This window comes from Coffea arabica, chromosome 2e (assembly GCF_036785885.1).
Source record: "Coffea arabica cultivar ET-39 chromosome 2e, Coffea Arabica ET-39 HiFi, whole genome shotgun sequence".
Taxonomy (NCBI): Eukaryota; Viridiplantae; Streptophyta; class Magnoliopsida; order Gentianales; family Rubiaceae; genus Coffea; species Coffea arabica.
The window spans coordinates 69,308,705-69,452,883 of NC_092313.1; the positions used below are offsets into that span (position 1 = coordinate 69,308,705).

General features: G+C 34.2%; 7 protein-coding genes and 1 pseudogene across 33 annotated transcripts; 4 read left to right on the forward strand and 4 right to left on the reverse strand.

Moving 5' to 3' along the window:
- The first annotated feature begins 25,868 nt into the window (after positions 1 to 25,868).
- On the forward strand, positions 25,869 to 33,403 carry LOC113732790 (aspartic proteinase 36-like). 2 transcript variants are annotated; one of them, XM_027258765.2, is made up of 12 exons: positions 25,869 to 26,396; positions 26,510 to 26,630; positions 27,205 to 27,632; positions 27,737 to 27,893; positions 28,707 to 28,789; positions 28,869 to 28,965; positions 29,115 to 29,187; positions 29,489 to 29,689; positions 30,750 to 30,874; positions 30,983 to 31,084; positions 31,163 to 31,260; positions 32,715 to 33,403. In XM_027258765.2, exons 1-12 carry the CDS (start codon positions 26,065 to 26,067, stop codon positions 32,881 to 32,883), a joined length of 1,986 nt encoding a protein of 661 aa, XP_027114566.1. In that variant the 5' UTR covers positions 25,869 to 26,064; the 3' UTR covers positions 32,884 to 33,403. The 2 variants fall into 2 exon arrangements, with proteins under 2 accessions (XP_027114566.1, XP_027114567.1); XM_027258766.2 differs by having other exon boundaries at positions 25,922 to 26,396; positions 32,771 to 33,010.
- An 11,804-nt stretch (positions 33,404 to 45,207) lies between these two features.
- On the forward strand, positions 45,208 to 46,794 carry LOC113729630 (transcription factor bHLH94-like). The gene is made up of 3 exons (XM_027253894.2): positions 45,208 to 45,766; positions 45,869 to 46,306; positions 46,513 to 46,794. The coding sequence occupies exons 1-3, from the start codon at positions 45,311 to 45,313 to the stop codon at positions 46,612 to 46,614; spliced, it is 996 nt and encodes a 331-aa protein (XP_027109695.1). The 5' UTR covers positions 45,208 to 45,310; the 3' UTR covers positions 46,615 to 46,794.
- A 14,359-nt stretch (positions 46,795 to 61,153) lies between these two features.
- Positions 61,154 to 62,960, forward strand: LOC113732792 (E3 ubiquitin-protein ligase ATL6). Its single transcript, XM_027258767.2, has one exon. The coding sequence runs from the start codon at positions 61,387 to 61,389 to the stop codon at positions 62,641 to 62,643; it is 1,257 nt and encodes a 418-aa protein (XP_027114568.1). The 5' UTR covers positions 61,154 to 61,386; the 3' UTR covers positions 62,644 to 62,960.
- Positions 62,961 to 70,992: 8,032 nt separating this feature from the next.
- On the reverse strand, positions 70,993 to 76,820 carry LOC113732793 (cell division control protein 48 homolog C-like). The gene is made up of 10 exons (XM_027258768.2): positions 75,694 to 76,820; positions 74,551 to 75,167; positions 73,719 to 73,871; positions 72,831 to 72,947; positions 72,635 to 72,739; positions 72,159 to 72,224; positions 71,975 to 72,039; positions 71,643 to 71,844; positions 71,396 to 71,533; positions 70,993 to 71,304 (listed from the first exon to the last, which is right to left on the reverse strand). Exons 1-10 carry the CDS (start codon positions 76,682 to 76,684, stop codon positions 71,257 to 71,259), a joined length of 2,502 nt encoding a protein of 833 aa, XP_027114569.1. The 5' UTR covers positions 76,685 to 76,820; the 3' UTR covers positions 70,993 to 71,256.
- A 600-nt stretch (positions 76,821 to 77,420) lies between these two features.
- LOC113732795 (DNA excision repair protein ERCC-1-like) lies at positions 77,421 to 81,622 on the forward strand. Of its 2 annotated transcripts, none has more exons than XM_072080804.1 (9): positions 77,421 to 77,766; positions 77,854 to 77,956; positions 78,852 to 78,955; positions 79,500 to 79,614; positions 79,767 to 79,843; positions 80,203 to 80,302; positions 80,479 to 80,550; positions 80,636 to 80,704; positions 80,974 to 81,622. In XM_072080804.1, the coding sequence occupies exons 1-9, from the start codon at positions 77,516 to 77,518 to the stop codon at positions 81,310 to 81,312; spliced, it is 1,230 nt and encodes a 409-aa protein (XP_071936905.1). In that variant the 5' UTR covers positions 77,421 to 77,515; the 3' UTR covers positions 81,313 to 81,622. The 2 variants fall into 2 exon arrangements, with proteins under 2 accessions (XP_071936905.1, XP_027114572.1); XM_027258771.2 differs by having other exon boundaries at positions 77,422 to 77,766; positions 79,515 to 79,614.
- A 1,013-nt stretch (positions 81,623 to 82,635) lies between these two features.
- LOC113732794 (probable serine/threonine-protein kinase PBL7) lies at positions 82,636 to 86,263 on the reverse strand. Its single transcript, XM_027258770.2, has 6 exons — positions 85,815 to 86,263; positions 85,464 to 85,708; positions 84,105 to 84,493; positions 83,639 to 83,771; positions 83,278 to 83,367; positions 82,636 to 83,184 (listed from the first exon to the last, which is right to left on the reverse strand). The coding sequence occupies exons 1-6, from the start codon at positions 86,128 to 86,130 to the stop codon at positions 83,026 to 83,028; spliced, it is 1,332 nt and encodes a 443-aa protein (XP_027114571.1). The 5' UTR covers positions 86,131 to 86,263; the 3' UTR covers positions 82,636 to 83,025.
- A 2,735-nt stretch (positions 86,264 to 88,998) lies between these two features.
- LOC113732796 (uncharacterized) lies at positions 88,999 to 101,861 on the reverse strand. Of its 25 annotated transcripts, XM_072080808.1 has the most exons (10): positions 100,815 to 101,860; positions 98,379 to 98,501; positions 97,828 to 98,108; positions 97,448 to 97,525; positions 95,234 to 95,272; positions 94,371 to 94,490; positions 93,629 to 93,768; positions 91,745 to 91,969; positions 90,985 to 91,084; positions 88,999 to 89,828 (listed from the first exon to the last, which is right to left on the reverse strand). In XM_072080808.1, exons 8-10 carry the CDS (start codon positions 91,922 to 91,924, stop codon positions 89,572 to 89,574), a joined length of 537 nt encoding a protein of 178 aa, XP_071936909.1. In that variant the 5' UTR covers positions 91,925 to 91,969; positions 93,629 to 93,768; positions 94,371 to 94,490; positions 95,234 to 95,272; positions 97,448 to 97,525; positions 97,828 to 98,108; positions 98,379 to 98,501; positions 100,815 to 101,860; the 3' UTR covers positions 88,999 to 89,571. The 25 variants fall into 25 exon arrangements, with proteins under 25 accessions (XP_071936909.1, XP_071936911.1, XP_071936914.1 ...); XM_072080810.1 differs by lacking the exon at positions 97,828 to 98,108 and having other exon boundaries at positions 93,629 to 93,671; positions 100,815 to 101,861; XM_072080813.1 differs by lacking the exons at positions 95,234 to 95,272; positions 97,828 to 98,108 and having other exon boundaries at positions 100,815 to 100,859; positions 101,620 to 101,860.
- Positions 101,862 to 133,403: 31,542 nt separating this feature from the next.
- Positions 133,404 to 144,179, reverse strand: part of LOC113729400 (serine/threonine-protein kinase SRK2E-like) — an 11,742-nt pseudogene continuing 966 nt past the window's right edge.

Consider the following 144,179-nt stretch of genomic DNA (forward strand, 5'->3'; position numbering starts at 1 on the left):
AAACAGAGGGGCGGCGGACAAGGATAGAGGAGCCGAAAAAAGACTAAGAAAAAGAGAGGTTGATAGAGAGGAAAAAGCTTCAGGCGGCGGAAAAGAAGGAAAAAGGGAAAAACCGCGAGAGACAGAAGCTGGGGGGGGGGTTTCGGAAGAAAAACAGAGAGAAGAGAGGCTCGTGCCGCCTGCCCAAATCACCACTGGCCCCGCATCCGCTGCGGCTGCTGCCCGCCATCACCACCGCCACCACCGGAATCAACCATCATAATCGAACCAGGGCATTGGGGTGGCTGGCTATAGGAAGAAAAGGAACAAGAGAAATCTGGAAATCGTGAGAAGCAAGGAAGGGAGAGGGAGGAAAACATCGGAAATCTGGAAAAGGAATTGCCGACGGAGGAAAAATCAAAAGGGCTGAAAAATAGAGGAAGCTTTGGGGGGGGGTTGGAAATAGAACAAAAACAAGAGATACCAGAAACAGAGAGGAGGCTTCATCTGGTTAGGAGGGAAAAACAGAAAGGGAAGCTAAGGGATTGGGGTGGCCAGAAATAAAAGAAGCAGAGGATGAAGAGATTCTGGTGACGACTGGCAAAAAGAAACGGAGAGAAGAAACGGGAAGAAGAACCAGGCCTCCACCAATTCGTGTTTGCTGCCGCTGCTGTCCGCCATTGCCACCAGCCGCCTGCTCAAGAACCGGAGCCACCACCACCAGAACAAACCGTCACCACCTCGCCGGAATCCACCGTCTTCATCTACGGATTTTCACGGAGCAAGAGCACTGTAAGCCATCTCTCTGCCTTTGAATATCGTTTTTCTTTCTTCGTCAAGTGCAGATGCTGAAATCCCAAGGCATCACTTCCGTGAGTTGTTAGTTCAATTTTTATGCGGATTGTTCCTGAATTTTAGAATACACATGCGTTATGCATTTGATTGGACTGAAATTGTTTTTTTTTTATTGTTTCTGATTGTTCATATAAAATTTTGGGGTTGGTTAACTTCAATTGAGCAGAGAATGAATGAAACTTATAATGCCCCTAATCTGTTTGAGAAAATGCCTAACTGAGATTTCCCTTTGAATGATGATTTGTTTGTGTGAGTTCGACGGAAACTGATGCTTGTTTTCCTTTTCCTTGTGATTTAACCTCAGAGTTTTTAAGACTTCATAATTTACCCTAAAGCTGTCATAAGCCCTTCAATCAGGTCCTTAATTTTATTTTTGTTTGAACCTCTCACATATTCTTTTATTCATTATGACCCGAAAATTGCTGCAATCAAATCATTTCTGCCCTTAATAAGTTTCAATTGTTTTTTCATGTTTTTTAAGCTGTTTGCTTTTTCCTGGGATTAGGAGCATAATTAGTCCTTAATAATTTTAGTTGTTTTGTTTATTTTGTTGATTTTAATATTATGGGTTTAGTTTTTGGGTAATGATATTTGTTTGGGTTTGTAAAGGTGGGTCTGTTTTATTTTGATTGGGTTTCTAGTTTGGGTTTAGGAAATAAAAACCCAATCCTTTTGTTGGGTTTGCTTTGTTAAGAAATGAAGGCCAGCCCACCTATAGTCTTTGGGCATTGCAGCGGGCTTAGGGAGTCTTGGCCCAGCAAATAAGAAATGGCCCAAGTTGCCTGATCCACTAAGAAACCAGAAAATGCATTTGCGAATCAGTCCCTGAATTTCACATTAACTGTATTGTGGCCCTGGACATTTTCAACTTCTTTCAATTGGGTCCTTAAATTAATTGCAAATAGGTCCCTGAACTTTATTTTTCTTTAATTTTGGCCCCAAAGTTTTGTCAATCTTTGCAATCAGGTCCTTTCTTCTCTTGACTTCTTAAATGTGGGTTGTTGACATGATTTAATTGATTCAAATTCATGCTTATTTTTTATCCTTTGTGGTTATTTGCCAAATAAATTGGTACCTTGACCTTTTTATTGTTTTGAAGCTAATATCTCATTTACTCGATTTCCATTGCAAGGGAGGTAACTTCTATATTCTTGAGTTTATTTTCCCTACGTGCTCCTACGTGTTATGTGAATATGCATGTCTACTTGGCTTTCCTTGTCTTTCCTCAATTCTTTCATTTATTTTATTTACTTTTGCTTTTTATTTAAGTTATTCATTATGGGGTATGTGTACACCTCTTGGCTTGTAATAGTTAGGGATTTAATTATTTTATTCCTTTTCCCCCTTTTAGATTGTAGTAGGGTCTCCCTAATGTAATAGATAAGACTTGGAGGAGCATTCAATGAAGACCTATCGAAGTCATGTGCCTAGCTAGCAAATGTAATAGTTAGGGCTTTAATTGTCTTATGTGTCTTGCATGCTTAGTTACTACGTGTTAATTTGCTTTATTAGGGCCTTGCATCTAGTTGAGCATGCTAAATGTTATGTGCTATGTGTTTATAAGTGTTTGGCATGTCTACTCGCTTTTCATAGCCTGAATGAATGTGATGGATGAATGTACGTTTCCACTAGTCCAACGCTAGTCGGAATTTATAGAATGGGCTAGTCCAACGCTAGACCCTTAGGGATTTCTCCTCGTTAGTACATGTTTGCATGTTCATTACATATCATGCATTTTTTTTAGTTTTATCATTTTGCATGCCCCTCGAACCCCTTTTCCCTCCATTTTAGGAATTTTGCATTTCATGCTAGTTATAGGGTTCATTTGCTTGAGAGTCCCCTTCTGATAAGGGAAACGAGCGAGTGTGGCTACTCGATAGCCTTAGCACGCTAGTTTTGCTTTCTAATCAAAGGGAAAATCGAAGTCGAAAAGTTAGGAGTCATTCCCATACCCGACCTGATGCATTCCTTTAGGTTCATTCATTCTCATTTATCACTTACTCATTTCTTTCAATTCACATTTCCTCATCACTTTTCCTTTCCTTATTGTTCATTTTGATTTCTACTTCACAAAATTGCACTTAATTACACCTACATGCACTTATCACTATATTTCATACACTTGCACACAAACACTTGGATTTTTCATACGATTTCACACATGCACCTTTTCATACACTTGCACACAAGCACTTGGATTTTTCATACAATTTCACACGTGCACCTTTTTATACACTTGCACACTTGCACTTTAGCCATCATTTGCATTAATCGACCTCTACAAGGTTTTCCTTTATTGGCCGCCACAACTCATGTGGTTGGGACCAAAAACCTTACAAGAGACATTTTAGAATTTAGGTTTGCATTTTTGCATTCATCTAGTCAAATCCAATATGCGATACATACCTTGGGTAGAAAAATTAGGAAAAATTGGTTTAAGTCACGCAACTAGCCTTGGCTAGGTCGAAGGGGTGCCTTGGATTTCTATCCTTGCCTTCCCCTTCGTCAAATGTGACCCCCGATCCCTCTTTTGGTTACGTAGACCCAAAAGTTCTCTAAAAGGGTTTATTTACTTTTTCATTCAAAAACAAAAATCATTTTTGGGTGACTTGGTACACCCTAACTCTATACCAAGTGGCGACTCCATTTTTATTAAAAAACCCTTTTTTGAACTTCACTTGGCCAAATCGTCGCATTCCTAAGTCCCATGGCCTTTCATCGTTTTCACTTTCACACGTTCACATTCCATACACACACTCACATCTCACACCACATCAACATTCAAAAAGTGGGGCGCGACAATGATATCTCTCAACAAAATACTCACCCCAACAGCACACAGCACAAGCGGTTCAACTCAAGTCATGTAATCACCCCAACAGCACACAGCAAAAGGGTGATACTCAACACAAGGTATGTATTCTCACATATTAAATCAAGAACAAAGGATGGGTTTAGGTCGAGTGAGATAAAGTACACCCTCGCCTAAGTACCCATTTAACATATACAAGTCACTTTGACAATTTATCACATAAATAAACCCAATTACTCACTCAAAATAGTTAGCGTGCAAATCAAGGCACTTTATACGGGTCCACCAACTCCGTCCGGTTCGTCACTGCCTGTGACAGAAGATTATACTCAACTATCAGTCAACCGACCATCACAAATGGAAGTAAGGACTAAAATGGCCAAGACGGCAAAAACGGCAAAGAAATGCATGTGCGCGTGGGCGGAAATGAAACGGTATAAAAATGGGTTACACGGTTTTGACCATAACCAGAGATGTGGTTATCCGATCAAGGTGTATTAGGTAGCGTCTCGAAACTAAGACAAAGGGTTCCAACTTTCATGAAAACAACTCAACCCAGTTTTCAGTGGATCTAGGTCGAATTTGCAGATTACAGAACCAGAACTCCAAAGGCTGGTTTATACCTCTAGTAAAAATTTGGGCAGCACACCCTTTGTGTTTACCTATTTTTTAGCTATTTATGGTTTCATTATTTTTCTCAATTCAGTCCTAAAATCCCACACAAGCAATGTTACTACCATAGCATTTCAATTAGGCTCCAAAATCATCCATTTATAACACAAGTCTAATAAAACAACCAAAAATCAGTTTTTGAAGACAAAAGCTAAACATCAGATTTGACATCTTATAGTATTTTAGCCACAACTGGAGCTATGTTTATCAGATTGGGGTACACTTTATACTGTTTCGAAGCTAAGACAGAGAACTACAAGTCTCATGAAGACATCAACAACCAATTCGTGCATTGTCAATATCAAAATGTGCAATCATCGAGAAGACAGAAAACTGTCCACAAAACAGGGCATTTGACAGTCAGGGGTATTTCTATCATTTCACATGATACAGTGTTCTGATTGAACTGAAATTTTTCAGGCAGCTATATAACATTATTTCCTACAACTTTCATGTTTTAACCTAAGCCTAATTAGGTCTCTAACATGGAAGAATTAAACAGGTCAGAAGCTAAACAGGTTAGTTTCAATTTCTGGAATTTGAACTTTTCCTCTAGAATTTCATATCTAATAAGCATTCAATCATCAAAACCAACAATTACTAACTCTATAACATCCATTACTAGATAAATAACCATAATCAAGGCTGAAAATGTAAACCCTAGCTAATCATTCCACTATCTCATGCAAAACTCACTAATTAACCGTCATAACCCAAGATTAAAAGTTTCTATCCAAACTTAAACAAGATTAAGGAAGAGGAAAAGGATAAACAGCCATGATACCTTCCTAGGATGCTTGTAGGAGAAGACCACAACCTTTCCTTCCAAAATTTTGCCACACAAAGCTTTAATCTTCCCTAAAGAGTAACTTATATGGAGTGGTTTGCAAGATTTATGGTTGGAGTTCAAGATTGAGCAAGAAAATTGATTAGTTAAGATGAAGTTTCCCCACCCTTTTCTCCCTCTATGGTTCGGCCAGCCTTGAAGAAGAATGAAGATGATTCTAGTCCAAATTAGATATTTAGCAAAGGTAAGAAATTGGTCAAAGTCCAACTTCCATAGGTTCACGACACTTGGCTTTTCTTTTCTAGACTTTTCTCTTATTTCTTTTGGTCAAAAATTGTGGCTAATTTAAAAGATATTTTAGGGTTAATTAGCTGAAATAAAATAAGGCTATTAAGGTAATAAGGTAGTGGTCAAGTGGTGTACTCACTCGGTAACAAACGGTACCCGTCGGTTCCAACCGTTTTTGCTTAACTCGCACGTACTAGGGTTTTCACTTATAATTCACTATCTTATGATTATTACTTCTAATCACACACTTTTTCGTATCTAAAACTCACTCTTAATCACCAAATTTAGTACACACCCCGTACCGATTACTCACACTACGAAAAGACGTAAAAACCTTAGTTTACCCTAACGATGAATGAAAAGGGAAAACACTTAATTCTATTCTTTATTCCAACCACTGGGGAGATAAATGAGTAGTATAGCTATTATAAAATAATTTAATCAAAATAACAGGGTATTTTAAGAAAATATAAGGGATTTTACAACTCCATAGATCACCAACTTAATGTAATCCACAAGCTTAATTACACCTCATTAATCTACTAACCACCCAACCATTATAGTTACCTATCCTCTTGCGTACCAATGATTAATTACCTAGCCAACCTCTAATTGTCTTCTAGTATCTTGTAATATAATATCCCTTAACATAGAACTCCAACTAGTTATCAAACATTATCGCACGTACCGCACTAGTGCGTCCCACGTCCAATATACACTACTAATATCACACGAACTAACTTATATCGGGAAAATGTCTTGGAACTTAACTCCCTTCTAAAAATAGCTAAAAAAAATTCATTCTAGAAAATGTATGCACGGAATTAAAATAATGGCTAGAAAATAAGAAAACTTTCGGGTTCTCGCACTCTCTCTTCTTACACAAAATCCGGGGTGTCACAAAGGTTCTAACAAAAAGAAAACAAATCATTTAAGAAATTTTCTTTCCTCACTAAGCTTGTCATTGTCTTTTGAAAATACCACAAAATGGATATATCTACTTGTTTCGAAGTTTAATTTAGTTTTAAATTATTTTGTTACTACACTATCATAATCATAACATGAGAGAAAATTCAACACAATTGTTTACTAATCTTTCTTAACGAGGACCAGGTTCTTTAGTTGATAGCTGTAAAATTATTCTCCCTTTCTCTTGTTTTGGGGTTAATGCCTTTTTACTTGTTAGAACTTGTTCTGTTCGTATGGCAATTCCTTATGATTGAGTAGGAGGTATGTGCTGGATAACAACGGAGTCGCCAAGTATTTATCCACATAAATCTCCTTGAATTAGTTTTGTAACTAAGATTTACCATCCAAATGTTGATGAAAAGTGGGTCGAGGATGTTATTACCGTATTGAAGTTGTTCAACAATCTATAAGCACAGTGAGAAAAGAGAGTGATATCTAATCAAAAAATATAATCTCTAGGAAAATTTCCTAAAGCTTATCAATTATTATCCGTCCTACATAATATCTTATTATAGTGAAAAATTGCATAATAATAAAAGTGGGCATTAGTTTTTTCTTGTCATTATTTTCCTTGCTACATCTAGCGAGGAAAATGTCATTGTCTTACATCACATTTAAAGGTAATATCTATGATAATAAAATTCCTACCTAAGTTTTTAGTAAAAGAAAACAACTCATTTAGAAAATCTTCTTTCCTCATTAAGTTTATTATTGTCATTTGAAAATACTACGAAAAGGATATATCCACTTGTTTTGAAGTTTAATTTAGTTTTAGACCTTTTTTGTTGCTACATAATCATAATTTGAGAGAAAATGCAACACAGTTGTTCACTAATCTTTCCCAATGAGGACCAACTTCTTTAGTTGATTGTTTTACAATCGTTCTCCCTTTCTCTTGTTTAAGGGTTAATGTCTTTTAAACTTGCTGGAACTTGGCTTGTTCTTATGGCAATTCCTTATAATGGAGCAGGAGGTATGTGCCGGATAATGGTGGAGTAGCCAGGCACTTATCCATGTAAATCTCCTTGAATTAGTTTTGCAAATAAGATTTAGCATCCAATTGCTAATGAAAATGGGTTGAGAATTTATTGCCTTATTGAAATTGTTCAACAATCTATAAGTTCAGTGAGAAAAGAGTGTGAAATCTAATCAAAATATAATAAAGTTTATCAACTATTATCCGTCCTGCATTTTATCATATTATAGTGAAAAAATTGCATGAACGCATGATGCACGGTATATCTATGAGATAATTAAGTTGTTAAAATTAATTCTTTGCGAACAATTATGTATTTGATACCTTCACGAGTTATATTTAATCATGCCATAGTGGAAATAATGGAAAGAAAAAAATGAAAAGGTGCAGAGACAAATTCTTGGACAACTGGATGGCCAATGCAACAAAAAAGGTAAAAAAAATTAAAAATAACTCATTCTACAAGCTCAACTACTTTGCCACACCTACCTAAAACATGGTTTTCCCTTTTGCACAAAACATGTTTTCCATTGATTTTGAATTTTCAAATTACTCCTCTACTTAACCCACAATAAGGCACAAAGGTATCATTTTAGTTTTGGTAGACAATATCTTTAACGATAAATACAAACTACCCCCCATATTCAATCAAGTAATCACTCCTACTTTCTTCAATACGATGACTTTGTTGTGTGAGTAAATTCCAAGATTGGTTAGCAAATGCATGTCTTTCCTAAGTCTCTCCAAAAAAAATGAAAAAAGAAGAATACACAATTTGGCGTGTCAAGGGTTTATTAGAATGTAGCGATGTTTTAATTAGTAATAACCCATGAGGGTAACCAAATAAAAAATTAAAATTTAGTTATATATGAAAAAAAATATCTGATTCTGAAAGATTTTAGCAAATTGTAACTCACCATGTTCTAAAGCATAGGGTTTTGCACCCTAACCAAGATTTATTTTTTATTTTCAACTTGTGTTTATTACACATAAGGGTTTTCTGGAATAATGGTCATATAGTTTGATTAAAGTTTAATTTGGACAAAACACTTTACCAACCAATAAGAGAACGTCCATGGTAGAAGATCATCTATATGTGGAATTCCCTTGAGATTCGCATGCTAATCCTTTGCCAACTATACTTTCTTGGATGATTTTCTTATCATCTCTAGAACTATGCACCTATCTATTTTTAAGGAATGCTAACTGAGTAGAATGAAATACAAAGTAAGAAATAACATAAAAGAATTCCCATTCGAATGCATCTCATCATCAAAACTTAAAATTTAAAAAAAAAAGCATGTATTTACATTGGGTCAAACATTATAACCTATCTTTGGATTTACTATCTATACACATTTAAAAGTTTCAACTTGAAAGAATTAATTACTTGTAATGCTTAGAAACTTAATCAACACAAACAATTCTCTTATTTCGTGATAGAACCGTACCATTTTATTCTCAACTGTCAAGATTATTGCCTTCAAAATCTGCATGAACAACACAATAAAAGGCTTTTATTTGCAACAAATAAAAGTGGGCATTAGTTTTTTTTTCACCAAAGAGCTATATCTGGCAAGGAAAATGCCACTGTCTCACATCACCATTTAAAGGCAATATCTATGACAACACAATTCCTAACTAAGTTTCTAGTAAAAGAAAACAATTCATTTAGAAAATCTTCTTTCCTCATTAAGCTTGTCATTGTTATTTGAAAATACTACAAAAAGGATATATCCACTTGTTTTGAAGTTTAATTCAATTTTAAACCTTTTTTGTTACTACTCTATCATAATCTGAGAGAAAATGCAGCACAGTTGTTCGCTAATCTTTCTCAATGAGGACCAGATTCTGTAGTTGATTGCTTTACAATCATTCTCCATTCTCTTTTTTAAGGGTTAATGTCTTTTAAACTTGCTAAAACTTGGCATGTTCTTACGGCAATTCCTTATAATGGAGTAGGAGCTATGTGTCGGATAACGGTGGAGTAGCCAGGCACTTATCCATGTAAATCTCCTTGAATTAGTTTTGTAAATAAGATTTAGCATCCAATTGTTGATGAAAAGTGGGTTGAGGATGTTATTGCCTTATTGAAGTTGTTTAACAATCGATAAGCTCAGTGAGAAAAGAGAGCAAGATCTAATCAAAATATAATCTCTAGGAATATTTCCTAAAACTTATCAATTATTATCCGTCCTACATAATATCATATTATAGTGAAAAAATTGCACGTACATATGATACACGCTGTATATGTGAGATAATTAAGTTGTTGAAATTAATTCTTTGAGAACAATTATGTATTTGATAGCATCACAAGTTATATTTAATTGTGCCATAGGGGAAATAATAAAAAAAATGAAAAGATGCAAAAACAAATTCTTGGACAACTGGATGGCATATGCAACAAAAAAGGTAAAACAATTAAAATTAACTCATTCTACAAAATTCAACTACTTTGCCACACCCGCTTATAACATGGATCTCCCTTTTGCACTAAATATGTTTATCATTGATTTTGAACTTTCAAATTGCTCCTCTATTTAACCCACAATAAGACACGAAGGAATCATTTTATTTTTGGAAGACAATATCTTTAATGAAATATACAAATTGCCTCTTATATTCAATCAAATAATCACTCCTACTTTCTTCAATAAGATGACCATATTGTGTGAGTAAATTTCAAAGTTGGTTAGCAATTGCATGTCTTTCCTAAGTCTCTTAAAAAAAAAAAAAAAATAGAAGAATACACAATCTGAAGTGTTAAGGGTTGGACAGAATGTAGCAATGTTTTAATTAGTAACATCCTATGAGGGTACCAAATAAAAAGACTAAAATTTGGTTGTACGTGAAAAACAAGATCTAATTTTAAAAGATTTTGGCAAATTGCAACTCACCACGTTTTAAAGCATAGGGTTCTACACCCTAACCAAGATTTATTTTTTATTTTCAACTTGTATTTATTACACAATAGGGTTTTCTTAGAATAATAGTCATATGGTTTGATTAAAAGTTTAATTTGGACGAAGCACTTTACCAACCAATAAGAGAATGTCCATGGTGAAAGATCTTCCAAAGGTGGAATCCCCTTGAGATTTCCATGTTAATCCTTTGCCAACTATATTTTCTTGGATGATTTTCTTATCATCACCAGAACTATATACCTATTTTTTTGTAAGGATTTCTCACTGAGTAGAATGAAATACAAAGTAAGAAATAACATGATAGAATTCCTATTCGAGTACAATTCATCATTAAAACTTAAAACTTCTAAAAAAAACAAGTATTTACATTGGGTCAAACATTCCAACCTATATTTGGATTTACTATCTATACAAATTTAAAAGTTTCAAACTGAAAGAATTAATTACTTGTAATGCTTCTAAACTTAATCAACACAAACATTTCTCTTATTTTGTGATAGAACTGTACCATTTCATCATCAACTGTCAAGATTATCACCTTCAAAATCTATATGAATAACACAATAAAATGCTTTTGTTTGCAACAAATAAAAGTGGGCATTAATTGTTTTTACCAAAGAGCTACATCTAGCAAGAAAAATGTCACTATCTCGCATCAACATTTAAAGGCAATATCAATGACAACAAAATTCCTAACTAAGTTTCTAGCAAAATAAAACAATTCATTTGGAAAATCTTCTTTTCTTACTAAAGTTGTCATTGTTATTTGAAAATACTACAAAAAGGATATATCCACTTGTTTTGAAGTTTAATTTAGTTTTAAACCTTTTTTGTTCCCATACTATCATAATCTGAGAGAAAATGCAGCACAGTTGTTCGCTAATTTTTTCCAATGAGGACCAGATTCTTTAGTTGATTGCTTTACAATCATTCTCTGTTCTCTTGTTTAAGGTTAATGTCTTCTAAACTTGCTGGAACTTGGCCTATTCTTATGGCAATTCCTTATAATGAAGTAAGAGGTATGTGCTGGATAACGATGGAGTTGCCAGGCGCTTATCCATGTAAATCTCTTTGAATTAGTTTTGTAAATAAGATTTACCAACCAATTGTTGATGAAAAGTGGGTTGGGGATGTTATTGCCTTTTTGAAATTGTTCAACAATCTATAAGCTCGGTGAGAAAAAAGAGTGAGATATAATCAAAATATAATCTCCAGGAATATTTCTTAAAACTTATCAATTATTATCCGTCCTACATAATATCATATTATAGTGAAGAAATTGCACGTACGCATGATGCACGCTATATCTGTGAGATATTAACTTGGTGAAATTAATTCTTTGAGAACAATTATGTATTATGTTCCTTCACAAGTTATATTTAATCGTGCCATAGTAGAAATAATGGAAAGGAAAAAATAAAAATTTGCAAAGACAAATTCTTGGACAACTGGATGACATAGGCAACAAAAAATGTAAAAAATTAAAAATAACTTATTCTATAAGCTCGAGTAGTTTGCCACACTCACTTATGACATGGTACTCCCTTTTGTACAAAATATGTTTATCATTGATTTTGAACTTTCAAATTGCTCGTCTACTTAACCCACAAAAAAACATGAAGGAATCATTGTATTTTTGATAAACAATATCTTTAACAATAAATACAAATTGCCCCTCATATTCAATCAAGTAATCACTCCTACTTTCTTCAATATGATGACCATGTTGTGTGAGTAAATTTCAAGTTTGGTCAGCAATTGCATGTTTTTTCTAAGTCTCTCCAAAAAGAAAGAAAAAAAGAAGAGTGCACACTCTGGAGTGTTAAGGGTTTGTTAGTATGTAGCGACGCCTTAATTCGTAACATCCCATGAGGATAACCAAATAAAAAGACTAAAATTTGGTTGTACATGAAAAACAATGTCAAATTCTAAAAAATTTTGGCAAATTGCAACTCGCTTCAAAGCATATGATTCTACATACCTCCTTATAATGGAGTAGGAGGTATGTACCGGATAACGATGGAGTTGCCGAGCACTTATCCATGTAAATCTCCTTGAATTAGTTTTGTAAATAAGATTTACCATCCAAATGTTGATGAAATGTGGGTTCAATAATCTATAAGCTCAAAGAGAAAAGAGAATGAGATCTAATCAAAATATAATCTTTAGGAAACGATGGAGTAGGAGGTATGTACCGGATAACGATGGAGTTGCCTACATACCTCCTTATAATGGAGTAGGATGTATGTACCGGATAACGATGGAGTTGCCTACATACCTCCTTATAATGGAGTAGGAGGTATGTACCGGATAACGATGGAGTTGCCGAGCACTTATCCATGTAAATCTCCTTGAATTAGTTTTGTAAATAAGATTTACCATCCAAATGTTGATGAAATGTGGGTTCAATAATCTATAAGCTCAAAGAGAAAAGAGAATGAGATCTAATCAAAATATAATCTTTAGGAAAATTTCCTATAGGTTATCAATTATTATCCATCCTACATAATATCTTATAATAGTAAAAAAAAATTGCATGTACGCATGATGCACGCTGTATCTGTGAGATAATTAAGTTATTGAAATAAATTTTTTGAAAACAATCGTGTATTTCATACCTTCACAAGTTATATTTAACCATGCCATAGTTGAAATAATAGAAAAAAATGAAAGGGTACAAAAACAAATTCATGGACAATTGAATGGCCTATGCAACAAAAAAATTAAAAATAACTCATGCTACAAGTTCGACTACTAATTTGCCATGCCTACTTATAGTATGGTTCTCTCTTTTGCACAAAACATGTTTACCATTGATTTTGAACTTTCAAATTGCTCCTCTACTTAACCCATAATAAGATTCGAAGGAATCTTTTTATTTGGTATACAACATCTTTAATGATAAATACAAACAGCCCTCATATTCGATCAAGTAATGACTTCTATTTTCTTCCATATGATGACCATGTTGTGTGAGTAAATTCCAAGATTGGTTAGAAATTGCATGTCTTTCCTAAGTCTCTCCAAAAAAAAACAAGAAGTGTACACAATCTGGAGTGTTAAGGAGTCAGTAGAGTGTAGCAACATCTTCATTAGTAGCATCCCATGACGATAACTAAATAAAAAGATTAAAATTAGATTGTACATGAAAAACAAAGTTCAATTTGGTTGGACTAGGTTCTTTAGTTGATTGCTTCACAATTATTCTCCCTTTCTCTTGTTTTTAGGTTAATGCCTTTTTTACTTATTGGAACTTAGCCTATTCTTGTCAATTCCTTATAATGGAGTAAGAGGTATGTGTCGAATAGAGGTGGAGTTGCCAGGTGCATATCCATATAAATTTCTTTGAATTGGTTTTGTAAATAAGATTTACCATCCAAATATTGATGAAAAGTGAGTTTGTGGATGTTATTTCCTTGTTGAAGTTGTTCAATACTCTATAAGTTCAGTGACAAAAGAGAGTGAGATCTAATCAAATATAATCTCTAGGAAATTTTTGTAAAGCTTGTGAACTATTATCTCTTCTACATAATATCTTATTATTGTGTCAAAAACTGCATGTACGCATGATGCATGCTATATCCATGAGATAATTAAGTTGCTAAAGTAAATTCTTTGAGAACAATTTTGTATTTGATACCTTTGCGAGTTATATTTAATTGTACCGTACTGGAAATAATGGAAAGAGAAAATGAAAAGATGCAAAAACAAATTATGGACAATTTAATGGCTTATGCAATAAAAAGGGTAAATATAACTCATGTGATACAAGTAAAAGCTCAACTACTACTTTGCCACGCCCATTTATAGCATAGCTCTCCTTGATCAATTCTTCACACAAAACATGTTTGCCATTGATTTTGAACTTTCAAGTTAGTCCTCAACTTAACCGATTAGCTATTGCATGTCTTTCTTAGGTTCCTCCAAGAAAAACACGAATATTGCACAATCTGGAGAGTTAGGAGTTTGTTAGAATGTGGCTTGTCTTAATTAGTAGCATCCCATTTAGTAACCAAATAAAAAAGATTGAAATTTGGTTATACATGAAAAACAAAGTTCAATTCTGAGAGTTATTAAGGGTTATCTTTGGATGCCGTACTTTTCCAATCTATAAGGGAATGTCCACAGTAGAAAATCTTCTATAGGTGGAATTCCCTTAACATTGCATGATAATCCTTGCCAACTACACTTGCATGGATGATATTCTTATCTTCTCTTGAACTATATACCTCTTTCCTTTTCTTTTTTTAAAGGAATGCTAAATGAGTAGAACGAATACAAAGTAAGAAATAATATGAAAGAATTTTCATTCAAGAGGAAAGTTTTTGAAAGGCATGTATTCACACAGGGTCAAATATACTTACATGTCTGTCGATTTATTGTCTGTACATATCTAAAAGCTTCAAAATTGAAACAATTCATTACTTGACAATGCTTCTAAACTTAGTCAACACAAATCTCTCTTATTTCATGATAGAACAATAGCATTTCATTCTCAATTTTCAATATTATCTCCTTCACAATCTTTGTGAAGGCCACACTAAAGAATTTATGTCGATATATGATAAAAGGCTTTTGTTTGCAACTATAATAAAATTGGGTATTAGCTATGTTGTTTTTTTTTTGTCACTAAAGACCTACATCTAGCAAGGGAAATACCACACTAGTCCCACATCACCATTTAAAGGCAATATCTATAACGTCAGAATTCATAGCTAAGTTTCTCACAAAAAGTAATAATTTAGTAAAACGTTTTTTCTTTACTCACTCAGCTTGTCATTTGAAAATACAACAAAAAGGATATTCCCACTTGTTTAGGTGTAGATAGAGCTGCAAACGAGTCGAGTCGAGTTTTGGCCTAATCGAATCGAGCCTTGACTTAATTTTATTGAACTCTAACTCGAGCTCGAGCTCGACGAGCTGACAATTTAAAGCTCGAACTCGAGCTCGAAAAAATAAAAAATAATTATTTTATTTTTAAAAATATAAATAAAATAATATTTTTTTCTTAATAAATAATAAAATATTAAGGATATATATGTAATTTTATTATTAAAATAAAATATATATATACTTAAAATAAAATAATATATATATATTTAAAAAAAATAAAAAAAAAAAATATATATATATATATATATACTCGAGCTCACGAGCCAAACTTAATTTTTTGAGCTCGAGTTCGAGTTCGATTTCGACTCGAGCCAACTCAATATCGAGCTCGAGTCAAGCTTGACTCAAGCCACTCGCGAGCGGGTCGATTCATTTGCAGCCCTAGGTGTAGACAATAAACGGATCCTGTTGTATTTGGCGAGAAAGATTCCTTACCAAAATTCTATACCTTACGGCAAAAAAAAACCGAAAAACAAGAACTCCAAAAATCTGGCCTTTTTAAAGAGCAATAGAGGACGCTAGGTGAAGACGTTGGTAAGTTTTTTTTTTTTTTTTTTAAGAAAATGAAATTTTTCAAAGGAGAGAAAATTGCAACTGTTATGATATCGTACATAAATTGAGAACTGATAAATTTTGGGAAATTTTGTTATGAAGTGGCTCTTTGCTGCACATGCCACTCAAAGTATGGTGACATGACTGACATCTAACAAACACATCTCTAATCGGGCTTGTCAATTGGGTTGGACTGACCTAAGTTCAGTCCGTTCGGTCTTAAATTTATTCGATTGAGTCTTATGCAATGCAATAAGTTGGACTAAAATATTTTACTACTCGATATGAGTGTAAATTGAATTTGGTCTATACTAAGGTTAACACACTTAAAAATCGGCCCGACTAACATATGTATATTGAAATCTATACATACATACGTACATATATATATATATATATATTGTAAATCTAATTGTTTAGTTTTGGTATCCACTACTAAAGTACTATAGTGATTGTATTTTAAATAGCTAATTTTATGATAAATATTTTTTCTATCTCTTATGGATGTTTTGGTAAATTATAGTACTTCTCATCATGAAATTCAAACTATTTTTTGTTTTGATGTTGCAATTTTATTTAGATATTATATAACATTTATGAATTTGCTAATAGTTTCATTTAACTAAATTTCATTATCATGAAAGACATATCTTTTTCTTTTTGAGTCAAACAGGAGTTACAAACTTGTGAGCGTAGCTGACTTGAGATTGGGTTCAAAAGAATGGTATGTTATGTGAATTGATTTTGAACATGTCAAAAGTCAACTCACATAACCCAATAGAGAAGCCTATCCCCAACTTATGAAGAAAAAAGAATTTTTTTGGTCAATTGTGCCATTTGTATTAAGCTATTTGGAAAAATGGAAGCCCAAGTGAAGCATATATGTGCTTGGTATTCACTTCACACCGTATTGGCTTGAGAATTATGCAGCTTAGCAAAAGCTTGAAGACTTTCAAAAAGGAAGGTTGATTTTGAAACACAAAATAGGTGACACCACTGCAGGGCAAATTTTTAAAGATGACATCAATTTTCAGTCTATACATTTTTACTAATGAAGATTATTTGTTTTCTATAGCTTAAAACAAATGATCTATTACTTGATTGACCATACATGAATTATGATGTGCATACTACCCTGGTAAAAGGACATGTCTCTGGCAAAATGGTCTCTGCAACCACCAAAATACATCAATCAGAAGGTGCCAGAGAGACATCTCTGGCACCTTCTTTTTCATTACTTAGAAGATTCAAGTTTGAAAATTCGTGATGGAAAGGAAAATGTTGGTGAATGAGTGATCTATACATTTCAAAGTACTTTTTCTTCATCATGGTGCTAGAAAATGTTGGTGAATGAGTGATCTATATATTTCAAAGTACTTTTTCTTCATCATGGTGCTACACAACTGGCTGAAAATTAGTGGAGAACTTCAAGTAATAACTGCATCCAAAAATGAATCTTGAAGACATGAATTTTGTCAGTCCACAACAATCAAGAGACTAAATTTCCGGTTCACTTTGATCAGAAATGAGAACGAAAAAAAGGAACAAAGGCAGAAAGAAAATTGCTGTCCTTATCAGTCATCATACACCATGTTACTTTACATTTTGACAATTTCGCAATTCGATAACCTTACAAGACTATGTTGACAGAGGCACAGTTGAATGATCAAGAAAACATTCTTGAATCTACAAAAACTGCCATAATAAACTAATACGGTAAATTCACGCATATGGTTTCTGAGAGAAACAAAACTTTCCAATTGAAAACACTTTAATGTCATCACAAACAAGGAACTAGAAGAGAAAACAATTAAAGTTGTCCAGTCAGGTTAAAATCGCTCTAATCTGTTAGCAAAATGCAACTAAACTTTTTACGACTCATCTAACATACAAATACAACACCAAAAGGATGTCAATCTTTAACACATGGAGGTTCAATCCACACGCTTTGCCGCTCCATATCTGCCTTCCATGAATCTTCAATGCACCAAATGTTCTAGGCAATTTGTTCCACATTTCCCTCAATTACTGCTCCCTCAATTGCATTCCATCCAAGGCTTTCAGGCAATTTATACCACTCATCCCTCAAGGAATAAATCCTCCAAAAACTATTCCGAAAGAAGTAGCAAATGCAGTCGTCCAGGTCCTCTCCAACCTCAGCAGCCGGTACACAAAGCGAAGCATCACTGGCAAACAATAATGTCTGCCCTGCCAAGCTTTTCGAAGCCCATTTCCAGTCAGAATTTTCCAAGTTAGACCTATCAAACCCATAAACCTTCCACAAACAATCATACTGAAAACCCCTAGTATCATCATCCTGATTATAAACTACAGCAGTTGCCTACGGAATCTCTCCCCAGATTCAACCAAATGAACGGATTCAATCGGGTAAGCCAACCCCGACCCCCAAAATATCTCCCATTTTTTTATCCAAAAAATCGAGCTATCACAGAGTTTCCATCCTGGAAAACAAAATAAAGCAACGCCTCGACATGAATATAAACCATACTTTTCACCACTCTGTACTTAAACTCGACAGGGACCAGATAAGTGCTCCAAGTTCCAACTCCATTCATCATCCCCGAACCTATACGTGTCAATGTGGGTATTTCCACGATTACGGTGGAAAGAAACGAAGAAAACACAATCAGGAGAAGTAGGAATTTGCTGAAAAAGTTGCAGCATCAACCTCATAGCAAAACGTCCCGGGCAACGGGATAACATGGTTAGCGAAAGGGTTATGCAAGTTCAGAATTTGCGAAACTGGAGATTCTTCCTTTACTAAAATCTAACCCTTTCTTGAAGCGAAAGCCCTCGATTTATACTGCAATTTGTTATTACGAGTGAGGTAAGAACTTGATTCTGGAAGTCCAAAATAAATCTTGTGGGTTTTTCCTTCATGTGGGTCGTAAAGTTTGTACTTCATGATGAATTTCGGGGTGGTTTGTGGTCAAAAGGGGTTGCAGGAGTGGAGAACTGGCCATGGCAGATTGCTGATTGCTGATTGGTCTTTTCTTGTTGCCCATTTGACGCCATCTTTTGCAGACTGCTCGGAAACGAATTAGAGTGGAAGAATGTAGTTTGTTCTTGATAACCCTAAAAGATTTCTTTCAGGAAGATTAGCCCAGGATCTGGTGGAGCTGTTGTTTTCGGCCTTCAGCAGTTTCTCCGACGCCATTTTTGGAGGGGCCAAAACGGTTTACTTGGGGGTTAATCCTTGACCTGCGGAGGCTCTATCTACATGGAAAGGCGATCCTACGGTGGAGAGTGGTTCTGAAAAATAAGGGACAAAATCGATGGCTAATATAAATTGGTTTTAGATGTCAAATTTTACAGAACTTCAATTTTGCTATCATTAAGAAATAGTAGTTTTTTTTTTTTGAAGAATACTAGATAGCCATTTTTTTGGAAAATTTTCTATATGTATCACAAAAATTTTTTTTTTCTAATTTCCTTTCTATTTTTTTGAATCACTATCTAACTCGTAGAGAAAAAATGGAAAGAAGGGGAAATGAGTTCTTGTAGCATAAGATAAGATAAGAAAAGAAAAGAACTTGCCATACACAAAAAATCAAGTCAAGTCATAACACGTGAACTGCAGATCAAATTCGTTAAAAGCACAAAACTCGTATCCATGCACGCGAACCAAGCATAGAAGTGGTCAATACGCTTGGCACTCAATTAGATAATTTTACATTTTGCCCTTTGGGTAATTCAGTACATATTAAAAGGGTTAACTTGGCTTTTTGACCCTAAAATACTACCCTTATCACACTTTCACCCCCTAACTTTAATCACTTATCGTTATTTTTTTTTCTTATTTTGTGAGTAAGAAAAGAATAAGATTTAAGAAATGAAGAGAAAGGAAGGGAAATTTGAGATTTTTTTTGAGTGTGTATAAGATTAATATCGCTTTTCTTTCTAAGTTGCAACTACCGACGTATTATTTCATTCAATTTACATCACAATTGAAAAGTTAACCATTGAAATTCAGAATTTTGAGAGAACCTCTAAAGCATAAGTTTCGATCCTAGTCACTTATTTTCTTCTACATATCTTGTCCATTTACTAATAACGATTAAAAAAAGAATTTATATAAGGCACACATCAACTTATTTTATGGGAGCCTTTTGTTTTTACCTGTATTATTTTATAGGAGGAATGAGACTTAAGAAGTGAAGAAAGGAAGGAGAATTTGAGATTTTTGAGCGAGCATATAACATTAATAACACTTTTCTTTGTAAGTTGCTGTTGGTTCTAGACCAAAATAAATCATATAAGTAACAATAATTTCTCTAATAAAATTTAACAAATAAATTAACAAAAATTCATACCTCAATATTGCATTAAAAATGCAAATAATTGTACCATAAAAATGTTAATTTGGCATGGGTTGAGGCGCGGACCAAGTTGCTCTCTTTAAGACGATTCGCGCCTCTACGGAGTATCCTCCAGTGTAGTAGGTCTCAGCACGTCGCCTCCAGGATACAACAGCCCAGTCTTTTGCACACTGTAGTCTACTGCAATCTACACTATTGGAATAAGACAGAAACCTCCCACTAACACTGATCTTTGCCCTATAAACTCTTATAGTAGTGGAAGAAAAATAGAAGGTAATATAGAGATAGCAAAGTATATATTTGGTTTGGTTGATAGATGCCTTATATATAGGCTGAGAAATTAGGAATATTAAAATACCAACATTAATAGGAATTAACACCTCATATTTCAGTTACAAATTGAAAAGTCTAGATTCATTGTATAACGGAAATAAATTACTAAATGATTTCATAAAACCTAATCATTACATAAGTTACAAAAGCAAGACATAAATCCCATAAGTTACACATTTAAATGTTTCAATTTGTAACTGAAAATTTATTTAAAGAATTTGTAATTTATTTTATTTGAATTCAAAATAAATATGTGATATTTTTTATTAAAATATCCAACAGTTGCAACTACCAACTTATTATTTCTTTCAATTTGCATCACAATTGAAAAGTTAACTATTGAAGTTCAGAATTTTGGTAGAACCTCTAAAACATGGATTTTTTCGATCCCAGTCACTCATTTTCCTCTACATTTCTTATCCATTTACTAATAAAGATTTTAAAAAAATTTATATTAGGCATACGTCAACTTATTTTATGGGGGCCTTTCGTTTTTACTTGTATTATTATTATTTTTTTATGTGTGGCTGGAGTGTGGTTAGTGTAAATTTCATTTCCATCATCACTAAACGCAAGTGCAACATGTCATTATCATTTGATTCATATATGTGTCTCTGTGTGCTTGGATTAAGTTACAAATTGACACAAGCAATGAAGCAAAAGTCATAGAAACGTTCTTGGATTCCTTCTCTCGAGGCAGATGAATGGACATGCAGAGCCATTTGTTTTCATAACACTCGTGAGACTTTCACTGCAGCTAAATTTCAAATCACTACGGCTACGGCACTTAAGACTGGTTCTACTCGTTAAATTCACGAGCAATTCCCCACGTTATGATGCATTTAAAAAATCGTTCCACAAACGGGTTATTTGTTGTGGCGGCTTCTTGCACCAGGAGCCCTCACACTTGCGGAATTCGAGATCTAAGAGTTCGCAATCTTCAAATGCGAGGAAAGCAGACCTTCTGCTCCAAACAAGAGAATGTATTTCTTCCTCCTTTCTCTAACAATTATCAATTATATCCGACTGAATAATTCAAGTTTCTCTTTAATAGATGTTTGTCATCTTCTGTAACAAAAGTTAGCAGCCACAAATGAGAAAATGCTGTCCTTTTTAGATGAAATAAGAATCAAAACTTAGTGAATTCGGCTATACCTCGCATTTGAAAAATGCAAGCTTAACGAAGAATGCAAGCACCTCAAAAGCTCACATTTTTGTGAATACGAAGATTCCTCTTGTTGGAAGCATACATCACAATCTATCATTTTGAATAATGATTTTAGAATTCATCATAATCTTGGAATTTTCTCTAAATTCATAGGGAAGGAAAACTAGATGATTGGTGAACTCAATAGAGAATTAGAAAAACTCGTGATAACGTACATTGGCTTGAGACCTTAGATGAATTCTTGACAAAATAACACATGTTTAACACTTACAATAAAATTTTTTTCACACAAATCTTTAAGGAGTAAGACAGATATCCAATTCCAAGTTCCCAAAATTACGAGCTTTTATCAGACCTTTTATTTAGAACATTATTGGCAGTGGAGCAGTACATCCTTTATTATGACAATTGGTATCCAAATATGATCCCAACCAGTATGTTTTCTGAAAATCTTTAGTGAGCTTTGGGGTGTAATATACAAATGGTTTGTTTGGATACCATATTATTCCAAATAATATATATTTCGCTTGCATCATAAACACATTTCTCAACTCACCTTTTTATATTCCTAACCAATTTTTTATTTCACATACATCACATCACAAAAAGTACTACAGTATTATTTCAAATAACACTTTATCCAAACAAACTGAACAGTTGCTAATATTGTTGATGGTCTCAGTGGAAATGCCCTGTGGAAGACCGAGTCCAGCTGAAGTTATTAAATTAGTTCATCCATTCCATCTCATTCTCTAATTCCTCGTGTTGATCAGGCAGATCATTGCATGGACTGCCTATGAAATTCTTCAAGATATTGTGCTGCATGTGGACTAGTATAACGTGGTGTGACATAATAAAGATGATATTCCCATATATTTCGTGTATCTTTTTTTCTTTTCGTAATAAAAAAGTTTAGGTAGGTTCGACTCCGATCATATTACGAATTAGATTATACCTCTAAGATCATAGGTAGTTTATAAGAATTCTTATAAATCGCCAACTAACACAACTCTCATATCGGTAGCGGAATTTTCATATATCTTGTGATTAATATGTTAACATAGATTCACAATGCTACTTGTGTTTTTTTGTGGATTAGAATTAGGAAATGAGTCGATGAACCATCTCTTCTTCCTCTTTCCCTACACTTGTGAAGTTTAGAGGACTACTCGGTAAAAAAAAAAAAAAAGGCCATTTTCCATAAGTTGATCAGACCTTCAAGGTATTGCATTGTCACTGGCTTCAAGAACTATATTGTTGTGGGCTGGAAACAGATGGCACAACCAAGCAAAATTGGGAGCAAAGTCTAGCAGAAAGATGGCCATGCTGGGTCTAAATTGTGAGTTACCCTAAGTATATTGCTAGTTCTGTTGATGTAGCATGGGATCTACGTCTAGGAGAAAGATATCGATGGTCACACTGATTGGGAAATGGGATCTGAGTCTAAATTGTGAGTTACGCCAAAGATTATTTTCTAGCTAGTTCTGTTGATGTAGGAGAGCTTAGGAATGGCAACGGGCAGGGTGGTCCCCCAGCCCGATGCCCACTAGTCTTTCCCGCCCGGACTCGCTCCGTTGTCCCCGCGAGACCCTTGCGGGAACTAATAAAAATGTGTCCTATAATTGTATTGTAATCAAATTTTTTTTTGTCAAAAATCAAGTACTTAAAATACCAACATATAATCAAATTATTATTTATTATAATTTCACAATTGAAACCAATAAAAACAATCAAACAAAAGTTATTTGAATACAATCCAACAACATGATGAGATAAATACAACTAGAGTAGTTAAGTTATCACTTTTGAATTTTAAGAATCATTCTATCAAAACATGCCGTTAGTCATAAAGTCTTCAATTTCCTTCTTTAATTGCCATTAAAAATGTAATATAAATGTATTAGTAAATTTAATATAACTAATTAATAATTTTTATTAGTATATATGTATAATTATTAATGTTATATATCCTAATAATATGTTTATACCTAATTAAATTATATATATGTATAGGATTAATCTTGTATATACTGTTAGTGTATATATAATCACCGTTAGATACATGACACATGCTCAAAATTTGAATTTGAAATTAAAATTTTGCTCATGTGTCGTTCATCTAATCATGATAGTGTATATACTGACAGTATATATAAGATTTACTCATATATATATACACGCACGTGCATGCACACACATATACATCTATAAATCTAGACCTTGTTTGGCAAGCAAGTTTTTTGTCAAATTTGTTTGTTACAAGTTTTTTAATAACTTTAACTACAGTAATCTCAAAAAATATCTCAAAACTTTTAAACTATATACTTCAAAATATCCAAAAATTTACACATTTCAAAATTTTTTTTACAACTTCTACAATAAGTTACAGGAAAGTTTTGGATAAATATCCAAAAAATTCACTTACCAAATAGGGCCCTAATTTTTCTAATGGGTGGTAGGGCAGGGATGGAGTAAGGGTATATTCCCCCCTTCCCCGGCCCTGTTTTTTAACCGAGTGGAAAAATCCGCCCCTTCCCGCCCCACCTCCCGCGCCCCTATTAGCCCTCTACGGGACAGGTGCCCGCAATTGCCATCCCTAAGCATGCTTACTTTATTTTTATTTACTGTATTCTTTGTCTAGATTGTTTGTTTGCAACTTAGGGCAGATAAGTCTGTAATTTCGTTTTGTTCTTTGCAATTATTATATTTGTTAGGAAAATTTGCTCAAAAAGTCTTTCACATTTTTGCAAATAAATTTTTTCTTCATTCACTTTTAAAATGTCACTTTTATATCCCTTACAAATTCAAGTTAGCAATATATATTCCCAACCTAAGTTTTTTACCACTATGTCCCCTAAAATCATCATGTGATTTACATGCAATTATCTTTCATATGCAAAAAAGTTAGATTCCACTGCTTTAATGGAAAAAATAAGTATGAATTGGGTCCAAACTCACTTTTTTAGGAAAAAATAAATATAATTCGACTAGATCTTACTTTTTTAAAGCAAAAATGAATATAGATCGTGTTATTTATTTAAATACAAATAGGATATAGTAACATTTTTATCCTTAAAAAAATGACTATGTGTGGATCATGTGATGAATTTTAGAGTAAAAAGTGATTGAAAATCTAAGGTGGGACTAAATTTAATCAACTTGAGTTTATAAGGGACATAAAGTTATCATTTTAAAAGTAAAGAATGAAAAAATTCATTTGGCGTAATATGATAGATATTTTGAATGATTTTTCCTATTTGTTATATTATTTGGTATAGAATCACAATTATTTGTTGTATTTGTGAACAAAATATATATATATAATATAATGTGATTATAAATTAAAGATTATAACAAATGCAACAACAGCAGAGGATTGAATATAACATAACTGCTCCAAGTTCGTTTATTTGTATCAGATTGCAATAGCTTTACTGTATCAATGCCAGACAAGTTTTTTAGTAGGACCCAAAAAAAAAAAAATTCTAGTCCCAAGTTGTAACAGATCATACAACACTTGTTAATATTAATAAAAAATCAGTGGCCAAGTGAGAGTAAACAGACCTACATTTTTATACTTTCAATTCAATAACAATTAATAATTCCACCCAAAAATAATATATATAAATCAAATCTGCAAATCAAAATATCTGTTACACTTGTATTATTTAAGTCAATTAATCTAATCCCTTCCAATATTTAATCCGAAAAAAATAAATCCAAATTTGAGTAGTATATCCCAAACAAGGATAAATTACATATAACCTCCTATGGATTCATTTATTGTCACATGACTTCATAACATTTCAAAATATCCATTTCACCCCCATATAATTTTTATGTAAAGTGAAAATTTGATGAAAAATAGCCTATGAGAGGTTGTTAGGTGAAATACCAATAGCGCCCTTTTTTAAATGTCAAATCAATCAATGGCTTAACCACCATATATAAAACATAGGTGAAATTACGTAGATATATGCAAAAATTAAAGAGAGGTTAAGTGAATATTTTACAATCAATAAGAGAGTTATATGGATATTAAAATTTTATCACATGTGTTTTTAAAGTGCATTTAGTATAAATATCGTAACTAATTATACATTCCATCTATGTTCTACTCTATATATATATAATCACAAAAGAATTATGTGATTATTTCAAAACTTTAAAGAGATCATTTGACATTATGTAAAACTATAGGGGGTAATGAGTACTTACCCCAAAAAACACACACACACACACACAAACAAAAGAAGAAAAGCGCTGATAATGCCTTTCTTCCTTCAGTTAACACTCACGAAGGTTGCCAAGTCAACATTTCGTTCGGTTAGGGGCAGCTTCTTCTTCAACCTCCCTTCCCTCCTCCTACCCCACTAGCCCCGCCGGACCCAAGCCCAATAGGCGAAGACCAGAATTCTTTTTAAATTCAAAATAAAGAAAAAAAAGATACAGAGAAATAAGCAGAAGAACCTTATCATACGAGGTAGTTCTGATTTCTCAATCGCCCGACCAAATGGCACGGGCAAGATTTACTCCGGCGGTCAAGACAATAATTCTGATCCCCTTCTTCGTCGTCGTATTAAACTTCGGTGACGCAGTTTTCTCGCTTCAAATTTCTCAGCTGGATTTCAATAAAACCTTTATTTTTCCCGACTCCGGCGGTGGCGGTGGAACTGCCGGCAATACTCACCACACCACCATGTTCCTCCCTCTTTTCCTCTCGCCTCCTCGGATCAACCACTACTCCTCCTCTTACGACGTTTCTGTCCAACAGTCCCGTCGCCACCTCCAGAGCCGCCGCCCAAACGCTCGCATGTCGCTTCACGATGATCTCTTACTCAACGGGTCGGTTCTTCGGCTTACTCTTCAATTCAATTCAGCTCCGCTATCTCGTTTGAGTTCTGAATTTTAACACGGATAAATGAAATCAGTGTTTGATTTGGAGTTTTATGATGCAGTTATTACACGACGCGGTTGTGGATCGGAACGCCGCCGCAGGAATTCGCTCTGATAGTGGATACGGGGAGTACTGTTACTTATGTGCCTTGTTCCACTTGTGAACAGTGCGGCAAGCATCAGGTGAGTTCGGCTAAGTTTCAGTTAATTCACGTAGTCAATCAGTTACGTTTGAATAGATGAGAATGCCTTTTCATTTTATTTTATTTTATTTTTCTGTTACAATTGAAAGGTTTTGTGTGCTTGAGTATTGGTTAGTCATTCACTTTATGTCATTGAGACTTTTTCTTTTCTTTTTTTTTGTGTTTTTTTATTAACATATAGATGGAGTCGTTCAGTTATGATGAATTGGAGACAATAGTTTATAACGGTATTTGGTATCAAGTTGAGATTTTTGTGTGACGTCTGATGCATCCGGTTGCAATTAGAGGCCAAAAATATACAAAAATATCTTCTTGTTGAACGTAGTTTTGGCGTAGTGGTTGCCAGAGTACGTGGCCAGGAAATGCCAGAATATCATGATTGGCCATTTACTTTGTGTTTGATTGTGCTTGTGCATCGAGATTTGTTATTTTGTGGTGTATGATTTCGTTTCCTTATTTGGGGAAATTGAGTGGAATATATTGAGCTTTAAAAATATGGATATTGCAATTAGACTTGATCGTTATTGCTCTCTCTCCATCTTCATGAGCATTAGGACCCGAGGTTTCAGCCAGAATTGTCTACTAGCTATCAATCCTTGAAATGCAACATTGAATGCAAGTGCGACAGTGAGAGAGAGCACTGTATTTATGATAGGCAATATGCAGAAATGAGTTCCAGCAGTGGGATCCTTGGGGAGGATATCGTGTCCTTTGGTAACCTAAGTGAACTTTCACCTCAGCGAGCAGTATTTGGCTGTGAAAATATGGAAACTGGTGATTTATATAGTCAGCATGCTGATGGCATAATGGGCTTGGGTCGTGGAGATCTCAGTATTGTCGATCAACTTGTTGGAAAAGGTGTCATTAGTGATTCTTTTTCTTTATGTTATGGAGGCATGGATGTCGGAGGAGGTGCAATGGTCCTTGGTGGAATTTCACCTCCTGCTGACATGGTCTATGCCCGCTCAGACCCTGAGCGCAGGTACATTCATCAATACTTAACTTATTAATCAAAATGTTAGGTGTTCTCCTAACACATGCACTTTTACATCTCACACATTTACTCTAGTCTTGGGATGGCAACAGTCCTTACTACAACATTGAGCTGAAGGAGATACATGTTGCTGGGAAGGCATTGCGTTTAGAACGACAGGTTTTTGATCGAAAACATGGAACTGTACTTGATAGTGGTACCACATATGCTTACCTACCAGAAGAAGCATTTAAAGCATTCAAAGCTGCTGTAAGTGTCAGCTTCTGTTGTCTGACTATGCTTGTTGGTACTGTTGTTTGCCATTTTTTTTCCCATTTTTCTTTTTAAGATGTGCAATCTGTTTTGCTTGCCATGGTTTAATAGTGATGCAATCTTTGCATACAACTCTTACTTCAAGACACATGGGCGTGATGCACCATCTTGTCCTGTAGTTTGTCATGGTTTTAATTCATTACTATACATTTTTCATACTATACTAATTAAAGGAGTTAAAGTACAAAGCATAAGTTTCAACATGTTAACTTAGACAATCTTGTGGTCCTTTATATTCTGACTTCAGAGGAATGAAAATTTATCATATTTTTTCCATTTCTAGTCTTTAATGTTGCCTGTATCAATTCATGTTTGCCATTGTATCACTTGGATATGACGAGTATTCTTGTTTGATTTTCCTTTTTCTCCCCCTTAATTTCGCAAAATAAGTGTAACTCTTTCCCTTTCCCAAAATAATAGATAAATATGTTGTCTGAGTATCTGAGCCTTCATGCTGCCTTATTCTGGTAAGAAATGGTATTGACCTTATGAGCCTGAGGTCATCATCTCTTTAAAGGTTAGTCCACATGTATTATGTGCTTCCCCCCTGTGCATGCATGAGACTATGTGCCTGCTTAGGAATATGAAGTGCGTCTCCTCTTTCTGACCTTTTCAAACAGTTTTCATTTTTCTATTTGTAGCATGTGGTGGGATTTTCTCAACTCATTTTATTTGTGCTGAAAAGCTCTCATAAATTATGGTTATGACCAAAGCGTGCTGACAATATCCTATCTTAAATTTTGCATGCAGATAATGAAGGAAGTCCCTTCGTTAAAACAGGTCCAAGGTCCAGATCCAAATTACAAAGACACTTGCTTTTCTGGTGCTGGAAGGTATTATAAATGTTTCTAGAATAAAGTCTTTTAGACCTTCTTGAAGCATGTAGTAACCTAATAACCTGTATTGATTCAGTGATGCGTCACAACTCTCAAAAACATTTCCTGCGGTTGAAATGGTATTTGGCAATGGACAGAAGCTCTCTCTTACCCCTGAAAATTACTTGTTCCGGGTAGATATTTGCCCACTTTTCATCCTTTGTCATACTTTAATGCAAAGTTGTTGTTTCTTGTATCTACTAATGCTTGCGCCACTTCTTTCTGATGTGACGACTAATATTTTCCCCCATTTTGGTGCTTTTCCATGTTTTCCCACTTAAAGCATTCAAAAGTGCGAGGTGCATATTGCCTGGGGATCTTTCAGAATGGGAAAGATCCAACAACTCTTTTAGGAGGTACAGAGCTTTAACATGTTCCTCCAAAGCCCTTTCTCAAGTCAGTGAGTTTGTTTAGATAGGGGATTGTTTGGGATAATTTTTTTTGGAAAAACATTGCATCACTTTTTGTAATGTGCTGTATGTGAGATAGAAAGGTGGTTGTAAAGATAAAAAGGAGGTTGAAAAACGTGTTTATGATGCAATCAAATAATTTTTTTTTGCGAATAATAAGTTACCCATGCAACTATTCTGGAAAACCTTGCTCTCTTTTACATCCTTAGTATTACAGTTAGCATCCATACATCTGACGTTTTTACAGGAATCATTGTGCGCAATACTCTTGTAACATATGATCGTGAACATGAAAAGATTGGTTTCTGGAAAACCAATTGTTCTCATTTATGGGAAAGGCTTCACATATCCAATGCACCTCCACCTCTGCCCTCAGAGTTGAACAATACTAACTCCACTTCTAATGTGTCTCCTGCGACTGCTCCTGCAGATCAACCACTATACAATGGTAGGATGTTGTGTCTTTGTGATTTAACTTTATTAAATGATGGTTTCATGCTCCTTTGTAAGGCTCAATTTTGGTAGTAATTGGATCATCATTGGTTTCTTTTTTTCTTTTTTTAATTTGATTTGGGAATGTTTTTAAGTATTGGTGCAAAACCAACATTTACTTAAAGGTCGCCCACCTTTTCATTCTTAACTTTGTTTTGTAGTTTTCATGCATTGAAGCCTTATTGGACAATTTTCAAGCATCCCTTTTGATAATAAGGAGAAAGATCTATGCATTTACAGTTAGTAATATTTTTGTTTTTGGTGCATTGTGCAATTACATTTCAAGAGGACAGCTTCTAGAATTCTCTCCTGCCCTTTGACATTTTCTAAATGATTACATTTCAAGAAGACAGCTTCTAGAATTGTCTCCTGCCCTTTGACATTTTCTAAATGTCATGCACTCCAATATTGTATCTCAGTCCCACTGCAGTTGATCCCCAGAAGCACCTAATAAGTTGATGATTTTTGGGTTGACTAGATGAAGTATCAGAAACAATGTTCTGCCCCAACAATTTAACTAGCTTGAATGATTGGTCTGAACATTTCATCAGTACGTAAAGTTAGTGATAGACATCTGAATGTTTTTTACATCTTGCTGCCAGTTGTAGCCTCAACCTTAATTTTGTCTCTTGTTAGCCTCAACCTTGATTCATCTCTTGCTTCTTATACGAGTGTCGATCTATTTTGGTTCTGTTCTGAAAGTGCCACTTTAGATGCCAACAACTTAAACTGGAATTGTCACCCACATGTACAATCCCTGTGCTGGTGTTGTGGCCCACAATCCTCGTGAATGTCTTCTTTTGTAATATTGTCATTTCTACTGGTGGTTAACTGGTTATACAATTAACAAGCTGGATTACCATGGTTGTCCAAGTTTTTGCTGTTCCTAAATTGTCTTTTAGTTTTAGTTTTAGTTTTTCATTGAAATGCATCATTGTTGATCTTTGTTTTATTTTCTGATAGACTGTGTCAAGCACTCCTTGTTGATATCTCTTTTGTGGTTGTACCTTTTGCAGGAGAGTTTAGAGCTGGACTTGTAACATTTTATATGTCACTGAGTGTCAATATTTCAGACTTGAAGCCTCACATTCCAGAACTTGCCCAAAACATGGCAAAGGAGCTAGATGTCAATGCTTCACAGGTTATTTAGCTCTGAGTTTGTGAATCATATATTAGCCTTGTACAGTTTCATTGCTCATAACCACACTGCAGTGATGTTACTGACTTGTACTTGGTTGTGTGTTTGCAGGTTCACTTGCTTAATTTCACATCCAAAGGAAATGATTCACTTATTAGATGGGCCATATATCCTGCAGGGTCTGCAGATTTCATGTCCAACGCAACTGCAGTGGTAATTATGTGGTTTTATAATTGATTTGATTTTCATAATAGAGAATAAAGCTCAGGTTATTGCATTTGGTTTGAACAGGATATAATATCGCGGTTGGCAGAAAATCGTGTGCATCTTCCTGATACGTATGGAAATTACAAATTTTTTGAGTGGAATATTGAGCCTCCTCAAAGACGGTAGCCCAATCTTTACCATTGTGCTCCTTTTCAATCTGATTTGTTCCACTGTTTATCATCATTGTTGTGTCTTTTATCGTTTTGTGATTACATCTCTCTGTTTTTTCTTTGCTATTAAGTTTTTGAGATTGTGGCTCATGGGTTGGGGTTATTCAAGGCCACAGAAGCTAATTTTTTGCATCTCATTTGAAGCAAAACTTTGAGAGGCTTGACCTATAAACTATTTAATTTTGACATTTGATGATTCTTGTAAGTCACAGTTTCGAAGATACGCTTCTTGTACCTTGGGTAGTTCTAATTTATGATATTCATCGCCTGTGATTTCCCACAGCTTTGCTTTCTGGAATGGAAGAAAAAGTTCCTGCCATTGTGTGAGAGAGGTTGGGGATTTTTTTTTTTTTTTTTTTTTGGGGTGGGGGGGAGGGGGAGGAGGAGAGAGAGAGGGGGAGGGGGATTGGATAATTTATATTCATGTATTGGAAATTACACACTTTGCTTCCTTGCGTTGCTCATGATTTTAGGTGATATGTTTTTGCTTGTTACCTTTTTTTTTTCGGGTCCATAATTTGGGTTTTCTACTGTATAATTTCCATAAGTGACTGAAAATTTTCGGCACTTCATTGCTAATAAAATGCTTCATCTCTGTTGGCCTGTCTCTGACCACACATATGAAAATACTCTTCCATATTAGCTGTTGTTAATTTGGTGAGCTGTAAGATGCCTTGGTGCACACAATAATAGAGAGTATTTTTCTTTCACATAGTGTGTATATAGCTCAGGATGTTCACCTCTACATTCTGCTGCTAATAAGGTTAGAAAGTTTGAAACTAACCTTTCTGTGAATTTGCTGAGAAAGTTTGAAACTAACCTTTCTGCGAATTTGCTGAGAACTAGATTTAGACCCACTCATTTTTCATGTCTAGTCGTCCTCCCACACACATGCAGACATATGGATTGGCACACGGATAGTTATACTTGAAAAGACAAACTTGGTGGTCAGTTTATGTTGTGAAACTCAAAATTATCTAAAGAAACGGTGCAGTGCATCAATTCTTATTGCTTCATGATTGCTATATTTTGTTGAAAAACTTATGTCTCTTTGTGAAACAAACAACAAACTACAGTAACTTAACGGAAGTTTTAATATGGAAATGACGACGTAATCGTAAACCACATTGAGTGTGAATTTGAAAATGAATCAAATCTTGTCTAACTGTACTCTCCAATCTTGAGTTTTTTTCAACAAGAAGGGTGATAACGAGGACTAGTCTAGTTTGCAGGGTAGTAGGTAAAATTTTACATCCTGTAAGCTCTTTTGCTTGCCATTTCTGGAAATTCTTGGAGGATAGTGGATCTCTCTCTGTCTCTCACATTGCCCGCACACGGGCCTTTTTTTTTTTTTGGGGCCATTTTTTTTTAACTTATTCACTATTGGTTTATGCTGGTACTCTCAGGACGTGGTGGCTGCAAAATTACTTCGTTATATTTGTAGCTTTTCTTGTTATAATAGTACTTGGATTAGCTGCTTCTGGAGCGTGGATTATGTGGAGAAGGCAACAATCACTTGTTGCATACAAGCCTGTGGATGCTGCTGTACCTGAGCAAGAACTTCAACCACTCTAGGGAGATGTTGCCTACTTTGATAGTTTATGAACGCCTTTTTTTGTTAAACTTTCATGACTCGTTTCTTCAGCCACGGCTAAGGATCAACCAGAATTTTTCTGGAGTAAAAAGAATCGGTGCATGGCAATAGGTGTTCTAGCGCTTTTAAGTGTCCATTCAACGAGGATAGACATTTTAAAGAGGATAGCCAAGGTTCTCCATGTCAGAAGGTTAGCATCGCTTGATGAACAACTTGACCTTCTGCGTGGTTACTTTGTTAATTTGCTTACTTTGTTGTATCTGCAATAGTGAATTTAGAGGAAATAGGTAATACCATATACCCAAGCATGATATGTACTGCGCACTGGAGAAAATGATGTGGTGAAACTACAGGATGTCTTCTCAAGCAGCACGATACTTTTACTTTTGGGTTTTTCCTAAGCTTTGTTCATCGGAAAGATGATTTCAATGCTGCATCTAGCTTTGTACATGTTTTCACTTTCTGGCCCTTTTCAATTTGATATATACATCTATTGTATGATCTTCGGGACTGCGTTTTTCTATTTTTTTGAACGTTCAAAGCTCTCTACGACTGGTGTGTAATCCTAATTGTTTTTCACTGCGGTAAATGATGATTGCATATACCAAGAAATTATTACAGTTCACTGTGGAATATTTTGCCCGTGAAATCAAGTACAAATGTTGTCACAATTCCTTTTTTTTTTTTCACCCTTCAAGTTTCAGATACCAACTTGCTGGTATCAAAATCGGGCTTTGACAAACTAACGAATGGTGATTCTTTTACAAACATAAAGTTGTGGTTCCACGGTACATTGAGGGAACCATGCAAAACAAAACTTGAATGGAATCCCAATACTGCCATTCTATTACTATTGAGATCTAATCCACACTTCCCATGAATTGAGACCCTAATCAGAAGGGGGAAAAAAGAAAAAAGAAAAACTTATAGAAGGATAAGTGCTTGAGACACGAGGGTCTTTGTCCATGGATTACTTTTGAAAAGACTCTCGTGGAAGACTTGTCATTATGTACAGATCATCAGGGCCAAAAGGACACTAGCAAATGTTTAGATTTGCCTCTCGAAAAAGTGTAGCTGCATTTGTGGTGTCACACCTGCATATCTGATTTGCTGAAATTGAATAATTGAGCACTTTCAATTCAGTATTTTTGTTGTAGGTCTTCTTACATCATAACGTAGACATCACCATGATCATAGCAACTTAATCTGTTAAAAAGAGTTGACAAGCAATCTAATTAAGCCATTGCTTCATTTTTTCTCATTTATAGCTTGGATGGCGTCTTAGCTTAGATTCTTTGAATGGCATGAAAAAGAAGTCCATTCCGGGTCCGATGGCTAAGCTTGCAAACATTCTCATCCACAGACTACAAGTCTACGATACAACTCAACTCATTCAAGCAAACTAATGTATGTATTGCGGAATGCCCCTCAAGCATGGCCTCGAGTCCTTGACTACATTTCTCATTGCATTTTTCTGTGCATTGATTTCGTTGAAATTTATTGAGTTTGCAAGCAATCAACTTAATTAATCTTTCTGACCAAAATATCTTCAATTATTGCATTCTTCTTTTTGGTCCGACATCAATTATTATGAGGTAAATTGATACTGCTGTGATACAGATTACTTATCACTTGAGCACACCTTCTCCAAGAGCATCGCACAAAGTGATCTGGCAGGGAGACTGGCTACTTTGTGGCATCTGCTTTGTGGCACAGAGTCCTAAAAAAGAAATAAACAAATACTAACAGATATGTACGCCTGTGGAATTTTGCATACAACTTTGGGACAAAAGAAAACCAATTCCCACTCATGCACACCTTCAACCCCTTCACATACTCAACTATCAGATCCAGAATTCGATCAGTATTTGGAATTCATTTAGTAATTTGAACCCATTTCCATTATCCCTCCAAAATCACGTTTAGAGTGAAAAAAAAAAAAAAAAAAAAAAAGAGGAACAAAATCCCAGTTTTAGATACTCAAGAAGAAACTTGTGAGATTTGGTTTGGTCCACTCTGCCAATACTAGTTTCCATCCTATCCACTCAACACAAATATCAAAAGCTATGTTTACAAACTAGATGATGAGATCGAAATCTGAAACCGCTATAGGATATCTTAAAGTAACTTTTGTTGTTAAGCCGTTGTTTCTGAAAGGGTTCCTGGCAATGCATGGACTAGAATAGTTTCACAAAGTAGCTCCCTTTCTTTCTTGGCAGCATAGACATAGCTCACAGTTTCCATCAACAGAGAAATTCCAACAGTGTAAGGACAAATTTTCACGTCAAGATTGCTAATCAAACAGAAATTTGTGTTGGGAAATCATGTGGTAGTATTGAGATCTGGACGTACTGCATGTGAGTTTTGGTGCGATCAAATGAAAGGTTGCATGTGTGACACAATGATTGGTAAATGATCAGCACAAAGGAAATATACCAAGTCGCAGAAAATAAAAAATAAAAAATTTCTATTTTTTATTTGATTGACCTGTAAATATATTTATTACCTTGTAAAAACAAATTAACAAGTGGGAGTCTGAATGAATCTAATCTAGCTAATCAAACTTTTAAGCAGTCGAGCTCAATTCAAAGTTTTGGATTCGAGGCAAGTTTTAACTTTTAAGCTTGTGGATTTTGTTGCATATTTTTCAATTTTCATTATAAAATAAAGACATTAACCGTATCCGTATATTGTACTGGTATAATAAATGAAAATAAAACAACCATCCAAGCTTATAGAGTCGAAAAAATCTACGAGTTTCATGATTTAACCAATTCTTAACTTTTTATTCAAACTTGTCAATTTAAAGTCGGATAAAACCTTTTCCATTAAGAGGTCGATTATTTTAAAACCCTAATAACAAGTATACAAAAAGTATCACATATGTTAAAAAAAGAACCATTTTACTCTCGAATCTACGGTATTAAAAAAAAACCCCATTAGTATACGAACAGTAAAGCAACTCGAATAGTTTCTGAAGAATTTGGTAGTTCTTGAATGAACAATTAACACACTCGAGATGGAGGGGTAATGTAAATATCCTCGTAGCATATATGAAACATGACTAGGTTCATGCACGTAGACTACTAAGATTACTGATTTAGACCAAACCCAGCTAGCACAGGTCATTATCGCTGTCCCAAGTGTGTTTACGATATTTTCATGGTGGAAACCATTCAGACGGCTAGCTATCGAGACGTTTTGTAAAGTTTGATTGTAATGTCTGCCGCTAATATTTTGTATTTAGGCATTAAGGAATATGTTTTATTTCCATTTTGTAAGTAACTAATTTTTACCTTCTTTATTTTCCTTAACAAGGGCAGGGTGGAGTTTAAGAAACGGAACTTAAGACCTTTAATTAATTTATGGGATTTTAACCTTAACCATTCGAGCAAGGTGTGTTCGGTAATTAAGTCGGTTTTACTCTAACGCATGTCTAGAGATTTACCCCAAAGAGAGAGAAGACTGTCTAGAGATTTAGAGAAAATAGGAGTATTTTTGTTTTGATCTTTTAGAAAGAAATAGGAGTATACTTGAGACCATTTCTTTTAAGAGATTACTAATAACAAAAAGACTACACTAAACTTGGAGCAATTTCATCCACGATTTAGCATAGTTTATTTTAAAAGGGAAGCAAGGAAAAATTATTAGAAAGGTAAATATGTAATTGTGGAGAGAGAAAATGTATTCCAACGAGATGGATTTTTTTTTTTTTTTCTTTTCCCCTTTTGAGGGAAGAAATGAGATAATGGTTTAATCCAACTAGCTTAGTACTAAAGGTCCATTTTGATAACATGGGAGATTTAACACGTTATCATCTATCCCGCATACTAATTGGTTAAAAATTAGACATGCGAATCTGTGATAGGTCGAAAGCTTGATAAACACATGATGCACTTTTGTTTGCCTGAGTGGTACCACTATATTTAGTCAAAAGTGGGAAGATAATGGACCTCGAGACTGTGGGCAAGAGATAGCAACTTAGTACGTTCCCAACAAATGATGGGATGGCTAAAAAGGATTCCAAGGAAACAAGGCTCTTGAGGCTGATCTTTTTGGTTCAGATTCAAAGAAACCATGTGTTTCTTGAAAAATCCTTTGATTAATTTTTTTTTTATTGCTAAATTGCAGTAGAAATTCTCCATTTTTTGTTTTCTAATATGGGATAAGAAATCAAATACTACTTCGCAGATTCAGCCCATGTATAGGAAGTTTCCAGCTTCAAGCGGAAGGGCAAGTCATGAATTTGGAATCCTTCTGGATTTTTTTTTTTCTTTGTCAGCAAATCCTTCTGGAGTTGTCAAGTCTATATTAAACACTAGACAGAGTATGGTTTCAATGTAAATTTCAAAAAAAAAAAAGAGATATTTTTTAACGGATATTCAATGGATACTCGTTAATATTTCTAAACTTTACTCAACTTACCATGTATAGATACACACACTAATAATTACTATGCCCATTACATTTAGACACTTTTTTTAATTAATCTTATTTTTCAAAAACCCTGAAGTGCATTTTAATGAGCAACTAATGAGCGCGTTAGATAAACCCTTAAAACAATATACATGAGAACATTGATCATTGACTGTGTCCTCGACAATTTATAGAGTTATTAAATATAAAAAGACTGTTCATGCACGTCATTGCTAGCGTGCACTACTATAAGCAATGGGAAATCGTCGGCTACTTGTAGGGGTGTGTAAATCTGAAAAATTCTGATTTTTCGATCAAATGTGATTTGAATTCTGAAATTTGAAGTAAAAAATTCAGAAAACGGAAAGCAATTCGGAGTTTTCACATTCGAATTGACGAAATTGGTTCGAATTCAGGGCCATGATTCTTAAAAACTGAAATATTGATCTTGAATTCACAAATCATAATCGGAATTCGGTTACCTAAATTCAATTTTAATTTGATATGTATAATACAATATAATAAATGTAAGCCATTATATTTATAATAATAATAATAGTATAATACCTTTAACTGTCTAATCTAGGTTATTTTTTTAAATAAATTCCAAACCAGTTTTTTTTTATATAAATTCCGAATTGAATTCAGAATGAAATTGAATTCGAAAGTTTTGAATTCGAAATGAAATATGTCAAAATTTACCAAGTTCAATTTATCGAAATTTTCAAATTCAGACTTTCAAATTCGATACACATCCCTAACTTGTATTTGCTGGCCATCTCTCTCCTAGATGCGGATGTGCCTCACAAATTCCATTTCAAACAAGTTTGTCTTTGAGTGTAAATAAGTTGGACTAGGATATAAATAAATTACAAGTAAATTGTAAATAAATTATAATATGGTATAAAAAATTTAAAATGACCTTTTTTTCTTGAAATGGAGTGAAATGAAACTTGTGAGGCCACAAATTCCTCCTAGATATTGTCCATGTAGGGTTCAAATTTGGTTTTTGACGAATAAACAAGCCAAACAAGTCAAATTCGGCTCGGCAAATAAACAAGTCAAATTTGAAGAAACTTTCAAATTCGTTAAAATAATCAAACAAGATTGAACATTAAGGTATTCAGTTTGATTAAATTCATTTGCATCCATTCCTTTTGCTCCAAAATATAGATTTTTATGGGCATAATTGATGTGTATAAATTGTATAGTTTGTAGTTGCATCATGCATGTACCTACAACGACAAGAACCGAAATCCATTAAATACACATACATTTGATCACTATTGCACGCATTAGGATGGCTCGAAGAATTTGATTATCAGGGCGCATCCGCAGAGGACAAATTTTCAAGAATTTCACTATCAAAGCGCATCCGCAGAAGACAAATTCTTGAACTTTAGAGGAAGAGACGAGTGGTTATGCGTTGTTTTGAAATGAGGCAATAAATTAAACAGGTTTGTTACATTCATGCACTTTTAGCACCCTATCTTTAATGCATAGTCAAATTTGAGGTTCTATTAAATGATTAGTTCTGTTTAGATGAAAATTTCTCATCAACATAATAAGGGCACTATTTACCCGAATTTATTTGTTTAGCTTAGTCGTCATTTTCTTTTACAAATTTGTTTACACCTCTTTTACATCATCCCCTTCCCCCCCACCCTCCCCCCGGGGTTTAGATGGCAAGGAATCTAACACGGCTGGTTTCCAAGTTTGATATTTCACATTAAAAAAAAAAAAATTATATAGATTTCTGTTTTTACTTCAAATTTGGGTATCATAGAAAGTATAATATTTTCTCAAACGCTTGAAAAGTAATGGTAGAATCCTAGGATTTCACACGATGAAATGCCTGAGATTCTTACCAAAACTACAAGCATTTTTTTTTCCAACCTCTCCTCATTCATCATCTATTTTCATGCATTTTTTTTATGCCTCTTGATCACGTACGATTTTCCTGTCTTTTTATTAAATTGAAGCAGCACCAAATTGGTATAGAAACGAACAGCCAGGGATGGAGAGAAAATTTCTTTTTTTTTTTTTATTCTACTCCCTTATTTATTACATTTTTGTAAAAAGGAAAAAGAAGAAAAGAGAAAACCATATTTCCTTATCTATGAAACGTAATTTGCACCATCAACTAGTATTGAAAAACTACTTCCTTACTTCTATATGCTGTTTAGGGCACCAAAAATGACGTATCAATTATTCAGGGTATTATCTTGAAAGCACTAGAATAAATAGGTATCGATATGATTTTCCCGTTTAACATATATGATCTCCAGCTAGGTTCTGTCTTGTATTATTATATCCAGGTACAAAAAACTCCAACTAAGGGACAAAACAAGGACACGGGCAGTTAAATAAGTAAATCCTTACACGTACAAGCGCCATGCTGTCTCCCACAAAAAGGTCAAATTTATCATGATTATAACTGTAGGTCAACGGGTGTTTTGTTAAGAGGAGTTCTACGTGTTAATTTTAAGATATATATATATATATATAATTTTTAAAAAATATTTAAATATAGGAATACAATAATTATGATCGTATGTATTTATGAGTACGTAGTGAATACTCATTAAATTTTTTTTTACTGTATATAGATTTAAACTCCTTTCTCTGAAGAGAACCTGTAAACTTAACTATGGCCCCTTGTGTTGTATTATGATTTTGTGGTATATATGTATATACATAGATACCGAAAGTTTTTCGACTATGTCCTTTACTATTAAAAGTGTTGCCCCCAAAACATCAAATTTAATACCCTCGAAAGATTATATGTCTTCACAGAATTTTTTTTTTATTTTATAATTAAAAGTTTGAATAGATTCGACTTCGATCATCACTACAAGTCAAGGCATGTCTCCGAAACTATAGATTGCTTATAGAGATTTTTACAAATTGTCCACAAACATAGCTTCATATTGACAGCGAAATTCAAATATACAATCTTTTATAAAAAAAGAAAAGGATCCATTCTTATTAATTCAACAACTTATGTTAGCATAATCCTCTCAGAATTCTATGGCAGTATGCCAATCCTAGTGTCATGAAGACCTACAAGTGTAATGTAGTTTGAGCATATCCCTTTGTCTTAAACTATTATTTATGATTTATATAACGTGCTATGTTTACTTCTTCATTTGCTTTAAAGTTACAGAAGAGTGTTGAGATTGCTCCTTTTTTTTTATTTCTTGTATGTAATTGATTTTATTGGTCCAATGCTAGAAATTTGTTAGAGCCCTTTAATTATCAATATCTTAACATCCTTTGTTTTTTTTTTTTTTGTCAATTCTTAATTTGCCTCATCAGTGACTTGCTAGCTGTAATTCACAATGGGTTGCACGTGGACAGTTTGAAATTTTGACATATCAATCTAGATTAAAAGGCTATTATCTAGCTAGATCTAATCAATTAGAAGTTTCATTGTCAATAAGAATTTCAAGATTTCCTTAGGTAGAGGCAGAGGGGTTTTTGTTTTCATTGAATTAGACAATAAAATGAGAGGACAAAATTGGCCGATAACCTTCGCATAGAGGCAATTGACCAAATTTCAAGAAGGTACAAATTGAAATTATTTCAGTTATAGTCTGTGGTATCAATTCGGTCGGCCTATTGCTTGTTTAGCATGTCAACACTTGATCTCACCAACTACGCGGAGTGGAAAATCCTCCTGCTTGACCAATATTATCATCAATTTTTCCCCAAAAAGAAAAATTTACGTTAGCTAACTGATATTATCAATTTTCTATTCATAGTACTCTCGGACAAGTCCTTTTTTTTCAAAAAAAAATAATAATAATTGCATGGAAGTTAAGAAATAATCTGGAATGGTTTTTTTTTTTTTTTTTCAATTTTCAACTGGATGCTAGTAGTCCAAAATGCAAGATCAAGACACTTTTTCTTGTAAAACATTTCATAGCCTATAATAGTTATTATGATCTTTTCTCCTTTTTCTTTTTGTGGCTTTTATTGGGTCTGAAAAGTATTAGTCAACCGATGTGCGTTCATTAAGACTCATTTTAACACAATCACCAAGAAGTCTTGATACTTCCTTTTTTCTTTCTGTTTTTTTGGTCAGAATTTCAAGAGTTTTCATACTCAAATATAAGAATCTCATTCATCATGTTGAAAACTTATATTGACTTGAACATGTCTACCTTTAAAAGAACGGCAATTAGATAGACCGGCCTAATGGAATCCAGGCTAAACAGTACTTCTAGCCTTAACTACTCCAACCATGTTGGAAACACATTAAATGAGGACAACTAAAGGATTCAAATGGTATGTGAAAAGGCAAGAGAGAGATTAAATTCCAGGAATTCCAGATCGTTAAATTAAAGAGTAAATCTTATATACACTGACAATATATACACTATCATGGTTGGATGCACGATACATATGTAAAATTTGGATTTCAAATTCAAATTTGAATTATGTGTCATATATCTAATGGTGAAAGTGTATACATTGATTGACAGTAACTTTGGAATTCAAGATCATATAACATCGTTAAATTAAATTTGCAACTCTGGAATTCACTTATTTGTCACAAGAATTTACTATATGCAAAAGCACAAGAATATAAACGGACCAAGAAACTCTCCAAGTACAAACAAAAAAATCACTTATTATGTTAAACTACTGTCGAGCTCGAACTCTTGTATTTTAGCCGAAGTTGAGCTAAAGCAGTCTTATGGGAATATTAACTCGTAAACCTTACCATTGATTGTCAGCAAGCAACTCATTAATCAGTGATAACTCCATTAAAATCTTCACTGGCATAGCTGATGTCATACTCTAGTCATGAATCTTGTCCCGAAATTATGTATGTGATTATAAATTAACAGCTAATATATTCTTGGAAGATACCCTAGAAATTCTAAAAATAAGTGGTTTAATTATTTTTAAGATCCTAATGCGACAAGTATCTAATTTTGTCTCATAGGCATCCATTCTTGTCTCCTTGAAAAATAAATCATATTTATGTCCCCTAAACTACAATTAACTAATACATACATAGAGTCAAATAGCTAGGTTGCTAGTTAAGTCTTCTACTATATTTTATCTTACACATTAGTTTGAGTGTAACCATTTTCCAATGAGAGAAATGGACCTTCAGCTACATATTAAAATTAAAATAGCAGAGTGGTTGATTCCTACATGTTCTTGCTATAGGCTTCTAGGGTTTAGCCAAGTGGCATCCATCAATTTATTTGGTTAGTCCTATTTTTTTCAATAAAAAAAAAGAGGTATTAGTTGGTTAATCACTGTCCTTAGCATATTTACTTAGCTCCATCCCTTCCTCGTTTACTCCTGCAACGAAAATGGAGATGCATCTTTACTATATAAAACGTTACATTGTTTTGTGTCAGACGCAATAATAGTGGTTAAATTTATAGTCTAGCTATATCCAAGCTAGGTTGTGATACATAGAAAACTAATTGTAGAACCGCAGGTGGGAAATCAAATTTTTTTGCCTCCAAGGAAGTGAACTGGAAGAGAATCAAGCTAAAACATCACCTTCATGGTCCAAGGACCATGCCATGAAAAGAACAGTGACGAGGCCTCATTAGTTATATGGCTTTACCATTATAAGAACACTTTGCATTGTTTCTTGATTTTTTTTTTTTCCTTTACGTTTTTCCTTTCCTGTGAATCACATTAGAAAGCCATTAAACTAATATGAAAGTTTTGTTTTAGCTAGGCCCTCAACTTTTAATTTCTTCGTTTAGTCCTTAAGCATTTAACATCCATTCGGTTCAGCACTCAAAAAGATTTTTGGAAAATCATATAGATCTTTTAAATGTCAAAGGTTAACTACAAAATGCACTTGTAATCATATCAGTCCGCCTCATAGGGGTTAAATTTTCTCAAGTGATGCAATCAACGCAGCAAAACTTCGACATTTTAGTGACCTATATGCCCTCAATGAAAGCAATAATTAGGGTAATGTGATCCACATGCAAAAAATGGGAAAGACAAATATGGCCTCTGCAAAATTAAATTAATGTTATGATTTGTGGATAAAAATGCCTTCAAGTGTATTTTTTTTCTTCTCGAATTCGCAAATCATTGATTTATTAAAGGTATGCATATCCTTTCCTTGCAATATAAGCAACTAACATGAAGGAATGCAGTTCAATTTGAGTTTGCTGCGTCGATTGTATTACAATAGAAACAATTAAAATGCTCAGGGTCTGGATTAATCCAATTGGTCAATAAGGGGGGACAAAGTGAGAAATATGTAGTTTTCACTTGAGTATTTTGTAATTAAAAAAAGTAGTTACTTTATGGCTAATGATGTCTATAGAGTACCAAATTCACCTTGTAGTAAATTGTTCTTATGGACAGCTACTACGTTCATAATAAGTTGTAGTATAAAAATTGTTCTTGTGGGTACAACAATGTCTATATAGTTGTAAATTGTGGTCTGTAAAAATTGAATTGAAGGACGGATAGTTTCATTACCTAAATTTGTTACAAGTCATTCCTGGTGTTTGAACCAAAAATGTTGTCCATATAAAACCATCTTAGCTTTAACGGAACTTATAGGAAATGGTTTATTTTCTCCATCTATTGTGTTTCTAGATTAAAATGTTCTTTATTAGGATGTTCCATAAGGCTTTTAATTGTAGATATAAAACTTGGGACTAAAATATGAAGAGCCTGTCCAACCAGTGCCTATTAAACACTTATTAATTAAGATGTATTTCAGGTGTTAAATATGTTTAAAAATAAAGTTAATTAGAAAAAATGTATTAATGCAAGGTGGGGCAATAACTATTAAATTCAGTGTAATTTAAATATTTTAACGAGTGTCCAATACACATCCATTAGAAAAACCCAAATATGAATGCCAGTTTTCTTTAATTCATGAGGTTACCAACTTAACAAAGATTCAGCATTTACTACTATGACTTTTTAACCAATTAAGGCCTGAATAGGACTCTCCTGAAAATGTTTAATAATGCTCAGGAAATTTTTCTTTGTTTCTGTTTTCTACTCCACATTAATGGGAACATAAGGCACCAAAGAATTACGAATGGCTTAACTACTTACAATGCAAAGAAAGACGAGACACTGCCCGAAAAGGTACTCGATCGGCTTAACCCTTTGAATAGGTCATCAAACATGTTTTTGGTCATAAGGGGTGATGAAGTCAGCATGGTGGCTCGGCCTCTAGAGCAAATATGCAGGTTGCCTTACTTCCACGATTTGTGTTGATAAATGGGCAAACTTCTCTTTCTATCTTGGACGAGAAAATATTTTGCAATCTTTATTTTTTTTTTTTAAATCAATTTAGAACTTTTTCTTTTGTCAAAAAATTTTTTTCTGTAGAAAAAGTGTAGGATTTAAGAAATATAAAGAGCGAAGGAAGATTTGAACCAAAGAGCTTTAAGTCTTAGCCGTCAGATCGTGGCGTCCTTGACTGATCAATTTAGAACTGATAAGTCAATTTAGAACTGATAATCTAAAGACTATGCCAATTTAGAGAACTAATGATTTTAATTTTGCATCAGTGCACAGCATCTAACACTAAACATGAATGCAGCCAAAACGCTTGGTGCAAATGATAAATAAATCAAAAATAGATTGTGCATGATTACGAACTCGTACGTACATGCCATATTCAAAAATAAATAAATAAACAAAAAAGAAGGAAGACAAAACGAAAGTACTCTGTCAATGTTTAGGCAGTTTAAATGAAAAATATGAAAAAGCAAAATAAGTGACAGATCATTAGAATGAAGATCAACAGTTCAAGCTCTAGCATTATGGAAGAATTTAATGACCCTTCACGTGAAAAATAACAATAGTAACATATTATGGTTCTTGTCTATAAAAGATCAGTCCTATCCGTATAATCAAATCAAGGCTGAATGCTTTTTGCTTTTTGGTAAGAGTTTTTCTATTCGGCAAAAGCCTTGTCAAAGCTTTTTTAAAAAAAAATAACCAAGTTCATCATTTCGGAGATTAGAGAAAATGGCCCTAGAAACGGTGGTCTATCAACAAGATATGCTTGGATACAATATCAAAGACTTGTGCAACTATTTTGGCGGTGGCAACATTTGGGGCTGTGATTTTGATTTTGCAGAGACATTTGAGAGCAGTTCTTTTGACTTTCGTCAAGAGAATACAGATGAAAAGTCTCCACTTTCTCTAACCGTTCCACCATCCGAGAATTGGGCTCCAAATGCAGCATCCGAGCTGGAAAGTTGTGTTCACAAAATCCCTGATGATCAGAACCTGCAGCTCGATTCCTCCAGCACCATGTCAAGTTCTAGACCAAGAAGACGGCGGTCAAGGCCTAAAAAGAACCAGGAAGAGATTGAAAACCAAAGAATGGCTCACATTGCAGTTGAAAGAAATCGCAGGAAACAAATGAATGAGTATCTTTCCTTGCTCCGCGGCCTAATGCCTGAGGGCTATGTTCAAAAGGTCTGTCCTAAATTCTCATTCAGTTCATGTTTGTAAAAACTAATTTTCTCAATGATTGTCAGACACAGAGTGACAAGTTTTTCTCATTGTTGCAATGACCAGGGTGATCAAGCATCAATAGTTGGCGGGGCGATTAATTATGTTAAAGAGCTTGAGCAACAGTTGCAGTTTCTTGATGGTCAAAGTCATATGAATCGGAGCTATGATTGTGGACCATCTTCATTGATATCATCATCATCTTCTCCATTTTCTGAGTTCTTCACCTATCCACAGTACTCAGCTACTATGACTAGCTCTGAAAATGCCTTTACCATAACAAATCTGATGAGTGATCCCTCTTCAACTCGAGGAAACCGTTTAGCAGCGGCTGATATTGAAGTCACAATGGTTGAAAATCATGCCAACCTCAAAGTAAGATCAAGAAAGAGGCCCAAACTGCTGATGAAAATGGTTTCTGGGCTACAAAGCCTCAGACTTACCATCCTCCATCTCAATGTCACAACTGCTGATCAAATTGTCCTTTATTCTATCAGTCTGAAGGTTAGTATTTATGTACATAAACTATGAATCTAAAGCTCCAAATCACACATCAGTTATCTAAAGATCCGGTTTCTGATAGCTTCATTTAAGCATTGTTCGGACAATTGTTTACGTCCAAAATTGTTGGCTAAGTCCAAAAGTTATTTAGTTATTTCTCCATAATTAGAATGGATTAATAAGTTCATTTGGCATTTGGATTGCTGCAGGTAGAAGACGACTGCAGATTGACTACTGTGGATGAAATTGCCGCTGCCGTGAACAAGATGTTAAGAAGAATCCTGGAAGAGGCTGCCGTCTTTACCGGATAACTACTGTAGCTAGGATTGTATTCGAACTTCGGTTATTCTGATGATGAAAGGAAAATATAATTTACATTTTCTTTTCTTCTAACAGTAATTTATTTGAATTCATTCACATTTCCTGAAGTTGAGTTTGTTTATTAGTACTGCCACTGCCTTCTGCAATGAACCAATGACTTTTCTCCTTAACTTTTTATTTACTTATTATAATAACAATTATTATTATTATTATTTTGGTCTAGCCTAAGAATATCACCAATAGTCTGAAATGTATCTGCAAAATGGAGGTAGTTTCCTCCAAGTTTTGCAGATTTCTTCCCAATTAAGACACTATTTAAACCAATTAATTAACCAGCTTAAAATCCGTTGCAAGTTTTGATTAATCTTTCATCTTTCTTTCCTGCAGTAGCCAATCACTTTCCAAGATGAGTTGTCTTAGACCAAGCAAATTACTCATTAGCCATTACTCACGACAAGAAATTATCACATTCTTGTAAAGGCGCCATGATTGAAATATAAAACCCAAAAATTGGATTATGGATCTTTAATTTTTTTTTTTTTTTTTTTTACTTTTTTGGTTATCGATCACTCAATCAAGAAAAATTGAGAAGCTTGGAGGACTGGAGTTATCATTAATCAACATGCAATCTATGGCTTGTTCTTGTGAAGATATTAAACAATAATTTTGCTATTACCCAAAGCTAGGTTGTCAATCATTCATTACTATGGAGAAGTTGATTGCAATGTTTCTTCTGTCCTATTTTTTATCCTGCTCTCCGTCACATCTTTTATTACAATGTCAACTTTTCCTCCAAAATCATCCACTTTTAATTCTTTTTTTGTTTCTTTAAGTTTCAAAAATTACTATAGCAAGGCAAAGCACAAGATTCAACTAATTAAATATACAAGATATTATTTTAAAAAAAAAGGAATTTTATGAATTTTATGTTGTATTTTTTTTCTTTTTCTATTTATAAATTATTTTTTTAGTATTTGAGTATAACTTTTAACTCTGTTAGTAAGCTCCTGGGACTTAATGAAACGAAAAAGAATTAAAGAAACAAAGTGGAATCAAAATACAGTATTTCTGAATGAAATAAAATAATAATATAATAAAAAGTGTGACAGTAAGTAAAATAGGAAACGAGACAAAAGATCGTTCGCATTAATTATTTAGTAAATAGAATAAAATATCAGGAGAGTGTCAACTGTAGACTTGTTACAAGATCATGAATGTTTTGAACACAAAACGGAGGATAACCCTCTAATTAATCTCACATGAGAAACTTCATTCAAACTATGACATCATGATCCTCTTTATGATTTGTTTTACGTACTACCCAAAATGGAAGAGTTATTCTTTTTTTTTCAACAAGAATCCAAATCAGGGTCACATAAAGAAGACATCATGTCCCATGTAAACATAAGACATCGGCGCTCTGATCCCTAAGCAAAAGCAAATATAGGTTGGTGGAGTTCAATTGCCTTTAGGAGATCAATAGAGTAAAGCAACAATAAAGTGTACAATGGAAAAGAACTGACGAGACGTCCCACAGTAGCCAATGTTTCGAATGTCATAGAAACTTGATGTTTAAAATTCTTTTTATTAGGTTATTATCATCTGATTCTTTTTGGCCATTCACTGAGCCTAAGATCTAATTAATGGAACATTTAACAGTATAGGCCACTACTGCTAGAATGATTGCTGGGTAAATCCAACTTCCATGGGACCATCTTTCTCAAATTCATGCAGTAGACAGTGTGTGAACTGAAAGAAAAGTGGAAGCTGCATAGCTAATTACCCCTGAAGTTTCTGATGATTACAAGAGTCACCACATATATCCACTTATTAGAGCTACTTATCACTTTTGTAGAACTCCACAAAATTATAGGATTAAGAAGATGAACTTAAACATTCAAATACTAGGTATGTATATATATATATATCTGTGTGTATGTGAAGATATATATGTGAGAAGACTTTTTATAGGCATAAAAATGCATAGAAGAAGAATAATAAAACCAATGACAGTATATTATTAAATCATTTAAACAAGACTCTCTAAACTTCACTCTCAAGTGATTACAATAATGAAATACCCTCTCGCAATGGTGAAGCTAGGACCTGCAGATAGGGGAGGGCAATTGTCAACATATAGATTTGTAATAGAGTTAAATCTTTAGTATGGATGATTGTGTATCATTATATTTAAACTGTTGCATTTGATTTACAATTAACATTATAGTTGTATTTAAACTTAAAAAAGGTTGAAATTTTTTTCTTTAAAGTGAATTTATGTAGCATAGTTATATATAAAAATAGAATTTTAGAAGTTTAATGGAGGAGACATAAATAAATATTGAAACATTGTAAAGGGTCTAACATAAGGAACTTTATAAAATTATGGGGACGGAAGGGGCAAACAAACAAGTGTTTTTAGAAAATTGAAAGGGGTGCAAAAGTCAAAATACTATGAGGTGTCAAGCCTATTTTCCAATTTCATAAAATTTGAAGGGGCCAAATAGGATTTTTAAGAAAATTAAGAAGGTGCAGATAAGGTGTAAAAGTGAAAATAACATAAAATATCAAGCCTGCTTTACAATTTCATAAAACTTGAGGGGAGGCACAAGTAAATATGGCTCCTCCGCTGCCCTCTAGGTTATTCATAAGATTTGATGAATAAGAAACAACTAGCAGAATAGTTTGCCTGATTGACTATCCAAACCATCAAACACAAAATTCCCAAAAGCTTGAGTTTGACTAAAATTGCTAAAAGATAACACAGAAACTTTAATAATTATTAGATTTCATTTAATATGCTAACAACTTTAAACACTTTAGATATTAAAAATAAGGGCAGAAACATTGTAATTTTTTGCTTCCAAAGCTTCTAAAGCCGGTTTTCAATATATTTTGCTGCAGGGAACTAATCTAAAATTTCGCCCATTTAAAACGGGGGGATTTTGGTCATATTGATGAATCTTACTATTGGAGGGGGCAAAGTGAGAAAAAGCTAATGGGAGGAGGTAAAATGAATAACTCTTATACCTGAGGGGGTAGGGGGAGCATCATAACCCTATTTTTTGCTTGCTATGGCATAATGGGGAAAAAAATAGTTTGTGAAGTGGTCTAGTAATATTGATAATGCTGCGATGATGGTTCCTCAAAAAGGAATTACGGTTAATTCTATTTTGCATTTTTTGACTGTATTCAAATTCTCACTTTGATCTTCAAACTTTAAAACGGGGCACTTTAATCTCTAACATATAAAACTTGTTCCTCTTAAGTAAAATCGTTAAAAAAGATAGATTTTATACTTTACTAAGACAAATTTTATACTTCATAGATTAATGTTGAATAGATTTTATATTTTAGAAACAAAAGTGTTCAATTTTGAAGTTTAGAGATCAAAGTGAAAATATAAGTATTGTTGAATGATGCAAAATGGAAATACCCAAGAAATTAAGATGACTTTAGAAGAAGAGGAACCAATTGCTCCAAGCAATACGACCAAAAAAATTGAGGATCGTTGGATAGATACAAGGGAACCCATCATGGCAATAGGATCGTTGATTTATTTGAAAAAGCAAGTAATTAATGCATCGGTCAATTGGTTAAAATGATAGTTAATCTTTATTACAAGAATTGGGAAAATATGATACCCACATAACTAAAAATTTTACAAAAGATTTTGGCTTCAATTGGATATAGGAATTGGATGAAGTATTTGAAATTCACCCAAATCGCTCTAGTTGTTTGGATTACTTAAGAGGCGTTCAGTTTGCAATTCTCTAATCATCTAAATACATTTTAAAAACTAGAATAATTGGTAATTTGTAAATCTGAATACCTTTTGAGTAATCTAAACAACTAAAGAAATTTGAGAAAATTTCAAATCATTCATCAAATCTTTCAGTCCAAGGGCAGTCTTTATGTAAACGGTAAAGAAAGATGAATTAGGATATAAAAAGGAATTCCGTTATGTAAATCAAAGTACCCTGTAATTAATTGCTGACTCTCATCGATGGAAGAGCACAAGATCTAAATATTCAGAGAGTAAACCTTAAATTTCAAGTTCTAGTCAACTAGAACAATATATAATAATAATAATTGGTTGTGTTTGGATTGCATTTTCTAGGATTTTTTGTAGAAAAATTACTGTAACGATTTGATGTATGTGAGAAAAAAAGGTAATAGGGAAATGTGGTCACGGAAAACGACGCAATTTTCCGGCGGAAAATGGCTGTCCAAAAATGTTATTGTTACTCATTTAACTAGTTATTCCACTTTTGTTTGGATAGAAGATTATTTGCCAAAATTTATTTGCTTACATCACCGTTACAATTTCCAACACACCTTTTTATCTTCCCAATTACCTTTTTATCTCACATACATCACATCACAAAAAGTGCTACAGTAAAAATATCTCAAATAATTTACAATGCAAACAGAGACGTTTAAGGTTTTGCACACCAATTAAGAAAAGTTTTTCATTGTTTAAATCTATACACTACTTTCCTTTTGTACCCTCATTAATTATCCAATTCACCCATGTTTTCTCTCACTAGAGTACTAAATGGTGCTGTTTTACTAGGTCAAAAGCAATGCAAACTAACTAGGAGTAGTAATTAAGAACCCTGTATTGGAAAAGAGAGATAAAAGGGTAAAATTGTGAAAACTAATTAACGCTGCATGGGGATAGTAAAACGACAGATAAAAGTACTTAAGAGCAAATTTCTTAAACGTCAGTTATACAAAAAGGGAGGGAGTATTAGAAAAGGGTATTAATTGGCTGGCTGAGAACAGAATGGGTATTGGCTTGAATGACAATGAAACAGAGCAATTATTGTAACTTTTCAATTATAAGTGAAGCGTTTTACTGACTAATCTATTACAGTTTGTCATCATATTTTAGTAGTTTATGCATTTTATTTTGATTGACCCGAATGTTGCTCGTGGGTGGCACGATAATTCTTCGGAATTTTACCAAAAAAGTTCAAGACCTGAAACTCGAAAAGTTTGTTGCACGAGAAAGGAAGGAGGGAAAAGTCATACAATCAAAGGAAGAAGATTGATTATAACCGAAAAAGAGCAACAGTTCCCCACATGGAAAAGCACCTGGATATCAAGTTCCCTCTTGAGTACAATGCCCACCTCCATACAAAAAGTTTAAGTAAGATTCCATATTATCATTCTAAATTGGAATTTTATCACGATGGCCTTTTTTCTGATGTAAGACAACTTTTATTTGACTCCTTTTATTACTCTATAGACTGCGTTTCATTTTCTTTTTCCCCCTCCAACTTCTCCTTAGCACTAGACAAGCACTTAAAAAGTAAAATATAGTGCTTTAATATTATGGTTTTTTTTTTAAATATTCTGTGCCTATAAAATATAAAGGGTGAGCCTACTTCACATTTTAAATATTACCATCCGTTCGTGAAAAGAAAAAACTTTAAGTTTTTAATGGAGAGATTTTAAAATTTTTCCGAACAACTAACGTACGACAGATCCACCTCTTATCATATGCTCTAAAGGCGTGCGTGAATAGAAAAATCCAAATATTATAAGATCAGAAAGTTGCGTAAGAGAAACGGCTTAAGCGAGACAACTCAACATGCATGCACTAAAATAAGATCTAAACAAAATATTGGGGATCTGGGAGTTGTACTCCGTCATTCCAAACAATTGGCATGGTAAATATTCACTATTTACTTAAAAATATTTCCGGTATCTATTATGTATTAGGGAGAAACATTTGAGAAAACTCACTAAAGAGGTCCAATATGTAAATCACGATCTCAACGTTGATCCAAAAACTTAAATTATTAGGTTTCGGACTCTTATGTACATATTAAAAACTTTTCTCCATCTTTTGAACCAATGTGCATATAATTTCGTGGTGCATTTGATAGTGCTGATAAATATTCACTGTTTATTTAAAGGTATCTCCGGTATCTATTTTGTGGTATCTCTAGTATCTATTATATGTTAGGGGGAAACACTCAAGAAAACCCGCTAAAGAGGTCTAATATGTAAATAGGAAATTCAACGTTGATCCAAAAGTTTAAACTGTTAGGTCCCGAACTTTTACTTACACATTAAGCACTTTTTCTCCATCTTTCAAATCAATATGGGATATAATTTTGTGGAGCACCTAATCCAACACCAACCAAACTCTTTGGCAATTTGATCAATCACCAAGAAGAGAATTTCACTACGGGATATAATTTCCTTACGCGCTTGCTTGGTTCAATACCAACCAAACTGTAGGATGTAATTCCCTAGCACACTTGGTCTAACACCAATAAAACTCCTTGGCTATGTCCGATATCTATTATGCCTTAGGGAGAAACACTCAAGAAAACTCACTAAAAAGGTCCAATATATAAATCAGGAACTCAACACTGACCCAAAAACTTAGACTGTTAGGTCTCAAACTCTTACTTACATATTACGAACATTTTCTCCATCTTTTGAACCAATGTGGGATATAGTTCCATGGAGCACCTAGTCCAACACTAACCAAACCCCTTGACACTTCTATCCATCCCCAAAAAGATCCATCATCAATTCAATCCATCACCACCTGATCCAACACCAACCAAACTGTAGGATGTAATTTCCTGATGCAATTGGTCTAATACCAACCAAACTCCTTGGCATTTCGATCTATCACCAAGAAGAGAATTTCACCAACCCAACTCTGAAAAGAATCCACTTGCTAATGAGTAACCAATCCAACTATGAAATGAATCCACTTGCTAATAAGTAACCCACTAGCATACCCAAAGTAACGAGTGAAACTCTTAAATGAGCCCATCAAATATGATTGATATGTAAGTCAGGAACCGAATATTGATCTAAAAACTTAAACTGTTAAATCCTGAACCCTACTTATATATTGAGGACATTTTCTCCATCTCTCGAATTAATGTGAGACACAATTATTTATCCATGAACCTAAAACAATGTTAAACCCTGGACAGTGTTTCTTTTTTTTTTTGCCCCCTCTAACTTCTCCTTAGCACCAAACAAGCACTTAAAAGTAAAATATAGTGCTTAACTATTCTGATTTTTTTCAATGCTGTGCCCTTACAAAATATAAGCGGTAGATTTACTTCAAATTTTAAAATTTATCATCAATGAAAAAACTTTAGCAAGGAAATGTTAAAACTTTTTCAAACAACCAACACTCTGAACCCGCCTCTTATCATGTGCTTGAAGGGCATAGAATAGAAAAAACCCAAATATTATTATTAGATCAGAACGTTGAGTTCAGACAAAATATTGGGGATTTGGGAGTAGCACTACATGTCGTTCCAATCAATTGGCATGGTAACTATTCGGTGTTTATTTAAAAGTATCCCCAGTATCTATTCTATGGGTGTGACTGAAAATCGTCCTAGTATCCAAAATTTAGTGCTTTGCTTGGAAAATGCTTTGCTTTTCCATTTACGATCCCATTCTCTGTGAGATTAAGAAAATTGTTTTAGGCAATTTGCCATTTCCTAGAGCACAGCAATATACATTCCAATACAAGTGGGAAAAACATTTGCCGCTTTTGATAAAAAAAAAAAACAAAAAATACAAGTGGGCAAAGCACATTCCAACTTTTCCAACGGGTTTTGTTGTTACACATGATCATAGATTTATTAGACAGTCCAAACTTGAGCTGATAACCCAATAGTTGAAAACTGAATAGCAGCCTGTGGTTCTATATCTCAGATCCAGTGCCCATGAGACAAGTTTCCACTGCAGAAAACTTGGTCATATATCCAAGGACTGATATCAATTTTATCGGGTATTCTTTCAGAATTGATCAACTAGTATGAAAAGACCTATCTCTTTTCAAGTGGGCTTCTACACCTTGTCCGCATTCCACACTCAGTGAGAGGACCAAAATTCATTTTGCTTTCTGTTTATTTTACGAGAATAAATTTTTATACACTAACAGTATAAATATTAGCTGATCTTATTACATATCATAAGTAAAATAAGATATTTAAATTTAAATTGATATGATGTGACATGCATTTAGACCCGTCAATATATACAATGATAGTATAAAAAAGATTAATCCTATCTATAGCTGCCTCTCTTCATAATTTTCCTTGCGACGTAAAACATCTAATTGTAATCTTAAGAAATCAAAATAAATGCTCAAACGAGAAAAGGAGATAGAATGCTTAACTAAAGCAGCTCGTAGATCAATAACCATCCACTAATACACCAATGTTGCTTGAATTGAATAATTTTTTGGATCACTGACTAGGACTTTGAAAAGTATAAATCTAGTTTAGCGCAAGAAACCCACTTAGTTTGCCTAATATCCTTGTGAAACTGAAGGAGGAGAAAATGGAATTGGTTGCCATTATGCATTTGTGGAATAGTCATAATAGGGCTGTATTTGATGAATCATACAAGACCCACTCAATTTAGTATCTTTCTCATTTTGTTTTTTGAATCAATTTCAGGAAGCGAATAGGAATCCAATGACTATTAGCAAAACAAGTCCTAGGAATTTTTGCTTCAGAGGTCATCAAATCTTACGTTGCAAAAGGCTGCGGTCAAGTTGGTGTAGGAGCTTTGTTTGCTCGTAATTATTCTTGAAGGTGATTATTAGAAGGTTATTAAAATGATTCAAAGTATGGGCTCGGATGGATGCATCAGCTTGTGGATGATATTCTTGTAGGTATATATACAAAAACTTTGCAAGGGAAGCATAAATGGGTGCTTAGAAAGTTGAATTATGTTTTGCCCATTGTTTTGTTAAACAATAATGTTTGTCCCATCTCTGATAATTGTATATGGGACTTTCCTTCGGATTTTATTGTCACCGTACTTGGCGTGGACATTGTTTCGTATTAATGAAAATTCCCTTTTCTAAAAAAAAAAAAGTTGGTGCAAGAGGAAAATGTGGATATAAGAATTTACTTCACACTTTCTTTCCTCGCAAACTTAATGAACTATTTAGATTACGAAAATGTCAAAGCCGCCCCTCCTTTTGTTGCATGTATACTCTCTTAGGTAGCGGCTAGCTGGGAAAAGAAGTGAAGAACTAGCTAATTTCACAATTCGGAAAATGACCAATTTCATCCCTGAACTTTTTTATTAGTTCTGATTTAATCTCTAATTTTTATTTTTGGCCAATTTGGTGCTTGATCTTATTTCGCAGTTTCAATTATGGGTCTCAGAGGTGGCACCACCATCTAAAACTGATTTGATTTCTAATTGACTAACAAAACATGAGTTTTATGGGAATGTTACTTGCAAGACTGTAATCAAACAAATAAATCGTGTAAAAAATTAACATATAAAACTTTTAAATAGGGTAAAAAATCACCAGGTAAAACTTTTTTAAAGTTTAATCTTGTAGTTTTTTTTTTTACACAATTTACTTGATTTATTACAGTCTAATGAGTGACGTTCCTAAAATACCCCTATTTAGTCAATCAATTAGGAGTCAGATCGGTTTTAGGTGGTGGCACCGCCACACAGGTCCTTAACTGGAATTGGAAAATAAGTTCACGTGTCAAATTAGTTAGGAATAAAAATTAGGAACTAAATCGACAATAGTAAAAAAGTCTAGAGATGAAATTGGGCATTTTCCTTTTCGGGATTTTAATAACTTGCTATAGCAAAAAAAACTAGACTACCAATAAAGTTTCTTGCATGCAGTTTAGTAGTAAAAGCATAGGAAATAAATAAAGTGGAATCCAGAAGAAAGTAGAGGGATTTAGACACATATAATTGGACTTTAAACAAAATTGATCTAGTAGAAGAACAAAAGTTTATGGTGAAATGGCGCACATGTGGGCTGTTCCTAAATCATGACATCAATAGGAGTGTGGCAAAATTATATAGCCAAACCAACAATTTATCAAATCTTTATTATTTTTATATAATATAAGTATGACTTTTGTACTTAATTACCCAAAATTCCAACCAATGAAATTAATGAACCCAAAAGCACAAAATGGTGCAGCGCCACTCAATTTAGTATCTGCAATCGTTCCCTTCCATTCGATTTTATTCTTCTTCATTGGTGAGGAACGACCAGAATAAGTCAAAGCTACAAAATGGTCCCTTTTTCACATCCATGTTATTACCTAAACGTACAATTTCATAATGCACATGTACAATGATTAATTCAGGTAAATGTTAATCAAACTCTACTTTTTATTAACAGCATTCACACTATTTATTTTATCACACAGTCTAATAAATTAAAATTATTTAATAAAAAATGATAGTAAAAGTGTCATTAACAATAATTAAATTTGTTTTTTTTTAATGTAAAATCGATTAAAGATGCATATATTATTCTCCATACTTCTCGTTTTCAAACTTTTGCTTCTCACTCGATGATGATCATGGACACTGAAAACGAGGAATCCCATACCCGATAGACCAAGCTAAGGCATTGTAACCTCTTTTATTGAATTCAAGAAATTATTATCAATTGGGATTGGTCCATTTGATAAGACCGGTTAAACCATTATTTTAGGGTCGTTTGGGTTCAAATCTCACTGTGTCTCGTTGATCAATAATTTGTAAGAACTACTATAAGCAGTTTATATTGCATATTTGTCGTTGGTTAACAATTAAAATTGTATCTTGGCCCTATTTAGAGTAGGATGGCCAAAAAAAATTTCCATCCAAAAAAATAAAATATGAAGAATTGTCATTTGGTCTGAACGTGATTAGATTCCAAGCCTCGGTCTTTGGCTTCTGATCTTGTTGAGTTGAATATATTCCATGGATATGGTTTGTCACAAAATTCAAATTTTTCTAGAAGACACAGCAAGAATAATTGCACCATGTCTAGATGCAATTTACTAAATGGCAAAGTCAAAAGGGATTATGATTGTCGAATATCAAGTTAATCAAAAATTAACTAAGTTGTCGATAATGACCGGTGTGTGAGTTGTCAGTTGCCTCTATATATTTATTTTCAATGAAACAGATGAACTCTATAATTTTTCCAATCACACTTTATGACTCCAAAATCATTCATTCAACGAAAACAGTGATTGTATTTTTTTTGTCCAATAATTTTTCCAATAATTCTAGATGTTTTTAATTTTTCCAATCACACTTTATAATTTTTCCAATAATTTTAGATGTTTTTTTGTCACAACTAAACCCCCAAAAAAAAAAAATTCATGTGGACTGCATTGTATTTTTTTAGCACATACACCTAAAGCTTTCTGATTTTTTTTTTTAAAATTATAACGGTGATATAAGCAAATAAATTTAGACAAATAATCTCCTGTCCAAACACACTCATTATTAATAAGGCATGTGGGTATTTAAACTGCATACCCTAGTTTTCTTACCTTGTCTCTTCCTAATGAGTTTTTTTTTTTTTAACTTTTTTCCTCAAATCTGATATGCTAAACAGCTTGAGATATGGAGTAGTCAACACCGGTCTTTTTTGAACTTTCTCATTCAAGAAGCCTAAACGAGTCAAATTGCTCTCGAATAAACAAGAATAAACATATTCTATTCTTGCCGGTCAATCTAAGAAAATGAATACTCCAATAGAACCTTGGTCATCTATTGAAGGTGGCATTAACCTTTCATTTCCACTTCTTTCCAGCACATTGAACGGTCTGCAGGGTCATACCGACCACTGTAGCCAGTAAACTCCGTTGCGTTCTTTCTCTTGACCATGAAGCAGTAGGTGGCAATATACATATACACACACGTAATATATATATATATATATAACAAGATGCATGTGTTATGTGTATAACATACTTTAATTAGATAGAAGATCCAAGTTAACTATGAAAATTTCAAAAGCTTGGAAATTTTTTATTATGTCTAACCATAGGCTACTCTTTCACAATCACTAAAGTATTTTATTTTACTATTTTGAAGATATCTATGGTTCTTTCCTAATTTATGTTAAACGTAATATGTAACATCTTTGGTATTTTAGGCAAACGAAACACTAATAAAAAAAAAATTAACTTAATTCTGACAAAGTATCCATCTTCATCAAGAGTAAATGCAAACATTGATATAGACACCATCGTGCTAGATTCGAATTTCCCTGCCTCCACTAGTACACGATTTTGAAAATTCTGTGTATGCTTTGAATTTTTTCCACGTACAACTTCTTATGAATCTTTTCTTCATTTTCTATGATCTACTGGCTGAGATTGAAATCTAGAAATTTCGGATCAAATCCTTGTTCCGATCTCTTAAATTTTACTCCTCCCTTGCTATAAGTTTTTCTTTTAAAAAAATTTTTTTTCTCTTTGTTTGAAGTCAACTCCAAGAACCGTGTTTGATGTACCAAAATTCTTTAAATGAGACGGGAATCTACCAGAAGTTCAGACGTTTATGGGCCTAATGTTCTGGGCTATATCAAAAATTTAAGCCAGCCGAATATGCTAAGGACCACAACGGGAAGTCAGTAGGAAGAATGATAGTGACGCATGCCATGACGTCAACGGATTACCGGGAAGAATTTTCACATATATATAATAAACCATATTATATTTGACATCAGTTTATTACTCTATTTAGGGCAAAGTCCGAGTGAAGTTTCCTCATGTTTATCACAACGAACAATGAGAAATCTGTTGCAATATATTTGTGCTATTAATATAAAGATTTGGTCAAAATTAGATAATTGAAAAGGTGTGAAAAATAAGAACGATCTCCCCATCAACCTTTTTTTTATTTTTTTTATTTTTTGCTTTTACTTTCTTGTATGCTATAATTTTTCAATAATTGGCTATTGTATAAATCGGCGGGCTAAATTTATGAGAATAATTTCTCACTACATCTACACATATAGAATGTTTATCAAATATATATAAAAAAAATTAACTTTTTACATACTAATAGTATTATAATTTTTTTCACTAGCAGCTATGGATTTTTTCGCTACATCTGTACATAATCTAAACTTGTTAATGTTAAAAAAATTGAATATTAACATTGCATAAAAAATTTACTCATATCAAAAACTAAAAGAGAGGTCACTATAATTGTAGAATCCAAAAAGGCAACTTTTTTCTAATAATAAAATCACAAGGGCATAACTTAAAGTCTATCCATTTTTTTTTTACCTTCAATAGTGTTAGTAATTAGGTCAATAAAAGCACAGGGGGTTGGTCCGAATAGTAAGCGGTTCGGATTCGCTTAAGCAGGTCTTGTGTTCGAATCCTAGTGTATGCAGACACCCCTGTTGAGAGACTCTCCCACCATAGCCAAGCATGCGACGCGGATCGGGTCCGGATTAGTCGGGGCAAAAGCTTCGGATACCGGGCGGGCAACAAAAAAAAAAAAAAATTAGGTCAATACATCTGTTCGAGGATTAATCAGGCAAGTTCATGAATCATAACCATTATCATCACAAAATGGTATAAGTTAACTTCAACTAAGAGAAGGAATGGTAAGTATGAGATCATGGGTTTAAAATCTCCCATTTTAGAAAAAAAAAAAAGATTAACTTCAACTCCAAAAATTAAGGAATATCTGACCATGATCTCTATCAAATTGAACAATTTTGAGCCTCACCCTCAAAGAAATGCAAGGTAATTATTTGAAATGAAAATCTAGAGTTCCACTTAGATTTTTCATGAACAAAATTTTATATTTATTAAAAAAAAAAAGAGCTCTATTTGCTGCATACTTGAAACGTCATTGATAATATGTCTAAAAAACATTCAGATGAAATTATGGAACATGTCAATGGTGGGAAAAAACATTCAGATGAAATTATGGAACATGTCAATGGTGGGATGGATCACTTTATATCCCCATACATGTTCATCTCCTCAAGCCCTCAGGCTTGTCTCTTTACCATCTCAAATCTTAAATTACGCAATAAAAACAAACTAAAATCTCCAAGAAATGCCAAATGTTTTTGCCTAGAAAAAGAGGGCAATTACAAACAAAGAAACCCCTATATCTTAGAACAAACCACCAGGTTTCTTTGAACTTTCAATCTGTTGTAGTAACAATTTAGACCAATTTAAAAAGTCTAGGAGTTTCCCACCACCTGGTTGGTTGACATAGTCAGCTATATACACAAAACGGTGCCGTCACCCAAATGAACAAAACCAAAAACAAAGTACTATTATAATAGTACTTGGTAAACAAGAGAAAGCATAACTAATTTCCTACAATTTGTAAGATTGTCTCACGTGGCTGCTGGCCATCCTTATAAGACCAACCTTTCACACTTGGAAGTCAGGAAACTCAATGGAACCATCCTCCCATTATTTTTCTAACAAGAATTTCCAGAATATTTTATTAGTATGGATTTTTTGGTTTTAATTATTACTATTATGTAACCTAAAAAATACTAACACAGAATCATTTACCAAAAGATGGAAAGTTCCACTTAATCAACAGAAATTAATTTACCAAATTGTCCATCATAATAACTCTAATTCACTTTTTTTTAAGATTTCAATTGTGTACGCTTTTCTTTGATTTTGAAAAATAAAAAAAAATGACACAAAATTCTCCACTTTTTGATAAAGCCCACAAACCATTTCAATACCTCCAACCCTAATATTTCGGCTGCTCTTCCAAACCATGCCCATATGCCCCGCGCGGGGTTTTTTTAGTCCACAGTCGTAACTTCTGTCTTCCCATCGACATCTCCTCCCACCTTCCTAGGGCTCTTTAATTATCTCTTCTTGTCCCACAAGTACCAGCCTGCCTACTATATAGCCTCTCATTCGAAATCTTCACTATCTCTCTGTCTCTCTCTCTTCAAAATCAGTTCAAGAAATTCTCAAAACGAAATGAAGATCATGCACAATCCTCGATCTCAACATGGAAAAATCCATGTTTTCTTCATCATGGTTTTTTTCATCTTGTTATCATCCTCAGCTGTGCCAAGAGTCGAGGCTCAGTCAAACAACAACAATAACAACAACAACAACAACAACGGCTTTCAAGGTCCCTATTCAAGTTTCAGCCCGTCCATGGCCATCATCATAGTGGTTCTTGTGGCGGCTCTGTTCTTTATGGGCTTCTTTTCCATCTACATCCGCCACTGCTCCGATCCCAACGCCAACAACAGCGTCAGAAATGTTCTGTCTATGCATCCCCGGCGGGCCAACGCTGCCTCCCGTGGCCTTGACCAGGCAGTGCTCGAGACTTTTCCGACATTTACCTACGCTGAAGTTAAGGATCACAAGGTTGGAAAAGGTGCTCTCGAGTGTGCCGTTTGCCTGAACGAGTTTGAAGAGCATGAAACGCTGCGTTTGATACCCAAGTGTGATCACGTATTTCACCCCGAGTGTATCGATGCTTGGTTGGAATCTCACGTGACTTGCCCGGTTTGTCGAGCTAATCTCACACCTCAGCCCGGCGATGAGTCGTCTTTTCATTTGCCGGAGATGACTACCTCGGAAAATCAAGAAAGCAACGGTGAAGGGAATGTGTCGGCAGACCCTGTGCAAGTTGTGTGTGAAGATCCGCCGGAGAGGCAAGAAACGGTTAGACCGCAGGTGAGCCGGAACTATAGCTTCGACATGAGGTCATCGAGAGCTGGGTCGATTAGGAGGCCAGGCAGAGGAGTTTTTGGGTTTGGAAGGTTTAGATCGCATTCTACCGGGCATTCTTTGGTTCAACCGGGGGAAAACATGGACCGGTTTACCTTAAGGTTGCCGGAGGAGAAAAGGAAAGAAATGATGAACCGAGCATTGTTGAACCGGACAAAGAGCTATGCAGTGCCTCTACCAAGGGACAGAAGTTCCAGAAAAGGTTATGGGATCGGTGGTGGCGAAGGAAGCAGTAGAGGAGCAAGGTCTTATAGAAGGGTTGAACCATTAGACCGAGATGCTCAATCAGATCGTTGGGTTTTTGCAAGGGTACCGTCTTTCTTCTCAAGGGCGCTCTCAATAAGGTCCCCTCGGGTGACAGCTGATAATGGTGAAGGATCGTCGAAGACCGAAAAAACTACAGTGAAAATGCCATCTTTCAAGTGTTTGGAGCCAAAGGAAGTTGATGAAACCAGTCTGGTTGCATCTGACTCGACTCGACCACCGGTTTAAACGATATGGCACTGGTTGAACCTAGTCTCCGGCTAGATTTTGATAGTAGCACTCCATTCTTTAACGGACAGCAGCCGAAACAAGAATTTTCTGTTCGCCGCCAGCAGCAAAGAAAGCTTGGTCCGCGGTGAGTTGGGCCCCAAGTCTCGGAAACTATAGCCATGGATTTTTCAATGATGTTCATTTTTTTTTAATATTACATTAAAATATTTTTTTTTGTTTATTGGCAAACCATGTAAATTAAGTGTGACCTTGTCAAAAACTGTAAAGTATGACGGATATTGCAAACTTGTAGGGCCTCCTATTTCTTTTCTAAATTGTTTCTTCTTTTTTAATAAGTCTTTTTCCTACTTTTGGTTAAAGAAGAAGATTCCGAGAATGATGTTAACGGACAGTAGTGTAATTTTGTAAAGAAAAATTATTTTACAATCATCTTTTTACCTCATATATATTAAATCGTTACAATAATTTTTTTTTACAAAAAATTCAAAAAAATACAATTCAAAAATAAGGTATTAATTTGTAGAACTATTAAGTAGTTATATTAATCTGTTAATTCAACTCTTAGACTCGTTTCTTTCTCTCTTGTTGATGTCTTTTAAATCGGACATTAAGCAAATAACAGAGTAGCCTACAATCCAAAAAAAGGGAATGTTATGGCAAAAGATACCGTCCTCCTCGTGCATGGTCTCGAGCTGAAAACAAGGGCATATGGTTAAATTGAAACTTGACTAGCAACAAAAATGAAAATGACTGCTAATGCATAGAGACAATGAAGTGAAGTGTGGAGCACGCTGTGTTTTGTTGTAATATTTGGGGATGAAATAAAATCATCCCGCCATCTTTGACTTGGCTCAATTTCTTCATTTAATAGCCAGCCATTGGAGTATCATATATGACTTTATTGGAACCCGGCTCAATTGTGATATCTGAAGAATTTGGCATTTCATTCTTTTTCAAACGGAACCTATAAGAATTTATTCTCACTTTCTATTTTAAATTAAAATTTGAAAAATAAAAAAAAATAATAAATCACTACTGGCTATGAAGTCCTACTATAGATTTTTTTTTTTTTTTGCTGACGGAGTTGGTGTCCGGGTCAATCCTTACGGGGCCCGACTAATCTCACTCCGATCCGGGAGGAGAGGCCCCATCTCCCCGAACACATTAATCACGGGACTCAAACTCTTGCGGGTACTGGACATCAGCTCCTAAGGAGGCTTGCTGAGATCAATCGAACTGTCCATGAGGGGCGAACCACAATTGTAGCAAATTGGTGGGAGGTAAGGTTCGAACCCTTGTCTCCCACCCCACTAAAGCCTTAAAGGCTCGGTGGTTTCCTACTATAGATATTCTCAATTCCTCCACTAGCATATACTAGAATAGGAGAGGGAATGTAGCTTCTGCACCACTTAAAACACAAATATATTATATTTCTTTGTAGGTAATTACTAGAGATGTAAAAAGGTCAAAAAACAGAACAGCTTACTCTAATGCCAAACTCCCTTAGAGTGCATGCCAACTGGCCAGAAGAAAATATTTTGACTTTTAGTAGTAATTTTTAGTGAAGCTGAATTGAAAGAGTTTGATGCTGTTTATCTAATTTTAAATAATTGTAATGCAATTCCAAATAGGGATTTTTTTTTTTTTTACTTTACTCTACTAATTGATTAAGGAGATTGCATTCTTGAAGAGGGTAAGACTTTTTTTTTTTTAATAAAAAAAGGTTGAATGCATAGTAGAATGAACAAGTAGTGTTGCATTTTTTTTTTTTTTGAAAAAAAAAAGCATTTGGTGAATGAGTAAACAAAATTTTATACCATTAAATAACCGGGGAAAAAATTCATTTTTAAAAAGAACAAGGGACCTCATGTCTTAATTACCAAACTTGAAAAGGAATATTAAGGCTCATCTCCTTTTTCCCCACTAGCCATTGGAGGGTCAAGAAAATTATTGCATGGCTGCTTTAAGGTGCCCTAGTTGATTGGCAATTGGCCAATTTGAAGTTAAAAAAATTAAAAAAAAAAAACCATTCACCATCAACAATCAACATCACTAGTACTGGTTGGTGTTGCTTATTTTCGACTTTCAGAGTTTTGAGGCTGATCATTGAGTTCACAGTTAATCTACCTTTGCTTTACAAAGCGCGTGCATTTGTGGTGGTAATGCCACGTTAACGTGTTAGGTTATCTTCACAATTTTGTCATTGTCAAATTCCATAACATCAATTGGCTAGCCTTCTTCTTGATTTGAATCTAGCAAAAATTTCTTTCCAAAATGCTCTTGAAGTCTTGTAGTAAAACCGGATCCAAATGAGAACTGCAAGACAATTTTGGATATAGGGCCGACTACGAATGGTGGAGGTTATTTGAAATTGGACAGATTGAAATCAAATATAGGATACAAATTTCAATAGCGGATAACATTTTTATGATCTTGTACGTTCTCATTTTAGTTTCTACATCTGTTGTTGTAGTGTTTACATCTGTCGTCTCTTAGTTCCAACATATTATTGTTCCTTGGATCCGACAATTTTATGTCGTGAGAGAAAATATAGGATATTGATTATAAGAAAGTCTTAGTTGTTTGATTAAAAAAAAAGGGATTAATTTTTCTTACACTGACAGTGTATACACTATCAGCGTTGAATGAATGACAATTATGCAAAATTTAAATTTAAATTTCAACTTTTGAACACATGTCATGAATCCAACGCCTGATAGTGTATACATTGTCCGTGTATATAAGATTTACTCAAAAAAAAAAAAGGTATTAGTCGTTCTAAATGAGACCATAGTTTTTATCTTTTTAAATATTTCACGAGTTTCACAATGTAATATTCTCTTATTTGTGTCAGTGTGCATGATTAATGTAATTTCTGTGCATGATTACTTTAATTTCTGCCCTTAATATAGATTTAATGAACGATGATGAGATGTTTTTATGAAAAGGGAGGCCAAAGTTACCATGCAGGAGAAGTATTTCCTAAAATATACAATTCATGTGGAGGTAGGATTCCTCCAATCTAATGATATGGGAATGCTAATAAAATCTACTAAAATGTACCACAAAAAAGGCACTAGGGGGATGCATCACGGGATGGTAGTGAATTGTATCATATTATTGGCATTTAATTAATGAGATTGCTGTCTTCCTCCTAACTTACAAGTTACAGCTGCATGTCTTGACATGAAAAGAAATTGAAATTTTCCAAAAAAAAAAAGACATTTTGAAACGCCACATATATCTAAGCCAAGAACCTAACTAATACTTGCTAGTAATTGATAACTCTTGCCAAGTTTTTTTTTTTTTTTTTAAATAATACCATCTGTTTTGAATTTATCACTGAGTTCATCAAAATAAAAATATTTTTTTTGAAAAAGGTGTATCAGTGTATCTATTTGGTCTAGATGGGCTCCCTCTTTTCTTTTGTTTTTTCTTTTTTGAAGGAATTTATATATAAATATATATATATATATCTTTTATTGAGATCAGCAAGAAAGTTTACACTAGAACGCCTTTATCAGATCCTAAAACAGTCTTATCCAACTCAGACAAGTGGCAAGGAGCCCCCACACAACTTGCAATTTTCAATTCTTCTCTTTAGATTAAGACAGCATAGATGTTGCCGTTTGTGAAAAAACCAACAAGAAAGACTTCTTCATCAAGTTAATTTTTGTTTGACTGTCTTTTCTTTTTACCACTTAGTAAATTAACCATCTTATCATGCTTCAAATTTTGATTTTTCATTCTCCTGAAAGTTGATTAGACATTATTATTAGTATCTTTCTCTCAAAAACAAAAGAAATCACCAGTAGCCGTATAAGGGATTTTCCAAACAGAAACTACTAAACAATAATAGCTGAGATTCTATGTAAATCTCAAGAATTGAACATTCGTACATTTCAAGAAAAATAGGGACGTTCCAACCTCAGCATGTAAAATGAAGATAAAGAGATGTTGATATAATCATCTTATCCGGAACGCAATTTGGCCTGGTCCAAAGCCTCGAGTTGGCCTGGACGCTATTGAATATTTTAGTTGTTAGTCAAGTCAACTATTGGCTGCCGAACCAGAAGAAAATGGTTTGGTTTGATCTGTTGAAACAAGAGAGTAGACTTCCAAGGACCCCTCTAGAAAGAAGAATAAAACATTCTTGTTTATTTCGAAGTGAAAAGCCAAGTGGTTCGACTTCAAAACCATCATGAGAATACGAATAAGCAACTAGCTTATTGAATTTTACAGAGTATGTTTCCTGTCGCGGTTTTCTACATCACTTGGCAAGAAAACACTCTGAACTTTTCACCCCTTGCATTGCAGTGTAGTTTTGTAGATTTATCGGCTTTTGTGCAGGAAATAGATCTGTAGTTTCTTTGGCCCTTCCTCTTGAACTTTTCAGTGACAAGCCTACTGAATAAAGAATCATGTTCCCAGAATATGAATTTCATCCGTCACTGGACCATACAAACAAAAGCAAAGCTTACACGTTTCCATGACAGCATACGCAAAAAGTTTTTTTTTTTTTTTTTTTTTCACACACACAAACTTGCACATCCATTTATGCATCTGGACCAGCTCCACTGATACTGCATGCATGAACTAAACCTAGCCTATTATTAATCGTAGGGTTAATTATAAAAACTCCCCCGAAAGTTTAACCGGTTTGCACTTTATCACCTAATATTATTATTTTTTCTCACTGTACCTCCTAAATCGTTAGTCAACTATAATATTGCATAATGGAAATGCCAAAAAGACATTGATACTCCTAAAGGCTAATTACATTAAATTCCCTTAAAGTATAGCTATTTTGTACTTTTTTTGCTGACAAGATTTTTCTCTTAATTTGGTTATTCGTCCCTAAAATTATTAATCAACTCTAATATTTTGTAAAACTCAACGTAATTTTTTTAGATGCAATAAAAATTTTTTTAGAAAAATTTAGCAATTCAAATAAATTTTAATAGTATCTAAGCACGGTATATTAAAAGAACAACTCTAAACATTTTGAACTCCAAATCAACCATGTTTCTCTTTTTTAGTATTATCAATGAAAAAAAATTTATACTTCCATTTTTAAAAAATATATAGCTATTAAAAGAAAAGTTTAGCTGAATGCATATTTCTAAAGAGAAATTGACAATATCCCGATCATTTTTAGACTTTTTAAAATATTTTTGCATTTTAATTTTTTAATAATAATTTCTATTTTTTCCCACTATTGAATCAATTGGCAAGATATTCTCCTCAATCTAAAAAAAGGTGCAATTATGGAATGAAATTTAACTAGGACCATATATATATACATTATAATTTATTAATGTTATGTTAGGAATATTATTTTTTAGATATTAATTGTTCTGGGTATTATCAAATATTAGAATTCATTAATGATTTTAGTAACAAATAAACAAAATGATAAAAAATGATGTCAGGGGATAAAGTGCAAAACAAGCTATACTTTAAGGGGATTTACCGTAGTCAACTCTTAGGATTATAAATATGTTTTTAACATCACTATTACACAATGTTAGAATTAACTAACGATTTAGGGGATAAAGTAAAAAAAAATAACGTTAGGGAATAAAGTGCAAAAGTGGCTATACCTTAGGAGGAGTTTTTGTAATTTGAAGCATTGCATCGTGTCAAAGGCCACATTTGGAACCATATATGCCCCCCCAAAATTAGTTGAACACCTTAATGTATTTATACAAGAATGTCAATATTACTGCTAGATTTGGCATAGACATGGAGATAAGAATAAATACTAACCCAAAAATAGAGAAAAACAAGAAATTATATACAATTGTAAAGAGTTGAGACACGAGTATCTCATTTTCTTTTAAGTGATTCAAGATGTTGTGAAAAACAATCAATTACAACAACAGTTTAACCATTCTTACTATCACTTTCACTAGTTTGTAAAGCTAAACAAGCATAACTCTATTTTTTTCTACAATTACAAGTATCTAACCTACTTATACTCTATGAAAAGACCATACAAAGGCTTATATGGTGGTTGAAGATAAATTACCAGATCAGATAAGTGCACTACTACACCCTTTGAGTTTTTTAAGAACAAAAAGACTACACTTCTTGTTTGATGCACTAGATGGGATTTGAAACCCTAATCTAGTGCATGAGAAAGTTTTAAAGAGGCTCTCCCTTCCCATTGGATCAAGGCCAAATGGTTATTTATTATTGAAAATCTGCATCCACGCCAGGTTAACGGATTTAACCTCACTAATATTTATTAGGATTATTATCACTTTATCCCCTTAACGTTTAGTGTTACTATTAATTTTTCCCCCTTAACGTTATGTTTTAGTCATTTTATCCTCAAAACTAATGGTCAAATTTAACGGAGTTTATTAATTCAAATGACAAGACATGTTTAGCCTTTAAAATTATTATCACTTTACCCCCATAACCTATAACCTTCTTATCAATTTGTCCCCTAGAGTTATTTTTAAAACAATTTATCCCACCATTAAACCAACTTAGTAAGTTAATAAACTTTAGAAGATTGTACCCTCTTTTTATATAATAAAAACATTAAAAATTTTAGCCTGGCTCTTCTTCTTTTCAGTATCAAGAAAAAAAGTCAAAACATTAATCTCTTTCTTTTTAGCAATCTTATTAATATTGAAAAAAATCGAAAAATAGGGAAGGGGGAGAGAGAGAGAGCTCAATTCTTTTTTTTTTTTAAAAATACAAATAAGAAAGAATTCATTATTTTTATTATTTTAAAATTACTTTACTTTTCTGTTTTCTATCCAATTCTAATCCTAATCCCGAGGATATTAAAGTAATACGATAATATTAGATTTTTCCTTATTTTCTTTCTTTACAAAATCTAATTTCTATCTCCTTCTGTCCTATCTCTTTTTCTTTTCCTAATATTAATAAGTATGAAAAAAGAATTTGATAAAATCCTTTTATTATTATGTTTTTGGAACTCTTAGAGAGAGAAAAAAAGGAAGAATAACTGTTCTAATTTTTTCTATTTTTAATTTTATATAAAAAAGGTAAATACATTTAAAAAATTTTTAACATACTTGTTAGATTAACGATAGGGTAAAATATCTAGAAATAATGTTAGAGAGTAAAGTGATTGCGTCACTAAAATTCAAAGGGATAAAGAAATAATAACAATGTAGAAATGCTATAAGATAAAAGGATATTTTTGTCAAAAACTTATTAATATGCTGAATTGAATCATCTATGAGGTGAAGTGATTAAATGATAATATTAGGAGATAAATTAATAGTAGCGATCTAATTTAAAGGAATAAAGTGATAATAGCCCTATTTATTATTGAAAACAAGTATTAACTCACTAATACTTTTTTTTTTTTTTACTAAGAGAAAATAAATCTCTCAGTTTCATCAGGTTCAAGTGGATGAGATTAAAAACTCTCTGTGACAAATTGTTTTAGGCCTTTGGAGATGTGCAGTCGTTAAACTCGTTTCTTCTTTCTACATGCTATAGCGAAGGCGATCAACAGCTACAAGAACATAATTCAAATTACACAACTCACTGTCTATACTTCTTAGGTTCAAAAAAAGAACGTTCAAGCTTCTAAAATTTCACAATGTTTGCACATTCAAATCAAGTAAAAGGTACGACTCTTAGGGTCCGTTTGTTTCGGGTGAAAATGTTTTTCAGGAAAATATTTTCCTAATTTCCCGTGTTTGGTTGCACAAAAGTTACTGAAAACATTTTCCTATGTAAAATATTTTCACTCATCTTATGGAAAACAACTTCCCTTCCCAACTTCCTGAAGTTGTTTTCCGAAATGCATGCATCTTGCCTGTAGTATGTTCCAAACTTACTGAAATCATCTTGCAGTATGTTCTTTTTTTTTTTTTAGTGTAAACAGGAAGACTCGAACCCAAGACCTCTTCCTTACACTCCCTCCCCCGTACCACCCAACCCTCCCCCTAGTATATTCAAAATAAAAAAAAAACCTCATCCTGCTCATCCTATGCTAGTAATTAATTATGTATAATAGGGACATTCTTTTCTAGAGAAACTTTCAGCAGTGAGAGTGCAAGATATATGTCACAATAAGCATTGCATGTGATTGATATTTGACACTAAATGAAGTAAGAAAATATTTTCAATAAGCTAACCAAATACCTGAAAATGATGAAAGGGAAATGATTTTCATGGAAAATTACTTCCACGGAAAATATTTTCCCAAGGAAAACATTTTACTTCCAACCAAACAGACCCTTAACCCTCTAATGCTTGTTTCAGTGAAGAGTTTGGAAAGCCAATTTTCTCAAAAAAATTTCTATTTTTTCCGGACGAAATATTTTACTACCGAACATAAACATAGTAAAATTAACACGAAAAGAAAACATGAATTACAAACTATTTCTGGACTGTCCCATCACAGAGCTAAGATTGTCAAAATCTCTGTAAGCTGCAAAACATCTACGTTACAAGACAGTGATGTGATGCACTTACGCATACGACTCTCTATCAATATATATACACTCCGCACAAAATTGGCTTCAAGTTTCTGTCGAGTTTCCTTGCTCCTTGGCCATTGAATTTATAGGGAAGAAAATGGATAATCGATTGACAGGACAAATTGAGACTACCTCATGCTGCTTTGAAACTTTCAGACAGGACTTGGTAGTATTGTATTTGCTGCACAATAAAAACAAAAAGTTACCTTTGTTATCGCATATTTTTTTTTTTTCAGGACGAAGCTATAGTTTAGAATCAAAATTGGCCATACTTTATCTGAGACAGATGGAGAGATTTTCTCCAGTGCCCGCTTAAAATGCTCATCTTTGATGGTCCATGGTGTGCCGTCCGAACTCGTGTTCTCACACAAGAGTTTGTCATGAAGGGCAGCCATAGCAGCCTCATTCATCTACATAGAAAACAAACTCAATTTAGAGACATAAGATAGCTCTTTGTAGCAACTTTCATGGACCTGAAGGGCAGGAAGATGGGTATAACGAAAAGGAAAATGAACAAACCAGTGCAGAAAGGTCAGCTCCACTCAGATTTTCACAAGAACTGTCTCTTCCAATTGCCATTAAGTCAACCGTGGCATCTATGGGCTTCTTCCTTGCAAGAGCATTTAAGATTAAACCACGTTCATCAGCAGTAGGCAGTGGCACGTACAAAAGCTTTCCAAACCTTCCAGGTCGAAGGACAGCCCTGTCCATGACTTCAGGCCTGGAAATGTTTAAGCAAAATAAGAAAAATGAAAATGAGGTGAAGGCAGCAATAGCAAATCTGACACTGATGATTCGGCTGTGCAGCAGGATTGGATACACAAAAACCCAAGAGAAGACATAGCTCTCACCTATTTGTTGCCCCAATTACGTAAACACCCCTTCGTTGTTCAGCACCATCTAGCTCTATCAACAGCTGCAAAGTTACAGAAGAGATTAACTTTAAGATGCAATACTGGGAAGCAAATATGAGACGAATGACAATGTTATTAGGCAAGAGAATACTTCAAATATGTCATAACAAACATTTCTCACCTGGTTCAAAAGCCGCTCAACAACCCATCCCCCTTCTCTACCACGCTTTGTTGTCAATGCATCCACCTGATAGGGCAGACAAAAGCAACAGCAGAGTTGCAAGATCAACTCCCATAGAAGTCTCCCAGATATTGCAAACAGAAATTTCGAAAAATCAGAACGCAACATCCTGCATTAAGTTCTACGGCAGACAATAAGGGAAAGGCACTGAAATGTAAAGCATTCTCCCCCACAAAGGGAGTTTAACAAAATAACCACCTGAAATATCCCTCCATAACATAAAAGAAGACCAACTAAAAAAATTGTGGAAAAAGAAAATCAATTAAACAATATCCATATGGATCATAATCCACTTGGTAACAAAGTGTTGTCTATGTACTCAAGCCAAAAGATTTCTGACAGCTAAAAGTATATTAGACATATACTAGTGCATGCACGCACGCATATATAACCAGTTTCAAACGAGTTGAACAAACCTCATCAAAGAAAAGTATGCATGGAGAACATGTCCTTGCACGACTGAATACAGTCCGTACTGCCAACTCACTTTCACCAACATATTTATTGAGGAGCTCAGGACCCTATAGAGAAAAACAACAGTTGAATATTCTACCAGAATGTAATGCATTGGTATTTCATTGATCAATAGGAAATCAAAACAGAGAGATGAACCTTGATATGTATGAAATTTGCTCCAGCTTCATTAGCAACAGCTTTAGCAATCAACGTTTTTCCACAGCCTGGAGGACCATAAAGCAAAAATCCTGTCTCTAAATCAACTCCAAAGTCCTGAAAATAAAATAATAAATTTAGTAGCCTGACACTATTGTACAGGGAAAAAGGCAGAGATTTGTGCAGAGATAATTTCAGCATTTGAGAAGAAAGTGTGGCTAATACTTTACAGCAAGAAGACAAAAGCTGAGGCAAAGAGATCAGAAATAAACTAGGGAAGCCCCAACTATGAACAAAGTATAATAATGCACTATAAAAACAAGTTCATATCAATCATCATCATCATATACAGGAAACCTACACACTGGAGAAATATCAATAAATATTTTCATACGGAGAATATTACCAAAAACCTAAATAAGAAGAAACCAATATGTAACAAGATGAAACTTCCCAACAAAGAAGTATTGCCATGAGTAAAATACAAAGTCCAAATGCAAATGTCTTGTCTAATTAAATTGGCACATATTTAAAGTACAATCACCAGTGTAACTGTTTTCAGTCAAAGATAAATTTCTACAGTTTTTCAGATTCTGGGCCAAATGTTTTCCCTGGCTTCTCATTTTGATTCTAACAGATGTACTATTTACTGGAACAAGGAAAGAACTTCAGCTCTAAGCATTCATCTGAACAGAATATACCCGGAAGCCTTGGAAAAGGACTATACACTTGCTATTTCATATGCATAAAAGGAAATGACAATATACTTCCTGTTATAAAATTAATTAACTTGTAATTATAAACTTAACCTCTATGCTGTCTAGATCATCAAACTAATAGAATCTTGGTATTCAGTTTCAGGGGGAAAAAAAGTTAAGGCATTTGTACCTCATATTCTTCAGGAAACTTTATACGCCTAACTATATATCGGTCAAACTCCTGTCTTAACAGATGGAGCCCTCCAACATCCTCCCATTTCACATTGGGAATGGCAGAAAATCCTTCTCTCCTAGAAGATGGTTGGACCATCTTAGCCGCTCCCTGTAACCAGTCATGTTTAGCAATTTTCAGCACTATGATATTAATCAGCCAATGGCTTTTAGAGGCACAATATAATATCATAATAATAATAATACCAGCAGAGGTCGGCTACAACTATAACTTTCAGAAGGCAATTTGATATTGAAAAAGAACTGAATAGCAAATTAATTTCCCTTGATCAGGCACAAAATTCAATAAGTTATTGTGGTTCCTTTCTCCCTATTCTTCTCTGCCCTTTCAGGGTAGATAGGAGATGGACATCTGGAGGGAGGTAGTGCAGAATCAAAAAACATAAAACTGATGATGTCTGTGAATGGACAGAACCTGCAGCTGCTAAGCAAAAGGTTCAAGAATTAAAGCTTGTGGCACGGAAACTCAGATGCCTATACAACATTCAGAAAAAGTATAATACATTCGAACTCAAGAAGCAGGATCAAGGCAAACCAAGAACATGATTTAGCAAGCTTAATTGCATGAAGCCAATGGATAATGGAGGTACAATTGCAGAAGCCAAAGAAATTGAAAGTAGAGTGCATGAGTAACTCATGTAAATGAAAACAAATCAAACATATTTAATAAAATTGCAAGCAGAACTCTAAAGGGTAAAAAAAAACATCAATATTGAGAATCACAGATGAAGAATAAGACAAGGGACAATTATGCTCTCGATGACAATTACCTCAAAATCAGCCATGGTGATACTTAGCTTTTCCATTTCTTCAAGTGACCATGGGTGCTTCCACCACTCCTCAGCATATTCACCATCCACATTCTCTTTGGAAAGCTCGTCCTTTCTGTGGTCTATAATTCTCTTCATTGCAAGATTGCCAGCCTTGTTGGTGAGCGCCGCCAGATCGGCTCCAACAAACCCCGGAGTAGCTCTAGCTATCTTCAGAAGATCAAAGGAACCTTCGACTTTAAGATTGCTTGTAAGCACTGAAAGAATCTCAACCCTTGCCTTTTCATCTGGAACACCCAAAACAATTTCTCGATCAAACCGTCCAGGCCTCCTTAAAGCAGGGTCAACAGCATCAGGCCTGTTTGTAGCTCCAATTACCAAAACATAACCGGGTCTGGCATCAGAATTTTCCGAATCTGCATTTCCATCGGCAGGTTTCACAATTCTGTATGATTCATCCATGCACGTCATCAACTGTGTTACAATACGCCGTTCCATTTCACGCTGCAGATTTTCTCTTTTTGAAGCTATGGCATCAATCTCATCAATAAATACAATTGAAGGTGCTGTCCTGTATGCTTTTGAGAATAGCTCCCGTATGTTTTCTTCTGATGCACCTGAAATACCCAGATGATACAAGTTGAATCAAACTTACAATTAGGATGAAATGTAGAATTCTTCTAAATAAAGATAGGAAAAGTAAAACACAAGAATTGAAATTTTAACGAATTACAACTATGATAAGAAGTTAAAGCTTGAGCAAATGAATAGCTAGGATAAGAAGTTACCAACAGAGCAAATCACGAATATGATTTTGAGATAATCTAATATCAACATGCAAAACTAACCAATGATGTCTCACACAACTATCAGATGAGAATCCAAATTATCGTTGCATCTAATGGCTCAGTGTGCCATATCACTTTTCCACCTAATAGCAAACAGCAATAAGCAATAAATCCCAGAGCTAGATGAAAAAAGTTAATCACCCAGGACTCAAAAATTCAAACTTGACGGTTCTTGCATTGTTAAAATTGCTTAGTTACCAGAAAACTGTACCAGCATTTCACAATTAACCTTCTTAAAGATGTCTACCTATCAATGTAACCATATATTACACTTCCACTGAATACCATCGTTTACCTGAAATACCAGACACCAATTCAGTAGCTGAAATTTTATAAAAGGGAACACCAGTCTCATTAGCAATAGCATGAGCCAGCTTAGTCTTCCCACAGCCTGGTGGTCCATGCAACAAAATTCCAGCCATAGGCCTCACTCCAAGATGCTGCGGCAAATGCGGATGATACAGTGGGACAATCACCTCCATCTTCAACTCCTCCACCACTCTACTCATCCCACCTAAATCCTTAAACTTTGGCCCTTTAACACCAGCACCACCATTATCACTATCATTATTCTCCCCTCCTCCTCCTTTTTTCCTCCAATCCCTCTTCTCAATTCGCCCTTCTTTCACCAAATCAACTTTCTGATTGCGCTTACTAGAATTATTATTAACCACCTCCATTTCCACCACTGCAACATTCGCGGCCACTCCTTTTCGCTTCCCAACCCCCTTTCCTTTCTCACCGTACCTATCCCTCAGCTGAGACTTCATCAAATCAAACTCCGGCTCATATTCCTCCCCATAAATCGCATCTGAGGATGAAGACGATGAAGTTGAAACCTCTTCTTCGCTAGACCCCGGCGAGACACTAGAAACCCCAGTTTCCTCAACCCCAACATGCCGACGACTATTAATCAAATGCTGCATCTCCATTTGCTGCAATTTCGCCTCAGCCTTATCCAATTTCCTCGGCCTCTTCTGCACCCGGTCGGACCTATCATTTTCACTTTCACTACTACTATCACCATCCTTATTAATGACAGAATTTGATTTCCTACTATTGCTGGCGGTTTCTTCGAGGAGGTTGCGGACGTGTCTAGAAAAATCCCGGAGCTTCGTGCGTTCGTATCTGGGGTAATTGGAGCGAAGGAAGCTCACCAGCTGGTCTTCGCTAGGATTTTTGATCGGGCAGGATGCTATATCGCGTAACAGGGATTTTCTGAAAATTGAAGACGAAGATTTGCCGCCGCTGCCGGGCGTTCCTTGCCGTCGTCTTCCCATACGCATTGGAATGGGCCGCGGGTTTCTGATTTGGGTTAGGAGTTGGAGGGACAGAGACGGCAGTTTGGGCGGTTGGAGGCGGGAAAGAGGAGGGTTTTAGGTTTCCGTTGGTGGGAGATGGAGGAAACGGAAATGCCATACGGTTTAAAAGGTTTAAGCCTAAGATTTATTACTGCCTTCATTTTAAATTTTTACCGTTATAGGGTGGATTAAGGTTGGAAATGGATTAATTAGGGTACTTAATTACATACAAATCCTTTTTTTTTTTTCCAACTCTTAATTACTGCCTTCATTTTTTTTTTTCCAACTAAATTTATTTCAAAGAAATTAACGTGTGACATGTCTTAACAAATACATATTAGATAAGACTTATAATAACTTTCGTTGAATTAAAATAGAACTTTGCTCTGTACTTAAATTTTTAATATTTTGTCTAGAAATATTTTTTTGATTATAAGCTGCATCAAGACTTTCAATAGTTTAATATAATTAGAAATTTTCAATTATTATTATTAGGTAATTGAACATTTTTGTTTTTAAAATATTTTTGGAATTTTAAAATATAAATTTTAATGAGATTATGATATTTTATTTTAAAAATTAAATATCTTAATTAATTTAAATAAATAATACATAATTTTTTAGCATTAATATTAATAGGCTTGAGAATTGTAATTTTAAAATGAACAATATATTATTGATGAAACATATATAACTTATAATACGGAGTAATATAATTATAATTATTATAAGATGCTAAGTACTTTATAGAGGTGAGCTCAACTCAAACTAAATTTTGACAAACGGAGACTTCCCAATCCGACCGACGGCGAGAAAATGGCAGAGGGAGACGACCGAGAACAACCACCACAGCCGCCAAATAGCAATGACCAACGGCCAAAATTCGTGATAAACATACCCTCATACGAAGAAGCGATGGAAAGCTCTCAGCCCAGAACGGTGCCGTCTTCTTTCTTCGAACCTTCTACCTCTTTCTCTCAAGCCTTCAATTTCCTCAAGAATTCGGATTTCTACTCTCCGCCGCCTCCGCCTCCGCCTCCTCAACCTCCCTCTTCCGCCATTCCGAGGTATTCCCTGTTTCAGTTGCATCCTCATGAATGCAATAACTTCACCATTTTCTTTAAATTTTGAGTTTTCTTGTCCTTATTTCTTAGGCAAATTGGTCAATCTGAGGGTCCTTCAACTTCCTCAACGCCGTCGTTTTCAGCTTATGCACCTGTTCCCAGTCGAAATGCCATCCTTGTAAGCCATAGACAGGTAACAATCAATACTTGCATTAAGAATTATATAAATAAAAAGATTTATGCTTTATGTATTACCAATATTATGACTAGGGAATTGTTGTTGGCATTATCTTGTTTGTTAATGGCACTTCTCTGGACTACTCTATCAATGTAAAAATGCTGAAGGAATTTGTCATCAAAGAATAAGGTTGTGCAAAGAACAATTTCATGCTATTTTATGTCAATACTATACTGTTTTCTCTTCTTTTTTTCTTTTTTTTGGGGGGGGGGGGGGGTGGAGGGAGGTGGCTGGATTTTTTATTTTGTGGGGAGGGGTAGCACGTTAATCAGTAAAAAAGTCTGTAATTTTGACTGCAGTCATGAACTGCCTAATCTTGAATGCTTTCTTGCAAATTTAGAAACTTTCCACGAGCTTTTCTGCGTAATCCGTGTGTGTTGCAATCAATCTTTGGATGATCATATTTTTGAATGAGGATCGTTTGTTGGTGTGGTCTTACTTTTAATCAAATGAATCCGGAAATGGATTCACTAAATTGCAAAGAGTCACACTTGCCTCGCTTTTATAACCAAGTTGATCTTGTAAGAAGAGGGGTGTGGCATGGGTTATTAGGCCACGAGATTTTGACAAAAATTTTACATACTCTAAGGAAGGAAGATTTATAGTAGATTCTTGTATGGTTGATATCTATTGCATTGCAGCATTATAAAAGCATTTGGTTTTTGCCTTGATTGAGCGCAAATGCATTCTTCAAACTGCAGACTGCACAGTCCAGTCCAGAGTTTTAGTGCTATAGATTATGAATCAGGTTCATTGCCATATTCTAAGTGACTGAACTTGTAGTGTCTCTTCTGAAACTTAGCTCTGTGTATTTAATTATCCTTTTTTTGTTAATTTTGTTCACATGCAGAAGGGAAATCCTTTGCTGAAACATATAAGGAATGCAAGATGGTCATTTGCAGATGTCGTTTGTGACTACTCATTAGGCCAGAATGCTTGTGCACTCTATCTAAGGTTTGGAGTTCTTCCTTTTCTTCACTTTTCCCATTGCTTGAAGTTAAAATTTCATTATTACTGTTATGGGGAAAATAGAAAAAGCCATGTCAAGAATAACTTAAATTGTAAAGATAGTTTACTTCTGCTGTTAGCATTAGACTTTTATTCTGGAATTTATTTCTGTAGGACTTAAATCATAATTTTGCCTGCAAGGGCTGGTTTAGTCTGCTGATATTTCTTCTCAATACATTGGAGCTAGCTAAAACAATGTCAATCCATGACAACCACAATGTCTCTTCATTTGTAGTTGTTGTCTGGTTAACCATACTACTTAAGCTTGTGTCAAGTTGGAATAAATTGGATGACTGAGAGTGGTGTTATCATCAAGTGAAATTCAGCTCAACTCTGCTGTTGGAGATATTAACTGCCTAGAATGATGCATAGAAAAACTTATGTGTGCATTTACTTTACTATGTTAATAAAGTCTAATTCAGAGAACTGTCATTTTCAATTTTGAGATGCAACCTGAATTATTCTCTTGTATGACATCCTGGTGAACAAGTTTCTTTACTTGTAGCCTTAGGTATCATCTACTTCATCCAGACTACCTTTATTATCGGATAAGGGAATTGCCGAAGAACTTCAAGCTTCGTGTAGTTTTGTGCCATGTGGATGTTGTAAGGCCCGGCAAACAATTGTTATTTTATTATTTTTATCTTACTGTTATTAATCTTTTTTTTTTTTTCCCTTTTGGCATTGTAGGAGATTTTGTTTAATTTCCACTTGTTGTGCATGAATCTCATTTGCTAATAGGTTTCTTTGGTTCCAGGAAGATGTTGTTAAACCTTTGCTCGAAGTCACAAAAACAGCTCTGCTTCATGATTGCACTCTTTTATGTGGTTGGAGGTACCTTCCTGAAATGAAATGTGTAGGAAAGTTGTTATACCCTAATGATTTTCTTTTAGTTGGAATCATCTATCATTTGGATTCCAGTCGTCTGTTGTATCTGAAGCTCAAGTGGATGATGGTGGCCTTTTCTAAGTCTTTATTAACATGCATAATTATTACCTACAAGATTTAGAATGTTTGAGGAATCAGTATTATTTTTGAAAGTACATGAGTTGCATATAATCAACCCAAATGGATCATGTACTTTTATTCATTATCTGGTGAAAGTTCTTTTGCCCTCTGTTGAAACTATTTTTGAGTGCTAGAGAGCTTCATTCTCCTAATCAAAGTCACTGCACTTGTCTGTGTTTTTTCAGCTTGGAAGAGTGTGGTAGGTACTTGGAGACAATAAAAGTTTATGAAAATAAACCAGCAGATCTTATTCAGGGCCAGATGGACTCAGATTATTTATCACGGGTAAGAATAATAATGAGTTCCTTGATTTGATGATCCATTTTATCTGAGAATGAACATTTAAACTTACTAATACTGAGCATATATATATATATATATATATATATATATATCAAAATGGAATCTTTCATGGTTGTTGTTGGATTCTGATGCTGAAATGAGTTTACCTTCTATTGCAGCTAAATCATGCTCTGACAACAGTACGGCATGTTAACAAGACAGATGTTGTCACTCTTGGCTCTACATTTGGGGTATGCTGGTACAGTTGTGATTTGCAAGTAAAGGCTCTCATCATATCTTAGTCTGTTTTTCTAAATTAGTTGTCAACTCTTCCAGTCCCTGTCTAACATTATGGACGCATCGATGGAGGATCTAGCTCGTTGCCCCGGCATAGGAGAACGCAAGGTGCTTTGTAAATTTATTGTCATAATTGGAATTGGCAAACTATATTTTTGGCATGGCTGCTTATACAGTTTTGCTAATTAAAATGGTCATACGAGGAATGACATATTGAAAATGTTCTATGGTTATGTGTCTGTTGTCAGAGTGTCCCAGTCATTGATGCTTCTTTTAACTCATTTGGGGATGTTGAATGCTTCTTCCCTTGGGGGATGTTGGAGGATCTTAATCGTTGTTCTTCAACATTATATAATCAGCTGTTAATTATGCTTCAGGTGAAACGGCTGTATGATACTTTCCATGAGCCTTTCAAGCGTGTAGTTCCCATCCGTCCATCTGTTCCAGAAAATTCTGTCCATGTCAATGCCGAAGCAACCTCTGCAAGTGAAAATAAGGAAGATGACAAGGAAATTGAGGATGCAAATAAGAAGAGGAAGAAAGAATCTGAATTAGCCGTTAAATCAGCATTGTCAGTTGCTTTTGCAAAATACTCTGACAGAATTGGTAGAAAGAACAATAACTCAGAAAAAAATGAAACAGAAGAGGAAAGTATTGCTACCGTGGAAGCAAATGACGAACCAATGTGTATCGGCAAGGGGCCTGCAGGTCAATAGAAAAACTTATCTAGGATTTGGTCCCCATCCAATGTTGCTGTTTTTGTAAGTTTATGGCCTTGGGTGACTCTGTTGTTGTCATTTTCTCCTTCTGCATTCCCTTATCTGCCATCCTCCTGCGTCCATTCCTTCTCACAATACCAGCCCGCTGAGTTAGGCATCTCTGAAATGTTGAAATGTAGGTAGTTTTTGTACATCACAAGTTGTAGGCAATTTATACTTTGTGCTGTAACATCTGTAACAATTTTTTCTTTTTCTTTGGACAATGGCAACTTCTGTAACTTATGCAGAAATAGATATTACGGAGAAATTTCCATTCAAAAACTTCAAAATTGCTAGACATAGTCAGAATTAGAAAATATTGCCAGAGAAAAGAAGGTGCTTTGAGTTACTCTAGAGATATTAAAGAATTTCAAATGGAAGCTTGCAGGCTTTTCGCCTCTAATTTTTCCTCAACAAGGATCGCTTTTCAATTCCGGGAAAGTGACACGAAGTTTGTTGACAAAGAAATATTACTTAATAAGGGAGATGGAAGAGGAATGGGGTCTTTACATCTTTTAGAGCAAAGCTAAGAGGAATGGGGTCTTTACCATGATTAGCAAGTAAACAAAAGCGAAGTGTTTCTAACATGTCTCTGGCAAACCTCACGAGACATCTCCTCGTTACCAAACCAAAACCAGGAAATATTCGTCTGAGCTGTAACCAGTTTTATTTTTTCCTAGTGTTGTGTTTCCCCTCTTTTAGTTCTTCTTATCACTTGTTACCATCTAAAGATTGCTATCTTGAAATGGGGTCCATTTACATCATCTGCATCCCCTCTTCAATAGTGCAGTGTCATTGTCTCCCAGAAGCAACTTATTCTGACAAATCCCTTTTGCATAAAAATCCAAGAACTGTCTGTTATGTACTGGATCATTTTAATGCCAATCAAGCAACTCTGCTGGATTAAGGTGCTCTGTAACAATCATAAGACAGCCTCCATAATGAAAATGAAAAATAACCTAAGGTATGTATACTTTGCTTAAACCTGTGGATTCTAAATTGCCTAAGTTGATTAGAAGAATTTTCGGCTACTGGAAAACATATCTGATGCTCAGAGCTATGCTAAAAGGCATTTCAATGGCAGGGAGAGTTTTAAACATTCTTGTTTTATCTTAGAAAGACGGTGTTGATCTTTGAGATACAACAGTAATTTATGGCCAAATTTTGTTCCTTTATCCAGGAGTAATTCATTGTGACACTAGAATGTATTCGTGAAGAAGTTTAGAAGATGATGAAAGAAGCAGAGCAAATGAAGTTGTTAACAATTCTGTGTACAATGAATTTGAATATAAGTAAGAATTATATATTATTTTTCAACCTCCTGTTTATAGAGCCAAAACGGATTTCATCTACCAAAACAAAATATACAAGACTTATCTGGTATACAAATTTATATAATTCACCCTGACTGTTATCTTTTTTATTGCTTCAGATTGCCTCGCTGATTTCATTACTTCCATTTTGAGCGTTCCAATCAGCATTCTCAGAAAGGAGCTGTCATGATAGAGCCATGGGAGAGAACCTATACAATTTCTGAATAGGCCAAAGAGTTGATTCTGTGAATTTTCTTTGCAGTTGCAACTCAAAAGTGCTTGGAATGGACAAGATATGGGAGGTTCATAGTAGTATGTTTCTGATTTCAAATATCTCAACTTCAGCAGTCAAATGGCATTACTTTCTTGGACTGACCGATTGAACAGATCTGAAGGAACCAGAGGGACATTTAGATGAGAGAATCTTGACCAGAGGGATTAAGGACTGCACAACATCTGTCATTAAAGGGCGATAATCTGCTTCTGTTTGCACACACATGGCTGCTATAGCAGCTATCTGAGAAAAGATAAAAGTTAGCAGAAAAAGCAATATTTAGTTGTTATACTTGATAATCAGGATTTCGTCATTAGAAACTAATCTCAACTTTACCTGAATAAGATCCTTCTTGGAATATTGGCCTTGCAGTGCTGGATCAACCATTTCCACCACTTTTTCTCTGTTAGTTAACCTTGGCAGAGCCTGTAATACATGGAAAGACGAACATTGAAGCTTTTGAGAGTTGGGATAAAGTCATGACCACTTATATAGCAAAATTCATTTCATTGTTGACAAGAGTCAGGTACTTGTTCAAATTCCAGGGATTATATGGGAGCGGTTCAAAGGGGCAACGTTCACACTACGGCAGGAGGTGTACAATAAAGCCAGATTAGTATATAATGGTGATCATCAAGTACAGGACAATGAAATGTACTTTGAAAAAAAAAAATTCACAAAGGACATCATTACTGACCCATGACACAAGGACATGCTCTCCAGGAGGGCGCTTGGTATCAATTGGTATGCGGCCTGTCAAGAGCTCCAGAAGAACCACGCCATAGCTATATACATCTGATTTTGTAGTAAGCTTGCCAGTTGAAGCATACCTGCAGCATTTCAAGGTTCAATGCAGGTTCAGTCAGCAGAAAGTTTGAAGAAGCAGGCTTAGAAATGGATAAGTAAACAAGTGTGTGACAATGTGTTAAAAACAGGACCACAGGTGCAATTTAGTTTCTTTTCTGAGGATGAATTGAATTGCTGCTTTAACCATAATCCTTCAATGACTAGAAAAGACAGAAAAATGACTGTGTACCTGATAGGGACCTTATTTGCCTTTGCATGTGCATACTTGTGTGAGAGTTGCATAATAATTGTACAATATGTTACAAACTTACAATAGAAGATGGACGTCTGACATGTGATGGATTCAAGAAACTTACTCCGGGGCCAAATATCCGGTGGTCCCTAACACGCGCGTCGAAATGAGACCATTCAGCTTGTCTGATCCTATTTTCGCCAACCCAAAATCAGAAACTTTGGCTCTGAAATTTTGGTTCAAAAGAATGTTACTGCATTTGAAATCACGGTGGATGACTGATGGGGTTGTGTATTCATGCAGGTATTCAAGGGCTCTAGCACAATCCAGTGCTATTCTCAACCTTATTCCCCAGTTCAAAGTCCTACCAAATTGAGGATTGGAAGAGTGAAGAAGCTGCTGCAGAGTTCCAGTGGGCATGTATTCGAATATTAGGAGCCTGTGATGTTGATCAGCACAATAGCCAAGAAGCTCCACTAGGTAAGGTGAGTGCAAGCAGCTAAGTAAATCCACCTGCCAAAGCACAAAAAGGGACAACTTTAATTTCCTGTACAGATTTGAAGGAGTTCATAGTTTTGTATTTATTTGCAACATTACAAATATATATGATAAGATTAGGGAGCACTATCACTTCAGTGGATTTTTGTCTTCATTATTTCAGACCCATGTGCCTTTGTTTGAGGGAATTCATATGCAAGTACATGGTATACACTTGCAAATAATGGGGGATGAGGGAGTAACATTCCTGACACGTTCTATGAGGCAAGAAGGTAACAAACGGCAAAATTGCAGCAGAATGAGGGGTAGTGTACTCGTGTGGGCATGTGAATGAATGTACCTATGGCTCTTTAGTTTCTTTCTTCTCTCTCTCTCTCTCTCTCTCTCTATATATATATATATATATATATATATATATTTTAGCAATTTTGGGGGAGAGAAAAGTCAACAGCTAAAGTAATTGGAGCAGTTTATCCAACTTTGAGTTAACTTATAAGAAGCTGTTAGTAATTTCAAAACTGTTGTTTATGCAGTATTATAATCACAATCAGCCACTAAGTCAACATCCTACAAAATATAGCTTTTTCTCAAGTCATATTTAATATTTGATAGCAACTATTTCTACCTTAAAGGTTGGGTTGGTTGGTTATGGTTCATGTGCAGCTAACCATTGACTAGGATAGGATAACACATCTCCACCTTTTGCATGAAATCAGCCATACCACAGACAAGCACCCATCAAATAAGTTCAATTAGGATGTTCAAGAAAGCAATGGCTGGACCAATGCCAGAAGTACCATTAATTTTTTAGGCAAATATCTCACTCTCCACTTCCCTTTATTCCCCACTGTATTTAGCCAAAGAGGGGAAAATACCAAAAACAAAAAATCTTCGAGTGAGCGGACAGGTGAGTTTAATTGACAAGCTTATGTAGCTTAAAAAAAATGGATACGAAAACTAGCAGCAATAAATGAGGTCCACTAACCTCTAATCGAAAGGCACGTTCCCCTTGTTTCCCTTCTCTGTGCAACATCTTAATTGCAGCGACAGTCCCATCACTCAAAATCCCTCTATACACTACCCCATACCCTCCATTTCCTATCACATTTGCTGCACTAAATTTGTTTGTAGCAATCTCAAGCTCTTTGTAAGTAAAAACTTGTACGCCCCTAAGCTTGGATGCAGCCATATTAGTTGCACTGCTTCCATACAAACATCCGCCTTTGACATCTGCTCCAATTTCACCAGCAAAACATATACCCATAGCATTCAAGAACAGATAAAAAAGTGTACAAAAACAAGCAACTAAAGCAGGGATTTTTGCATTATGTCTTACCTGGACTTGAGCCTATGTTTATAGAGCTGTGAGCAACGAACATGCAGTCCTTGTTGCTGATGATGCTTCCGCTTTTGGTGCTGCCATGGCTCTTGTGGAACTGAAGTTTTCGAAGCATTATTACTAATAGAAAGATTGCTAGGAGTAAAATGACTATGAAGATGGGAATGACTATTAGAAGGATGGTGGTAGAAGGAAGAGCAGCGTGATGATGGTGATGATCAGGTTCCAAATGGTGGTAATTTTGGTGTGTTTGGGAGTGGTTTTGTCCTGCAAATTCAGGGATTGCAGGAGCTGAAATGGTGCTGTTTTCCATGAGAAATGCAGAAAAGAGTGAATGAATGAACCTAGCCAGAAGAAAAGAACACGAGAGAAAGAGAGAGAGAGAGGACAAAACGAGTCGAGTATTGTTGTGAAGTGGAAAGAAAGGCTGCAATTTTGAATATGTAGTAAAACAATTTTGTTTTCTTTCCTAGGATGATGCTCCTATATTGGTTTTGCGACCACATGATCCATATTAAATTGTAGTATTATTCTCCTTCTTAAAATGTTATATTGCCTCTATAAGCCCATAGTTTACCTAAATTGATAATTCCATAGAGCGTGTATCATGATTGTTGAGTGCTAGGGAATTGTCTGTACTTGAGTTTGTCTCTTATGTTGTATTGAGTACAGGGTCAAGTCTTTGTCTTGCGGTGAGATAAAATTGAAAGTTTTCTATGCATTTCATGGCTGTACAAGCAAGATAGATAGCATATAACCAAACTGTAATCTGCACAACTTTATCATCTAAATACATGTGAAACTTCGAAGCAATCGACAGTTGAAATGGACTTGTAATATATACCATTAAGGAAAAGGATTTTGAACATATATGGTGGTTAATAATCACTGCATGTATAAGAATGTGTTCAAACTGATCTCCATCACCAAAATCATATACTACTGAGGATGACTTCAAGTGTCTCAAATAGGTTTGAGACACCGAAACTACTTTTGGTTCTGACTTCAAATCTCAGATCATGAATCTACTATATTTGAATGATTTTAAATGCACTGATTCATTTTAAATACACTGACAATGTATATATTAACACCCTAATATATAAACGCTCTTTTAAAACTATACTAGCTTCATTATGATATAATGAAATAAGTCCAGTTTCTTCAAATAAATGCCCCACTTAGTCACACATTTCTTCAAGAATAAATCCACACAATTAAGAGTGAAAAATCCGGAAAACCCCTAAACTATCACCGTTATCCACTTTTAGCCCTTAATCTATTTTTGTCTCCAATTGAGACCTGAGCAATTAAAAGTGCATAGTTTAAGGAGTTTTAACCATTTAAGACATAAGTCAAAAGGAACTAAATTAAAGAGCATTTTTGTCCAATCTTAATCAAAAGCAACCGAAACTTAACAAAAAGCATCAAGAGTAGGAGCAGAAGTTCTAAGAAAAGAAAACCCTTCATTTTTCTTAAACTCGACATCAAATTTCTCCTCAAAATTCTCAAATTCATTGATTTTATACCTAAGAGAGACATGAAAAATTTGATGAAACTTTGGCCACCTAAGTATGAAATCAATGAATTTAGAAATTTTGTGGAGAAATCTCACGAAGAGTTTAAGGAAAATGAGAGTTCTCTCTTCTCAAGATTTTTACTTCTGCTCTCCATACTTTTGATTAAGTTTCCGATACTTTTAATCAAGATTGAACAAATATGCTCTTTGGTTACTTATGTCTAAAATGATAAGAAGTTCTTAAACTATATACTTTTAATTGTTGAGAGGCCAGTCGAAAATAAAAAAAAATAAATTAGAGACCAAAAGTGGACAACGATAATAATTTAAAAACTTCCCAAACATTTGACTCTACAATTAATTAAGATGGCACTTAGTAACATTTTATCTGTGTTATATGAATGTATATTACAACAGATTTCAAAAGTTGTTCTATATTAAAAGGTGCAATTCCATCCACGTATAGTGGAAGCTAGTGGCAGGGCTCCAGATTCTTGTTTTGGCCTTTAAAAGAAAAAAAAATAAGAAAGAAAGAAATCCAGATCCAACTTGACCTGTGACCTGCGTCACAGGATATTCACAGGATATGATGAGAAACATAGGGCGTTGACCTACGACCATCAGCCGGTGGCTGCACTGGCAATGCATTGATTTATTGCGTCCACATGCAAATCGGACGATCCGGAATCTGTGTTCCGAAAGTCAATTGCTGCCCTGAATTTTAGGGAACCCAATTACATTCTCCAGTCCGGTCAGCTTCAAACGGATTTTGGAATATACAATCACAATGCGGATTGTAGAGGGCAAGTAACAACCAGTGGGATTCGCTTAATTTGAAATTGAAAAAAAAATTCTACAATAAACAATTTTTAATTAATTAAATTTTGATATATTATTATTTTAATGTCTACATTCACTATACTAATACATTCATAAGTTCGAGTTTGCAAAAGCCCAAATCCATTCCAAAACCCTTCCTTCCAACCCTACAAAAAATAGAAATAGAAGAGATGATAGCCCAAAACTATCTCGTGCCAGAGGGGAGCAGAAAGTTTAAGTTTTATTTATTTATTTATTTTTTGAAAGCAACCATAAAGTTTAAATTAAGGGGACCAATTTTAATTCATGTAAACTAAGTAGATAACATAAAATAATTTTAAACTTTTACGGGGCCAAAATTTTAAATTTTTTTAAAGAACATTTTTTCAAAATTTTCAATTATCTACGGGAGGAAAATCAAAACTTCGAGAACTTTGGGGGTATAGGGACCCTCCGGGCTCCCGCTCCCCTAGGTCCGCCCTTGCCCGTGCCAAAGAATTGTAGGCATATTAAAGACGCTGTGAGCTACTTTGTTGGCTCTTTTAAGTTCTATCCGAACTTTTTCAAATCTTCCGTATGCTACATCACAATAATACAGGGGATGATCAAAACGGGAATACAATAGAAACGTACAAGACCTACTCATCTCATTCTGTTCACAATCTCATAAAACAACAGGAATGAGAGGGAGAGCATTTAGAGACTTAAACCAACTGTACATGTATGCATGTACGTGTGTGTGTCTCTATACATATACATATATATGTATATTGCAAGTGCAAGATTTCGACTATCTGACGTAATTTCAAGTCCCTTCCGGATGACCAACTTACCATAGGCAAATTAGCTACAAATCATCATTGGCATGGGCTAAGCATCTCATGCCTGACATAACATTCAAAGCATCAAACTGGCTTCAAATTCAAAAGTTAAAAATGTCACATCTGTAAAGTCACAAACTTCATGTGGCAATTACACCTATTGTGTTGGAACAATTACATTAACAATACCAGCATGAATTGAATACAAGTAGGGCCAAAGCCCAAACTTAGGTGAACATTGCAAGTCTGAAGTTCAAATTATCTTTCCAGACATGGATGCCCTATTATCACCACCAACCTAGTAAAGCTTTCCAGTGTGTTGTACCAGTCATTCATAATTGCTCAATCAATATCAGTCAGAGTTGTGATTTTGCTGTTGAAGTGTGCTACTTTTGACACACAGGATTGTCGTCCCTTATCATTCGGTTAACTTGAACTTTAAAGAGCTTGATTTTTCTTACCTCTGCTCCCAATTGAAGTACAGGGTACAAGGAATTGTGGACTCAAAATGATGGACCAATCTTGAAGAGTCATTTCAAGCAATCCCCCTCATTTAAGTTTTAACATAAAACTAGGCAAGGGGTACCACAGCACCTCAGTCATCTGGAAAACCTAGAAAACTGTTTAGAAGCTTGGCAACTGGAGCTGCATCACCAGGTTGATATGGAATTAGAGATCCCAAATCCATATCAGCAACGGTTTGGTAAAGTGTTTGGGGTCGAGCACAAAATAAGTGTTTTCTCTCCGCCAGTTCTTCTGCCAGCTCACTTTGATGATTGTCCATTAAATCTTCATTTACTACCACAATCAACGGTTTCTGTAAACGTAATGTCTCAAATATGCTCCCTGACCCTGAAAAATTATGGAAATTTGTTATACATTCATCTAGTCATTTTCTTTTCAGCTAAGGGGCAATCAGATCTGGTCAATCATTGAGATTTGTCTGACCTCTATCCTTAACGGCTTACAGTCTGATTAATGTAAACATCCACAAGAATGTGTTGCCAAATAGGAAAACAAGTATGTGTTTGGAGATAAGCTACAAGTAAAGGCAAAACTGAGGGGTAAAATGTAAGAGAGTGGTGGGAGTACAAGAAGAAGAAATCTTCCGTACAAATGTGGCAATTAGTAGGGTAAATGCAAGCTTAAGTATCTTAATTTCCATGGCTTGGATGGAATAAAGGAAACCAAAAAGTGTATAAATAGGTAAATACAAATATATACAGGTGTAGTAATTTTCTGACACAATACTTGCAAAATCAAAACTTAATCAGCAGCAACACACACACTGTAGTTGAGTACAACCGGCATTTTCTCGCATGATAGATCCTAAATTTAAATTAGGGACTGAGTAACACAACATTGAACTAGTAAAACAATTGTCAACAAGCCAAATTGCACAACCTTGAAACATGTAACATGTTTGGTATATTAGCATTATACATTCAGTGATGCTTTGTATTTTGTCCACTTCATGAAACAGACAACATTTGCAATACCATCTTACATCAAAAGTACAAAATACAGACAAAGTTGAAAACAAAATTTGAAGCATGAAGCATTCTGCAGCAGCCATGAAATGACATGTTAAAACCAAGTGAAATATCTTTTCAACTTTATATCAATATAAAGATGGGAGTTGATGGTTTTTCACGATAAATGCAACACCAAAGATCTACAGTCGTTCAGTTTGAACCTCCATTGTGGCCGTACATTATGATATTGTACTAGATAGCACATAATGTCCTAAAGACAATTAAGAATCCAGATAAGCTTTGGTACTCGAGAATTATGCATCTGTAGAGGTGTACTATGCACATGTAAAGGCACCTCTAATTATTTAACAATGCCACCACTAGCTACTGGAAACATGCATTAGTTATAAATGCAGCTGTTTTTGCAACTAATATACAATGGGTGAGAAATTTTAGTCTGAAAAGAGTCAAAAGCAGATGCAATTTAAGTACAAAAACTAACATAATGAAATTGAAATAAGATGAGCATTTACCCGCATGACTGATAACAAGAGATGCAGATCTCAGATAGTCAGCGATGCTTGATGAAAATGTGAAGCAGTCTACTTCCAGAGACCCATTTTCTCCAGTAGACTGCAAAAAGAAAAGTTTAAGAGAAATTAATAAACAAGTAACAATTAGTACAAACTCAGAAGAGAAGGTTTCGAGTGTTAAAGAAAAATTTCAAGTCTATCCTTGGTATCAAAGAACCATTGTCTAAAACTAGGAACTACTTTCCCCAAGAAAAATCAACATATAAGTAGGCGAGATATTCTAGTTCTAGTTTATTTGGCTAACTCATTCTAAACATCACTATATATAGAATGTAGTAGTTGCAAGATTCAATGTCTAATGACCACTGCTCTATCAGATTGGAGTTTTTGTCCTAGCCAGACATCTAGGAGACACATATTGATTAACTGGCAGTGTTCAGGCTATAGCAACATCTAAGACTTAACTCTTTCGTTTCAGCATACATTGAGGACTTCGCTTATATTTAACATCCCTTTCGTTCAATTACTTAAATTCTTTTAGCATTCTCCAAACAAGCCATCTCTTATAGGCTTCCCAACTAATCTAGACTAAAATTCTAGCTAAAACAAAAATGGGATTGATGCAATAACTTTGGCTATATTTTCTTCCATTTTGGGTTAAATGCTGAACAATCAAAACAACTAATAAACAACTTAAAATCTAAAACAACCTTGTTTAGTGGAGCAATCAGAGTAAAGGAAGCAAAATATTTACAATTACCTTTGCAGGAATGTAGGAACCCCGACCCATTTGAATCAGAAGGTGAGTATAGCCTTTTTTGAAAAGTTCTTCCTTAACTTCCTGAGTATCCACTGCTCTAACTAAAGAATCAAAACAAGTTGTCCCGACTGTTACAAAAACCGTTCTCCTTGATTTCAAATCCTCATCTGCCTCGGCCATTTAAGAGTTCTTCAAGTTTTTCAAAGCAAGACTAAAACCTACAACCTGTCCCAAAAAGGCACATGATTTCTCACATATTCAAAATCAACATGCTGCCATTGACAGAGGAAAGAAGGAAAAAGAAATCAACCATAAAAATCCGTTAGAGGCTTAGTATACATCTAGTCATCCCAAAAGTTAGATTTATAAAAATTACATGCAAATTCAGCTCAAAAGGCAGTGAATTCCCTAGGAGTTAAAGGTACAAAATTTCAAGTCGACTAATCCATCACATACTCGCTATTTCTGCCAAAAGAAAACTTCTAAAAGTTCTCCAAAACTGATAAAAATTCAAAGATGAGAAACTCATGAGCCTTAATGTCAGTGGTCGAGGAAAATCCTTTTCAATCAACCAGCATTCATTCTTGCTTGAGCGCAACATAGGTCACAAATATTATATGCCTTGACAATGACACTACCACTAATCAAGAGCCAAGAACGACAAATCATGTAATTCACTACCCTATGCTTAATCCATACAGCAAGATTGTGTCAGGAGTTGCAAGTTAGAATGCAACCACCACCTAGACCATACATAACAATCTAATATCATCTCCAAAAGATACCACAACAAAATATTTTCGCAGAAGTTGTTCATGAAGATTTATATTGAGAGTATTACACAAACCCAAGCAAAGGCCTTGGGTCCTTACAGCAATAGCATGCATCTTCTCCATTAGAAACTACTGAAACATCCCACCATAATTATGATCAAATTAAACTGGGTAACTGGATGACCATTATCTTTATAAGCTTTATCATCATCACTTTGTTCTTGCAACAATCACATAGGCATGTGTATTCAACCATATCATAAACATAATTATACTCACTCCCTTATTCTCAATTTATCCAAATAAACTGCAGTGAGAAGACAACCTCAACATCAAATCCAGTAGATCACATTACTACCCTTAAAACCAAACAGAGAATTGCATGAAAATTGCCTTTTATTTGAATAGAACAAAATGAAAACATATCATTTAGAATATTTGAAACATTTATGATTGAATTGGGTATGCTCTGTCAAAAAGTTTCATCTCAAACATTACTAGGAATTAGAGTATCAACTTTGAAGGGGCAAACGTTATTGACACGTAACATAAAAATGTAGTCTTTCTGCCAATTTGCACATGAATTAATAAAACATCTTGCCAAAAAGTACCATAATTTAGAAGTGACTGTCTCAGATTGTGTTTCCCCACAAAATTTGGGCAACAATTAAGTTTTTAACAAGCTTCACAGGAAATCATGGGCTGAAGAAAGTATTGGACAGGAAAATCAGTGTTTTCTACACAGATGCTCTTCTAACTTGCTACTAGAATGGTAATTCAGTTCATTTGCAAATCAAACCTTTCCAATCCACACAATCATGTGTAAGCTGCTGCTAACACTATGACCAGTATGCAAGAAACATAAGCACTACAACCAAAAGACCCACAACTCCTAGTCTTCACCGTAGCCAGGCTCATGCAATTGAAATGCGATAACCCCAAAAACTCAAGTTAATTAGCAAGCCCAAAAGCTTTAATTTAATAAATACTGACTGGAAACTGAAAACCTAAAAACAGAGACAGACCTGTTCCCACCTAATTATTGAACAATTTAAGCACAGAAGGAAACAATAAAAAAATGAAGATATCAGGAAAAAAGATGAAGCTTTACCTGCAATCACTTGCCGGCAAAATTCCTCGCTCGATCTAGGGCTCTGGGTTAGGCAAATATAGGAGGGATTTAGACAGAGAAGATGGATTTAATTGAGTAGTGATTAGAAGAACTAGGAGAATGGGAGGCGGTGGTGGCAGCTGTAGAGGAAGGAAGGAAATGATGAAAATGATGTTATGGATTTAGGAAGGGATGGAAGCAACCAATTATGAGTAAATTTCACTAAACAGTCGATAAGTTTCATCGGATAAATGGTAAGATTCATGAAATAAATGGTAAGATTTGGTACTAGAGGGGGAACTTCTTTTAACCACTACAACTTACCTTTTTTCAGTTCGAACTTATCATTTTTAGTCTTTACTGGTTCTTTTGGGCCTTACGCTATGCGCAAGAGTGCCCAAGATCTACTTAAATCAGCTTAAATCAAAAGTTAACCAAAGCATGTAATATTAGCAAAACAATGGTTATAAACTCGTTCAAATGATTTTGGGTTTTTCTAATGGGTGCTCTTAGGACACTCGTTAACACACCTTCACATAACCTAACATATATATGCATATACTAATAATTACTAGTTTTTTGGGCCTTGCGCTTTGCGCGAGCCTGCCCAGGTCCTATTTTTAATAAAATCAAATAAAAACATGTAATATTAGCAACAAATTGGTTATAAACTCTCTTTATCCATAATACATCGAGCTATTTGAAATCAAAATCACTAATTAGTAAGCACATGATCTATTACTTCAAGAATCAGCAGTTCAAAGTTCAAGGTTCCAGTGCTAATCAAATTCTAGTACTGAACAAGTTTCAGCTGTTCTCTGTTGCCCCAAATTGCACTCCGTCACAAAAAAAAAGTGTTGACCTGAGTTCAAATTGCAAAAAAGGTTATTAGATTATTCAAGATACAGCCGTTAACTTGCACAAATTTTGAATACAAATTTTGTGTTCAACTATCTCGAAAAAGGAAAAAAAAAACAGCATCTTAATTGTGATTCAATCAACTGACAACCCTTAAACAGTGCCAAACCAAAACTATGCAAATCCACAATTTTAAAACAAGAAACTCCAACTTGGGCACTTGAGATACAAAATGTTCAAGTTGTTGGTGTGGTAGTTCCAATCTTTCCACGCACACTCTTTACGACATCATTCTTTTCAAATGGCCAAAGAACGTCCTCCAAGGCCATACTGACCAACCAATCAACATTAAAATGACACCTAAGATAACTAATGCAAGAAAAATAGCAGGAATTTCTTGAATCTGTCAATAAGCTGCGTAAAATAGTTGAAGCATAAAATCTAGTACAATAATACACTTCATTGAAGAATCTCTATCAGTTCTAACCAAAAATAAAAGCTACACATCCACGCATGCACAATGTTATGCGTTCCAAATGCAATAATAAAAAAATCTAGAAAGAAGTAAAAAACATATCAATGTATCGGAAATGCCAATTAAGGTATTCACCACCACCTTTCAAACCAATGAACAAAAGAGAATTGCTAGAAACCAAAACACAAGTTGCTTTGCAAACAACAGATAATTCGGGAGTATGCCTAGTACAGAAGTGGACAAAAGTTTCCCAATCCAAGAACAAAACAAACCTCAGGAGATCCAAATGCAATTCTAATGAAAGCCTGCCACTGTTCAGAAGAATCACAATATATAATTGATTAGATTATTGGATAAATTAGCTATTCTATCTTAACATCTTTACAATAGTCACTTGCAAAGAAATGCACAAAAACTAACCAGAATTTTCACAAAAATCTTTAAAGTTTAGCATGTATTTCATGTAAAAAACTAGGACCGAGAAAGGCATGGCCTCCAATGACTAATGATGTACCAATGTCCACATGACCAAGCGCATCATCTTTGATACTTGAAACAAATATGCAAGCTCAAGTGCTTCATGCCCAGAGAGCAGATTAAGGCAGTTCAGATACAAGTGTAAATTTTTCCCTGCTACATATATAGCATAGTAAATTACATCTCCAGTAATTGCTATACTACTCTGAATGGAGCACTGATATACACAGAAAATATACTTAGAAAGTTGACTACTATAGTCATTTTATTGTTGAAGAATTGCAGTAGCTTGATCTGATTGATCAAATGACTAGCTTAGGAAATTATGCAATATAGGAATTAGGAATCCCCATTTCAGTAGGAATGCTATTATCAATAACCTTCACAGCTTTGTGAATTTGATTGGCTTGTGGCACAAGTGCTTTCTTGACTTCTCAGAAAGGTCTCCAGAAGAAAACACATGACAGTAGTAGTCACCACTTTTCTTCCTTCTGCAGAAATCCTCCTAAATGACCCTAAACCCATCGACCATCCTGACATCCTTCCTTGTTCAGCATAACAAAAATCAGTTTTCTCAAAGTTGTAATTATTTCCTGTCCACTTAGGTGTTGGATTTGACACAAATAGAAGTTTGGGTCAACTTTCATGGATCTATGGTGATTATAACAGCAAACAGCCGATTGCCTCTAACAAGAAGAATGCATCAAGTTTTCTCATCCAGGGATGTTGATGCTTATGTTTGACCAATCATCCTCAGGCACCATTCACATGACATTTACTTAGAATTGAACTACAATGGTCGTGGCTTCTAACTATTTTGCCACAGTAGTCTTAACAAACATACATCAGATCAGTCCTTTAAAATCAAACTTAAAAACTGTAGTAAAGGTTGTGCTAGAACTATCCATACGCTAAGCCAAGCCTAAAATTCTCATCACAAATGACCTGTAGGGAGAGTAATTCTTGCATCTCAATATTTGAGATTCACAAACATGCTCCAGCAAACCATTTTTGCCACACACTATTCTCTATTTACATACTCCACTTTCTGCATTTTAACTATTAACTGCACCACCCATAGACATCTTATTCTGCCGAAGCACAAATGGCAAAACTGAAATGGAGATAGTACACCATTGATGAACATAATAAGTGACAACAACTGCAGCCTTGTGTAATGAGAGAATATTTAAAGAGAGAAGTATGCACTACAACAATTTTGTTTGCTGTTGTAATTTGCATAAGATACTTACCATTTGAAAAAAATGCACATTCTTTTTGGCCTATTTGAAGCAAAATAATTATGCACAAAATTAGTGGTAAAACTAACAATATTTTGTTTGATGTCAAACAGCCAAGACACAAACCCCACCCACCCCCCCCCCCAAAAAAAAATAAATTTCATAAACTATCATTCTTGGCTATAGAAAGTATTGAAAAAGACATAGTGGAAAAGACTTGGATTCAATTCCAATACCTACAACTACTGTTTTTGATTTATTATATTCACTGTGAGGTTTTTGGTCCAACCATCTTATGTTTGTATTCATTGCTCTTAATCAATCCTTCAATTTTTCATTTAAAACATCATATCCTTGGAACTTGTGTTTGGGATAAATAACTGATGATATCATATAATATATAGCTAAAACCATTATTTCATCCAAAATGGTGCCAACTTGAAGCGTCAGAAATATATTCACGCTAGTGCGATATTGTCCTCTCGACATCTTAATTCTTACCACAAAATACTCCACAACTATCAATTTAACTTTTCACCATAAGAAAGAAATTATCAACTGATGGAAGTTTCATGCCTAAGATAACTCTATATGACATATCTAAGATAATCAAAAATCCAGATGATAGTTATATGCATGTGAAGTATGAGGCCATAGGTTGATAATATTAGTTTCGAAATTGAAGACTAAATAAGCTTTAGCATTTAAAAAATTTCAGATTTCAGAAACATAGCACATTAAATTACACAAATTGGCAAGTTTACTAACCAATTTTGAAGTTTCAATTAAGAATCACTGAATCACCAAAGGCGGCTTGAAGCACATGCAATTTGAGATTTTCAAACCCTGCAAAGATCATACCAAAATACTTTAGCGCATAAATTGGTCAGAACACAAATCATGGGATTAAATATTCAATCAATTAAATACACGTACAGGGGATTAAAGATTCATTTAATCACACACAGGTAAAGCTTCAGTATGTGTTTAGATGGTCATTTTTAAGCATTATTTCTTAAAGCTGCGTAATTCCTTGGGCAATTCATATCTCTGGCAAAACTGTTTTCGCAGATAAACTTCAATATTATACTGAAAAAGAAGTACTTTTTGGCAAAGGAAGAGTAAGAAGAGTGAAGAAGCATACAAACCTTGCCAATCTCACAAAAGATGGTAGCCAGGAAGAGAGAGGGATCGAGCAGTATTGAACAGTGGCAAAAGATTTTAACCACCAAGAACACAAGATGGTGGAGGAGAAAGAAGGTGAGGGGAGGGTGTATACCAAGCGCTTGTGAAGGAAGAGGCTGCCTCCTACGCTTATGCGCAAGCGAAGGGTGCCAAGTGTCAAATAATCAACTAACGCTTATTGGGAAAGATGTCCAAATACTTAAAATTTTCTGGGGCTTGCACCAATATACCTACCAGCTAGAACCTAAGAACAATCAAGTGAAAGTATGCTTAATATTCAAAATACAAATTAACAAATAGCTAACACGCACAGTAATTAGTAGACCAAAATCTTCAATCTTACGACCAAGAAGCAACAAGAATAACAAAAAACAAAAATTAAGTACTCTTAAACAACTACATCAGTGAAATTCATATCCAGAAGAAGATCATTGTAACAAAAACAAAGAGTGATGGCAGCAAACATGGAATCAAAATTCAGCCTTCACAATGAAGATTAGATATACACAAATACCTCATCAATAGTATATAGAGAAACCTCTCTAAAACCTTTTGCTTTATGCTTGACCATCCACCGACTGGATTAACAGAGAAAGCTCATCTCTCCCCTCCCTACATACCTTGCAAATAAACGGACCTAAATGGAAAACACAGAAATGCAGGTAGCCTCAGGTCCACTACATTAAAGTGGGAAGAAAGCTTGACGTGACCGATAGAATGCTCTACTTAAAACAGAACGTTAACCCAAAAAAGAAAAAATCAAATCACATCCCATAACCAAGTGAGATACCTCCAAATAATGTTTCATGTATGATGAAAAGCCGAAAAGGATGTATCAAGAAACTGTAGAAAGAGATAAAAGAACAATAAAGCCCACCAAATCGAATGAACTGAGTCTCATCAATTGATCCAAGGGGAAAAGCCCCAATATTAAATCAAAGCTTTGGGAATCAAGCCGCTGGCCTCAACTAAAGAAATACCAGAATGAGAGCAAAACTGAAGCAGTAAAATTATAATTGGTTGGTTCAAGGACAAGAGAAGGGGCGCATAAAAAGAAGGCTGTGGCCGGAAGAAATTTAATTTGTATCTTTGATTTCAAAATTGCGATGTTTCTAGGAGAAAGAAAGAACTTGGCTGGTATTAAAAGGAATACTGAAGTCTAACAAGTGAGGACGAGGAAGAGGCAAAAGGGTGGAAGAAATTTGAGAGAGGGGGGGAAGGTTTGTCTTGGCCCACGGGAGGGAGAAGAAACTCATAGCATTGATCAAGGAGTTTGGAGTATTTGGTGAATTTACAAGAAGCCATAGTTCACAATTCAAGGGTAAAATAGGCACATGAGGGTAAAATGGTAAAATCAAGCAAAACCGCAAGTGCCACATCCTGCACATTTCCACGCAATCACACATCTAGCACATTACCACTTCAAATTGAAATCCCAAGTTAACCCACCTGCTGAATATGTTAATCGAAGATCAGAACACTGTTCATAACTTCTTCACTCTTTTATTCTGTTAGGAATTATTATTATGATATGATGTCATATTAAAGAAAAGAAAGGTTGGGACCGCTTCAGAGTCCAATGGATGTTGTATTTGGAAAAATTGCATCAAAATATTGAGTGATCTAAAATTTTAAGCCTGCAAAATAAAAAGGGAAAATCGCCAATTTGGTCCATAAACTTTTTTACTTAAACCAATTTCGTTCTTTATGATTTTTTTCACTAATTTAGTTCTCAAATAATTTTATCGGGTTCAATGTAGGATTTATTGGGTGGCGGCACCATATTTTATGTATTTTGCACGGCAGATCAGAGGTATATTTGGAATGACTGGTTCGATTGTCTGAATTACTGCATATTGCACGTAAAAGCCCTTACACCCATTCTTCAAGTTCACACCATCACGCGGCCATAGGTCCAAAAACAAAATTTTCATGCAGGACTAACAATAAAATCAAGCCCCAGATGACATTGGATCTTGTATATCACCTCTCCACTGCTGTCAATATCTAGACCAGGATTAACATCAAGATCGTCAGAAACCAGGTCATATATATAATCATCCATCATGTCCAGAATATACAGGCCAACAGGTGGTATAGTGGCCTTACATATCATCTGCATGATAGGATCTAAACTCCGCATTGGCTAGTCAGGCTCTACAAATTTGTTGCTCATGTTATTTTCATCCACCGGATCTCTGTAGGAACTAGGGATGTAATCGAGCCAAGTCAAGCTCGAGTATTGCTATACTCGAGCTCGACTCGACTCATATATACCTAGGCTCGAGCTCGGCTCGAGCTCGACCGAGTACAAAAAATCGATAATCGAAGCTTGACTCGAGGAACTCGCTTTAAGCTCGAGACTTGACTCGATAAGGCTCGACCTTTAGTCAAGCCTTATCAAGTCGAGCCTAATCAAGCTTTTTGACTCGACTTGACCGAAAAATGAGGCATATAATCAAGGTGACGTTTTGGGAAGATCCACAGGCAAGCAAGTAGCTATCAGTTGGAGTAAATGAGGCATAAAATCCATGATTCATCGATACAAATACAACCAAAAGTATCCACATTCTACCTCCCACAGTTAGCATCTTTAACACCCCTAAGTTCTGCGAAAGTACCCAAACTAACCAAAATTCCCCACAAAATTCCAAAACTCAGCAAAACATGAGCTGAGCCACCAGATTGAGAGACAAACAATTATCTCAAACAGCCACAATATCCCAACTACCACAAGCTCAATTCAAGAAACCAATGCCAAGATGGCAAGATCTATCCAGAAATTCCTTTTCCCCACAAATATCACTAATTACTAACTAAAGAAAGCTGATTTAAACAAGAACATGTCAGAAAAATATATTCCTGGTTCAGAAATGGACCATAGTCCAGCAGAATTACAAGTGTTTGAACAAGATATAGAAGAATGAAGTTGAAAACTCTTGTCACTAACCTGACCCGACTAACAGAACCAAGAATAGCTTTGAAGAGTGAAATGCTGGCATGAAGTAGAAAGCAGACAGCCCAGCAAAGATGACCTCAATGCCACCATTAAAATGAAATCCCAGAGGCATAGATGGAAATTTGAAGATAAGAAAAGAAAAAAATTATTCCATCAACTATCTGAGAAATTAATAGAACAAAGGAAACAGACCATGCGGGACAAGTATAGCAGGTTACACAAAATAATTAATCACAAAAATTGGCTTAAACTTATTTGCATGTATTGAATTAACTCTTAATCTAAACCTAATGTAGGTTCATTCTAACAGTCTGGTAGACCTGAAGATCAACCATAATATCCAGAAAACAGGGGCCCTTGCAGGCTGGTATCTTTTGTTTTAGTGTTCCTTCCAAAGTTTTTTGCTTCCATAAATTTTGTTACATAACTAAAGCAGCAGTATAGTACCATTCCACTAATATGATGCATATCAAGACCACTATCCAAGAGCCCCTCAGCCAAGTTAGCCAATGAGTAATTTAATGAAGACAATCAGGAAAGAATCACAACCAATGCAAAAGATTTTTGCACTCGCAACTCTTGTCTCATTGCATGTTACACCAGATGACCGAAAATTTTCCAGCAATTAATTGGTTTAGCAATTGTACAAAACTCAGAAGAGCTGCGGCGAAAATTACCAAGACACCAACTTTAACAAACTCAGAGCCCATAATATTTGTCAGGGGGCATCACAATATGATTGGAGTAACCAGATGCGGTAATCAATCATAGTACATTAGAGCAGAGGCAGACATACCAGTAACCAGACGCGGCGAGCTCACTCTGTAGCGATGGCGATGGAGTCTGACAGATGCGGCGAGCAACGGCGTCGGCGACGAACGAGAGACTGAGAGTAACGGAGAATCGGAGACAGGGTTTAGATCTAAATCACTCAGAGTCAGTGGTTGGTAGGGATGTACTTCGAACAGAAAGTGAATTTCTTCTCAACTTTCTTCGAGTTCGAACAGAGAAGAAAGTCTGGAATTTTGCACAATTTTTTGACACACTCGTCTTTTCTACCCTTTTTAGACATTTTTTTGTTTTGGGTCTTTTTACAATTATGTTATTACTTTTTTACCATTATAAAATTTTATTATAAAAAAGAGTTATTGTAAATTTCGTAAAACTTATACCCATAATGATCATTTTATAATTATAATATATATATTATTTAAATACCCCCGACTCGACGAGTAGCTCGACAAGCCTCGAGCCTCAAAATATTGGCTCGAAACTCGACTCGAATGACAATCGAGTAGCTCGAGATTCGGCTCGAACTCGGTCAACCCGAGTTCAAACCAAGCCGTTGACCGAGCTACTCGCGAGTTACTCGATTATGACTCGACTCGCGTGCATCTCTAGTAGGAACTGTAGTCAAAAATAGCAAAAAGCAACTTTAACTAAACCAATAAAATGTAACTTGAGTCGTGTTTAAAACACCGTCCTAAGAAACTATTTCGTGAAGTTAAAATATTTTTTCAGAATTAAACAAGCCTTCTTCTTGTTTATAACAAGAAGTATCAGAACTTTAACAAGCGTCGGCTAAATCCAGCAGAGGGGGAAAGTCAGAGAAGAAGAGAAGTAGAGGAAGAAAATTGTCAGAAAGGTATCCACTATCAGCTGATGGTGTGTCTCTAAAGTGGGAGCACAGCTGCTATTTATAGGCAGCAGAAAGTGTACGTTAGTAAAATATAATATTTGATAACTTAAAAACGTGACTAATTTTCTGTGTAACTGAAAGGTAATGTTGAAAAATAATATCTGATAACATAGAAACGTGTGTAACTGAAAGTAACGTTTAATTTATGTTAATAGATAGTAATGTTAAAAGAGAATGTTATCTTCTTAGGAAAAAGCCAAATTTTGATCACAGGCAGGGGGGAAATCCGTCAGTTTGTACTGAAACGGCCCAACTCAATTTCTTATGTGCACGAACCCACACTAGTTATTAACTTAACATAATCCCAATAACAGACTACACATTATAAATGATGAGAAGTCCTTTTAGTTTTTCGATATGGGATAAGATCTTTTGAAATATCCATTTTATTTACAACAATCTCCCACCTATTTCAAAAGATTTTGGTCAAAATAAAGAAATAGTCTACTGGATTTATTTGGATGAAATATAATCAATTTGGTGTCTTTTGGACTATGAACCAAATTTAGATTGACAAAACATGACCTACAGAATATTGGTGAAATATGAATTTCCATGAAAAAATACCGGTTTTCATCCCCAAACCTTGGGTACAAGACACATTTCGTCCCTCATCTTTCGGACATGACACATTTGGTATCTGAATTAATAATTTTTGACCAAATGTCATCCTCAGACGGCAATTTAGCCAACCTTTAACGGACCGTTAAGTAAATGTGGCTATCTGAAGCAAAATCAGGTGAAAAATGACGTTGTCTTCACTTTCCCTTTTTCTTTCACTTCAACAACTTCCTCTGCAAATTTCCAAGACTAAGCTCCTACTGCAAATTTCCAAGACTAAGCTCCTACTGCAAATTTCTCTGAGAGTAAACCCCCTCTTCCAATTATAAATATATAATACATATAAATATTACTTAAACTAATATTTTATATAATTATAATGTATATTAGATATTAAATCTAATCATTATATAAACTTATATTCATAATAATAAATATAATTATAATTATCTAATTTATTAATATTATATACACATATATATTATAAGGGGTAATTTCAGAAACCTCCCCTAAATTAGCTTATGGAAAAATGGGAAAATGGATAATTTATGGAGAAAAGCCATAAAGAGCTGGTGTTTTATTGGAGAATTGGTTTATTTTTATTTTATCCGATAAATAAATTTGTTTATGAAAAAATAGATACTCTGTTCTTATAATAGAGGAAAGCCATAAAGAGCTGAAGTTTTATTAGAAAACGAGTTTATTTTTATTTTATTCGATAAATAAATATATTTATGGAAAAATGGGTACTCTGTTCTTATAATGGAGGAAAATTCTAAAGAGCTAGTCTTTTATAGAAAAGTGATACTTTATAGAAAGTGACCGCGATTTGGTTTATGAAATTATCCAAAAAAAAAATTAGAATGAATTTGTTTATTTAATTAAATAATTATTATATATATATTTATATAATGCATTATATAATTTAACTAATATTATTATAAAATATATAATTATAACTATATTATATATAAATATTAATTATACTAATATATTATATGATTATAAAGTATATCATATATTAATTATAATTTTTAGTATATATTAGTATATTTATAATAATAAATATAAATATAATTATATAATATATTATTACTATATACACATATATATTATAAATATATGCACATATATATTATAAATATATGCACATATAATATACATTTATAAATATATATATAAATATATTATAGTTATTACCCTAAATATATTAGAGTTATTAGGGTATAGTTATTATAGTTATTATAGTTATTACCCTAAATATATTATAGTTATTAGGGTATATACCCTAATAATATATTTATATATATTTATAAATATATATTATATGTGCATATATTTTAATATATATGTCTATATAGTAATAATATATTATATAATTATATTTATATTTATTATGATAAATATACTAATATATACTAAAAATTATAATTAATGTATAATATACTTTATACTCATAAAATATATTAGTATAATTATATAATGCATTATATAAATATATATAATAATTATTTAATTAAATAAACAAATTCATTCTAAATTATTTTTTTGGATAATTTCATAAACCAAATCGCGGTCACTTTCTGTAAAGTATCGCTTTCCCATAAAAAACTAGCTCTTTAGGGCTTTTCTCCATTATAAGAACAGAGTACCCATTTTTTCATAAATAAATTTATTTATTGAATAAAATAAAAATAAACTCGTTTTCCAATAAAACTTCAGCTCTTTATGGCTTTCCTCTATTATAAGAACAGAGTACCCATTTTTTCATAAACAAATTTATTTATCGGATAAAATAAAAATAAACCAGTTCGCCAATAAAACACCAGCACTTTATGGCTTTTCTCCATAAATTATCCATTTTCCCATTTTTCCATAAGCTAATTTAGGGGAGGTTTATGAAATTATCCCTTATAATATATATGTGTATATAATATCAATAAATTATATAATTATATTTATATTTATTATTATGAATATAAGGTTATATAATGATTAAATTTAATATCTAATATACATTATAATTATATAAAATATTAGTTTAAGTAATATTTATATGTATTATATAATTATAATTATATATTTATAATTGGAAGAAGGGGTTTACTCTGGAGAAATTTGCAGTAGGAGCTTAGTCTTGGAAATTTGCAGAGGAAGTGAAGACAACGTCATTTTCCACCTGATTTTGCTTCGGTTAGCCACATTTACTTAACGGTCCGTTAAAGGTTGGTTAAATTGCCGTCTGAGGATGACATTTGGTCAAAAATTGTTAATTCAGACACCAAATGTGTCATGCCCAAAAGATGAGGGACGAAATGTGTCTTGTGCCCAAAGTTTGGAGATGAAAACCGGTATTTTCCCAATTTCCATGAACCAATAACTCTTGATGTATGACAAAAATTTTATCAATTACACTACAACCCATACCTTGCTGTTATCGTGATTTTGCGCTTTTAGGCCGTGCGCCTACCTGGTTATTCATGAGAGCTCTAAAGATTCGGCCAATAAATTTTATAGAAGCGGCCTCACTCCACTCTCATATAGGTGAATTCATTAAGTGTTTATTACTTTTAAATACGCCTCCCTAAAGGGATATGAATTTATTAAGAGTTTTAAACTCACCCTCACAATTATTAGCAATCAAAGCATTTATTTTCGGAGGGGCTTAGATTTGAAGTGATTTACGGTCAATATTGACTTGTTATTATTCATATGAACCTACTTCATTGGATTATCAATCACATAGGTTGGGTTACTGTCTCTATTGACAACTTGTTGGCTTTAGTCCCATTTTCCTTGTAATTTGAAAAATTAATTTCCTTCCTACAGGTTTAGTCAGAGGATCGGTCAAATTCAACTCTAACTTCACAAAATCAATAGAAATAATTTCATCTTTAAGCAGCTGCTTTACGACATCATGTATTAGTTTCATGTGTCGACTTTTACAATTATATGATTTATTTTTAACAATAGAAATTCTGTTTGACAATCACAGTGTATGGACACAGGAGGCAATGAATCCTTAGTCATAGGAATACTGATTAAGAAGTTTCTTAACCAATCAGCCTCAGAACCAGTCAACTTCGGAGTTATAAACTCCGATTCCATAGTTGATCTAGCAACGATTGTCTATGTAACTGACTCCCATGCTACTGCACCACCACCAAAGGTGAATACATAACCCCTAGTAGATTTTGTCTCATTTAAATTCGAGATCCAATTAGCATCACTGTACCCCTCTAATATAGTGGAAAATCTACAATATAAGATACCATAATTCATGATACCTCTCAAATATTTCATTAGTCTGACTAATGCAAACCAATGCTCACTATTAGGATTGTGAGTATACCTGCTCGGTCGACACACAACATAAGCTATATCAAGTCTTGTAAAATTCATCAAATGCATTAGACTCCCTATAATCTGAACATTTTTAGACTGAGTAACTGGGTCACCATTATTCTTCTTTAATTGAGTGTTAGCATTATAAGGAGTACTTATAGGTGTCACATCATAATTTTCAAACTTTCTAAGAAATCTTTCTGTATAATGTTCTTGTGACAATATTATACCTCATTTCTCCTTATGAATTTAACACTCAATATCATTTTAGTTTCACCCAAATTTTTCATATCAAACTTAGAGGATAAGACATATTTAATACTGTTGACAATATCTATACTTGTACCAAATATAAACATGTCATCCACATATAGGCTAATTATCACATATTGATTATTCACAACTTTAGTATATACACATTTATCCATTTCTACATATGAAAAACCGTCTTTCATCAATACTTGATCAAATTTCTCATGTCACTATTTGGAAGCTTGTTTTAGATTGTAAAAAGATTTGATTAATTTACATACTTTATTTTCTTGTTCAGATTCAATATATCCTTCAGGTTGAAACATATAAATTTCTTCTTCTAAATCCCTATTCAAAAAAGTTATTTTAACATCCATTTGATGAACAACAAGTTTGTGGATAGAAGTTAAGGCAAATAAAACACGAATAAAAGAAATTCTTGTTACTGGTGCAAATGTGTCAAAATAGTCAACGTTTTGTTTTTGAGAAAATCCTTTTGCTATTAAACGAGCTTTGTATTTTTCTATAGAACTATTAGAAATATATTTTCTTTTAAAAATTCATTTGTAACCAATAGATTTTACACCAGAAGGCAAATCTACCATAGTTCATGTTTTATTTTTAAAAATAGAATCAATTTCAGATTTAATTGCTTCTTTTCAAAACTTGCAATCAGAAGAAAAAATTGCATCAGAATAAGTTAAAAGATCATTATCAATAAGAAATGTTTGAAAATCATTCCCATAAGAAAATTCTTTTCTCGGCCTTTTACTGCTTCTCAATTCCTCATTAGGGGTTATTTCTTTATTTCTTTCAACAGGTGTATGAGATATTTTATTGGACAGTGAAAAAATATGTTCAAAAAATTCAGTATTTTTTGTTTCAATAATTGTATTACAATCAAGTACACCACTTCCTAAAACAAGAAATCTATATGCAATATTATGTTCAACATATTCAATAAACATACAATCAAAAGTTTTAGAACCTAATTTTCTTTTCTTAGGTTCAGGCAATAACACTTTAGCAAGACACCTCCATACTTTTAAATATTTTAAATTTGGTTTATAATTTTTCCATAATTTATAAGGTGTTTTGCCAGTTTTTTATGTGAAATTCTATTTTGTATATGATATGCAAATAATATAATTTCTCCCGATGAGAACTAACTAACATCGAGTTCATCATTTTTTTTAGTGTCCTATTTTTTCTTTAAGCTACTCTATTAGATTCAGGTGAGTAAGGAGGTGTTGTTTTATGTATTATGCCTTCATGTTCATAAAACTTATTTAAAACTAAATATTCACCTCCGCTATCTGATATAATTCTTTTTATCTTCTTATTAAGTTGATTTTCTGTCTCAGACTTATAAGATAAAAAGGCAATATGAGTATCATCTTTATTTCTAAGTAAATAAAGTTTAGTATATCTAAAATAATCATCTAAAAAAGTAACATAATATCTTTTTTCTCCTCTAGTCATAGTTTGTTTTAAATTATCTAAATCTGTGTGAATTAGATTTAATAATTCAGTTTCTCTTTGAATAGTTATACAACTTTTCTTGGTTATTTAGTTGCTACATATATTTCACATTTTTCCATGTCACTATTATTAACACTAGAAAGTAACCCAAGTGATTGCATTTTCTTTATATAACTAACATTAACATGTCCTAATCTAGCATACCATAAAGAAATTGAATCAATAATCTAAGCAAAAGAAGATGCATTATCATTGATGACATTTGAAACGTTGAGTACAAAGAATCCCTGATTACAGTAGCCCTTACCCACAAATACTTTATTTTTTGTCATTACAATCTTATCGGATTCAAATGACACTTTCACCCTAAATTTTCCTAGCAATGCTACAGAAATTAGATTTGGCCGATTATTTGGCACATGCAGCACATCATTGAGGGTCAAAGTTTTTCCTGAAATTAGTTTCAGAGAATTTTGCCCTTACCCACAACTTTAGCAGTTCGTGAGTCTCTAAGGTAGACCACCTCTTCATCATCCCCTATTGGAGTATTGAAGGAAAATGCTTCTCGATTTGCACATATGTGCTGAGTAGCCCCAGAGTCTACTATCCACTCTTTCACATTGACTGCAATGTTGGTTTGAGAGATGACTATAGCAATTATATCATCTCTTTCGATTAAATTAACCTTAGGAGGATTGTCATTTGCTTTGTTATCTTTCTTTTTGTGCCTACATTGAGTATGGTGTCTGAATTTTTTGCAAACATAGCAAATACCTTTCTTCTTCTTAAAGTTGGGATTATTGGGTTTGTAATTTTGGGATTTATTGGTGTATCTTTTATTGTTGCTTTGGACCAGATTAGCTTTGAAAGCCATCTCCCTAAGTTTGACAGTTCTTAATTCCTTCCTGCTAGAGTTTTCAATCAGAATATGTTTCACGAGTTCATCAATGGTATAATTTTTCTGCTTGTGCTTCAAGTTATTTTTGTAGTCGGTCCACGACTCGGACAACTTTTCAATTAGCATGCCAGCAGCAAATTTTTCAGGCAAATTTATGTCTTCATTTTTGAGATCTTCGAGTAGCATTTGGTACTCTGTGATTTGTATTTTCATTTCTTTGTTTTCTGTCTTCCGCCATTGGTTGTATTTTCCCACAATAAATTTTTGTTTGGTGGCATCTTTCGCAGTGAATTTTGTTATCAAGGCTTCCCAAATTATCTTGACTTCCTTGCAACTATAGTACACATCAAATAATTTATTTGAAAGTATTTGTAAAATAGTATGTCGACATACCTTATTGGCATATTGTCAAAATTCTTGTGTCTTGACATCCATAGTTGCAGTTGGTTGTGCTTCTGTCAGTGCGTAGGCCACTCCATGAACGTCTAGTAGAGAGTGCACACGTTCTTGCCACCTTTTAAAGTTTTCATTGACAAAATCTTCAATTTTGGAGACGTCTGGAAAAGGTCTTGCCAAAAGTAGTGTGATAGCAACTGAGTCGGATGCAGCTTATGAGGTGTTAACATTGTCGGAGGCTATGGTTTCTTAGATTGTAGTCAGAAATAGCCAAAAACAACGTTAACTAAACTAATAAAATGTAGCTTGAGTCGTGTTTAAAACACTGTCCTAAGAAACTATTTCATGAAGTTGAAATGTTTTCCCAAAATTAAGCAAACCTTTTTCTTGTTTATAACAAGAAGGATCAGAACTTTAGCAAGCGTTGGCTAAATCCAGCAGAGAGGGAAAGAAAGAGAAGTAGCGGAAGAAAGCTATCAAAAAGGTATCTACTATTGATGGTGTGTCTCTAAAGTGGGAGCACAACTGCTATTTATAATTAGTATAAAGTGTACATTGGTGAAAAATAATATCTGATAACATAAAAAACGTGGCTAATTTTCTATGTAGCTGAGAGGTGATGTTGAAAAATAATATCTGATAACATAGAAACGTGTGTAATTGAAAGAAACGGTTGATTTATGTTAACATATAGTAATGTTAAAAGGAAACGTTACGAAACGTTCCAGTCCTTCACAACCGATAAAAAATTTATCTTCTTAGGAAAGAGTCAAATTTTGATTTGTAAAATCAGTAAAACTAACTTGGGCCTCGTTTAACCCACGCGCAGGGGGGATCCGTCAGTATGTACTGAAACGGCCCAACTCAACTTCCCTCTCATGCGTGCGAGCTCACACTAGTTACCAACTTAACATAAGCCCAATAACAGAATACACATTATAAATAATGAGAAGTCTTTTTAGTTTTTCGATGTGGGACAAGATCTTTTGAAATATCCCTTTTATTTACAACAGGAACTCCACTAAAGATCCTTGATATCTCATGAAGAGTCCTAAGATATTTGATATCTCATGTAGAGTCCTCAGATATTTGTACATTATTATTAGCATAGGTAAACAAATCCTCATGATAGTTGATTTTTCCTATTTTTAATTTGGAAGATTTTGTTTTAGTAATTTAGTTGTTTAGAGTATGAAGTAACTATTTGATAGTTTCTTGTTGTGAGAGAACAAAAAATCATGAGAAGTTGAAATGAGTTATTGTAAAGACAATTCTACCTAAGTTTTATGTCAATCTCAGTAAAAGAGTTCAATATACTTTATTTCTATGATAAATAATAGATTCATCTTCTCTCAGATATTTGCATATGTGTTAAATATCTTCCGCGAAGACTCAACTACTTAATTGGTTGGGACATTAACTAGGTTATTATAAGATACCTACTTGATTTGCAAACCTTACCCTTTTTTCTTATATGGTTTGGAGTTCCCCTTGAATCAACAAAAAATCCTCTATACGTTTTATGTGCCAACTATCCAGAATTCTGAATGAACATTTAATATTCTATTGTTTGTCTTCTGAATGAGTTTTGTTCATTAGGATCCTTAAATGGATACGAGGCAACCAACATGACATATAATGCCACCCCACATGACCTCTTATCTGCTATCTTGCTATCAAATTCTTGCTTGAATAAAACCTCAGAAGTGATGTAATTAAGAAGGTGTTTCCACTCCAGACTTTAGCTGGGGACATAGCAAAAGAGGGGTTGAAGTACCTAAAATCACATCTTTAGTCACAGGGGCGGAGCTAAGACCCCATATTAAGTGGGGTCAAATTTTAGTACAACAACACTTATTTTTTAAAAAAATAAAAATTACTAACATTACATACAGGTTAAAATTAAACCATACGAGTACTCATTTTTTTAAAATGTTGCAAAATCAATTCATTATCAATTTTATTAAATACATCTTTTCAATGAAACTAAATGAACCTTTTGATTTTTTTTAAAATAATTTGTGAATCACCATCAACTTGATCTTCTACGAGTTTTTTTTAAAGAAATTTATCTTTACCATGTTATAATAAAAATCATAGTAACTTAATTTCATATTATAAATAAAAAATTTATCATCCACTTGAAAAATTCTTGTTTGTGGAAACTTTGAAATTTGAAGAATTGGTTTTCTCACTTCAAGAAAGTTCACCTCTTTTTTTTTTAAACTTTGGATGAATTTATTCTAGAACTAACTTCCATAAATAACTTGAAATAAATTCAAAATTATTGTGATGGTAAGAATTATAAAATTTCAATCATTCAAGGTCTATGTATATAAAAAAAGGGAATTTAGTAAAATTTAGTGGAGTCAAATGAGATGCAACTTTAAAATATTTTAAATTACCGAAGTCTAAAAACTAATTTTTCAAAATTAAGTGAGGTCAATTGACCACACTTGCTTGCACGTGGCTCCGTCACATTCTTCAGAGGTGGAGTTGGGCTTCTGTTTAACAATAATGTATTTTCTAGCTATTATTCATGATGACATACTTCCATTGAATGGCAGTAGCTGACTCTAGATATAAGTTGTTAGAAAAAAAAATCGAGCCTCATCCTCGCTAAAGCCCTCTAGGGTTACGAATTCATTGAAATAGCTCTCCAACAGAAGCATATTCCACGAAAATAGCCAAATTGGTTGCCATCAAAATCACCATTTTAAATATAACAATTTTTTTTAGATGCCTTAAAACCAATGGTCATTGATTTGCGTCTTCATATTTTACAACTAGCTCTTTGGTCAGCTTATCTCTAGTAAGTCTGGCCATGCCAAAGTTACCCGACCTGGTATCCCTTACAAAATTATAGTAGTTAATGTTATCTATAAAACTTATTCTCTCCTTTTCTTTGTAAAACTCTTCCAGCCAAAACCTAATTTAACTCTTTTATGATAAAGAGATCAAACAAATCTGGTCTTTCTATATAGTAACCTTTCTCTCTCTCTCTCTCTCTCTCGATTGTATTTCTTTGAGTAAAAGGCAGAAACCCTTGTGGTTTCGTCAAAAGTCAATCAGCCACCATATAGTTCGAAATATCCACATAACTTTCTTGTGCTTTTAAACTGATATGGAATTTCAACCATAATTTGTATGTGATCTACAAGTGATGTATTATTATTATTATTTTTAAAAATTTTACTTTTCATTTTTCCTTTTCTTTTTGGTGCTCAAATATTTTACAACGATATTTTGCTCAATAATTTTCTGTTTAGATTGGATTTTTTAGTGTATTTACACGAAGTTTTTCTCTAAAAAATATTTGTAAAAAACTATTAAAATGTTTATTTTTTGAGCTGTTTTGGTATTCTTTCACCTTTACCCATGCCATCAACCCTACCAAGGCCCCATCACTACTGTTGCATGCTCCTTCCTGCTCCTTCCACCCTCTCATTGTCACCCCGATTCTCTCTCCACAACTGTTTCCCCTTTACCCGACCCCATTACCACCCCTTCTTCTCTCCTCTTTTTTCCTTTTCTTTCCTCCTCTCCATCTATCCCCTATTCTCCCCCAATCCCCTCTGCCCTCCACTTTGATACCATATTTGATCATGGATTGGAGGGTGGAGGAATGGTGGGAAGGAGAAAAGGGTGGAGAAGAGAGAGAGAGAGGAGGAGGAGGAAATAGAGGCAAAGATAGAAGAAGTTGTTGCGATGATGGAGGAGTGCGACCTTGAGAGTGGTAGTGTCTATGGATGGTTGAGTAGGGTAAGAAGGTGGCAGGTTGTAGTGACAACGGTCATGGTTCATTGTCATGTTATTGGTCAAGATCGTGGATATAATTGTTCCACATTGGTTGAGGAAAATTAGTTTGGTGATCATATGTATATTTTCACAGCTAACATTTTTCAAAAATTCTAAAAAATTTATCAAAAATATTAAATATTGTAACAATCACAATAATAAAATTAAAATTGCAAAATATCAAGATTAATAAAGCCAATCCCTAATTCTATAAAAGAAGTTAAAGATGTTATTTTTTTAAAAAAAAGGTTAAGTCTGTTATAACCCTTAACATCAAAAGGCCACATATATGCATTCATCTTAGCCTAACGAGTCACCTGAGATTTATAGTAGAATATGGAGCCTCCAAATCTCTTGGGCCTAAATTTGTTATTTTCTATACATGGGCTTCTTCTTGGGCTGATTGGATAGTAGACAAATGCATTCATTCTTGCACTCTTCTTCCTTCTTTCTTTTTTTTTAGAGGCAAAAAAACTGCCCTATTTTTTAGTTGGTCTAGACTTTCCTTTCTCTAGACCTCCATTCTCTGCACCTCTTCTCCTTTCTCATCCCACTATAATTAATCAATGAAAGAGCTCATGGAATTTCCATTGATCTTCCAAAGTACACACCCTTAATTTACTTTCTTCAAAAGTCCAAAATGATTGAAGTAAAATAATTTTAATGAACACACCCATCTATTCCTTTGATTTTGGTAAGTTTTTAGGCACCAAATTTGCTTATTTGTTGTTTTATATTGATTAGGTGTTGATTTTTTTTTTTTTGGGTTTCAGTTGGTTGTTATAGATTTGTCGAAAAAAATTTGGATATTTTCCAACTCCTAAGTTTACTTAGCAAGTCTCACTGATTTTCTATTTTTCGAAGTCAACTTAGTCATATCAATCCGAGTTCTTGAAGTTGTGGCACTTTACCAATGATTTGGGTTGAAATCACCCTTTCTCCTTTTGATTTTTTAAAATCCCATCCTTCCCCTATTAGAAATAAAGAAAACCTAAATAGGACAAAAATTTCTGTTTAAACTATTTCACTATCCATACATTTCATGCCTTTAGAAACTTTCTAATTAAATTTACTAGTACTCCAACTAATTAAAAAACAAATATTTGTATCAAGTTTGCGTGCAACATACGTGCAATTTTAAACATTATTTAACTAAAATAGATATTAATTTAGAACTAACTCTACTTTGCACTTATAAACTTAAATCACTTTTTTACTTTGCATATTGAATTTCAAATTTGGACACTTTACACCCTAAACTCTTAATTTTGAAGTTTTATATCCTAAACTCTCAAATTTGTCCCATTTAAATCCAATCCATGATTGTATTTGAAAAATTAATGAGATAAAAGACAGTAAAAATTAATGACAATGTATAGTTTCATCCTAACAAGGATTCTTTAACTTTTTTTGACCATTTTTAGCACATTATCATTGATTTATATGGTCTCAACTATTAATATTATTAGTAAAATTAACGAGATAAAATATGATGTAAATTAATGACAATATATTATTTTATTTTTTCTATGATACTTTGGTATCTTTTGATTACTTTCAGCACAGTATTATTGATTTTTTGTGTTCTTTATATTGCTAATTTAACAAAAGTTAATATTGATTGGATTTAAATAGGACAAACTTGAGAGTTTAATATACGAAGCATTCAAAATTGAAGTTTAGGATGTAAAGTGGAAAACTAATATAAATTTGGGGGTGCAATGTGGAGTTTTTCCATTTATCTACTTTACAACAACACAATAAATATCTAACTTTATGATTTTTAGTTAGTAATATAATAAAAAAAAACTATGGCTCTATTTGGATAAACGATTTTCTTCAAAAACTAATTTTTTCCAACAAAAATTTCACGAACCATTGATGACTTATTCCTTCTCCCCACCATTAGAAAACAACCCAACAAAAAAAATAAAAACACCACATTATCACCTATTCCTTCTCCCCACCATTACCACGCTGACTACCCTCTCATTTGTCCCATCTAACCTCCTTAATCACCCCCATCATCCCCAGTTAGCCACTTCCTATTCGTTTCTCCCCCAAATTACCATGGTTGCACACTCCCACACCACTTCTTTCCTTCTCCCACATTCCTTGTCTCCTCTACAGTTGCACCCTCTCCTTCTTTTCCCTCGTTTTTCCCCAGTCTCAGGTCTTCTCGCCTAACCAGATCTAGTTACGACTAGATTGGTCCAAATGGCAAACCAGATATGGTCATGTTGACTAGATTCAGTCACGACAAGATTTGGTCACGAATAATTTATGAGAGTTCTTAACCGAATTTATTGAGTATCAATTGTTATTTGATAGCTAATAAGTGAGTTTTCAAATTAGGAATTGGTTATCATTAAGATAGTTTTCATTCGGTACTACAATGTCAAATATTTTTCTGCACATCTAGAGCCAATATGCTTCTTTCCAAATCACTTTGGAATGGCTAATTTCTTCAAATATTGATGAAAAGAAAAATGAAAAATCATGTCTCTGATAGTAGACCTTCCTTTTTAGATACCAGCCGTGCTTATGAAGCACGATGTAAGCATGGCGGGCCAAATTTTTTTTTTTTTAATGAAACTTGACACCTTTATGTCCACTATAATTTAATAATTTTAAACAAAATTTGATTGGACATGGCGATTTGGACCGAAGGAATTTTTTTTTTTTTTTTTTTTGTCGCTGGGTATCGGTCACTCCGGACTGGTAATACCGTCTGTGCCACTATTCCCATCGCCCGGGGAGAGCGGGCCCCACCGATCCCCGAGAGTATTACCCCGAACACTCAGCCTTGGGGTCGAACCCCAAACCTGTCTCACCTAATGAGGCTACACAAGCCAGCTGAGCTGCCCGTGGGGGGCATTTGGACCGAAGGATTGCTCTTCTCTTTTGAAGTATAAACTGTTTATAGGATTGCTTTTCTCTTCTGACGTATAAACCTTTCATAGGAAAATTCTGTTCTGATTTGAAATGGTAGGTTGTTGCATCTGCTGTAAAGTAAACCATTTTTTATGTAAGGTCAATACAAAGTCAGATGGTCTATGAGGTTTTAGATATTGATTGCGATACTATTCTAATTGATTCTTGCAATTTTTTCTAACAAATTTTTAAAATAGACCAAATTAGATTTAGTATACCAGAGGAAAAAGGTATGAATGACAAAATTCCACAATTGATCTATGAATGCTAACCAATCTGTTGTGAATAAAAGCACATGTACAGTGCAATTAGAAATGTTTTCCTATCTTGTTAATAACATGAGAAACAAAAATACATAATGAAAATGAAATTGCATGCATTAGAGTTTTGAGTCCGAAGATGGGAGTTCAATTACTCTAAAATTATTAATTTAGTTTGTACTATTTGTAAATTTAATCTGATAAGATGGTTCGTTCACTATAGAGGATTCACATGGTTATCCTTTAAATACATTTATATTTTCTAAAAAGAAACCCTTTATTTATTCTGAAGCGAAAGGAATGAAATATTCTATAATTTTGTCTTATAAATGTATCGTTAAATTAGAAGCATGTATCCTTTTGCTAATTTATTTAAGAATACTAATCACTGCTAAAAAAACAAAAAATCATGTAAAGCAATTTTTCTTTTGCATATTACTATTATTTGATAGTATGATTTATAAAAATGTTGAATCACGTGCAAAGCACGTGGTATATTACCATTTAGAAATTAAACACTCAAGTTTATTATCTAAATAAGCATGACTATAAAGTCTTTAAGTTTGAGACTTGCAACTAGACAGAAGCTCAATTTGACTTAACACAACTCGGCTCTGAATTAATTCCTAGTACCAAAAGGACACATGTTCTATTAATGATTCTTGAACCGTAAAACTATAGAACCATCATATCTGATGCCCTGGAAATTAAAGTTTTAACATCTATTAGAGTATTACTATCAATTTAAGACATTTGAGATCTACCAGAAACTAACAAAGCATGGCTACAACCATCAAATAGTAACCAACTACCCATTCATTTTCCATTTTTTATTTTCCCCATTTTACAACCAATCAACATAATCTAGGCTTTCCATATCTACCTTGTTAGGTTCATGAATAAAGGATTATATCTAACATTGGTTTGAGAGATGAAAAAAGAGCGCTTAATATATAAATAAAAGTCTGAAACCTAATAATTTAAGTTTTTGAGTCAGAATTGGGTTCTTAACTTACATATTGGGCTCTTTGATGAGCTCTATCGAGATGTTTCTCCCTAAAAAGTGGTATTAGAGTTTCAGGTTGCGAGATTTGTTTGCTCACAAACACTTGAGTCTCAACAAACTGAATGGTTGGATGAAGAGTTTGGTTGTTCAGGGTTGGATCCTAATTAACTATTGAGATCAAGTAGGTTAGTGGTTGTTAACAATTGAACAATTTAATAGGTAGTATCCTTGTTTCAAGAAATTGGTAGGAAGCTTTGAAGGTGAAGAATGGAAAATCGAAAAGCATGAAGATACTTGATGGTAAATCTAAACAGGTGATTCAAAAATCAAGAAAAAGGTGGAATCCAATATTGATTTTGGACGTGAATCAGTGGATACTTTTCACAACTCCATCGGTTGATTTATTTCGAATGGTTATTAGATTCGGATTATATTCTTTAGGTGGTGTGGCATGCGTATTAAAGAAATAAAGAGATCTAATTTTCATGTACCAGAAAACTCTGATAATTACGAGTTTTTCGTTTTAGGTAGAGTTTTGGAAACCACACATGTGAGACAGTCCTGAAAATGAAAAGAAGTATGGTGATTTTACCAATTGGTTGCCACAATGATTAGAAATAGAGTTTACAAAAGGGGATCCCAAATTATAAGTAGTGATGAGAAGAAATCTTGCAAAGAAAAATGATAAATTGAGACACCTTCTCGAGAGTCAACAGGAAGTTAGACTCGGGGTAACTACACATGTTTATTTTGCCGATTGAATCAATTTGGTATTAAAACTATATTGATTCAGATGTGTAGTTCGATACCATATTATTTGGTAGTTGAAGGCAAATGATTGCTAAAAGAAATTTTCGCCAAGGTGGAGATTTGTTAGAAAATTGGTTTAATTTCTTTTAGACATGTTTCTTATTTTGTGTGAAAGTAACTAATTTTCTAATTGATTTTAATTATTTGAAATAGAAGTGAAAAAATTTTCTATTTATATAAGTTTAGGAAATAAGAATAGGAGTTATTTCCTATTCTGAACCAGTGTAAGAATTAGCATTGATTTTCTGTTGTTATTCGATTTTTTGATCAAATAATGTTCTATATAAATAGATGCGTTAACATATTACACAAGAGACACACTAAAAGCATACAAAGGCGACATGTAACCTTATACATGGAGTGTGAGTGAGGGTTCTTGGGAGATGAGAGATAGTATACAAGGATTGGGATTGGGTTTAAATTGTATTCTTGTATAGAGTTTTTCCTCTCATAATAAAGAATGGATTTCTCTTCGTGGACGTAGACTCAATGGTGAATTCGAATCACGTTAAATATTGTGTGTCGTTTATCTTTCATACTTGTGATTTATTTGTCATTAAATTATTATATATTTGATGTGTCGATAGTCGTGTGTTTTGCGCTTGGATCCCTAACAAGTAGTATCAGAGATTCAGATTGTGAGACTGGGCAAGTGAATTTTTCTCGAAATTGGATTGATGAAAATTCTCTTCTTGATGGTAGACCGAAATGCTAAAATGCTAAGAAATTTGGCTAGTATTGGACTAGGTGCGCCATAAGTTTGGTAGGGGGTGTGATTGGTGTTAGACTAAGGAGTCAAGGGTTGGCAGGGCTTCAAAATTCAGTTTGGATGTTGAAAAAAAGTGGATCCATAATTAGAAGAAAATATGACTTTAGGTGTTAAGGTGAGATTGCATTGAGTATTAAAGTAGATTTGGAGAAAAACTTATAAATTTGGGTTTAATGTGAGAGGTTACTAATGGGTTCGGAGAAGAGATTGTAAACTTGGGCTTAATGTGAGGGGTTACTCATGAAGGGAAAAATTTGTTAAATTCATGAGTAAAACATTATATCCCATATTGGTTCGAGAGATGGAGAAAGAACACTTAATATGTAAATAAGAGTCCAAAACCTAATAGTTTAAACTTTTGTGTCAGAATTGAATTTTTGACTTATACATTGGGCTCTTTGATGGACTCTCTCAAAGTGTTTCTCCCTAACATACCTGTCCACATTCCCTCTACCCTTAGCACACATTTTCCCCCAATCCTAGTAATTAGTAGTTCAAATTTAATTGAGACGTATGTTTAAGTATAATAGATACACAAGTAAGTATTCAAGCAGTCGATACATTTCATAGATTAAAGAAGGGTAACCGACTCTACTAGTCCTTAAACTTTTAAGCAAAACTTTGCAGTCCCTAAACTCAAATCCTCTAACCAAATACTTGGAAAGAAAATTCTCTTCTAACTTTTCAGAAGTCATGTGCTAGTCTCAATTTTGTGATCATTAAACAAATCTGTCATTCATGACAATTGATGAAGGATTCCTCGAAAAGTTAAGAAAAGAAACTTATAGTACTTGGAAAATATGTTTAAGGTCCCTTGGGTTGTAAAAAAGATCAACATTGCTTAGGCTATCAAAGAGAAATCAGCCAAAGTAATAGAAGTTGTTTTCTGGATTTTCTTAACCAGCTTCTAATCTCTACTCCACCTCTGCAACCAATATCTTTCTTTGGAAATAAATTGGAATCATATTCGGCAATGTCTAAAGTTTATTTTGTATTGAATTCTAATATTTCACACATGCACGAATTATGCACGCCTCAACCTCTTTCTTTATTCTTCTTTTTTTTTTGGGAAAAACTCTTCAAGCATGTGTACCATAATGTACTTTAGTATATACATCACTAAATACACATGTACTTAATAGTATAACAAACAACAAAATGGTACCTTCTCTGTCCTAATTTCCAGTGTCATATTTTGAGAATCTAATTTTTCAAGAATAGTGCTTTCATTGTGATGTTTGTACTTCTTTTTTCAGTTGTACCTCTTTAAATCTAAAATTCAAACTTAAATGTAACATGCATATTGTGAGAACCCGTAATTTTTTTTCATTTGTTAGGTTTTATAATCTTTCTAGGCTTTCTTGTTTTCAATGGCTTGTTTCTACACTTTCTGTATCCGGAAAATTTTCTAGATTATTTTTACGAGTAAATATAGTTTTTAGATGACTTTTCTAGTATCGAATAGATTTTGAGAAATTAAGAACGTATATCGGACGTGGGACCCACTAGTGCGAAAAGTTTGGAAAAATTCGGCCAATTAGGTTAAATTCCGGATACTGTGTAAAATTTATCGGGTGTTAAGAGATAAGTAGAGTGTGTGAAATGATTGATGTGAGAGAAAAGAAGTGATAAGATTGCATTAATGGAGTGCCAAGTGTCACACAACCATTGGTTGGACTTTGTTGGCAACTATTCACACTTTTGACTTTTGACCAAATTGAGTAAATATCTTGAAAAATTGCTCAAAAATCACCATTTCTTCTCCTCATATGGCCGGCTCTCTCTCTCCAAAAGGAAGCAAGAAACTCTTCAAGTTTTAGCTCCAATCTTGCTCAAGGTGAACCATCCAACCATTTGATCTTGCAATTACTCCATAAAATCCCTTTAGTTAGTGATAGTGAGTGATTTGGTGAAGCTTTCTTGGAGAGCTAAGGTGTCCTACTACTTCTCTTCTCTTAATTTCTTGGTAAGTGATGCTTGAACACCCTACTACACCTAATGATGTTTATGTTATGCTTAGAAGTAGCTTGAGTGATGGTATATGTGATTTATTTCTTGGTTTGAAGTGATTTGGTTGAGTTTTTTATTTTTTAGGAATTTTCTGGTTTCATATGATCTTGATGGTGTGGTTGTTTTTGATGGTTGGTAATAAGGGGCTTTGACTCTAGTGGGTGTGAATTGTTGATAAATGCAATCAATTTTGGGTTTGGAAGAAATTCTGGAAAATTAGGGTTCTTGGTTGAACATTCTGTCCGAAATTTTAGGTCATAGATAGAGGCCGAATTGGACTTTTCTCAAAACATGAAAGTTGTAGGTATTGATGAGTTTGAAGTGCCTACAAAATTTCAGGTCATTTGGATTAGTATAGAGTGAGTTATACCGTTTTTACTGTTGCTATTTTTGGTGAACAGAATGTGCGAACTGCGATAGTAATTGTCTGTTTTGACTGGAATTGGTTTGGATTTGGTTGTTGGTGTCTTCTGAGGAAATGTAACGTGATGTCTTATCTTTCATGTGCCTTTGGAATCAATGCAATTGGACCTGTGTAGGCTGAGATAGACGTATTACAGTTTTGTGTGATTTGGGAACCTGCAATTGCGGTTCAGGTTGTGGTATTCTGCATTTTCGATCTAGTTGTGCTAGGATTTGGACTGAGAGGTCTTCTACATTGTTGTAGCCCTGTTTCATAGCTTCGAAATGGTGGGTCTTACACCCCCAACCGATAATTGTAGTGAGAGTTGTGCCATTACCGCATTATGACGTCAAAACCGGTTTTCTTATCAAGGCCTACATTAAAGCCCTTTCTTAATTTCTGGTTGCCTATGATGCTTATTTATGCATATGAAACCCTATTAGGGTTAAGATTGGTATGGCTTTATGACTCGTTATCGAGTCTCCATGTTTTTGTTTGCATGTTTAGGGCTCGCTCTCATTCCGGTCTTTTCCTAGCTAACTTTTGTACTTGTACTGCTTTGAGCCTAGTGAACGGCTTTTGGTAAATGAGATGACTTTTGTGTGAAATGTTGGGACTGATTTGAGGATATAATGAAGCCTTAATGGCTGGAAAAGTAAGAAATTTAGGGGAAATGCTGTCCGATTTTCTAGGCCGTTTGGTTCTTTAAGTTGGATTTGCCTTTTGATGGAAATGAAGGGCTTTTGGGTTGTTGACCCTAGGTCTTCATGTTATCTTTTGTTTCCAAGAAAATCATGTTTTTGCACCCTTGCATTAGTATTTTTGGGCAAGGCGTACGACGTGTAGTCGAGCCTCACTTGTGCATTCCGTTTACTCGATTTTGGATATGAAACCTTCAATTGGTTTATGTTGATTATTTTAGGGTTTCTTGGCGATTAAGGCCAATCTGAAGTAAAACTTTTGAAGTTGAGCCGGTGAGTGTACCACTCCCCTCCATTGCTATTTAACTTGATTTCTGCTCTGCAATCTGTTTATTTGTTCGAGACGAGGGTGTACTTTATCACACTCGTTCTCTAGTCTGCTCATATGCCAATTTACTATGCAAAATTTGAATCTGTTATCTGTGTCTGCATCTGTTCGGATTTCTGTTCGGATTTCTATGACCTATGAGCTCAATCCTGTGGCTAAGTTATTCGAGTCGGGCCGGCAAGGGCCTGGACGATTAGATAACGAACCACGGTAGTCTGTTCGGGGATTTTGGGTATTGAGACCCTTGATTCCGGGTATACTCGAGTATTACCATTTTGTTCGTTTGAGGTGAGCGGGCCCGGTAAAGGGGTGTTTGGTGGACGGAATTCAGTGATAAGAGGGGTCTACGGACGCATTGGTTCTATATACGTTGACGGAGAGTCAACCGGTTTGGATCAAGTATTGCGCTGGAAATTTGGCTCCTGAGAGCCACCCGTATCCTTCTGATTTGAATCATTGGTTCCTTTGCTTTACATCTGACATGTGTATCTGATTTGTTAAATGTGAAATGCCATGATTTTAATGCTATCTGTTTGGTACCTCATTGAGCGCAAGCTCACCCCTTTCCGTTCCTTTTGTTTTCCTTACAGGAAAATAAACCCTTTTGGTCTGGATTTGACAAATGGCTGCCAAATTGAGCTAGTTGAACATATCTTTTGTATAGCTCATGTATTAAAACCCTAAGTGTACTTTTGGGGCGTTTTCTCTTTTGATTTGGCAAACCGTGTGTATATATTAACTTTTGAAAACTTTTGTATGTCATTTTGATTTGTAAACGCTAAAGTTCAGATGTGAATGTTTGTTGGCTATTTCGGTTGGGTTCTGACGGGTCGGTCACTATTCATGGCCGACTTCGGATTTCTTTTTTTAAATTTTGGGTTATTTTACCATTTTGACTCGTTTACGCTCGTTCGTAAGTTCCGGATCGCTATAGATAGTTCTAGTCTGCATCGTGAGTCCTGGCGAGAGTTGGGCAGGCAGTCCGCTCACCCCTTTGGTTCGCCTTAGGGGAAAGTGGGGCTGTTACACATATAATTTAAGTAAGGGACAATCTTAGAAAAAGAGTCTAAAATTTTTTTTGACATTCTCAATATGAAAAATATTTTAAAATAAAAAGTATGACACTTTTAATGGAACAAAAGTAGGAGTATAAGATAAACCAAAAATGATAAACAACTAACAACAATGGGACGCACCCTTTCTATTTTCTCCTCTACACATGTATAAGCTCAAATTCTTCTCAAAGGAAGTATCAAAAGCTTCACACGTCATAGTGCTTGCAACCAAAAGATGGCCAATTTTTTATCCCATGACTAGATTATTGCATATTGCGCGAAAAAAAACTTACACCCAATCTTCAAGTTCACACCATATTGCAGCCATAGGCCCAAAAGCAACATTTTCATGCAGGATTGACAATAAAATCCAGCCCCAGATGATATTAGATTGCATACGCCTTTCCACTGCTATCAATATATATATCAGGATTAACATCAACATCATTAGAATTCAAGCTATCTATATAATCACCCATCAAGTCCACGATATACAGGCCAACGGGTGGTATAGTGGCCTTACGTATTATCTGCATGATAACATCTAAACTCTACATTGGCTAGTCAGGTTCTACAAACTAGTTGCTCATGCTACTTTCATCCATCAGATCCCTATAGGATCTCCAAGAAAGATCCTTGATATCACATGGAAGAGTCCTCAGATATTGCACATTATTGTTGGCGTAGTTTAACAAATCTTTGTGACAGTTGATTTTTCCTATTTGAATTTTGGAAGTTTTGGTTTTAGTAAGCTCTAGTAATTTAGTTGTTTAGAGTATGGAGAGACTAATTGATAGTTTTTTGTTTTGAGAGAAAAAAATCATGAGAAGCTGAAATGAGTTATTGCGAAGAGAGTTCTAGCTAATATTTATGTTAGTCTCAACAAAAGAGTTGAATATATACTTTATTTCTATGATTAATAATAAATTCATGTTCTCTCACATTTGTATGAGTGAATGGTCAAAATGGTTTCTAAACTATTCAAAATGGCATCATTTGGTCACTAAACTTTTTTTTGGCTAAAAAGGTCAGTGAACTTGAAAAAAAAATGCGTCATTTGGGTCAATTTGTCAATTTTTACCGGTGAACCATTCGGTAAAATGGGTTACTCAGCTAGAAGAATATTTTCTCATGGATAAAAATGTCCCAAAAAAAATATGACCTTAAATCTCTTCTATCTCAATTTCTTCATCGCAATCACAACTATTCATCAAATTTGACATCAGAAAGAACAAGCAGATGGAACATTATAGCTATGCCTTTGATAAACCTTTCCCATGACGAAATTGTTATATTCAGCTATATGAGAAATGAGAATTTTCAGAACTCCTCGACTTGGTGCTCTGCTAAACCTTTTATTCATAACCCAACATTTCATCATCTTGTGCCACTTCATGACGTATGTAGATGCCAATAGCCTTTGTAGACTTAGCAATAGCTACAACCTAAATTCAATGACAAAGCCCCAAATTTGGTAGAGTGGGAAGGAAGGGAGAGGAACTGTGGAAAAGAGGGGAGGGGAAGGGAAGAGAGAGAGTAAGGTGATGGAATTGTGCAATAGTGAAGGTGGGTGATGAAGTAGAAAGAAGAAGAGAAGGATGCTACTGGTGATTTTTTTATGTTATTTTTTTGGTAATAGTGAAGGTGGGTAGTGAAAAAGAAGAAAGAAGAAGAAGAAGAAGAAAAGGAATCAATCTACTTTTAGATCTAAGGCATGGTTTGCGAGAAAAAATAAGGTTGGCCATATTTTTTGGACATTTTTGTCCTCGCACAAATATTGCTCCAATTAAGATACCAATGTAACCGGATGATTCACCGGTAAAATTGACAAAATAACTTGGACGTCACATATTTTCCATTCTAGTGACCTTTTTGGCCATAAAAAAAAGTTATGGTAAGCAATGCCATTGTCAATGGTTGAGTGCTCATAGAGGTATTTATGTATCGCCTACCAACACAGCTCTCATATCAATAGTGGGATTCAAATACATGACCTTTTGTGAAAAAGTGGCCCGTCCTTGCCAACTAAGCCAACTTGTGTTGGCGTTGGGACATTAACTAGGTTATCATAAGATACCTGGTTCATTTCTCAAACGTTTGCCTTTTTCCCTTTCTCCTTATAAGTCATGGATTCCCTCTTGAACCAACAAAAAATCCTCTGTGCATTTTATGTGCCAACTATCCAGAATTCTAAATTGATCATTTAATATTCTATTTATTATCTTCTGGATGAGTTTTGGTTTCATCAGGATCTTTAAATGGATAAGAGGCAACCAACACGACATATAATTTCACCCACATGACCATATATATGCTATCTTGCTATCATATATATTCTTGCTTGAATAAAACATTAGCACGGATATAAGAAGGCGTTTCCACTCAAGATTGTATATCTTTGAGTAAATTTTAGAAGCCCCTTGTGGTTTCACCAAAAGTCAATCAGCCACCCTATGATTCAAAATTATCCACATAACTTTCTTGTACTTTAAAATGATAGGAAATTCCACACTTAACCTATATGTGACCTGCAAATGATGTGTTATTATTATTTTTTAAATATTTTTTACTTTTCTTTTTGGTGCTCAAATTACTTTAATTTAACTATTATGGGTGTTTTTACAAATTTTAAAACTTTTGAAACATTTTTAAAATTTTTAAAAATTATCATCATCCATCTTCCTCTTTTCTCTTCCATCCTCTCTCTCGACTCGCTGCCATCACCCTCCGCCAACCAACACCATTTGCCACCAACCTTTTCTCTTCTTTTACCACCCCACTTCCCCCTTCTTCCTTCACTTCCTCTTTCCCTTCTCTCCTTCTCTTTCCTCCTTTTCTCTCTCCACTTTCCCACCCCCTCCCCCTTTATCCCTTTCCTCCTCTGCGATCAGATCTCTAGAGAAGAGATCTGGCTCGCTAGAGAGAAGATCTGACTAGATCTTGTTGCAACCAAGGATCTGGTCGCTAGGAAGAAGGGGGATAAAGAGGGATGGACGGGAAAGTATGGGGAAGAAAGAGGGGAATGAAAAAGAGGATGAGGGAAGAGGAAGTGAAGAGAGGGGAGAGAAGATAAGAGGGTGATAGAGGATGACAGTTGATGGTGGTAAAAGGAAGATGGAGGTAGTGGTGGTAGTGGTGTAGTAGTGGTAGTTGTATGGTAATGGAGAAATAAAGAAAGAGGAGAAAGTAAGAAAAATGTAAAAAAGAAAAGGAAAGGAAAACACAACAAAAGGAGAGGAAAAAAGAAAAGGAAAGGAAAATTTAAAAAAAAAAGATATAATTAACAAAAAAGGTACCATGTATTTTACCCTATTTCTTTTGTTGGAATTAATCTTCTTTCCTAAGATTTTTTGTTGAAAGATTATTCTCTTTTATAATTTCCTAGTGAGATTTCTTCTTCGAATATCCTTCTAGTAAGAGTTTTGTCATCTCTTATGATTTCCTTATATGAATTCTTTTTTTTTTTTTTGTGAAATCGAAGAATTTTTAGGCTAGATCTAAAGTTTCTCACATCTATTATGTCATATCTAAATAGTTTTTCCTTGGGTTTGAAATATTTTTTTTTAGATATGACTGTTACAACATGTGAACAAGTCTATTTGGCTGCTATAATCAATCTCAATAGAAGATATTTTGATGTTTCAATTTTATCTTTATCTTTATTAGATTTTTAAATCCCTTGTGTACATTGATTTTCAAATTCATATGCATTCATTGCAAATTTGATGTACTTTTTATTATTAGTGTCTATTTAATGCAATTAAATTTTGTTTTTGATCGAAAAATGTCAGTTTTGATGATGTTGATAAGAAATGAATTATGATAGATAAAAATTTTTGTAGCAAAACTTTAATTCCATCTTTTTGGATGTTATTCTCTTACATACATATAAGCTTAGTACTTTATTGATAGGGGAATACAAATTCTTACTTACATTCGAATTTTAGAAAATATCATCCTCCATATGTTCTTTCCCACTGACTCCGAATACGTTAGCTTCAGGTCCGCGAGCCAGCCAAGAAAAGTGTGATAGAATTTGAGTGAATCCTGGTTTCAAAGTTTATTGTCATCATCTGATTCAACTAACTACCATTTTAATGGATCATTTGCAAAATTAACTTGATTAGCCAATTCAAGAAGTTAAGTTGCTGAAAAAATTAATAAAAATAAAAAGCATCATCTTTTTTTAATTACTTTTTTATCCTTTCACCTCTCGCCACATTTTTCATCCCCAACTGCCAGACACAAGAAAATATCATCCTTAGTTGAAATAAAAAACACTTAAAAAGGGCCTTATCTTTAGTTGAAAAAAAAATTAGTTGACCAACTAGAACGAATACTGCACGTATGTGAATTGGAGGGTAAGGATTAAATTTACACCCAGCATTCTAAATTTCTATCTTGAATGCACTAGTAACTTGTACCATTGGTACTAATAACTTCTAGCTTGAGTTTTAAAATTTCCACAAGTTGTGGATTGAAAGTGGAAAAGTGTGAACTTTGTCCATCCTAGGTATGAATTACGAGAACCTAATTTCTTAACTTTCAAAGTCATTGTTTTTCCTTGAACTATTTCTGACTAAATCATCTCTTAGGAATGCAACAATCTCTTTGATAAAAGTCCAGATTTCATAGGCAGATCCGTGAATCATCAACTGCCAAAGAGATCCAGTATCAACAAAGATTGGGATTTTTTTGCGTGTTTTCTTGTCATTTGCTAGTAAAGCTAACAACTTGTATAAATATTGTAAAGGATGGGAAACCCGGAAACCATGTCGGGACCATCTAAGAAAGGTGAGAATGGTATATAAAGGGAAGTTGTGACCAAATAATTGGAGAAGGCAAAGCCGATTCGTATGGTGGGTTGAAAAAAGGCTGTAAAATCTGAAAAGTGAAAGAAACCAAAGAGATCCACTATCAATTATGTGGATATATTGGCCATCTCAATCTCTTTTGACTCCAACTTATGATCATATCTGTCAACATGGGAAGAAAAGAGAGAGTGGCAGAGCTTGTAAAGGATGGCCAGCGAGAGGTAGAGAGAGAGGGAAGAGGACGACGTACGTTTTTTTTTTTCCTTCTTGGGTTTAATTTGATGGAGTATTTAATTTATTTTTACTTTGAAATGGGCTAAGTGAGGATAAGGTTGACAGTGCTCAATTTATTACTCTATGGGTCTTTCAATCTATGGGATTGAAAGACCCAAAAGTGAGTAATGACCAATCCCATAGAAGTGTACCAAACAAAAGTGGTAAATGTCAAATACTTATTTTTATATGGATGGTTAATGTACCAACTTCAATTAAGAATTATTGATTCGTACGTTCTCAAATCTAAATTAAATTCACAATCAAGGAACGTGGCAATTTTATTAAGAGTAAAAATTACTTTTCTAATATACAATGATTTATTACGTTTCATGTTCTTCATTCAGGTTAGTGGTAAAGAAAATGACCTATTAAATGATATTTAGATGGTAGTTTAACCATTTTGCACCATTTAAACATGCGGCCTTTCATTTGTGTTATAAGTTAGATTAGTAATTACAAATCCCATGTGGCTTCCTTGTATCTAGAGGTGGCAAAATGGGCGGGATGGGCGGGATTTGCTTGGGTTTAAGATGGAACCGAGTCATATGGGTTTGGGCCCAACCTTACCCATATATGTTTTGGGACTAACTTGGGCGGGATCACTTTGGGATGGGTTTAGATTGATCCCGCCCAATACCCAAATCTATTTTCTACATATTTTTTTCCTTTAATTTATTTTTTATTTTTTTAATATAATTTTAATATTTTTGATTTATTAAATTTCTTTTAGTTTTATTAAATAAACATGCAAGTGCTTTATACTCAGGATTATCACCAAAAATTGGATTAACAAATAAAGGAAAAGATAGATATACAATCATGACTATAAAAATTGTTAAAAATAATTTTTGAACCTAAGACTTCGTTTGGATTGGCTATTTTTTCAAAAAATAAGTTTTTCAAATACAATGTTACAGTGATATACAATAACTCAAAAAACATCACATCCATATTAGTATATCAAATATTTCAAAAAAATTTTATAGTAAAAATTTTTCATATACACTACTACAATAAAATATTTCAAAAACAACCCCCAAAAATAGTTAATCCAAACGGAGCCCTTGCTATTTGAGCCCAATGGGTACCCAAGCATTTTCCAAAATTTCCCATCAATTAATGGGTACAATTGGGATTTGTCCCATTTTAAACCCAATATCAAATTCCAATACCCATCCCGCCCAAAGTCTCAATGGGCATGGGTAACCCATTGGGACTTGGGACAAATTGCCACCTCTACTTGTATCCTTCCCCTTTTGGCTTAAATTGATGCGGTCACATGATTTGGAAAATTATATAATAGCACTTTGGAAAACAACAACATTGGGCAAAAATACTGACCGTTTTGACATTTATGCACCTAAACTTTATTGTCAACAAAGTCTTTTTATTTTTCCATAATTCGCCTCATTCGGTTGTCACGAAAGCAGCTGCATTTCAATAACCATTTGTTCCTCTTCATACAGTTTAATCGTCCAAATCTGTTCTTCACCCATGTTGCCACTATCCATCCTTTATTTTCAAATTGGAATTACACATGATCCCAGTTCAAATTGCATTCTGCATTGAATTCTTGCTACTCCACATGTAAACCATCTACCTCGACATCCTGCAATTGTAGCAAGGAAGATCATAAAAAGTGGTTCATCTGGTAAAACATTTATATTAGCGAGAAAATTAACAATTTTTGTTTATATCGTAACTAACTTGGAGCTTAAACTGCCTACGCTTGTGATACTATTCCATTGGCACAAAAGCGAGCACCTATAATTGAGAGTTACTAGGATTGAGATTTTTGGTTTTTTTTTTATTGTGGGAATTGGTATAGGAAAGTCAAATTTTTTTCAGAAAATTCTGAAGTATAAACAGTTTATAGGACTGTCCTTCTCTTCTGATGTATAAACAGTTTATACGATTTGACATGGTTAGTTATTGCATTTGTTGCAAAGCAAACCACTTTTGATGTAAAGTCAATACACTTTGGATGTAAAGCAAACCATTTTTGTTTTTCTTAAAAGAAATCCAATATTTATAGTCAATCAAAAGGAATGAAATATTCTATAATTTTGTCTTATAAATGTGTCATTAAATTAAATGTATATATCCTTTTGCTAATTTATTTAGGAATACTAATCACTACTAAAAAATAGAAAATCGTAGAAAGCAATTTTTCTTTTGCATATTACTATTATTTGATAGTATGATTTATGAAAATATTCAATCACGTGCTTTGCACGTGATATATTACCATTACCATATAGAAATTAAACACAAAATTCTATTATCTAAATAAGCATGGCTATAAAGTCATTAAGCCTAATAAATTTAACTCGACAAAGTCAAAGCTCAATTTGACTAAACACATTTATAGGCCTCTATTTTGGCATCTTAAAATCAAACTTAAAAAATGGAGGGTTCTATGTTATTATTTAGTAGTAATATTTTAGTCAAATCAACTTTTTAGTAGTTTATTGGAGTCAAATTATGGCATTATTTTGGAAGTAACATTATGTTAATTAATTTATTATAGTTATCAAAACTTGTTTACCAAATCATTTATTCTATAAATAGGGAATCTTATTATAGTCAACAATTAAGAAGAGTGAAGAGTAAAGTTTGATGGATTTGCTTTTATAGTGTTATTGATATTATATTGTTGATTTATTGCTTTTATGTTTTTATGTATGTAAATTGCTTCCCCATTATATATTGATTTTATAAAATTTATCTCCTATAGCTTCTTGGTGAAAATTTTTGAAGCATACATCTAGTATCAAACATTGGCACTTGTCAATGTCTTACCACAAATTGCATGATCAAACACCAATGATGATTTTACTTGCTTATTGTTGAGTGTGTCTTTGTATCCCACATTGAAATTTTTATAAAGAAGTATCTACTCTTGGTAGTTATAAATATAGTGGACTTAAGTGCATTTAATTGTACTAAGGGTACCAACCCAAGTACTATCTGCACTAGTTTAAGAGAGTTTTAGGGGACCCACGCCCCTGTCTAAGAGAGGTTTTGGTTAGGCATCAAACTAAAAGAGTAAGTTATAGACCTTTAAGCCGTTAAACATTTAGTGCTATTTAGACTCTTTTGCATTTTCAGTTTTAGGTGCCTTTTAAACTTAGGAATTATTTTCTAGGTTTTGTACTCTCTCTTTTGTACTATCTTTCTGTTATAGTAAATCTGTTATCTCTTCATTTGTGGACGTATGTCGATTTGACCGAATCACGTAAATTTTTGGATTTCTCTGTTTGATTTATTTGTTTTGTTATTGTTATTATTGAGTTGCCAAAAACCCTAATATTTTCTTTGGTCAATTTCCTGGGGCCAGACCTAACAAATTGGTATCAGATCTTCAGATTTTGAGTTCTTGATGACAATAACAGGTTTTGGGTGCTATAGAAAGTGAAAAAAAAAAGAAAATTTTCCATTGGAGTTCAGTTGGGTTTTGAAGGAGAGTTATTTGGCCTGTTGGAACTCGTCGAGGGTTTTGAGAAGAAAGTGGAGTAAGATTACTATGTTCGTAGTTTTTAACCTGTTGGGATCTGTTGAATCTTTTATGAGTTTTACCCCGTTGGGACCTATTGAGCCTTTTGCACCTTGGTTTGTTGGTGGCTCGTTGTAGTTCGTTGAGACTTTTGTGGTTTGTTGAGATCCGTTGGAACTTTTATGAAGAAGGTAGAACTTATTTGCTATTTGTCTACTATTTACCGATGTTGGATACACGCCAAGGTGGAGATTTGTTGAGTGTGTCTTTATATCCCACATCGAAATTTTTATAAAGAAATGTCTCCTCTTGGTAGTTATAAATATCGTGGACTTAAGTGAGTTTAATTGTGCTAATGGTACCAGCCCAAGTGTCGTATGCACCAGTCTAAGAGAATTTTAGAGGACCTACACCCCAGTCTAACAGAGGTTTTGGTTAGACATCAAATCAAAAGTGCAAGTTATGAGCCTTTGGGCTGTTACGCATTTAGTATTAGTTAAACTCTTTTATGTTTTCAATTTTAGGTACCCTTTAGACCTATGAATTATTTTCTAGGTTTTGTACTCTCTCTCTTTTGTACTCTCTTTCTGTTATAGTAAATCTGCTATCCCTTTACTCGTGAATGTAGGTTGATTTGACCAAACCACATAAATTCCTATGTTTCTTTGTTTGATTTATTTGTTCTGTTATTGTCATTATTGAGTTGCCAATCATTCTATTATTCTCGTTGGTCAATTTTTTAGGACCAAACCTAACACTTATCACTCAGCTACCTTAGTGCTAGTTCACTCCCAACATATTTAACACTACCGTGTACCAAAAATTTCGGAACATATATCATCATCTAGCCCAGGACTAGCTTCCACTTTCTTGCCTTCTCTTACTAATTTTTTTTTGTAATTTCCTATTCACAAGGAAGGCTACTATCTGCCCCAACTTCAGATATTTCTTTACTAGAAGCAGATGGATTTACAATATAAGTACTGGAAGTAGCAAAAGCCATTTGGATCCCCTTCTCCATCAGATAGGTGATTAAATCATTTGGTGTTTACTGCAACAGCAGAGCATGATGGTTCACTTTTGTCTGCAATGGAGATGGAACATAAGTGTTTCCGACTAGCTATGAGAACAGTAAATATGAGGACTTCAGAATCATCTTCCCTCACATATTTGTATGTGTTAAATATCGTCCTTGAAGACCCAACTACTTAACTAGTTGGGATATTAACTAGGTTATTATAAGATACCTAGTTCGACTCTTAAACCTTCCCATTTTCCTTTTTCTCCTTATAAGGTTTGGGGTCCCCCTTGAACCAACAAAAAATCCTTCGTGTGTTTTATGTGCCAGCTATCCAAAATTCTGAATTGAACATTTAATATTCTATTTATTGTCTTCAGAAAGAGTTTTTGTTCATCAGGGTCCTTAAATGGATACGAGGCAACCAATATGGCATATAATGTCACCCTACATGACCACATATCTGCCATCTTGGTATCATATTCTTGCTTGAATAAAACCTCAGCAGTGATGTAAGAAGTGTTTCCATTTCAGACTTTAGCTGTGAACGTAGCAAAGAGGACTTGAAGTACCCAAAATCACATCTTCAAAGGTAGAGATGGGCTTCCGTCTAATAATAATGTATTTTCTACCTATTAGTCACGATGACGCACTTTCATTGAATGGCAGTAGCTGTCTCCAGATATAAGTTGCTGGAAAAAAAAGAGCCTCATCCTCACTGAAGTGCCCTGGGGTTACAACTTCATTGAAAAAGCACTCCAATAGAAGTATATTCCATGAAAATAGGCAAATCGGTTGCCATCAAAATCACCATTTTGAATCTAACAATTTTTTCAGATGCCATAAAATCTATGTTCATTAATCTGCCTGTTCACATTTTACAACCAGCTCTTTGGTCGGCTTATCTCTAACAAGTCTGGCCATGTCCAAATTACCTGACCTGGTATCCCTCACAAAATCATAGTACTTAATGTTGTCTATAAAACTTATTTTCTCCTCTTGTTTGTAAAACTTTTCCAGCCAAAGCCTGATTTAACTCTTTTATGTAAGGAGATTGAATCTGGCCTTTCTATATAGGAAACTCTCTTGAGATTTTGTTTCTTTGGGTAAAATATAGAAAACCCTTGTATTTTCACCGAAAGTCAATCAGCCATCATATGGTTTCGAAATATCCACATAACTTTCTTGTGCTTTTACCCATAACCTATATGTGACCTGCAAGTGATCTATTATTATTTTTTTAAAATATTTTTTACTTTTCATTTTTTCCTTTTCTTTTTGGTGCTCAAATTACTTTAACTTAAATATCATGGGTGTTTTTACAAATTTCAAAACTTTTGAAACACTCTTAAAATTTTTAAAAATTATCATCCTCAATCTTCTTCTTCCTATCCCATCCTTCCTCATTACCACTGGCCACCATCAGCCAACGCCGTCTGCTACCACCCTCTTCTCTTCTTTCCCCATCTCCTCACTTCCCCCTTCCTTTTCCACTTGCTCTTTCCCCCCTCTCCTTCTCTCCTCCTCTTTCCCTCTCTCCTCTCCCCACTTTCCCACCTTCCCCTTCTATTCCCACCTTCCTGATGAATAGATATCTGGTCGCAGCAAGATTTGGCCAGATCTCCTCTCTAGTGACCAGATCTAATTGCCAGGGAGAAGCGGGATAGAGGGAGAGAGGCAGGAAAGTGGGGAAATGAGAGAGGGAAAAGAGAAAGAAGTTGAGAGAGGAGGAAGTGGAGAGAGAGGAGAGAAAAGAAGGGGGTGGACAAGGGTTGCAGATGGTGATTGTAGGAGGAAGATGGAGATAGTGGTAGTAGTGATGTATTAGTGGCGGTCGTATGGTAGTGGAGAAAGAAAGAAAGAAAAAATTAGAAAAGAAAAGAAAAGGAAAAATGAAAAGGAAAGGAAATTTTTTTTAACAAAAAAGAAAAATTAACAAAAAGTGGGCTACTGATACCACAGCAGATCAAAAAACACTAATTCCACTTTAGTATGAAACACAAGGGACTGTGTGAATATTTTGAAACCACAAGACTACTCATTGACTTTCATCAAAACCATAAGAGATTTTTCCTATTTCTTTTGTTGGAATTAATTTACTCTCCTAAGTGGTTTTTAGTGAGAGATTCTTCTCTTTTATAATTTTCTAATGAGATTTCTTCTCTCCAATATCCTTCCAGTAAGAGTTTTCTCTTCTCTTAAGATTTCTTTATGTAAGTGTTTTTTTTTTAAATCTAAGAATTTTTAGACCAAATCTAAATTTTCTCACTTCTATTATTCAGATCTAAACAATTTTTTTTGGGTGAAATATTTTTCATTAAATATAACTGTTAGAAAATCTGCACAAATCTATTTGGCTGCTATAATTAATCTCGATAGAAGATATTTTGATGCTTCAATTTTATCTTTATATTTATTGGCTTTCTAAATATGTTGTGTATGTTGATTTTCAAATCTATATGCATTTATTGGAAATTTGATGTATTTTCTATTATTAGTGTCAATTTAATCCAATAAAATTAGTTTTTGATAAAAAAAAATGAATTATCCAATCGTGATAATGTTAGGAAAAAAATGAATTATGATAGATAGAAATGTTTGTGACAAAACTTCAATTCCATCTTTTAGGATGTTATTATCTTACATACATATAACTTTAGTACTTTTTTTTAAGTGAGATGACTTGAGCCTAGTACTTTATTAATAGGGAAATACAATTCTTACTTATATTCGAATTTTAGAATACATCATCCTCCATATGTTCTTTCCCACTGACTTCTAATGTGTCAACTTCAGGTCCACAAGCTGATAAGTGTTTATTAATAGCATTATGTGTTTATTTTTTGTATAAATTAGGGTTTTTATGGTGTAACTTGCTCTCTAAGTCTCTAAATTTGGCGAGTTTTGTTTGAGCAGTTTAATGTGTAAATTTTGGTTATATTTGCAAGATTTGAGACATGATATAAACATTGGATCGAGATAGATATATCAAAACTCCCTTCATGCGTGATTCAACGACAATTTGGAAGGAAAATAGGTCATCCAATGCAAGTAATATTGGTGCAATGCATGAACAAAAACATGGACACCTTACTTGTGATCTTAATGTTGAATTGGAGCAGAAAAGAAACAAGGATTACTAAAGAGCAAACGCAGGCTCTGAATACACTAGCTTAGGTCGCGTATTCACCAAGTCGTGTTTTGTCCCCTATTTCTCTGCAACTTGCCCTACTTTCACACCATTTTCCAGTTCAATTCCAGCACAGAATTTCGGCTGCACATACACAAGAATCTTTAAGGAAGTGCAAAGGAAGCTTTATGTCAATTCATTAGGCACTTTTTGACTCTCTTAATACTATATAATGTAAGAATCATTGGAAGAGAGAAAAGTCTTTAGTTAATAACTTAAGAGCTTAGTTCTAGCTTTTTCTTATTCTTTCTAGCTAGAAACTTGTAAAAAAAACTTGGAAAATTCATTGTACAACTCATTTGCTGAAGAAATAGAGGATTTTGAGAGCTTGTTCATTATCTTGGCTAAATTTTCTTTATCTATCTCTTTACTTGTGATTCAATATGTGTTCATGTAATAAAATTATGTTCTTTCTTATCTTATATCACATGAGTAGCTAAATTTCTAGATCTAAGGAGTAGATGAAGTTTATGGTTACTTGATATGAGTTGAATATGACCTCTTGTATTAACTTGTCCTTTTATGCATGCTTATCACTTGTCGTTGCTTGATCACCAATACCAAGTTTTTAGTTGTTATTACTCAATAAAAATTGGTAATACTGATGGAATAACATACATGGAGCTTAAGGAGTAGACTCATGAGAATAAATGTGCACTTGAGTGGATTATCTTTGCATTTCATGAAGAACAAAAGGTAGGTCTAGTTATTCACCATGAGAATAAGGAAAACTAAGCTAGTCTAAGCCACTACATCATCAGAGTAAGTTTTGGTTAATATAGAAATGAATCCCTAGTTAAATAAGAGCAGTACCAAGAGGTAAATCTACTCTCTTGTATCTTTTATGCCATAAGTGGATTCTACGCCCTAAACTCAAGTATTTAGTGGATTTTCTCCTTTGTTCTCTTGCAAGTTATCTAGTTAAGTAGTTAGTTAGGAAGTAATTGTGATTCCTTTTGCTTTCATTGATAATTAATCTAAATAATAGAGTAAGTAAGAATCTAGTACTTGCAATATTTGTTCCTCATAGGATCGATCCGATATATGCCCTAAACTACTAAATTGACCTATATACTTGCAGTAAAACGGGTGTATCTTGGAATTAAACTTGCACTTATATCAGAAACCCGTCATGAGCCAGCCAAGAAAGAGAGGGGAAGGAAACAATGATATATTTGGCAGCTATATAAGATTTTGGACAAAGACATTCAAAGTGTAATAGAATTTGAGTGAATCCTGGTTTCAAAATTTATTGTCATCAACTGGTTCAACAAATTATCATTTTAATGGATGATTTGCAAAACTAACTTGATTAGCCAATTCAAGAAGTTAAGCTGATGAAAAAATAATAAAAGTAAAAATAAAAAAGAAAACATCATCCTTCTTTATTTATTTATTTTTACCGTTTCACCCTCTCCACATCTTTCTCATTGCCAACTACCAGGCGCAAGAAAACATCATCCTTAATTGAAAAGAAAAATACTTAAAAAGATCCTTATCCTTAGTTGAAAAAAGAGTATAAACAAAATTAGTTGGCCAACTAGAACGAATGTTGCACGTATATGAATAGAAATGTAAGAACTAAATTTGCACCACACATTCTAAATTTCCATCTCCAATGTACTAATAGCATGTACCATTGTTCCTAATAACTTCTAGCTTAGTGTTAGTATTAAAATTTCTACAAGTTGTAGATTGAAAATGGAGAAATGCGAACCTAGTCCATCCTAAGTATGAATTACGCTTGGTACAAACTTAATTATACGTAGTATTATTATACTAAATGTAAGTCAAATGCTTTTATATGGATGATTAGTGCATCAACTTCATTAAGTTTTGTTGATTCGCACATTCTCAAAGCTGAATCAAGTGCATACTCAAGCAACGTGGCAATTTTATTAAGAGTGAAAATTACTTTTCTAATATACATTGATTTATTACGTTTCATGTTCTTCATTTAGGTTGGTGGAAAAGAGAATCAATGACCTGTTAAATGATATTTAGATGGTAGCTTAACCATTTTATACCATTTAAACATGCGACCTTTCATTGTGTTATAAGTTAGATCAGTAATTACAAATCCCATGTGGCTTCCTTGCATTCTTCCCCATTTTGCTTAAATTGTTGTGGTCACATGATTTGGAGCTTACAAGATTGTAGGTTCATTCAATTTCTCGAATTATTTCACTTCCATATACAGTAAGTCTTTGCAAGCCTTTTAAATTTACTAGTGGTACAAATAATAAAGGAAATGACTATTCGTTGAAAACCTCTTCAAATTACAGCTAATTACAGCTAACATATTTGTATCCTGTCTGTGTAGAATACATGGGCAAGTCAAAACATCATTCATTCAAGTAAACTACATAAGAATATACTTTGCAATAGTAATATGTAACACACATACGGGTTCAAAACTTTTGCACAGTAAAGAAGGATAATTATACAATAACACTTTGGAAAACAATAACATTAGGAAAAAAAATACTGACAGTTCTGACATTTATGTATGCTCTTAAACTTTACCATCAACAAAGTCTGTGTTTTATTTTTCCATAATTCGCCTCATTCGGTTGTCATGAAAGCAGCTGCATTATAATAACCAATTTCTATATATACTTTTTCTTACAGTTTATGTGACGACTGGAAAATTCGCTCATATTTTCTTAAAATTCTCTCTTATTTTGATTAAATTATTTTATAATATCTTTACTACTTATTTACTCCCTCAATAGTTACGATAAATCATAGAATCAAGGGTTGTACCTTTAGTTTTATAGTTAGCGTAAATCAGGGTTTTCATGTATTTTGGCGTGTGATCATTTGGTGAGGTGTATGTACTAAATTTGGTGGTTAAGAGTGAGTTTTGTATAAGAAAAAGTGTGTGTTTAGAAGTAATAATAATAAGTTAGTGAACCATAAGTAAAAACACAAGTACGTGCGAGTTAAGGAAAATATGCTTGAACCGACGTGCACCGTTTGCTACCGAATGAGTGCACCACTTAAACACTACTTTATTACTTTAATCACCTTATTTTTATTTCACCTAATCCTTCCTAAATTACTCCTTAATCCAGCCATCTTTGTTTACTAAGGAAAAGGAAAGAAAAGAAAAAAAATGAGATGGAATCTTATGGCGACACTTGGCGGAAATCAAAATCAACTTTGACTAAACCAATTTTCCTTCTTTTTACCTTTCTTTTGGCTTCCATTCTGCTCCATTTTCTTCTTGTGGCCGAGCTTCAAGAGATAAAAACAAACAAGAGAGAAACTAGCAACTTCCACCTTCAATCAAGCTTGTTTGAGGGGAATCGACGAAACTAAACCGATTAACCTTTCCTTTTGGTACTTGAAAGACTTGGGGTGCTGAAAATTTGGAGAGAAAGTGGTTTGTTTCTCACTTACAAGAGGCTTTGGGAAGGTATCTTGCTTGAATTTGCTTTACTCTTGTTAATTTTGCTAAAGTTGGGGATAGAAGTTCTTAATCTTGGATTTTGATGGTTAATGATTCAGTTTTGGATGATCTAATGGAAGAGTTAGTTAGGGTTTACATTTTCAGCCTTGATTATGGTTGTCTACCTAGTAATTAATGGTATTGAACTAGTAATTGATGGTTTTGATGATATAGGACTTGATAGTATTGAGCTAGAATATAAATTATTAGAGTAGAAGTGAATTTCCAGCTTTGATGATGAATCTGCCCTGTTTTTTACCTACATATTCGTCCAGGATAGAGGCTGAATCAGGTCTTGCTCAAAACATGAAAGTTGTAGGGAATGGAATTAACAATCTGTTTGTAAAATTTTAACTCAATCGGAGTACTGTAACATGTAAAATAACTAAAATACCCCTGACTGCCCAAATGCCTGTTTAATGGACAGCTTTCTGTTTTCTGCGAGATTTCAAATTTTGACCTTGAAAATGCAGGAACTGGGTGTCTATGTCTTCATAGGAAATGTAGATCTCTGTCTTATCTTCGAAACGCCATAAAATTTACCTCAATCCGATAGGCATAGCTTCAACTGTGACCAAAACGCCGGAAGATGTCAAACCTGTTACTTAGCCATTCGTCTTTAAAATTGGTTTCCAGCTTTGATTTTGATGGTTGCATTGCTAGAATTGCCTTGTGTTTGGATGAAATTGAGCCTAGTTGAAAGGCTATTGTGTTAAAATTGCTTATGTGTGAATTTGATCTGAGTTGAGGAAAATAATGAAGTTTTAAATGGCTGGAAAATAGCTAAATACAAAGGGCATGCCGTCCAAACTTTCACTCGAGGATTAAGCGTGTGTACTCGCGACTTGAGTAAAGATTTGAGGTCAAATTGAACTTGAATTGTCTATGGTATTCGAGTTTTCTTTCGTAAAGGTATATAAGCTAAAATTTGGTTGAAACTCATACCCTTGGAAAAATGAAAGTAGCGACCATTCGGAATATGTTTTCCTCGTCTTTTAGCCACTTTACAAATTTAAACGTTTTAACCGCTTCCGAAACTAAAAGAGCGAGTATGAGTTTTCTAGGGTATGATAAGCAAAATGAATACTACTTAAATGAGTTTCATTTATTTGATTTTCTGAAGCGAAACTCCTATGTTTCGAACTCTAGAGAGTTTTACATTTTTAAATGATATTTTATCGCAGATTTGAATTTCAACCAAGGAGTTGGACCTGAACGTGATTTTGAAAAGCACTAGACCTTTGGTGAGTGCTTTGAAATACATGATTGAACTTGATACTTGATTAAATTCTTTACCAACGTGATCGAATAAGATTTGTTTGGTTTGGTCGGGCAAGTGTGTACTTTATCGCACTTGACCTAACTTAACTAATCACTTGATATCTCATTCATGCTTGTACAAGTGACTTGATTTGCATTGACTTGTACTTGTATTTGTACTTGTACTTGATTTGTAAGTGTGGAGCAGCAGTATGTACCACACTCGATACGAGTGGGAGGTACCTCTCATTCCCGTCTCTGTACTTTTCTTTTGACTAAGTCGATTGGTCATCGACTATCGTGACTACTTGGGAACCCAAACCCTACTGGCTAGTTAATCGAGTTGAACCGGCAAGGGTTTGGTCGATTAGATAACGAACCATGGATCTCTTATTTTGCCGAGTGGAGTGATACCTTCTCGATTAATCAGTACATTCGAGTATTACCACCAGTGTTTAGTTGGTGTTCGGGGCTAGTAAGGGGGTTGAATGGTGGATGGATTGGTGTTAAGCGAAGCACTACTGGATTGGTTACTTTACTCGAAGGTTGATGGAGTGTTAACTAATACTTGATTAAAATCTGGTGAAGCTACGAGAAATTGGATCCTGAGAGTCATCTGTATCCTTATACTTTGATTGTTATTCGTACTATTCTTGTTTCTTTTAGAAAAGAATTTTACACTCGCTCATTTTGAGATTTATTATTTGAAGTGTTATTGCTCACTTTTATGGACTGGTTATACTCGCTACTTTGCTACTTTGATACGTGAACTTTTAAATAATGGTCAACTTGCTATTTGGAATCTCACTGGGTTTTTAGCTCATTCCACGCCATTTGTTTTCCTTATAGGGGGTACAAGCGAGACGTGAGACTGGTACAGGCTAGCATAGTTTAGTTTTTTGGAAATTTGCGATTGTATCGCACTAATCTCAATTAGGGTTGAATGTATTGAGAACTTAAATCTTGTAATCTGTTTGGGTTTGTATGGATGTTTGAGATAGAAATGAATGTATTTATATGTTCCAAACTTGGAAACTGTTATTTTTTTATTCTTGAGGTTGCACCCTATTTTCTTGACGTGAGTGAGTAAGTCCTGGCGAGAGTTGGGCAGGCGGTCCGCTAAACCCTAAAGTAAGCCCTAAGAAGAGGTGGGGTCGTCACAGTTTAATCGTCCAAATAACCAATAACCAAAAGGCTTCTACTCCACATGTTAACCATCTACCTCGAAATCCTACAATTGTAGTAAGGAAGATTATAAAAATCGGTTCATCTGGTAAAACTTTCATATTAGAGAGAAAATTAACAAATTTTTTTTTTAATATCGTAGCTGACTTGGAGCTTAAAATTAAAATACCTATATTTACTGAAAAAGTCACTGCCAAATATTTGGGAAAGCCAGCAGTAAAGAACAAGAGATGCATTTTGGTAGGCACTTTTCTTTCCAGGCTTCCCAAGTTACATCCAATCCCGACCAATTTAGGAGGTATTGGTTTATATATACACCAATTCTCATACCAAGTATTTCATTAAAATTAGGGTAAAAAATAAAAAAGCCCCATGTGGTAAACTTAATACACAGAAAAGCTCCCCATGATTTCAAAATATACAACACAATCCCTCATACTTTGAACTAAATTGTAAAGGTGACGGAATCCGTTAAATTTAACGGAAATTGATGAAATGATCAAAATGCCCTGATATAATTAAACAAAAGACAGCTCAAAAAATTCATTTATTTTATTCTCTAAATAGAGAGAATTGAGGGTTAAGGGGTAGAATATGTATATTTGATAAAAATTAGGTATAAAAAAATTTTTTAGGTTCCAATAAGTCATTTCCGTTAAGTTTAACATGAGGTGTCGTATTGTATATTTTGAAATCATAGGGAGCTTTTCTGTGTATTAGACTTATCACAGGGAATTTTTTTGTTTTTTACCCTTAAAATTAAAAAGAAAAATTGCTAAACTCTTTCTCTCTTTTCACAGCATCTTCGTACCTCTCTCTCTCTCTCTTCCGTAGATATGGTCTTTCGTGTTCAAATACGAGTCTCCCGTTTATGTAAAACATTGTATGTGTTTGGAGTTTCTTTTCATCATCTAAGAAGCTGGCAAAAGAGGGGGGAAAAGGAGAAGGCTTTGACTCAAGAAGGAATTACAATTACGTATAATGAAGCAAAAAAATAAACCTAACAGTGATCGGAAAAGCACTTCCATGAATGACAAATAGACTTGATATTGACCAATTTCTATCAAAAAACTAAAATAGCATTTTCTTTTCCCTTTTCTCTAATTAGTTATAACTAGCTAATTAATTTGCTGCATTGGTGCACCCTGAAAAAGGCAGCATCCCCATGACATGACAATTGGTCAAAATAAGCTATTTAAACCTGCAATTGCAAGATTTCACATCCCTAAATCATTCAATTGAGATCCAGTTCTAATAAAATTTTCACAATTAACAATCGTATGGGGAAAACCCCCTCAAAAAAAAGATGACATTCTCTCATCCTGCTTTAACTCTTGCTTTGTAAAGTTTTCCGCAATCCCTTCTCCAATTCCATTTCCATATGATCACACGGTTAACTGAATTAATTGACAACTCACACGGTTAATTTGAATTAACTGAAAGTAACGTTGGAAACTAATATCTGATAACATAAAACGTGTGTAATTGAAAGTAACATTTAACTTATATTAACAGATGGTAATATTAAAAAGGAATGGTACGAAACGTACCAGTCTTTCATAACCGATGAAAAAAATAATATTAAAGGTGAACGTTACGTAACTTACCAGACCTTTGGTTATGATAAAAAATTTATTTTTTTAGGGAAGAGTCAAATTTTGATTTATAAAATCAGTAAAACTTACTTGGGCTACGTTGGGGCGGGGGGAATCCGTCAGCTTGTACTGATATGACCCAACTCAAGCAAATTTCTCTAAGCAAATTTCTTCTTTATGGTCTGTTTATATTGAAAGGGTTAATCCCAAATTTAATTTCATTTTTATCAAAATATTATCCTATCATTACAATTTTTTTCATTTGATAACATGTCAAACAAGCGTTGCATTTATGGCCTTTGTAGACAAAGAAAATTTGTTTAATTTATTTAATCAAGGGTTATTTAAATTAATTGACCTT

Excerpts from the sequence above, each read along its gene's own strand:
- LOC113732790 (XM_027258765.2), top strand. The coding sequence starts at position 26,065 with ATGGCACGGGCAAGATTTACTCCGGCGGTCAAGACAATAATTCTGATC. Across the intron at positions 27,894-28,706 it reads TTAAAGCATTCAAAGCTGCT|ATAATGAAGGAAGTCCCTTC; the intron begins GTAAGTGTCAGC and ends TTTTGCATGCAG. Across the intron at positions 29,188-29,488 it reads TCCAACAACTCTTTTAGGAG|GAATCATTGTGCGCAATACT; the intron begins GTACAGAGCTTT and ends ACGTTTTTACAG.
- LOC113729630 (XM_027253894.2), top strand. The coding sequence starts at position 45,311 with ATGGCCCTAGAAACGGTGGTCTATCAACAAGATATGCTTGGATACAAT. Across the intron at positions 45,767-45,868 it reads CTGAGGGCTATGTTCAAAAG|GGTGATCAAGCATCAATAGT; the intron begins GTCTGTCCTAAA and ends TGCAATGACCAG. Across the intron at positions 46,307-46,512 it reads TTTATTCTATCAGTCTGAAG|GTAGAAGACGACTGCAGATT; the intron begins GTTAGTATTTAT and ends GGATTGCTGCAG.
- LOC113732792 (XM_027258767.2), top strand. The coding sequence starts at position 61,387 with ATGAAGATCATGCACAATCCTCGATCTCAACATGGAAAAATCCATGTT.
- LOC113732793 (XM_027258768.2), bottom strand. The coding sequence starts at position 76,684 with ATGCGTATGGGAAGACGACGGCAAGGAACGCCCGGCAGCGGCGGCAAA. Across the intron at positions 75,168-75,693 it reads ATTGGTGTCTGGTATTTCAG|GTGCATCAGAAGAAAACATA; the intron begins GTAAACGATGGT and ends TGGGTATTTCAG. Across the intron at positions 71,845-71,974 it reads GTAATTGGGGCAACAAATAG|GCCTGAAGTCATGGACAGGG; the intron begins GTGAGAGCTATG and ends AAACATTTCCAG.
- LOC113732795 (XM_072080804.1), top strand. The coding sequence starts at position 77,516 with ATGGCAGAGGGAGACGACCGAGAACAACCACCACAGCCGCCAAATAGC. Across the intron at positions 77,767-77,853 it reads CCCTCTTCCGCCATTCCGAG|GCAAATTGGTCAATCTGAGG; the intron begins GTATTCCCTGTT and ends CTTATTTCTTAG. Across the intron at positions 78,956-79,499 it reads GCTTGTGCACTCTATCTAAG|TTTCTTTACTTGTAGCCTTA; the intron begins GTTTGGAGTTCT and ends CTGGTGAACAAG.
- LOC113732794 (XM_027258770.2), bottom strand. The coding sequence starts at position 86,130 with ATGGAAAACAGCACCATTTCAGCTCCTGCAATCCCTGAATTTGCAGGA. Across the intron at positions 85,709-85,814 it reads AAACATAGGCTCAAGTCCAG|ATGTCAAAGGCGGATGTTTG; the intron begins GTAAGACATAAT and ends AAATTGGAGCAG. Across the intron at positions 83,772-84,104 it reads ACCGGATATTTGGCCCCGGA|GTATGCTTCAACTGGCAAGC; the intron begins GTAAGTTTCTTG and ends GAAATGCTGCAG.
- LOC113732796 (XM_027258780.2), bottom strand. The coding sequence starts at position 91,924 with ATGGCCGAGGCAGATGAGGATTTGAAATCAAGGAGAACGGTTTTTGTA. Across the intron at positions 91,085-91,744 it reads GTTCCTACATTCCTGCAAAG|TCTACTGGAGAAAATGGGTC; the intron begins GTAATTGTAAAT and ends TTCTTTTTGCAG. Across the intron at positions 89,829-90,984 it reads TCTTGTTATCAGTCATGCGG|GGTCAGGGAGCATATTTGAG; the intron begins GTAAATGCTCAT and ends ATAATTTTTCAG.